The 103,950-nt window shown below is 48.4% G+C and overlaps 1 protein-coding gene across 4 annotated transcripts; it reads left to right on the top strand.

The window, feature by feature from the left end:
- The first annotated feature begins 4,821 nt into the window (after window positions 1-4,821).
- On the top strand, window positions 4,822-97,330 carry LOC144110190 (mitogen-activated protein kinase kinase kinase 1-like). Of its 4 annotated transcripts, XM_077643026.1 has the most exons (23): window positions 4,822-5,220; window positions 16,447-16,509; window positions 60,631-60,811; window positions 62,372-62,593; window positions 65,766-65,975; window positions 66,548-66,664; window positions 67,132-67,292; window positions 70,418-70,536; window positions 71,154-71,250; window positions 71,784-72,021; window positions 73,389-73,532; window positions 74,488-74,612; window positions 76,562-76,653; window positions 77,078-77,283; window positions 78,606-78,839; window positions 79,486-79,692; window positions 80,802-81,174; window positions 82,790-82,896; window positions 83,875-84,211; window positions 86,452-86,583; window positions 88,756-88,898; window positions 90,588-90,719; window positions 92,710-97,330. In XM_077643026.1, the coding sequence occupies exons 2-23, from the start codon at window positions 16,496-16,498 to the stop codon at window positions 92,881-92,883; spliced, it is 3,765 nt and encodes a 1,254-aa protein (XP_077499152.1). In that variant the 5' UTR covers window positions 4,822-5,220; window positions 16,447-16,495; the 3' UTR covers window positions 92,884-97,330. The 4 variants fall into 4 exon arrangements, with proteins under 4 accessions (XP_077499152.1, XP_077499155.1, XP_077499154.1 ...); XM_077643029.1 differs by lacking the exon at window positions 16,447-16,509; XM_077643028.1 differs by lacking the exons at window positions 4,822-5,220; window positions 16,447-16,509 and adding an exon at window positions 8,712-8,740.
- Window positions 97,331-103,950: the final 6,620 nt, after the last annotated feature.

Here is a 103,950-nt window from a genome sequence, read left to right as displayed (position 1 = left end):
GTTGTAGCACATGCATTCAACTCATCGCTCAGACAAGAATGCAGAAGGAGCGTGCGCAAAAATCTTGGCCGAAATTAGCTAATTCAATACCTCCGGTCCATGCTTCCCACAAAAGAGGGCTGTCCAGTGGCGCAGGTTTTTGGTCATAGATCTTGTGCCGCCTTGACAGATGGGCCGCATTTCGATGGAGGCTAAATGCAAAAGGCGCCCGTGTGCTGTGCGATGTCAGTCCACGTTAAAGATCCCCAGTCGGTCGAAATTATTCCGGAGCCCTCCACTACGACCTCTTTCTCTCTCTTTCTTCTTTCACTCCCACCTTCCTCCTCTCCTTCATGGCGCGGTTGAGGTGCCGACCTAGAAGTGAGACAGTTGCAGAGTAGCCTCCAACCCCGGATCTCATGAGCTCCCTCACCTGACGTGTGGCTTTCAGTAAAGGCCAGCGAAGACTGAGACATTCAAGTCAAGGACCATTGAATGGTCCTATGCCGTACGAGACCTGCAGGGTCTGGAGATCACCTGCCGACCACCACTCTCTCTTTCGTTCGATATAGATTTCACTCACTCACCGCGCCTATTCCTTTCCTAAAAAAGTGATGGTGATGAAAACATTTTAATTGGAACTAAAATTGCTGGTCGGTCCCCCTATTCCGGGAGTCCTTTGGATCTCTCAGGCGCTGTGGCCCTCTCGGTCAGCTCCTGATAAACATTCGTGCCTGAGCTGTACAGCATTTCCTCTGACCGCTCCGTCGTCAGTTCTTTTATCCTTTCTATTTATCTCTTGTCTTGGCAGGCCCATTCCACGCGGTATAGTTCCGCCTCTATGCCACAGTGTGCGCATTGTGGCTGACAGTCCTCTGGGTGTATTGCGTAAAGTCTTTTTGGGCTTGAGTACGTATTTCTTTGTATTCTTCCAACAGAAGTGCCGTGTCCTGTCAGATAAACTCCGTCGGACTCGCCTACAGAAGAGGCCTATTGTTTCTTTCTGACTCTTCGCAAAATTGGTACTGAATGCTGTGTTGTACACCTGCGGCGTATGTTCCACCCTTAATTTTCTGCGGTCAGTTTTGATGATGCGGAATTTTTATGGCGCAAGGGCATCAGTGGCCAAAGAGCGCCATGGCATAAGGTATTTTTCGCCCCAAATTCGCCCCATTTCGCCCCAAATAAGCCGGACCAGGGGAAAGCTTGTACACATTGTATTACCTGTGCGTATCCGGCGGCACTGAAGATAGAACCCCCCTCCCTACCCATGCGAAGCGGATTCTCATTCTCATACCACTAGGCCACCGCTGCGGCTGAGGTCAGTCTGAAACATTACAGGTGAATTTCGTAATGTGTCAGACATATTTAAAAATTATGTGAATTGCTTATACACACAGTTCTGGTGTTTCGTTGTCAATTTGCGGCGTTTTCTTGCGTGCGCTATTTCGTTTTGTCTTACATAAGCATGCATAAATTGACCACATATTGTGTACTATATTACTGCATCTGTTCAAAATTGTCTCCAGGGACTTCTTTTGCGACAGCGCAGATCACGTGCCCTTTCGTATTCTTGATAATTGGTTGCAATATTATTCAGTGAACCTTGCACACAGATGTTGACTCTGCGAACGGCCGCAAAAAAGCAAGCGCGCCCATTTAATCCCCGTTTCTCGCTTTGCATTTCTCTCCCGGCCGCACATCCACTGGAGAGACAAAATCTTTAACATTAGTCCTCGTACTGCGTAAATTAGGCATCCCTTGTTCTGCGACTGTATAATCATAGCCGACTCCTTATATAACTGCGCTCATCTTTTATACCGCGTCTGCTGAATTGCAGATGTCGAAGAGTTCAAGACTCTGGCTTCCACGTCTGTGCGCTCTGCCCGTTTGATTTCGATGCCCGGACATAGGAGTGCTTGCATTTGAATTCAGTTCCTGACAACTTTTGAAGGCGGGACTTAACGGTCTCAAAGCATGGATCCTACTTGTTTGCATATCACCGTAGACATGGATGCTTCGGAGGCGCAGGCTAACATTTTTTTTTGTGAGTCTGCATTGACTTTGTCCCCGGAGTATCAGCACCTTCTGTTCGCGTGAAACGGCAAAGACTGTCGATCACGGCAGCTGGAAGGCTGTAGTGCTGTTTTAAAGGCTCCGTTACTCGGAAAACCCGGCGTCGGCGTTGTGAGCCCCCCCCAAAAAAACAGGGTGGCGTAGGGTCACCCAGGTAGAACCACCCACAAGAGAAACAATCCAGGTGGGCGACCTAGGTCACGGGACCTCTAGGCGGCCTAGGTGGGATTGTCAGCAAACTGCCCATCTTGGCGGGTGGCTCTTAAATGAATGATTCATCGCGAGAGGTTGCTCGGGAAGTGCAACTTGGGTTGCACAAGCCCCACCGGTGGCAGCGCCTGCCATCGCAGAGCAGTTGGGCATCACTTAATCGCTGCAGCGTGGATGGACTGGTGTGAAGACTCCCAGGGATCTGTGAATGCAAAGTTTACAATGAGCAATTCCGCATTTATGGGGACTAACTCATTAACGCTGTCGCGTCATATCCTGAAGGCGGAGCCTAAGTATCCTCTCCAATTTTTAATTATTTCTCTGTACTGACATGGACTGGCGATCTCTTATTGTGGTCCTATTATGCGCTGTAGCAGAGCCTAATATTTTATTGATTAAGTGATTGTTCGACTGACTGATACACTTAGCTCTAAGGCTGCTGTGCTGTAGTGAATTCTGAGCTAGCATAACTCGTCCAACAAATTGTTTAGGAAGAGATGCACTCGTTTGGCGAGTGGGCTCGTCGTGCGACTAAATACCGTAATTGTCGAAATATGAATGCACAAACGGGAACCACAGCTTCACACGTTAAGCTGCAAGTGTATAGTTTCACAGAGAATTCAAATTAAGTCACACCATGCTTTATGAACAGCTTTGCAGCTGTTCAACATGTTTATACATTTGGGTACCGACCCAGAAATGCTGTCTATATGCCAAACAAAATTCCCTTCTAGAACAGAGGCAGCAACACCATTGAAACTTTGCTAAATTTCTTGCCATTAAATTACAACTCATTTTCATCAATCGTCGCTTATAGTTTTTTGTCTTTTTGTTATATAAGCCCCCGCCCTTATTAAATTAGTCATTTACGTTACACAATTCAAGTTTAATTTTATTGCTGAAAGCTCGGGGCCAATTTAATTCGAGTTTGGCGCATGATGGCCTTAGTTGCCTACGTACCCTACAAAACATACAAGAGCCCATTAATTTAACCCATTCCGACGAGATCCATGGATAATACCGCATAACAGGTACGAGCGATTTTCCTTTTGAGGATTGAAATAAGTGCACAGTAGTGTACTGAGCTAGATTAAACTTAATGTGAAGCAGGCTCGGCAGTTTTTTTTTTTAATTCGAAACCGCAAGATCTTTGAAGTTCAGCGTTCAAGGCACCACTATTCTTTATTTCTTCAGCGACATTAAGCCGAAAAATTTGACATGCTCGGCAATTTGGGATGAAGCATTCGTACAGGTTGTCTTTAACCGGGTTGCGTAACCTGAGTTTGAGGATTGAATTTCCCGCATTATGTGACTTCAGTTAAGCCTCCGGATGGCTTTATGTGAATCACTGGTGAATCTACTAAGCAATGACAGAAACAAAAACAAAGCAAAAAACAAAGCAATCAAGTCCCCTGTGTTTCGCTGAAGTGTGGACGTGTAAGAACTCGCAAACGTTTCGCTCTTCCTTGAGGTGAAAAAAAAGCAACGATAGCTCTTCTGGGATCTACCGCACTGTAAAAACAATGTGAGGGCGAGGGTGGTGTCCCGAACCGTGCTCCAGGCAAACATTTTTGGTCTGTGCAGCCCGTTATGAATTCCCGCTTTAAAGCGCTAGTTCCTGGGTTCCCAGAGTAGACGTATTTTCTGCAGTCTAGAGAGACTTATTTTAATTGTCGTGGTAAACGCTACTGCATCGCTTTCTTAATATGCTTGGCTTACATTAGTTTTTGTACACTGATGCAAGAACACGCTGACTCGTTTTAGCAGTGCATATAGATAACAATGAAATGTTATAAGTGCAGGGCACATAATTGCATGCAGTGCGTGTCAGAAGTTAATGCAAAGTGATAATTGGGGCTCAACTCGTGACTGTTTCTGTTTTGTCTCACGTAATGGCTCAAACAACGCACACATACGTACAGACACAATAGACGTTTTTAGCATACCGTAGACGTACTTTCCCTCACCCCAACAATGCCACTACGCATGTGCAAGAGGGGTCCGGTAAACCGGTATACGTCTGCGGTAGTACGTCTCCGGTATGCTAAAAACGTCTAATATAAGCACCTAGCCTCTCGTCCTATAGTGCCCTGAGGGTTTGTCTTATATGTTTATTACTCAGATTATCGCCAGAAGTTGCCGACTACAAAAAATAACTCGAGCTTTTAAGCGACTGTTAGTGAGGGTGAGGGAGGGCCGACGATGTGAGGGCGAAGGCGAGGGAGGGCCAGCAAATTTTTCGAAGTGAGGGTCGGGTTGAGGGAGGACCAGATAACTTTTCAAAATGAGGACGCGGGTGAGGGAGGACCATGGATTCAAATGTGAGGGTGAGGGAGGAAAAGTAAAAATGAGAAATGCCCACATCTGGCGTACCGTCCCTTTGCTTCAGTTTTAGGGCCATCGCACTGATTTGAAAATTGGCGCCATCTGCGCAACCAGTTTCGTTTTCGTTGCGTAGCGGAAGTACAGTGCAGCGGAAGTTGCTGCGCTGGAGAAAAGAAGAGAGAGAGAGAGGGCTAGAATCAGACGCCGCCAGGCGGAGGCTTTCGGTACTACGCAGGAGGGAAATGTTGGGTCTCCGGTGAGGGCCGACAGTAGGAGAACGATCAACGTATACGCGTTTCTGTTCAGTTTTCCTCGCTAGTTGCGGCTTGTTTTGTGTGGTCAGTTTATCCGTAGGCTAGTTTCCCCCCTTTTCTGCTTTCTCCCGAGGCGCATCTCGTGCGGCGATAACGCTACGTGTGTGTGTACGGTACGTGCGCGTTGCTTGTGTTTGTTTACTACGCTGTCGACCTCTCGCCGCGGCCAGCAGCAACAGCGCGGCAGCACCGCCGCGCGTTGGCTTCGCTCCCACGGCTCCGGCCTCCGCGGCCGGTTAATGTGCAGCGACAGCGCAGCGTACCCGCTGTGGACTGCAAGGCGGACTCGAACGATGTGATCGTCCTGCGTTTATGGGTGAGTTGCGAGTGATTTTTTACGTTTTTTTCATCCGTGTTTTCGTGTCGTGGTCGCCGCATGTCGCACGCGTGTGTTTGTAGCGACATGGCGTGACTTACATTGTTGTCGACGCCCTCGGCGACAGTGATCGAGATCGCCCGCGCTCGTTCGAGGTCGCCGCCACGCCGCTGCTTCTTTATTCCCTGCTGTGAGCGGCGGTGGAACGGTACGGCCGTTAGGCTTAGCAGGGAAGCGCGGGTTCGGTCGGTCTCCGGTGAGTAGGAGGTGCCGCCTGTGCAGCGCGCGCAACGAACCGCCGATGGCGGGGCGCCGGTGAACCCCGGGTGTGATCGACTCGATCGCGAACACAGCGTGTGCTTTTCGCGGACTGTCACGCGCCACGGTTTGCGTGTGCGGTAGACACCGCCCAACGCGCTCGCGCGCGCGCGCGGAGAAAACGGAGGAGGGAGATAGTACGAGATCGTAGTGCATACAAAGCGGCGGCGGTGTGGGGAGCGATGCTATCGGCGAGCAGCGATCCGAGCGTGTAATTCGAACGGGTGGCGGCGGCGGCAGCCGGGCCACCGCTCGCTTCGCAGCCCCGCGCAAATGTTTGTTCTTGTTTAGTGCTTGCGTCGCGTGTTCTGCTAGCTTTCGCTTCGCTCTCGCGCGGTTTTGTCTTGCAGCGTCTGTTAAGCCACGGCGCCAACAACCTGCGCCGCTGGGGAGAACGGCTGTCTGCATGCATCGCGTTGGCAGACTGCCTCGGGCCTGGGCGCACGGAGCGTGGCAATAAAAAAATAAAAATAAAAGCAGCAGCGTCGATCCAGGGTGAGATGAGAATGGGGGGCTCGGCAAAAAGGAAGTAAAGGATGATATGAGCTGCGCACTTGCAGATCGTTAGCCGTGGGCTATGGTTTTTGAGCGTCGGACCAGCTTGTTTATGAACACGACGTGGCCACCGGCTGTTAGCGCGTCAGGTGGATTTCGGGCTCTTCTTTTTTTTTTTCGGTTTTCTTCGTACGTCAGGGAGACGTATCGTTTACGAATGTTTTTGCCAACGACGCAATGCCCTTAAGACAGTGTCTATGGTAGTGTCAATTACGCCGGCAGTCTGAATAAAACCCGTGCCGAAATTCGGAACTCGCCTCTGATTGGATATAGCGAAGAATGTGACATTTCGCAATGGAAACCGATTTTTATTTCTTTTAGGTACTTTAGTGTCGTCTATCAGGAGAGAAAACGCTGTGCGTTCCTAATGCGTTCTTTCTTGGCCGGTCTTGATGCAGACCTTATCTCCGTTAAAGCGCGAAGCACAGCGGTCGACATTTCCTCCTCGACATTTGAACGGCAGTGCATCTTGTATTTGGAGACATTTGCCTGTGCTCCCCAAAAAAATTGCTTAAATGGGCCGTTGCTTAGTTTGCCCCCCCCCCCCCCCCCCCCTTTTGTTTCGCTCTTAAGTACTCGATAATCAATACAACCATGAAATCGAAAGAGAGGTACTTAATTGTAGTGAATCGTAATCGAGCTGGAACGTTTTTGTGTATTTTATACCTTGCATTATTTCGTTTTTTTTTCTATTGGCAGGTTTTGTTGAGTGCTGGACTCTTGCAGATCGAACAAAATTGGATCGCCTGGTGTATCTCATGCAGTGCTGTTTTTTTTTGTGTGTCGAGCGCTTTCGGGTGATCTCCAGTGTTCAGTAAGGTCAACCCGAGTTTCACCGAGGCTTGCGCTCCAGATTTTTGCAAGTGCATACGTTCGAGCTTGCGGCTTCCATGCAAAAGCACAGCTTTTGTCTGACGGCCTAAATGTTGGCGTAACCGTACGTTTTTTCTATCTGGGCGTTATTCATTTTATTTCTATACCATCGTCATCGAGGAAACAACGGATATATTTTTTTCTTTTTTGTTATGCAGCAACAATGTGTATTCGAAGGCAGCTTGCACAGGAGCATTATCGGGCGTTCACTTGAATAACATGGCTGTTTTCTGCATGGTGTACCGCTGCTGGCGAAAGCCATCCGTTAGGGCGTTGTGACAGAAAGCCGTTTGGTCGTCCTAGCTGGGTCCATGAAAACGGAGATCCGGTTCGAGATCCGGATGTAAAAATAATAATAATTGGTTTTTGGGAAAAGGAAATGGTGCAGTATCTGTCTCATATATCGGCGGACACCTGAACCGCGCCGTAAGGTAAGGGATAAAGGAGGGAGTGAAAGAAGAAAGGAAGAATTAGAGGTGCCGTATTGGAGGGCTCCGGAATAATTTCGACCACCTGGGGATCTTTAACGTGCACTGACATTGCACAGCACACGGGTGCCTTAGCGTTTTGCCTCCATAAAAACGCAGCCGCCGCGGTCGGGTTTGAACCCGGGAACTCCGGATCAGTAGCCGAGCGCCGTAACCACTGAGCCACCGCGGCAGATAAGGGTGTAAAAATGAAAATTGGTTTTGGGGGAAGGAAATGGCGCAGTAACTGTCTCACATATCTCGGTGGACACCCGAACCTCGCCGTAACGGAGCGGAGAAAGGAGGGAGTGAAAGAAAGGAAGAAAGAGGTGCCGTAGTGGAGGGCTCCGGAATAATTTCGACCACCTGGGGATCTTTAGCAGCTACTGATCCGGAGTTCCCGGGTTCGAACCCGACCGCTGCGGCTGTGTTTTTATGGAGATAAAACGCTAAGGCGCCCGTGTGCTGTGCGATGTCAGTGCACGTTAAAGATCGCCAGCTGGTCGAAATTGTTGCGGAGACCTCCACTATACGGCACCTCTTCCTTTCTTCTTTCACTCCCTCCTTTATCCCTTCCCTTGAGGCGCGGTTCTGGTGTCCCACGATATATGAGACAGATACCGTGCCATTTCTTTTCCTCAAGCACCAATTATTATTATTATTATTATTATTATTATTATTATTATTATTATTATTATTATTATTACCGTGCACTGACATCGCACAGCACACGGGCGCCTTTTGCGTTTCGCCTCCACCGAAACGCAGCCGCCGTGGTCGGGTTCGAACCCGGATACTCCGGCTTAATGGACGAGCGCCTTAACCACTGAGTCTCCGCGACGGGTATCCGGGTGTCTCTTGCGGCCAGTTTTCAGAGATTAGCCGCCGCGGTGGCTCAGTGGTTATGGCGCTCGGCTGCTGACCCGAAAGACGCGGGTTCGATCCCGGCCGCGGCGGTCGAATTTCGATGGAGGCGAAATTCTAGAGGCCCGTGTACTGTGCGATGTCAGTGCACGTTAAAGAACCCCAGGTGGTCGAAATTTCCGGAGCCCTTCACTACGGCGTCCCTCATAGCCTGAGTCGCTTTGTGACGTTAAGCCCTCACAAATCAAATCAAATCAGTTTTCAGAGACTAGTACTCATAGACTGAGGTGCCGCATATGTGCCTCGGAGTCAGCTGCTGGCTGCACCATGCAGTTTTCGGTGACAAGGTTTTGGAGTTCGTATTGTCGCCCCCAGGGGACTCGACGATCTGTTACCGCGTTTGGGGCCACTCAGCATCGCGGATTTTGAATGCACGGCCTGGAGTAAGTTCCTCAAGTGGTTGGCATTTGAACAGTTGTTTCCATAACCGGGTGGCATGATGGTTGTAAAAATGTTGGACACTTTGGGAGGGGGATTGATGCGGTTGGGTTCCCTAGTCTAGGACTCCATTAACTTTCACTGCTGTCTGTACTTTGCAAGAAGAAAATAGTTATAATTAGGTATCTGTGGCCGTTTTAACATTGCCGTGTTTTTTTTTCCTTATATCCTGGCAGTTTACGCCGCCGCGCTGGCTCAATGGCGCTCGGCTGCTGACCCTAAAGACGCGGGTTCTATTCCGGCCGTGGCGGTTGAATTTCGATGGAGGCGAAATTCTAGATGCCCGTGTACTGTGCGTTTTCAGTGCACGTTAAAGAACCGCAGGTGGTCGAAATTTCCGAAGGCCTCCACTACGGCGTCCCTCAAAGCCTAAGTCGCTTTGGGACGTTAACCCCATAGACCAGACCAGAAAAAACTGGCGCCAAATCAGACAACACACAGGAAGACTGGAAGAAAACTTTGTGTTCGAGTGCTGGGCACGATCGAGAGACGTTGTGTACAGCACTTTTGTTCTATTCACGTAGATAAAATGCATTGCCCGTTGTCCCTCGATCGCGAAGCGGAGATTCTGGTGGCAGGGCTACTCTAAAACGTTCCTTAATCGGACGGAAGCAATTTTTCTGGCTTTGAAGTTAGACGGGTGCGCACAGAGCCCTTTGATCACGTTGTTTTCGATTGATGCATCAAAGTCGGATGTTGTGATTGGGCCAACATTTGAGGATGGATGGACGTACGGATGGATAAATGGGCGAACGGACTAAATGACTGTAGAAATTGAATGCCGGCACTCTCAAACCGTTTAGACCATTGTTTTTGTGGAATAAGGGGTACGCATTTGTGCCGATATTATCGTAGAAAGACCTCATCTGTGATACGTATCGGTTCCTCAGTCGTTTCGACGTATAATAAATCTTGCATTAAAATTGCAAATCGCTTCGTGAAGTATCATGAGGAAGTTGACTGATGAAAAAAGGCTTAGAAGCTCAATTTTTCAATTTTTTTCCCTCCCCAAAATGGGCCGCGACGAACTTTGAACCCGCACTTGTAAAAACGCAGAATGTCATGGAGGCCTATTAGCGAAAGATAAAAATACGCTGAAAGGTTCTATTGGCATTCCTTTAGTATTCTGTATGCAAAAATATGGTACTTAGGTGCATGCAACGTTGCCCGTTTTCCGGCAAGAGGCGCGCCACTAGCAAGCATGCAGTGTATTCTTGCTTCCAGGTTAGAGATAAGCTTAGGAATGGTCATTTTTCTATACACCGAATTATCGATATATATCGAACTATTTCGCTACCCCCTTCGAGCTCTATGTATCCGGGTTTACTGATGTTCAAGATGTCGAATCTTGGATCTTTTTTTTCTCTATGTCACTGCCCTGCTTTTAAGCCAGGAATAATAATAATAATTAATAATTGGTTTTTGGGGAAAGGAGATGGCGCAGTATCTGTCTCATATATCGTTGGACACCTGAACCGCGCCGTAAGGGAAGGGATAAAGCAGGGAGTGAAAGAAGAAAGGAAGAAAGAGGTGCCGTAGTGGAGGGCTCCGGAATAATTTCGACCACCTGGGGATCTTTAACGCGCGCTAATATCGCACAGCACACGGGCGCCTTAGCGTTTTTCCTCCATAAAAACGCAGCCGCCGCGGTCGGGTTCGAACCCGGGAACTCCGGATCAGTAGTCGAGCGCCCTAACCACTGAGCCACCGCGGCAGGCGGATTCAGGGACCGTGAATAATGTTTTCCACCGGCTGTACGGTTTCAGTCGGTTTTATCTTTTCAGCGAGTCGCACACCACGTTACTGGGCGTTTTGGAGTCGTGTGAGTTTAATTTAAATAAGTTATTCGGCTCGAGACCTGTGTGCACCTTATTCGTATGTAAATCGATGTTAATACCGGCCACGGAATATCGTAACCTTTCACCGCTCCACAGACGACGCTAATGTTCGATCTTTCTTTATTTATTGAGTCGCACTAATGGGTGCCTACAACCCCGACCCCGGCGGAGTGGGCACGGTTGCTGCTGACGACAGTGGCTTCGCGGCAACGTGCTTTATTGAAACGACCGTTTATCAGAAGGACGGCTTCTCTTTTTTTGTGCAAGCTTTTTTTGCCGGTTACTGTTATGTTATGCTGTGCGAGAGTTTCGATAACCTTTGCTTGTTCGCCTTGCCTTCATCGGAATTTTTTTCGCCGCGCTTTATCCACATGTTCTTTGTTTTGTTCGTTTGTACATTTGGTGTCTAGTAACAGCATTGTTTCTGAAAGGACTGGTAACTTCGGTATGTAAATGATAATTTAATGGATTGGATTTGACGAAAACTCGGTGGATTCGAATCAAAGCAGAATTTTGAATAAAGTCACACCGCTGATTCGAGTGTTTGCTTAACTGCTTCGATGGGTAGAGGAGGCGATTGACGTCATAGCCCGTCCCTCTGACGTCACGGACTCACGTCTTGGCGATTGGTCGTGGGTAAAGCTGGAGTCAATGCGATGAAGATTCGCTGCATGCGACAACAAAATGAACGGTCCAACTCGCTACGGGCATTGCTGTTTAAAACTCCCACTGTGTGACGTCATATTTGCCGTTCATCCTTCACTGGTCGGAAATGGAGCCGCTTCGTTGGGCGCACCGATTTGGTGACCGGCGGGTTTCGATACGCGTGACAATTGTGATGCACCTTACACGCGTCTAACACAGGCGAGCACTCTTGTAGGCTTGTAGCAAAGCGAGCGCAGACGGCGGCTCCAGAAGCGAAAGGTCAAGAAACATCCGACGTGCGTTACGTATGTGGCATCGATCACTTAGAATGCAGCAGGAGCCGGCATATTACCCCATTGTGCTTTCTCCACTCGCCCTTATTTCTATGTTTTCTGTTTGCGTGGTCGCGCGAATTGTTTAAGCAGCCAGCCCGCGGGCAACTCTTTGTTTGTCCGTTTTGCGGATACGGCTGTTCGAAGCGCGCGACGCCCATGTCTTAGCAGCAGGGTAATAATAATAATAATTGGTTTTGGGGGGTAAGGAAATGGCGCAGTATCTGTCTCATATATCGTTGGACACCTGAACCGCGCCGTAAGGGAAGGGAGAAAGGAGGGAGTGAAATAAGAAAGGAAGAAAGGTGCCGTAGTGGAGGGCTCCGGAATAATTTCGCAGCACGGTAAAGTGTGTGAAATGCAGTCGTTGAGGAAGCGGCGGCTGCGTTTTTATGGAGGAAAAACGCTAAGGCGCCCGTGTGCTGTGCGATGTCAGTGCACGTTAAAGATCCCCAGGTGGTCGAAATTATTCCGGAGCCCTCCACTACGGCACCTCTTCTTTCTTTCGTCTTTCACTCACTCCTTTATCCCTTCCCTTACGGCGCGGTTCAGGTGTCCAACGGTATATGAGGCAGATACTGGGCCATTTCCTTTCCCCAAAAAACCAATTATTATTATTATTAAGACGGATCCGGAGTTCCCGAGTAACCCGCCCGTGTGATGTGCGATGTCAGTGCATGTTAAAGATCCCCAAGTGGTCGAAATTATTCCGGAGCCCTCCACTACGACACCTATTTCTTTCTTCTTTCAGTGCCTCCTTTATTCTTTCCCTTACGGCGCGGTTCAGGCGTCCAACGATATATGAGACAGATACTGCGCCATTTTCTTTCCCCAAAAAACCAATTAATATTATTATTATTATTATTATTATTATTAGGAAGACGGTATTTTTTTTACATTTTTACGCCATCGCCGCACCTGATCACGATTCGTGTTAAACTGCAACACACTCTCGCCCTGTGCACTCCACACCGTCGCCTTCTTCAACGCTGCTGTCCATTCCCGCACGCTGTGCACTGCACATTCGCCATCTTCATCAACTAATACTATACTATCGAACTAATATCGTCGCCAGACGTGCCGACGACCCAGCAGAGCAAAAACATGAACCAACCAGGCTAAGCACATGCTTTCACACGTCTACTCGGTTTAACCACGTTAACTTTAACGTTACCGTTTTTTGTTAACGAATACTCGCCGACGCGGTAGTCGAAAGCAGAGGACGGCTGCTGTCGACGCCGTCGCACCGGCGGTGCGCTTTCTGGGCGTCCTTCTCGCAGTCTTCGGAAAGTGCGCGTCAAAGCGCGCACTTCACGTTGCTCCACCTTTCGTCGCCGCTGTTGTAGCCTTTTTTATTGCTTTATTTTAGTTTCTTTTATCGCGCATGTAGCGTCGGCGAGAGGTTGAAAAGGCGCGAACGTGTCGCGGTGCATTGACGCGAGCGACGGTATTTTTCCGCCCACGCGATTTGTATACAAGTCCATCTGAAATTACAGCGCGCGACTGTATACGCGGTTTGATCGCCTTCTGCAATACCGCAACATTTGCGAAGCAGCATTTATAGTATATGCATGCAGCAGGGCGCGATTTTTTGTCCAAGTCGAGAGCAGCGACGAATGTCTTCCGTTTTAAATCTGGAAAGTAAAAAAAAAGGGCTCCGGGATAATTTCGACCACCTGGGGATCTTTAACGTGCACTAATAATAATAATAATTGGTTTTTTGGTGGAAAGGAAATGGCGCAGTATCTGTCTCATATATCGTTGGACACCTGAACCGCGCCGTAGGTGAAGGGATAAAGGAGGGAGTGAAAGAAGAGAGGAACAAATAGGTCCGTAGTGGAGGGCTCCGGAATAATTTCGACCACCTGGGGATCTTTAACGTGCACTGACATCGCACAGCACACGGGCGCCTTAGCGTTTTTCCTCCATAAAAGCGCAGCCGGTGCACTGACATCGCACAGCACACGGGCGCCTTAGCGTTCGAACCCGGAGTTCCCGGGTTCGAACCCGACCGCGGCGGCTGCGTTTTTATGGAGGAAAAACGCTAAGGCGCCCGTGTGCTGTGTGATGTCAGTGCACGTTAAAGATCCCCAGGTGGTCGAAATTATTTTGGAGCCCTCCACTACGACACCTCTTCCTTCCTTTCTTCTTTCACTCCCTCCTGTCCCTCTTTCCTTTCGGCGCGGTTCAAGTGTCCAACGATATATGAGCCAGATACTGCGCCATTTCCTTCCCCCGGAAAACTAATTATTTATATAAAGTAAAAAAAAGAAAAATAAGCTTCTGTCACAACTTCGCCGGTAATTTATACTGGGCTGCCTGTCGTTGTCAGCCGTTGTATTATAGTGACGTCATCGGCCTGCCGGCGTCAGATGAAAGACGTCAACGGCGAAATGAGGAAGTATATTGGTTCGGCGAGGTTGAACGCCTGCCCGGTTAATTAGCGCTTCTATATAAAGTACAACGACCGCCACTGTTCGGAAGTGATAACGAACCACGTTGGTATTTCTTCCCCTGCGGTTGCTTATTAATGCGAGAACATTACATGGCTCGTCAGTCAGGAAGATTCGGCGTTCCGTCCCACGAGAAGTGGGCCCAAAACCCACGTGACCTGATGACGCCGTCGTCAGTGCCTACATTACCAGGAAAGAAAGAGAAATCATCAGGAAATAAAGAGAAGAGAGGTCAGCTTCGCTGCCCACTGGATTAGACCGCTACCCCATCACCGCAGCACACCACTCCGCTCCGCGTGCATGCTTTCGCATTCACAGCAGTAAGTAGTCTCAGGTCATATGTGAAACAACGCAAGGACGGAACACATGCAGGATGCACCATGAGCGCTTGGTATGATCGGTAACCAACATGTCCAAATCGCAACAATTGTTCCCCTCATTGTTCGGTGCCCTTTTTTTTCTCGCCGCGTCCTGCTTTTATTTGCTGAGAAATTTTCTGCTGAAAGTTAAGTAAACAGAAAGCAAGAATGAAGGTTCAGACAAGCTTTTATATGGATTTTTTTTTTCAAGATGAGCCGAATCCAGACGCCGAAGTTCAGCCGCACTTGTAAGGTCGCCCATTATTATTTCATTTGGGAAAAGTGGCAGGGTTTTAACGTAGTTAAACCGCGCTGGCATGCGAAAGCGCAGATATGCGGCAGCTGACGCGACGTTCCTCCGAACGTTCCCGAGCTTCCTCCCATTGGCTGCAGCTTGCGCGACGCTTCTCAGAACATTCCCGAGCTTCCTCCCATTGGCTGTAGCTTGCGCGACGCTCCTCCGAACGTTCCCGAGCTTCCTCCCATTGGCTGCAGCTTGCGCGACGCTCCTCCGAACGTTCCCGATCTTCCTCCCATTGGCTGCATCTTGCGCGACTCTCCGAACTTTCCCGAGCTTCCTCCCATTGACTGCATCTTGCGCGACGCTCCTCCGAACTTTCCCGAGCTTCTTCCATTGGCTGCAGCTTGCGCGACGCACCTCCGAACTAACCCGAGCTACTCCGATCACACAAAACAGGATTGTTGCTCAGCCCCGCCGCGGTGGCTCAGTGGTTAGGGCGCTCGACTACTGATCCGGAGTTCCCGGGTTTGAACCCGACCGCGGCGGCTGCGTCTTTATGGAGGCAAAACGCTAAGACGCCCGTGTGCTGTGCGATGTCAGTGCACGTTAAAGATCCCCAGGTGGTCGAAATTATTCCGGAGCCCTCCACTACGGCACCTCTTCTTCCTTTCTTCTTTCACTCCCTCCTTTATCCCTTTCCTTACGGCGCGGTTCAGGTGTCCAACGATATATGAGACAGATACTGCGCCATTTCCTTTCCCCCAAAAACCAATTATTATTATTATTGTTGCTCAGGGTCTACGTCTGGGATGGGTTTTTTAACTAACATTTTAAAGCATATCACGTGAAAGCTTCCGATGGGTTGATGCGGATTTTTTTAGAAAAAAACCTCCGCGTTTTTTTTCGGTTCCTGTCGTGGTGGGGTTGGTTCGTTTCGAAAACAAGAACTCCTCGTATCCTGAAAATACTATTCCAGACGCACCGATCTCGCTCTGGTGGGTTTACTCGCCCAAGGAAAGTACGAGCGAAACCTTCCTCGTTTCCGGTCTTCGCACTTGGGTCGTTTTGCGTATTTATCGCCTGCTATCGCTGCGACTATAAGCGGCCGCAGCCACCGTCGCTTCGATGCCGAGCTCGTACCGGCGCGCGGTTCGCATGCGATTTCGATCTCAGTCTGCGTGACCCACTTGGCTTATTCGCCCGAAGTGCTCCAGTTTTACGGCGTCGGCGGCCGCTTTCAAGGGCGACTCGCAGATCGTGCCCGCAGGCCCCGAACGCAGTGCGTACGGTGTAATGGAGAGAATTATAAGGGTCGGGGCGGCGTTTTTAGTTGCTCCGTGGGGGTCACCACCGCCCCTCGTGTACATGGAAGCGACAAGAGTCCGCTCTGAAAAGGCTGTAATTAGACGTTATTAACGAGGTCTAATAGGGGATAATTATGCTTTGAAAGCTGCACGAGTAATTACCGTGCTAATTATACGTGTAGCTTCCCCTGAGCTTGTGAGCGATTGCGATAGATGCGCTCAACCTAGCCAACACCTGTATACTCTCCAGGCCAGCAGCGCGCGCCTAGCCGTGACGTCACGCACGCCTCTTCCGGTGTATAGAAGGTTTCGACCACATCGGCCAAGTCCTCCCCCCGCACTGCGTAATTGCGGACGCTCCCAGACACACTTTAGCCTCATGACGAAAGGTGGCGCACGCTAGAGGGCGCTCTCGTAGCAAGGTGGCGCTCGCGACTACCCCGAATCAAAGGGGATGCCACTCAGATCTATCTTTGCAGGACGCCGGCTGCGACTGGGGGTGCCGTCTAGAAAAAAAAAGTTCATCACATGCAGGAATCGAGGTTAGAATCGTCTTCATGTATATTCAGCAGGACAGTCTCTGTGTGCTCAGGGTACTGCGGCGGTATAGACCGGATAGCGAAAGTGGTTAGAGAGGACACATTGTTCGACAACTTGAAGCGGTGGTGTTGTGGGCTCGATCTGCTGCCCCACCTTCACCCTCCTGCCTGTCCCTCACGGGGAGCAAGCGGGGACGTGGAAGAGTTTAGGGACGGGGGGCCGTGGGTGTAGATTTCTGCCCATTCAAGTTATTAATTGCGTACTGCTGTGTCACACCAAGTATCCGCAGCTGACCATGCGCGCGACGCTATGACGTTGTAGTCTTCTTTTCTATCGTCGGATACCACTCAAGAATGCAGCGGCCTTTCCCGTGAAAGGAGCCCCTCCCAGGCGATGGCGTCGGGGGTTTCTTATGTCCCTGCTAGCGTGACGATCGGCGCCACAATGGAGAGAAGGGTCTGTCCCTGACCACTGAGGGAATGGATTATCCCCTTTCATCTACCACTCCCTGCATTGTCACAGTATCAGGATCATGAGAATCGGTCAACGCCTTTGGCTGGAAGGAGGTCTTTTAACGGGAAAAGCCGCTTCGCTCTTGGGTTGTATCCGACTGTAGGACAAACTTTACAAGCAAGATTTTGCTAAGCATCGGACGGTTATAGTCGAATACAACTCAAGAACGCAGCGGCATTTCCTCGTCAAAGGACACCCTTCCAGCCAGTGGCGTCGGCCGATTCTCATCACCCTGCTAGCGTGACACTACAGGGAGCGACTCTACAGTGGAGACAGGGGCGGGTCTATCCTCGACCATGGAGGGAGGGGACTATCCCTTTTCATCTACCACTCCCTGCTTTCTCACACCAGCAGGTTCATGAGAATCGGCCGACGCCATTGGCTGGAAGGGAGCTCTTTGACTGGGAGAAGCCGCTGCGTTAAGCTTTTCCAGCCTGCGCGGTGAGGGGAAGGACCAGAGATCAAGTCGTCCTACCGTGTTGCGTCTCCCCCACACTTTTCCACTGTTCAGACTGTTTTTCTCGTTAATTTTTTTTAGGGCGCTCGACTACTGATCCGGAGTTCCCGGGTTCGAACCCGACCGCGACGGCTGCGTTTTTATGGAGGCAGAACGCTAAGGCGCCCGTGTTCTGTGCGATGCCAGTGCACGTTAAAGATCCCCAGGTGGTCGAAATTATTCCGGAGCCCTCCATCCACTACGGCACCTCTTTCTTCCTTCTTTCACTCGCTCCTTTATCCCTTCCCTTACGGCGCGGTTCAGGTGTCCGCCGATATATGAGACAGATACTGCGCCATTTCCTTTCCCCCAAAACCAATTATTATTATTACTACCGTGTTGCGTCTCCCCCGCACTTTTCCATTGTTCAGACTGTTTTTCTCCTTCAGTTTTTTTTACAGCATGAATAAACACGTATGAATAGCAACAACCCCATGAAGTTCTGCGCAGCGTTGGTAGGAATAATAATTGGTTTTTGGGGAAATGAAATGGCGCAGTATCTGTCTCGTATATCGTTGGACACCTGAACCACGCCGTAAGGAAGGGATAAAGGATGGAGTGAAAGAAGAAAGGAAGAAGAGGTGCCGTAGTGGAGGGCTCCGGAATAATTTCGACCACCTGGGGATCTTCAACGTGCATTGACATCGCACAGCACACGGGCGCCTTAGCGTTTTTCCTCCATAAAAACGCAGCCGCCGCGGTCGGGTTCGAACCCGGGAACTCCGGATCAGTAGTCGAGCGCCCTAACCACTGAGCCACCGCGGCGGCCTGCAGCGTTGGTAGCAACTGCAGTATGGGGATACCCAACTCTCGTGCTTTCAAGCGTACAAAAAAAAAAAGAAAAGACGCGGACGTAGCGGCGATGGAAGGAGAGAGAAACCATAGACAGAGACGTAAAAGAAAAAGTATCTGTTCCGAGATGGATGCGAAGGGTCTCGTGGACCGCCTTCCCGCTGCGCCTTCGAAGGCTGCGTACGTTGCACGTTGCGCTCTTCGGGCTCTTTCCGTGCGCTCAGCGTGGGATCCCCGTTTCGAGGCCTCGGGCCTGCGTGTGTGCGTACGTGTGCGTGTGTGCGCGCGCGTGCGCCTTGCCAGTGCGCGTAGAGAGAGGGGGCGGATAGCGAGTGAATTGAGAGAAAGAGGAGACAGAAGAAAGCGAACCCTTGACCTCCGCCTGTATTACACGCGCGCGCCTCGAATCGCTCGTCCAGTCGGTCCGAGCGTGCTTGTGTGTGTGCGCGCGCGCAGCGAAATCTGCCTCGCCTCTTTTTTTGTTCTTCCCGCCTTTCTTCCTCGTGTGCCGCTTCGAGAGGTTGCGCAATGGAAACGGCCGAGCTAGCTTCTCTTCGCTCCTGCCCCTTCTCCCTGTGGCAGCTGTCGTCTGCGCTGAGGACACGACGCCGCCATTGCGTGCCGCCCGTGTAATCTTCGGGGCGCACCTGCACCTCCGGGTTTCGTGCGTGCGTCTGTGCGTTGCTATTCCTTCTGCGTCGTCCATTCGAGGCAGGAGTGATCGCGCAAGCTTGACGACTGCTTAATTCTTCTGTCTTTTTTTGTTTGTTTGTTCTGCCGCGTTCCGGCCGCGACGCTCATTTGAGGAGGGACGCGCACACCGGCGACATCAGCGGCCGCTCCTGCGCAGATGCGACCGTCGCGTCCAGCGCGATGCGTGTCGTCTGCAATATACACGCTATGGTCGCCCGAGATTGGCTCGTAGTCGTCATCGAGCCGCTGTCGCGTATGACAGAATGAGGCATCACACCTCACCCCCCCCCCCCCCCCCCCATCCCTCCACACTGTAGCCCTCACTTATTCCGGCCGGGTGTCCTTCCTTTGTCCGGGCTGCATAGATGGCCGTTGTTCTTCTTAGGTTTGCCGAGATGTCCCCCCCCCCCCCCCCCCCTCCGTCGTGCGCGGCGTAGTGTATCTGAAGGACGTAATAATGGCTCCTGCGCGACGGCGCTTCCCATACAGTGGCGACGCTATATAGTCGGATACATGTCAAGAAAAATGCGGCTTTTCCACGTCAAAGGAGCGCCTTCAGCCAATGGCGTCGGCTGATTCTCGTGAACCTGCTGTAGTCGGATACAGCTCAACAACGCAGCGGCTTTTACCCGTCAAAGGACCTCATTCCGACCAACGGTGTCGGCCGATTCTCATCACCCTGCTAGCGTGGCAATGCTGGGAGCGGCGCCATAATGGAGAGGGGTCTATCCCCATCCACGGAGGTGGCGGGGGGATCATCCCCTTTCATCTATACCGTTCCCTGCTTTGTCACGCTAGCAGGGTCATGATAATTGGCCGACGCCATTGGCTGGAACGGGGTCTTTTGACGGGAAAAAAGCCACTGTGAGGCTTGAGTTGTATCTGACTACAGCGAGGGTGTAGCAGGACTATGCAGGGAGTGGCGTGACAGTGCAGACAGGATACTATCCACTTTCATCTGCCGCTCCCTGCATTATCACGCTAGCAGGTTCATGAGAATCGGCCGACGCCATTGGCTGGAAGGAGCTCCTTTGACGGGGAAAAGCAGGTTTTTCTTGACTTGTACCTTACTATAGCTGTTCTCGGACGTCTGGCATTATCCGTTCGGAGCGAATGTTGTGTCGGCGGTAAAAGTGGTCCTGTGCACATTCGGCTCGTAATTCGTGCTTTGATGCGGCCTCGTTCGCGCCGACTTGCTATTGGCGTATTCCAGTGGGCGATCCGGAGCAGGTTTTTCCTGCTCCGTGAAACCGAAGAGCCTGTTTCAGTGGGCGATTTGGATTGAGATCTTGAGTTCTGATTGGACCGCGACGTGTCGTACGGTCCCTAGACTCCCTAGACACATATATTGCTCCTTCGGGGATTCGGAGAGCTGCTCCGGATCGCCTTTTTGGAATGTGCCATATTTCTTGATGGGTTTTACATGACTCGAAGCGGCATTGTGTGCCGGGCTCCTAGATTAGTTTTAGCGCCGACCTGAGTTCTTTTTTTTTTTAGCGATGACCCAAGTCTCGGACCGAAATGTAGCGGCCGGGATTCGATCCCGCGACCTCTTGGTGAGCGACTGAAAAGTTGCAGGTGAACGCCAGCAAGCTGTGCGTGAATGGTTTCTCAATTACGTTCCACTTGAGCCGCGCGCTTTTGATGCCAAGAGCGCCTGTTCGCCGCGATAAGCGTGTGGACGGAATAATCTGCGTTCTTGCCAGAAAGCATGCACCGCCGAGGCCACCGAGGCAGCACGCGCTCCAGACGACGCACTTTCTGCACGAGCCAACTTCGCGGCCGTGGTTGGCCCAGAATATGTAGAGGGCTCTGGTTGCGTGTCCCATTGCGACGCTCTGGAGGGAATAGTGGTCTGAGCAAGGTTACCCATATACAGCGCAACTCATTCATTCATTCATTCATTCATTCATTCATTCATTCATTGGCAATCTGAGTGGTCGACGTTTGGATGTCCTACTGATGTCATACATCAGGTGCAACGCTGTGAAAGGTACGGAAGTATTCCGGACGGGAAAATAAAGAGAGGCGTGTTACTCCGCGCTTGTTCTGTGCCCGACTGGTCTGTGGCACGAGAAAGCGACAGCGTGTTGTTTGCATTAACAGTGCATTTAATCGAAATCACGACAAATGTCTCATGTTGTAAGTCTGCAAGGAAAGCATTTACTCCGTTTCGCTCACCACAAATAACGCACTACTTTTTGGTCGCGGATGCAGGCAGCGCAAAGAAGAGCGCTAGCTTTGACAGCGTTGCACAGGATGTTTGAAACGTAGTGTAAATGCCATCAGTTGGTTGGTTGGTTTTTGAGTAAATGAAATGACGCACTAACTGTCTCGCATATATCGGTGGACACCCGAACCACGCCGTAATGGAAGGGATAGAGGAGGGAGTGAAAGGAGAAAGTAAGAGGTACCGTAGTGGAGGTCTCTGGAATAATTTCGACCGCCTGTGGATCTTTAGCGTGCACTTACATCGCACAGCAACCGGGCGCCTTTTGCGTTTCGCCTCCATCCAAATGCGGCCGCCGCGGTCGGGTTCGAAGCCGGGTACTCGGGCTCAGTAGCCGAGCGCGCTAACCACTGAGCCACCGCCGCGGGAATGCACCATTATTCTCCTCCTCAATCGGAGGATGAAATGAGGTTGTGAACGTAATGTAAAGAAATGGAGGAGTTTTCACTGAAATAATCTTCTAGTCGTCTCTCGCCATTCGCGCGTTGCTTCTTACTTGCGTCGTTCTGATTTGCCCTTTTTTTTAATTTCATCGTTATTTCCCCTTCACGTATGCCTCGAAAGCGGCTTTCGACCCATTGATCGCGGTGCCCCCCCCCCCCCCCCCCCCTCATATAAATATCCCACTCGGGGGCCGTTAGGGATAGTTTGTTGTGTAGTAATTGAAGAGCTGAAAGGAGAAAAAAAGAAAATGTTTTTAAGAGCTCACTCGCTCGAGATCGGATCTCCAATTGCCCGCCCGTTTCTAGTGCGCCTCCCTTTATCTAGCTGACGGTGCTGCTGTCGGCAGTGGATCACGTGACGTCACGTTGATCACTTTACGTCACACCCGCCAAGTCTCGCGGTGCGGTGCTGCAATAGCTGACGCTTGTTTGGCCCGGGGCGCACATTTCCTAACCATATCTCGTAGTCGCACTCGAGAAGACGAGGCCTTGAAGGGCGATCGCGTGACGCGATTTTTTGATTGAAAAGCATTTCAAATTTCCCGCCGAAGAGTTAGCACATTCCCACGTCATCCATGAATGACGTGTTTGCCGTTTAAATATCGTTTTTTTTTTGTTTCCTGAAGAAGCAAGCGAAAAGGTTCACTAATCATTGCGCCACAGAGAAGACGGAAATGAGCGCTTTCAATAGATCTCTCCATGACCAGTGTAAACTACGTAACGCCAGATGGACTTGGCCTGGTGGGGAAGATCGCCCACTTCGCTTCTGAACCGGTTCTGCGCGGTGGCTCGGTGGTTAGCGCGCTCGGCTAGTGATCCGGAGCACCCGGGTTCGAACCCGACCGCGACGGCTGCGTTTTTATGGAGGCAAAACGCTAAGGCGCCCGTGTGCTGTGCGATGTCAGTGCACGTCCCCAGGTGGTCGAAATTATTCCGGAGCCCTCCACTACGGCACCTCTTTCTTCCTGTCTTCTTTCACTCCCTCCTTTATCCCTTCCCTTACGGCGCGGTTCGGGTGTCCGCCGATATATGAGACAGATACTCCGCCATTTCCTTTCCCCCAAAACCAATTATTATTAATAATAATAATAATAATAATAATAATAATAATAATAATAATAATAATTCCCCCACCGGCTTTCTTCTCCCGATTAGAGACGGCTTTAGCTACGCCTCCCAGCCTTTTAATCTCCCGATTAGAGTCGCCTCTGTGCGCGCCGCACCTGCTGGGCCACGCTGCCAGAAAGCCCGACGTTTTGCCCACCAGGCCAGAAACGCTCGCGCTGATGACGCACGTGCTGGGAGAGGTCTGTTGCGCGCTGCACTTTTATCGCGCTTTGCTCGAGTGCGCCTCCGGTATATGGCGGGGCATTGCGCCTCCGGGGTCGAAAGCGGAAGAAAATGGCATCAATGTCGTCGCAGTCGAGGAAGGAACTTGAAACGCGTCGCTCTTTCCGCGGCGCCGTCGCGATACGGTTGTAAAGGCTGGCCGGATGCGGCGACACACGCGTTGGCTCGCGCAAGCGAGTTCTGGCAGAGCCGGGCGCAAAAGGCAGGATTCAAGAGAAATGAAGAGCCTGCGCATCTAAAATTAGCACTGCCCCGCGGAAAGCGGCCTTCATGGCGTGCACACTTTCTTTCGTACGTGAAGCGTGTTTGGTAAGCGGCTCGATTTCTGTGTCAGTAAGCCATTCGTCACGCCCGCGTGTGTTGCTTATATCATTTTTTGCGATTGCGGGCTGTTGATACAGGGTAAAAAGAGCTTGCAGGGTAGAAAGGCCTTGCAGGGTACAGTCGGATACAACTCAAGATTGCAGCGGCTTTTCCCCGTCAAAAGACCCCCTTCCAAAATCCAGTGGCGTCAGGCGACTCTCATCACCCTGCAAGCATCACCCTGCTAGCGTGACCTTGCAGGAAGAGCCGTCACAGTGGAGTGACCATAGTGGAAAGGAATTATCCCCTTTCATCTACCACTCCCTGCTTTGCCACACTAGCAGGGTCATGAGAATCGGCCGACGCCATTGGCTGGAAGGGAGTTCTTTCAAGGGGAAAATACGTTTCGTTCTTGAGTTGTATCCGTCTATAAAAGGGCTTTGCATGGTAGAAGCACCTTGCAGGGTACGCAAGCAGTGCATTGCATTCTGTAGCATGTAACAACAGAATGGGATGGTGTCGCATGCGGGGGAGGTGCGGAGTTCGATCCCCTGTGCTGGCGGTTACCCGCCGCTGATACAATGGGTACAGCCCCTGGTCTGGTGCTCGGCTTTCTCAGGGGTGCAATGCTTGCAAACCCATCCTATGTAGACCTTTTGACCGAAGTTCCCGTGCGCCATAAAATCCGTCATGACGTACATCATTTTCATCAAAACGGGTTAAAACTAGAATCAGTTCTGTTTTCTGCTATCATTTTGTAGGGATGGTGTCGTGATGGCTGCCTCAAGATAGCGCTGATTAGACTTCTTTGAGCGGACGTGGTCTGGTGATGCTGATAATGCGCTACGTTCGTATAGTAACGGCGTATACTGTTTTTTATTTGTTCTTCTCCCATTAAAATTTGCTGGATTAATAATCGGGGACTTCGGTAAAGGGGAAGGCGGTATTCTCCTTAACCGAAAACTGGCTTCTCATTATCGTGAGTCGGAATGCAATGCTGTGGCTATGTGCGAGGCTTTCAGCGGCACGCACGACTTGGATAGTGGCCCACTGTCCTAGTTCAGGCCTCCGAGGTTGTGCGGGTTGATTAAAGAAAAGTGAATTCGCCTGCGCAACTATTTATCGCGCGCTTAGCACCCGTAGCAGCCATGCGCGACTTCGCTGACGCTAATCGGTTCGTGTATATTCGTTCAGTTCACCAACGCGTTCAAATTAATGCACATTCTTTTTTTTATTAGCGCCTAAAACGGCACCACATTTGCCAGTTATGTGTGGAAGGAGGTTCCAGGGTTGCGTAGCCGTGTGCGAGGCTTCTTGCTATCATAACGCAAAAAAGAGAGTAGTCACAGGTAATCGGTTAACAAACGAGTCACACAGCTATGAAATAATAATAATAAATAGTTTTTGGGGAAAGGAAATGGCGCAGTATCTGTCTCGTATATCGTTGGACACCTGAACCGCGCCGTAAGCGAAGGGGTAAAGGAGGGAGTGAAAGAAGAAAGGTGCCGTAGTGGAGAGCTCCGGAATAATTTCGACCACCTGGGGATCTTTAACATGCACTGACATCGCACAGCACACGGGCGCCTTAGCGTTTTTCCTCCATAAAAACGCAGCCGCCGCGGTCGGGTCCGAACCCGGGAACTCCGGATCAGTAGTCGAGCGCCCTAACCACTGAGCCACCGCGGCGGGTACAGCTATGAAATAAAGTGTTGATTGTAGCCACTTATGAACAGCCCTAGCGTTATTTTAAAATTCCCACAGTTGTGGCCCCCATTTTATCTCGTTGGAAGCAGCTCGAAGAGTGAAGGTTGAAAATTTCCCATGTCTGGTATGCACCGTGGTCAGGACTAGTTAGCGGTCAGCTACGCAGTTAGGCGACTTCCACGAGCGTTCCTTCGTGTTCACTTATACATGCAGCCTTAGTCCGCCGGCCTCGGTGTTGCATGTTAATTAGGCCTTCCTCTTGTGTGTGGAGCGACGTCCTTAATACGCACGGACGTGAAGGCATTGTTCTTTGGGCCGGCGGTTAATTCACGGGGACAAACCGACCGAACCGCACGTTTGGCCTTTATCGCTACACGTGATTGTATTGCGCGTGCTCCCCTCGCGTCCTTTACAGGTTCTCGTGATTTGCGATTTGCATATCTTCTTGTGTGTTTTTCTTCATAAATCGCTGGGTCGTCTCAGTTCTCACCTCGAGCCTTTGTCCTTCGAACTGGACGCCGCAGCTTCGCTTCGAAACATCCTTCAAAACCCGTTCATCCTCGCCACGATGGCTTTCAGTTAAGATGAAGCAAAGTGTTAACGGAGTATAGACACCTAAATTTTGTGTGCACGTTTTCTTGTTTGTAATGATGCGTAAGGCTCTGTTATACATGGATTACCACCTGGTATTCTCAGAATCTACGACCGCTAAATAAATTATAATCGCATTTATTTTTCGTGCTGTTTCGGTTTCAACAGCCGAAAGAGGACTGTGACGTCAACGTGTACTTACAGGTCACGTGAGACATGAAAAACTGCAATATAATCACTGCTTCCTCATTCGTTGTCATTCCGGCTCTTGAGGAAGGCCGGCTTCAGCACTGCAGTAAATTAAAGCGATGAAGCAGTTATTTTGTGGACATTTTTTCATGCCTCATGTCACACAAAAGCACACACTGACGTCACAGCCATCGTTCGGCTGTTGAAAGCGAAACCGAAACAGCATGACAGAAAAAAATTGATTATAAATTATTTAGCGGTCGTAGGCGAATATCACATCGTGATTCAAGCGTAGCAGCGTCTTCCGCATCATTATAGAGAAGAAAACAAGCCACCTAAATTGTGAGTCTATACTCCTTTAAGGTGAGCTCTTCATTATCATTTATATAGTTGGGCGTTCTTAGTAGAAGGTTGCAACCCCTGTGGTGTTCGCCTGGTTCATTATTAGACACCTTCAACATACCGTGTAAAGTGTTAGCGTTGCCGTTACCGGAGTAGCGGGAGCCCGCGCGTCGTCAGTGCGCATGCGCAGATCGCCTAGAGGGCAACAGATGGCGCCAGGTACCCAGCAGGTGCGCGGACTCCTGCCGCATCGGAATCAATCGGTGCGTGCGCATTGACGGTGAGCGGGCTCCCGGTACTGCGGTAACGGTAACGCGGTACACGGCATGCTAAAGGTGTTACCGTTACCGTGTACCGTACCCTTACAGAATACCAGGAGCCCGCCCACCGCCATTGCGCACGCGCTGATTGGTCGCGATAAGGCAGGCGTACGTGCAGCTGCCGGGTACCTGGCGCCATCTGGCGTCGCCCAAAGCGATCTGCGCATGCGCGCTGACGCCGCGTGGGCTCCCGGTCCTCCGGCACCGGTAACACGGTATGCTAAAGATGTCTATTCTCGTCTGTTTTTTCACTCTCGGGGGTGGGCGCAATCTGGGCACATTCTGTTTGCCCGCAACAAAATATATATAGTGATTATTTATTTAAAATAACAAAAGGAAGGTAAAAGATGTTTGCTCACCCCGGCATCTGCCATCACTAATCGGCGGCACCTGAGCTGGGGTAGCGGAAATATAGGATAGCAGGCAGTTTGAAGAAGTGAAACGAAAGAGGTGAGGGGATAGCAGGAAAGAGATAGGGTTGAGGGCATATATACACTATTTACAAATTATAGTTCAATTGTTCAGGCTGCGCGCGTTCTGCCGCCCCGGCCGCCGGGGCGGGAGAGGTGGTGGCGCCGGTGAGGAGGCGGCGGGAGAGGATATGGCCCGGTGCACTCAGCCGGGCTGCGCTGGGTCGCCGCTTCGTCTCCAGCAACAAAATGGCGGTACTTTGTTCTAGAGACACGCGACTAGGACGTTCTATCCGTTCGTTAATAGCGCCGGTGTGCAACCGGTCCCCGCGGTGATGTTCACGCAGCTGCTGAAACATTTCGTATACCGCAGTCATACGCTCTCCCCCTTTTTTTTTCTTGGGGATATTTTCTTATATGTTTGCTTTCCGGAGAACAAAACGGTGACCGTCCGTTCCGTGCCCCCCGCGTCTGCAGTCTCGATCGGCGAAAAGATAAATAAATAAAAGCTTCTCGTGTAGTTGCGACAGGGAGGTTTATAACCTTGAATAGGACGCTGGATGCAGGCGTTGTTCTTTGAAAAACGGCGGGGAGTACGCGGTTAGTAACAGCGACGAGAGAGAGGCGGTTTGTATTGCGTAAACTTGCGGCTTTGCTGTACCGGGAATGGCATAGAGGAAAATAAAAAAGATGTGCTTCTTTCCGAGATGAGCTACTCGGTTGGGTTGTGTGTGGCCGCCGCTTGGAGGGACAATGAGAATAAACTGAGGCCGGCCTGTATTTGTAGATCGCCGCCTTTTTATAGTGGCGTAGAGCGCTCGCTGAAATTGTATCTCTTGTAAGGGGAAAAAAATTCTATAGAGGTGTCGCCATCACCTTCCGTTTTCGCGATAAAACTGCGGTAATTTCTTACCCCGGTGGCTACACCACCGTTCACTTCTACGACCGTGATCTCGGAGTCCCTTTACGCTCACGTCGCGTGCTTGAATCAAATGGCGGGAGAATGTTTAAATCTATTTTTCAGCCAGCGTGTTTCGCTGGCTGAAAAATGTCAACATAGCCAGAAAAAGGAACGGAGTTGATTTTTTTTTTTTTTACGGAGGGAAATTAGATGTGCACAACGTACTCGCTGCTTCTCTGAGTGCATGCTATGCCTAACCGTGATATCCTTGTTTCGGGAATAATAATAATTGATTTTTGTGGAAAGGAAATGGCGCAGTATCTGTCTCATATATCGTTGGACACCTGAACCACGCCGTAAGGGAAGAGATAAAGGAGGGAGTGAAAGAAGAAAAGAAGGAAGAGGTGCCGTAGTGGAGGGCTCCGGAATAATTTCGGCCACGTGGTGCGGAACGGCACAGTACTTGGGTGGTTAGGGCGCTCGACTACTGATCCGGAGTTCCCGGGTTCGAACCCGACCGCGGCGGCTGCGTTTTTATGGAGGAAAAACGCTAAGGCACCCGTGTGCTGTGCGATGTCAGTGCACGTTAAAGATCCCCAGGTGGTCGAAATTATACCGGAGCCCTCCACTACGGCACCTCTTCTTCCTTTCTTCTTTCACTCCCTCCTTTTCCCTTCCCTTACGGCGTGGTTCAGGTGTCCAACGATATATGAGACAGATACTGCGTCATTTCCTTTCCCCCAAAACCAATTATTATTATTATTATCAGTACTTGGGATTTAGCGTCCTCGGTTATGGGGGGTTATGAGGGGCGCCGTCGTGGAGGGCTTCGGGCTGATTTGGACCACACAGGGTTCTTTAACGTACGCTGAAGCCGCGCTGCCTACATCAAAACGTGGCCACCGCGACCGGCAGCCGAACGCCACTGCCTGATTAATGTGCTGCCGCCTTCGGCGGTCGTCTCTCCCCTCTCCCAATATGTCTGCATGGACTCCTTGTCGAAATTATGTTTTTCAGAGTAGCCGTGCCTGCCGTTGCCTGTGGCATCTTGCCGCGCCGTTTTAAGTAGCATGTGCACGGAATCATCATCCTCGCGTTTGCTACCGTTTTTACTCAAGCAGTGATGCGTGATGTTTTGTGTTAAATGGTGTAGCGGAAAAGCAAATTAAGTGTAATAAGGCGTGTTACGTAACCAGCAACGTGCGCGATTGATGATCAATTCCTCGAAATTTATGGAATCTGCGGGAGAGGGGAGGCAGCTCGCTGACGGAACCGACTGAATTTCAAGCATCTCTTTAAAAAAAAATAGCTCCCCTGTCAGCCGGAGAACTTAATGTCACTTCATACCGATGACATTAGCTTGAGTTGACAACCTTGCTTTCGTCTTTGTCACGTGACTAAAGCTGTAATGTCATTTGCAAACATTTCCTCTAAGAATACCCCCTGGAGAGGCTCGGCTATAAGCTGAGCGGCGGCGGATCGCTGTGCGCGCTGCCGAAGCGTAAACCCGTGTCCTTTTCTGTTCGGCATTGCAAGTTCTGTCTGCGCTTGCCTATGGTCGAAATACTGCAGCAGCCGCGCTCGAGAATCGCACCACCGAGAAGCGTAATCGTCGACAAATTTTTTAGGCGTATACGATATGTCAACGTGGTAACAGTGAAACCTCGTCGACATGTCCTTACCGAGCCTGTAAGTAGTATAGCCACGTGTGGTACAGAGCCGATACAGTGACCGTCGAATAGCTCACTGCGCGCTCAGATTAATAATAATAGTAATAATATAATAATAATAATAATTGGTTTTGGGCGGAAAGGAAATGGCGCAGTATCTGTCTCATATATCGTTGGACACCTGAACCGCGCCGTAAGGGAAGGGATAAGGGAGGGAGTGAAAGAGGAAAGGAAGAAAGAGGTGCCGTAGTGGAGGGCTCCGGAATAATTTCGACCACCTGGGGATCTTTAACGTGCACTGACATCGCACAGCACACGGGCGCCTTAGCGTTTTTTCTCCATAAAATCGCAGCCGCCGCGGTCGGGTTCGAATGCTCAGATTTCCTGCTTGGAAAAGTTCCTGTTCCACCGCCATTAGCAGTTGGACAGAGTGCATTGCGAAAGGCCAACTCGAGAATAAGGAAACTGTCCCGCCTGATCCCTGCCAACGTTCGCGAGCGAAACCATGCACTGCGCATCTTTATTTTTCTGCGCGGAGCTTTGTAGCGGCCTTGTTGCCGCACTCGTGACGTCGCGAAAGCGAATTATTTCCCCTCCGGGTGCCGGAATGACGCGAGAAAGCGGAATGGGACGCCCTGTATATGCTTCTCTATACCGTTTTGCGCCGGGCGTCTATCAAGAGCGCCGTCTTCCGGCGGCTCGAAACGGGCGGCGGCGTCGTCGGCGACGCGCGGGCGCATCCGCCCCGCATTTCTCGTCTTCGCGTATACTATCTCTTTTCCGGCCTTGTGCTTGAGGGGGGGCTCTTGCAACTTCCCGGACTGATTTGTGTAACGCGAGACCGCGGTGTAACAGCAGCCGCAGGTGCCCGGGAAGGCTGTGGCGCGGATGTTCTACGAGGAAGTCGATAGCCTCTTGAGATAACCCCCGCTGCAATAGAGGAGGCCCGTGGAAGCGGCGCGACCTTCACCGACGCGAGATACGACAGCTAGCTGGAGCAGATGGCGTTGGCTACGTCTGTTCCTGCAGTTCATTTTCGACTAGTTTGTAATAGTTAGGGCCGCCGCGGTGGCTGAGTGGTTATGGCGCTCAGACGCGGGTTCGATCCCGGCCGCGGCGGTCGAATTTCGATGGAGGCGAAATTCTAGAGGCCCGTGTACTGTGCGATGTCAGCGCACGTTAATGAACCCCAGGTGGTCGAAATTTCCGGAGCCCTTCGTTCACTACGGCGTCTCTCATAGCCTGAGTCGCTTTGGGACGTTAAACCCCCATAAACTAAAGTTTGTAATTAACCGACTTGGTCGTCCGTGGGGAAGAAGAGGGTGCTTCTGGAGAGACATTCCACCTTCGATGAGGAATGCTTGGTTTCCGGGCAGTAACCACGGGCGAGGACTCGCCCTCGCTGTGACGCCAACGCTAACCATAGTTTGTACGGACTGCGCTCGAGCTGGGAAAAATTAAGAAAAAAAAACGGCAAAATTGAGAAAGGACAAAATGGATATGTTCATTTTCTTTCCGTTTTCATCCGTTCAGGGGTTGCAGGGCGCGACTTTTGAAGAGGGTGAATTTAGTTTAGAGGATTGGTTGAATGAGCCGGAGCTCGCGAAGGCAATCGTCATGGTCGTTTCGAAGGAAACACATTTGGTATATAGGTGACAAGTGTTGACTGTGTTCCTGGCGCCGTTGATAAGGGAGGTTTCGGCGAGGTGTTTGTACGACGTCAGCCCCCAGGGCGGTAGTTGGATGAAATACCTCCCCTCCCGTGCATCGGACAGCGCGCTTTTCTCAACGTCTACTGTCCCTCTACTTCTCCCTCCACCTGCTTTGCATAATCTTCCTTCTTCGCTTGAATAAGGTCTCGGCGTAATTTAATGCTCCGCCAGCATGCCCTAGTAGCGGTCATGGGCATGTTCCAGTTCTCTGGCAGGTACAAATGAATTAATGACTCAGTCAATCAGTTAATTAATCCATTTAATCAGTTACCGACTTTGCTGGTCGCGAAAGGCTAAAGCCTTTCTCGTAAATTCCTCTGCGGCGTCTTGCGCCTCAACCGGTTGTGTGTCACGCAAAACGTTCCTACGTTGGCGCCTATTCCCCATCTTCCCGCTTTTCCAGACTCCCGAGGTATCTGGTACCGCTGGAAAAAAAAACAAAGAAACAAACAGGGAGACGGTATACGCGGTAGCGCTGGTTGTACAAGCACCGAGCGCGGTACTTCTTTTCTTCCTTTCTTCTCTCTCTCTCTCTTCCCGTATGGCCTCCGCTCTTTTTTTGCTCTCTCTATCTGGGCGCTCCTCGCTAGGACGGGACGACGACGACCCGCGTCTCGCTTGCGTTGTGCATGGCATATCTCTTTTTGTTTCGCCTCGTGCCGTTGCCCGTATGCGCGCGTAGTAAATAACCTAGCCCCCCCCCCCCCCCCCCTTAATTTCCATTTGCGCCGTCTTCTCTTCTTTCATGCTTCTTTCTTCCTTCGTCGCTCGTTCCGTTCACCCTGTTTCTCACCCTCTCCGGTTCCGGACGGGCTGCTGGGAAGGCACCACGCTGTCAGGCCGCGGGCAAAACTTGCGTATGTGTGCGTGTGGTAAGGAGGGGGTTTTTGCTGCTGCTGCTGCTTTGAACCTTTTAATCTCGCTAGCGGCGACGATCGGTGGTGGCGGGAGGAGAACATTGTGGGGAGAGAGAGAAGGGGGAGGGGGGTCGTCTGAGGAAGGGTGGCGACCTCGCCAGGACGACCAAGAGCTGTCGGAGGGGGGGTCAACATGGCGGTGGCGGACGTGTGGGTGTCGCGCGCGGGCGCGCCGGGGCTTTTAGCCTGGCTTCTCTGTGCGCGCTGTTCGTTTGCCGTGGCGGCGCCGGGTTGTGTTCCGTCTTCTCTGGGTTAGTTCTGTGCAGGACGCGTTCGAAGCGGAGACTCTGCTACGTCTGGAGATGTCTCGGAAGGACCCTGGGTCTACGGGTGCCTCAGAGATCGGCAGTTTAGGAGAGGAATGAAAGTGTGTTCGTAATTTGCATAATTTGCGTTTTACGCATGTCTGGTTCAGACGGCCGTCAGAGGAGCTTAAATGCCACTGCGTTTTGGGGTCTTGAGGATTACTGCCGATGACTCAGTGACTCCAAGAACGATTGCTGAGGGCAGAGCGGAGGGGATGAATTTTAATGGCAATAATTAATGCGGTTTGGCGCGCCAGTGGCGAAGGACTCGCGATAACGCACGCCTTGGCAGAGGTCTCAGAGTCATTCCCGACAGCCTGCGGTTCTTTAACCGAAGTCTTTGTATGCGGTGAGAGCAAGATATAATTAGTGTTGGGGCTGAGTCTCGCAGCAAGCGTTTCCTCATTCATTCGTTCAGCACAACGAATATCGACTGCAGACGGCGAAGAAAGAAAGAAAGAAAGAAAGAAAGAAAGAAAGAAAGAAAGGAAGAAAGTACGCGGATAAGGCTGTGCGGGATGTAGAGCCCCGTTTCTTCTGTTGCCTTCCTGTTGTGTGGGACTTCGCGGCGTCAGCCCCGTGGAGCGGATGCTGTCCGGGTGCCTCTGCGGTTGCTGGTTATCACGATCACTTTTCACATGCCTGGGGGGAAAAAAAACCTGAAAAAGTCGGCGCTGGTTCTTCCGAGTGGAAAACGGCCTTTTTTTTTACGTGTCTTCCTTGTGCGTTCGCCGTTTTGTAGAGTCAGTGAGGACCCCAACTCGCGTGAGTCGTGACACTTCGAAAGAACCTTGGCGGAACATTTTGCAGGAAAGGAAAGGTGCAGTAACTGCTATTGGTTTGCTAGCAGCACACATTCTTTTGGGGGGACAACTCTAGGTGGTCTGTATGCTGACGTATTGAGCGGGGGCCCGTTCACTTTTGAATCTACCTACAGCGTTCGCGGCGGCTCAGCTCTTGCTTGCACCTAATGTGTGTCGAGTTGAATTATCTCCCTCACTCTGGCTTCCTCTTGTGCGTGCTTTCATTTCTCTTTCTTTTTTGCTAGTCGCGCTGTCGTCGCACTTTATTTTATTGGTGTGTTCTGACATGTTGGCCGGAGCCAACATTCCCATTTCTAGTTATGTAATCCAGGAGAAATTTACTTCAAGGGCCATATATAGAGTTTGGTATAAGATGTGTAACAAGTATAAAATCCTCATCTCTATGTGATCGAGAAGCAGAACTTTACTTGAAGCGCCGTATATAGGATTTGGTATAAGACGTGTGACAAGTACAAAATCCCCATTTCTAGTTTTGTAATCCAAGATAACTTTACTTCAAGGGCTATATATACAGTTTGGTATAAGATGTGTAACAAGTATAAAATCCCCATTTCTAGTTGTGTAATCCAAGAGAAATTTACTTTAAGGGCCATATATAGAGTTTGGTATAAGATGTTTAACAAGTATGAAATCCCCATTTCTAGTTATGTAATCCAAGAGAACTGTACTGCAAGGTCCATATATAGAGTTTTGTATAAGATGTGTAACAAGTATAAAATCCTCATCTCTATTTATGTGATCGAGAAGCAGAACTTTACTTCAAGGGCCATTTATAGAGTTTGGTATAAGATGTGTGACAAGTACAAAATCCCCATTTCTAGTTATGTAATCCAGGATAACTTTACTTCAAGGGCCATATATAGAGTTCGGTATAAGATGTGTAACAAGTATAAAATCCCCATCTCTGTTTATGTGATCGAGAAGCAGAACTTTTCTTGAAGCGCAGCATATAGGATTTGGTATAAGATGTGTAACAAGTATAAAATTTTAATTTCTGTTACTTAATGGAGAACGTCATTCGAAAGACCACATAGGGTTTGATATAAAGTGTGCAACAGTTATAAAATCACCATTTCTAGTTACGTAGTCGAAAACTTTACTTAAAAGGTCATATGTAGGGTATGGTATAAGATGTGTAACAAGTATAAAATCTTGATTTCTGGTTACGTAATCGAGAACTTTACTTGGGCGGTCGTATTTAGGGTTCTGTATAAGATGTGTAACAAACATAAAACTCCCATCTATAGTTATGTGATCGACAAGGAGAACTTGTGGCACCATATGTAGGATTTGGTATAAGATGTGTAACAAGCATAAAATGTGTAGCTCACGCTGTCTTGCTGTCCGGTTGTCGAGCTATGCCTGTTGAGCGAAAGAAAGCTTGCCAGGAGAACCAACGGTCCTGCGCTGTAGCGCATTGACATCCGGAATAGAATCAAGAGCAATCGAATTTTGAATCGCTACTTCAAAGACGTGCGAATTTCCGGACAGTACTGGCCAGGGTTAGGTATGTTAAGAAGAAAGGAAAAGGGACGCCTACTGATCCTGGAGCCACTCGTCGTTGCCCCGCTTCAGAGGGGACGCTCTTACCAGCTATCCACGCGTGCTGCACGGAACTGGCTGGGCTCCCCGGCGTTCCTTTGCCCCGTGTTGCCGCTGCGGCAGGGCGCGTGCCTCGCGTACGTGGGATAGCCTCCCAGCGGGGAAACACCGCCGAGAGAGGGGGTGAGGGGGTACATGTGCAGTTCGTTGGTCCCGAGGACGGAGAGTTCGCGGGAATCCAGCTGTGGCGGGTGGCAGCATGGGTGATAGGCGCGCACTCTACACTGATGGCGCGTTGTTGCGCGGTTCTTTTGGACCCCACACAGTTTCTTCTCGCCTTTTGTTTCGTACTCGCAACTTCGAAATATTGCCGCTTTTCACTGATGAGTAGGGGTCGTGTCCCTTTCACCGGGGGCAACCCCTTCCATAAATTTGCCCACGTTTGTTGTGATAGAGCGTATGCAAAAGAATCTAAGCATGGGAACTTGAATGGTGTGCATTAAGAGGTCCAAAGTTGAGCTGCCTCAGGACGTCAGTAACTGATGGAAGTTGACCGATGATCAGAACAAATCTGTCAGAAAGGCACTGTATGCGGTCAAGCTTAGCAATGTCCTTGTAGTACAAGCTTTCCCATACTGTCGAAGCACGCGAGGACAGAGCTATAGAGAGCGGTGTATGCTTGATGTGCTGATACGTAACGCTTGGAATTGAGCCTTTTATTTTCTGCGAAGTCAACGAACTTTGCTGAATTCCTTAGCGCAAATGTTACGCATATAAAGGCACCTTTCGGTATAACAACAATGCCAGTCGGCCGGGCAAACGCCGACTGGCAGAGCTCATTTCCTTCCTCGGGAACCTCTTAATTTGAGCGCGCATTGCGACAACGAATGCACGCGTGTGTATGATAAGCAGATAAGACTCTGTTGAAACTGTATGCCACTTTACCGAGTGAGTCTGGAAGTATACTCTTTGAAGTGCCGAGCTTGGAATCACTTCGTTTGACAAGCCGCCGCGCTGCACTCTGCACCGGCGCCTTTTCCACACGATATACAGTGGTGTGCATCTTTATCGTACCGACTTTTAAGGATCTTCCCTCCTCGACCGTTGGCTTGTTTGCAGCGAAACTGTGCACGGAGATTGCTTACTGCGGTAACTTTTGTCTCATAGCAAATGTGAGCGCTTGATTGAATTGGCTGGGCATGATGCAAGCGCGCGGCGCCGGCGGCTTTTGGTCCCTTGATCTCGGCGCAGACGTTTCCGGGCTTGCATCACGCGCTGCCAAACCAGGTAAGCACCTCGGTCAAACTTGATACGAGACAGAGGTCACCGCAATATGCAACCTCTGTGCGTAGTTCCGCTGCAAACGAGTTAACTGTTGAGGACCTTGGTTTGGCTCTCCGCGTGCCCTTCGCACACTCTTCTCTCTCCCCTTCGACAGCCTCTCCTTTTCTCCGAGCTCCTCTTCTTCATTACTTGTATTTCGCCTTCCTTCTCTCAACAGTTAGCGTCGCTCCGCTGCACTGTTTTGTGCCTGCCTCGGTGCATGTGGAGAGGAGGAAATAGTTCGTTCCCATAAGGTGAGAGAGGGGGCGAAGCAGTCGCCGTGTCAGGGACGAGTGCTGGAAACGTGGAGAGCGCGGGAGAGTAGGAGAGGGCGCCGAGGTTACGGCGAGGTGAGCGTGCGGGCTGGCTGGGTGGCCTTATCGTCTATCAGTATAGTCTCCTGCGCCTCCCTCCCCAATCTCTCTTTGCCTGTTGTCAGCCCCGCCCTTCGCTTGGCATTATAGCTTTAGTGCCGTTTGTACGCGAACTTAAGGGGACATTGGAGTTGACGAGAAGTCGCAAATTGAAGTTGGTCTCATATCGATTTAATGCCGCTTTCTAGTGACAAAGCAACTGCGCGTGACAAAGCAACTTACAAGCAAAACATAAATACCCACGAAAGCAGCAGATTGGACAGCCGTCGCCGTAGCTCAGTTGGTAAGAGCACCGGACGCGATATTCGGAGGTCGTGGGTTCGGATCCCACCGGCGGCATGGTTGTTTTTTCTGCTGGTTTATAAGTAATTTCCTTATATAAAAACAAATTGATTGGCACTAGATATTAAAAAAAAGAAACATTCCCCTATGCACCTTGATTTCGGTGACTGTTGGCTTCCTTAATATGTTTGTCAAACGAGCCCCTCACTTCATTTGCCTTTTCTGCTATATATACATTTTAGTCGGACAAAAGTCAAAATAAAAGAGGCTTTTCTCCGTCAGAGGACCCCCTTCAAGCCAGTGGCGTCGGCCGATTCTCACGAACCTCCTAGCGAGGCAATGCAGGCAGTGGCAGATGAAAGGGGATAGTGCCCCCCCCCCCTCCTCATTGTCCCGCTGCTCACGCAGGTTCATGAGAATCGGCCGACGCCATTGGCTGGAAGGGGTTGCTTTGATGGGGAGAAAAGCCGCTTTTTTATTGTACTCGGCGTGTCCGCAATGATAGCACCGTATCAATGAGCCCGTGCTAATCCCCGGTGTTCTGAAAGGAAGTGTTGTATTCCTGCTGCTATATCAGACAATTGGACTATACTCCTTTTCATACATCAGGTGCAACGCTGTGAAAGGTACGGAAGTAGTCCGTACGAAAAAAATAAAGGGAGGCGTGTTACTCCGCGCTTGTTCTGTGGCCGACTGGTCTAAGGCACGAGAAAGCGACGGCTTGTCGTCAGCTGTTAAGAGTGCATTTAATCAAGCAGATGACAAATGTGTCATGAAGTAAGCCTGCAGGCAAAACCTTTAATGTGTTTCGCTCGCCACAAGGAGCGCACTACTTTTTGGTCGCGGATGCAAGTAGCGCGAACAAGAGCGCTAGCTTTGACAGCGTTGCACCTGTCCCGCCGCGGTGGCTCAGTGGTGAGGGCGCTCGGCTACTAATCCGGAGTTCCCGGGTTTGAACCCGACCGCGGCGGCTGCATTTTTATGGAGGCAAAGCGCTAAGGCGCCCGTGTGCTGTGCGATGTCAATGCACGTTAAAGATCCCCAGGTGGTCGAAATTATTCCGGAGCCCTCCACTACGGCACCTCTTCCTTTCGTCTTTCACTCCCTCCTTTATCCGTTCCCTTACGGCGCGGTTCTGGTGTCCAACGATATATGAGACAGATACTGCGCCATTTCCGTTCCCCCAAAACCAATTATTATTATTATTATTATTATTATTATTATTATTATTATTATTATTATTATTATTATTATTATTATTATTATTATTATTATCACTGTTGTATGAAACGGCATATAGAAGGATTTGTTGAAGGCATTGAATGAACAGTGCAAACGCCGTACGCCCAAGGAAAGTGTAATAAGTGACGAGATGAACGTTAACGGTCATGTCACAAGTTCTATCGAAGTGGTTAAATAGGCGTTGTTACGGCAATTCTGTCTGACGAGCTGTACGTGGTGGAGCTTATGGTTTTGAATGATAGTTTAGCCGCGGCGGTCGTAGTAGTTTTATTACTGGCGCGTATCGCTCGTAAATTGCGCGTGTACGCGAATGGAGCTGGCTTCTGAGAACGTTATCATTTTTTTTAATCCCTCGCCGCGTCGACTTGGCCTTCCTTGTATACGGAGTGGAGAAAGGGTTTCATAGAGCGTTTTTTTGTTTTGTTTTTATAACGGCACTCATTAACGGTCGCCAACTCCCGCGGCGGCCGACAACTAGTGCGAGCTGATCGGCAATGCCGATATGCCAGTTATAAATAGTGAGTAGAAGTCAGCGCCCCAGCTCAAGGAGAGCTGGTTAACCTAAGCAGCCGCGAAGCTTGCCGCACATACACTTCAACAAACGCGGAAGGCCGACCTTAGTCAAACGCTCGTACCGCTCGCCGAATATCGCGCCATCTGCCGGCGCTCTGATAAACTGCTCGAGCAGTCGAAACCTACGTATAGAGCCCAAACTGGGCCCATTCTTCGGCTTACATTAACAAACAACCCATAGATCCCTACTGCTTCGTTTTAACGAGGTTCGACTGTATTATGTTATGGATATTGCTTCGCAACACTCGGCCACTTGCTGTCGTGCGCGCTTTTTTTTTTTAAACTGCGGCGTGCGAGTGAATAGAGAGCTTTAGTTTCACGTACGTACAGAGTTCACGTACGCAAACGTGAAAAGTCTACGTAGCATACGCGCATGTCGTTTCAAACCGCTTTTAGTTGCACGTACGGGACAGACGCCGCGCGTTCTTCCTAGCGCCATCTACTGACAGATGAAGACACTGCTGTAGCCACTCTAAGACAAGACGAGTCAAAGCCAAGCCAGTCAAACCGTCGGAGCGTTGCATCGTTAGGCTTAACAGCTGAGAAATCGCCCTTATATCTGAAAAACAAAAGCGATTTGTCGCCTAAAACTTTATGCGAGGGTCAGAATGGGCAAATCAATGGCGAATGCAACTGTTTAGAACACGATGTCGCGTCGAGGGATTAGCGACGAAGCTGTTATCGCTGTGAAGCGGCGGGCAGGGCGCCGCCATGTTTGTCAACGCTACGTATGCAATCGACGCGAACACCGCAACGTAAAAATCCGAATCTCGCGTACGTACGCGAGACTCGCGCATACCCTTTGCGTTCTGCGCATGCGCACTGGTCACCCGTAAGAGCTCTACGCACGTGCAACGAAAGCTCTCTAATGACAAAGAAAAGGACGAAATAAAAAGCTAGGACCAGACAGTTCTCGCGTTGCAAGGGAAGCGAGCGTGAGAACGTGCGCGTCCCGAGCACCGCGACCGACGACTCGTGGTCGTGCTGTGTGTACTGCGGCGGCGGGAAAAACGAGACGGAATGCTCGGCGGCGGGAGAGATCGCTTTCAGCGGCTGTCACGAGGGAAGCTGTTGCTCTTTCAGTCCCGGCGGGATATTTTTTTGTTGTTGAGCCCTCTGGAATGAAAAAAAAATATGCATGTAATAGAAACACCCATCTGGATTTACTTGCTCCGACCGGCGGAAATTGCCTGCCCGTGGGTGCAGGATTCGCCGCAAATGAACCGCGCCAGACTGTTTCGTGAGCGAGAAGCTCTTCCGCGTTCTTTTTGCGTTTAATTTACGTGGTCTGCGTGCTCTAGTAATTGGTATCCCTGTCAAGTTGCGTTGTGTTCTTTATTTAATAACTTCGCGCTTACTTAAAAAAATTATATATGCGTGCGCTATATAAACCACATGTGAACGGATCGTTGCCATGTTGCCCGTGAAAGGTGTGTCGTGCCTTTTTGGCCGAAACATTGAATGAATATAGAATGCAGGCTGAGGATCGACAGGGTGGCATGTGCCTCAGCGCACAGGCGGCTGAGGCACATGCGAAGTGATAGCTTTGTCTCGACAGCCTTATTACAACTTTGTAGAAGACCAAAGGCGAGGGTGCCGACCTACCGTAACCAGTTGCCGTGAACGCTTCGATCCGTCTCGTACGCATGCGTGCGAGTGTTTCAGCCTGCAGCAGAGCTTGGAAAGCGGCTTGCTAAAATGTGTCTTAAAGAAATGTGATTCGACGGTAGTTTTTAAAGAAATAAACACCACTTTTGTGCGATATTTTTTTTTTTTGCCGTAATAGCGCAAGTCCATTTACTGCGAACTTCGGATACAACGAACGCACTCCGCGGGAGGTAAGGTTCCGTTTTGCATTAGTGGGCTCGCTACTACACCGCAAGTTGCTGTACATTTATATTTGTTTATTTTCATTTCTTGGAGTATTGCGTGTGTTTCTCCCTTCCCGTTCTCCCCCCCCCCCCCCCCCCGCCCTCAACTTGTTCTTTCACGGCGAAGTCGAGGTGTAGAAAAAGTTTTCACCATATAATCGTTAACGTTAAATATCCCCAGGTGTTCGAAATTGTTCCGGAGCCCTCCACTACGGCACCTCTTTCTTCCTTTCTTCTTTCACTCCCTCCTCTATCAATTCCCTTACGGCGCGGTTCAGGTGTCCAACGATATATGAGACGGACACTGCGCCATTTCCTGTCCCCCAAAACCTATTATTATTATTATTATTATTATTATTATTATTATTATTATTATATTATAACCGACCCTAAACTGAGTCGAACTTGTATTGCTGCGTTCGTGGAAATTTGGCGCACTTCCAACCCATTCTGGAATTTCAGTAGATCGCAAGTCTTCAACCGCGCGTTTTCATTCAGCTCCTCGCTCCAAGCAATCGACATGCCTCGCGATTTTTCTTTGTGGTCTCAAGCCTCGTGCACGATCATCCATGTTCCGCCCTGCCTGTTTCTTTGTTTTGTTTATTCCGCGGAACTTGCGAGGCGCCTCTCGGAAGTAATGTGACGCGTGCGCCGACAGCTTGTCCTTTTGTTTTCAGCGCGCGTGACCGATCCTGTTCTTTTTTTGTGCCGCGTCTTTCACCACGTGCGTTTCCCGAGGCTTCGTGTTCCTCTCGCCGGGCTCCCTCAGTATGCTGTCGCCTCTGCGGCTGCGTTGGCCTGTGTCGAGCGGCTGCTGTGCTGGTGCCGCATCAGCACGTGACACGACGCGCGAATCATGCGGTGACACCTCTACGAGGGACTCTGTGTGCGGCGTAAACTGCCTCGTAGTGTGGTCGTAACAGGAAACAACCGCGTTCGCCTGCTGCCCGGGCGAAGCTGAGCCGTATGCGGGACACGTATGGCCGCGGGGTGGCGCTCTGCACAGTCCGTCGTCGTCATCGTCATCATCACTTGTCACGTGAATCAGGTGGGCTTGTCAGCGGGCGCACTTACGGAGGCAAGGGGGCCGGGTGTGATGCAGCTGTCGCTATCTCTTGTGCGCCCTGAATCGTGACGGCACCGCATGGGTTTTTGCTTTTTTTATACTATATATGGTTCAGATGACACGTGCACACGATAAGGAGTGAGGCAGAGCTCGATGTGATGCTTGATTTTATTTGTGATTTGTGAGGGCTTAATTAACGTCCCAAAGCGACTCAGGCTATGAGGGACGCCGTAGTGAAGGGTTCCGGAAATTCTTTAACGTGCACTGACATCGCACGGTACACGGGCCTCTATCGATGTGATGCGTCCGGAGTGGGGATGGGCAGGCCATGTACAGCTCCAGGATGGAAGATGGAATGGTCAGTGAAGTGAAAAAAAAAATTGTGATGGAGACCAAGAAAAACAAAGTGATAGTTGAGTTGCCAGCCAGCAGCAGCGTGTGAATGATTAGGGATTCGCGCAAAACGACCGCACCGTTTTGCGCGAATCCCTATCATTCACCACTGCAGGGCCAAGACCTCCCCCACTGACCTCCCATTACCCCAGTCGCGCGCCAGGCGCGGCAGCCCTATCCTGGCAAACTTCCTAATCCCATCCGCCCCCTGCAGCCGCGTCTGCCTTCTCTGCAGTTCATCTCGCTAGTTGTTTGCAGCACTGTGAAGCCTGCGGCGATCTGAGCTAGTCAAGGCGCCCTGCGCGGCGAAACGTGTTCCTACGCGCCTCTCATCCCCTCGACTGGTGGCTCCATCCCTGGGAAGGAAAGAGCACCAGTTTTCAGCTGCTGCGCGCAGGAGACTCGGCCGACTCTAAGGACGCCATGTTTACGTATATGGTGGCGCACCACTTCGCAGCAAGCATCCGCAATGATATGCTCGCGCGGACTTTCTCTGCTGGTTTAACCAGCGAGTGAACTGCTCGCTATACTTTCACACCACCACCCTGAACTGCCTTTTCAAATACTACAATAATTGTTTGAGAAAAAAGAAAGCACAACACTGCTCAGATATTCGAAGTACTGTTTGTTGTGTTCCATGGCCCTGATTGGACGAGAGAGCTCTACCATTCACATTGCTGCAAACAACTTTGAGATGAAGTTTATAGGGATCCACTCCGTACTGAGGAGCTAGTAAACCAAGGAGGTTACAAAAAAAAAAAACTGCCTCATAACCCAAAATCTTTTTTTTTTTTGCTTCCTTCTTGGCGTGCGCGTCAAATGCGAATGGTGCGCGACGAAGTAACCGTGGGAAAGCAACCGCGGAGCTTGGGAACGTGATAGGAGCGCGGCCCGTACCTCTCTCTCATCCAGCGTCCTGTTCTTCCCGCCGCCAGGAAATATCTCGTGTCAGTGATACTGCGGGCCGACGGCGGCTGCTTTTTTGCCTTATCTTTTTGTCGGTGCCTGCGTCTGGGTGCGTATGTACGTACACCTACCTATCGGCATCGCGTTGTTCTCTCTCGTGACGTCACGCTACGTCGGTCCGGTCTTATTTTGTTTGTGTGGTGGCTGTGGGGGCGCGCGGTGAGAAATCGGGATTCATTCGTCGATGGTGACGTTTAGATGGAGGTAGCGTTATCCTTTGCAGTGTCTGCATTTTAATCTCGTGCCTAGCTTATTATTTGGCTTACCGCGATACCAACCTGTCTGATTACCGGTCGCATCGAGCGGGCCTCAGAGGTAGGTTCTGGGTTCATTGTCCTTCTCAGTACAGGCCAAGGGTGGCCAAACTGCGGCGCGCGACTCTCTGGCATATGTACGTCTGTACCCCCCCCCCCCCCCCTCCCATTTCTGCCTCTAAAGAAAGCTTCCCTTAGGTTCGAATGGGGCATCGTAATGCAAGAGGAACAGTGAGCAATAGCTGCATGAATGGGATTCACTGTTACCAGCAGCTTTATTGCAAGGTATAAAAAAAACAATTGCCACTCTCCCCTCTGTATTGCTGCTTTTCACGAAAAAGATTTTTTATGGCTCTTTTTATGTGCCTGTCTAGCCACCCACTCCTGGTATAGGCTACCACTACCGACTCAATTGTACGCGGGTGATTGGATTACCACTACCGATTCAGTTGTACTCGGGGGATTGGATTCGGCACCGATAAATAACTCGTGCTGTAGCTGAGAAAACGGCATGAGCTCTAGCCTAACTATAGCATTGTATGAAGGCGCACAGTCAGTGGGATATGTTTCTGTTTATACTGCTGAAGCGGTCTTCCCCAGCACATGCATTCGTAGAACGATTCCTCTTAACTATGCATGCAGGATGTTTCACCTATAATTAAGACTCTCAGCAATTTCGAAAAGTGGATTTCTGAGTTAGAATAATAATTGGTTTTTTTGGGGAAAGGAAATGGCGCAGTATCTGTCTCATATATCGTTGGACACCTGAACTGCGCCGTAAGGGAAGGGGTAAAGGAGGGAGTGAAAGAAGAAAGAAAGAAGAGGTGCCGTAGTGGAGGGCTCCGGAATAATTTCGACCACAAAGCTCGTTTTTTCTGCATAACATTGTCGGTGGTGTAGTGCACCAGAATGCGGCTAAGACGTGCTAACTAGCATGCTGGTTAACTAATATTCATTAGTTAACTTTCTGACAATTCCTGTTAGGCGCCATAATTTATCGAGATGCTTGTAGCCCACCTTGAAGTAAATAACGTCCGTGCCAGTTTTTACGATTTCGAAAATGCCATTCTCGTTCGTCTCCGCTGCAACGCAAGGAATTTGGGGAAAACACATGGCCGAAACCGCGCGACCAGAAAGAGCGCTAGCCACGCCTACGAGCGCACGCCACACATTGGCGCGCCTGTCACGTGCTTTCCCGTTGGAGGGAAATGACGCCACCAGAACAGAAGTGACGTCACATCCGCAAAGGGCGTCAATTGCTCCTACTGCCATCGCATTGGCGACACATAATGTTGGTGTAGCTGTTTTTTTTTTTTTGATGGTCCTTCCTTATCGATGTCGCACTGGGAGTAGTGTTTGAACGACTGTCACGTACATTTTGAAATGCAGTCGGTGTATGTTATGTAGGAACCTTAGTGAGCGCTATGCTACGGCCAGTTTATTTGGCTATCTGCCCGCCGGCGCTCCTTTTGATCGATGGCGTTCAAATTGGCATTGCTTTATCTACCTTATCGCTCCGCGCAACCACTCCTGTCCCAGTACCGTAGGGCCGCTGATAAGCGAACTGAGGAACCGCTGAACGCTGTGAAAGGCTTTGGTTTCTATGTAAACTGGACCGCTCGGGGACCACAGACGGCACGTGTGCGCAGATATAAACTTTATTATCGGCGCTGTTTAGTTTATTCTATTTTATTTTTATCGAGCCGTATGTTCGGCTTCGTCACTTGCTTGACGTGTATAGCATATGCGGTTGTCGCATTCGAGCGCTTTAACGGAGTTCGCTGTTAGATGGTTTGACGTAAACCTCGTCAGAAAAGGAACTAGAAGGAGTTTCGTTACTTAATTTGGTTAATATGTGCGGTGACGTCCCAAAGCGACACATATGGGCTGTGAGGGAACCAATAGTAGAGGGTTTCGGATTAGACCGCCTGGGGATCTTCAACGTGCGCTGACATTTCACAGCACGTGCGGGCGCCTTTTGCGTTTCGCCTCCATCGAAGTGCGGCTGCCGCGGCTTGGATCGAACCCGCGACCTTGGTGCGAGAGAGTGAGTGAACAACTTTATTGTCGCAAAGGAATTCTCCCGGTGAAGGTGGCCTCCCAATTGCTCCGGTGTTGATGTGTTGTTTACTGGTGCTGCCTGTGTATTCTGGACAGGCCCATGGAAAGTGGTATAGCGTTGGGTGTTCCCCGCATCGCGGGCGTGTGTTGTCCGATAGCTTTTGCTGAGTAGACTCAGATCATGGTGTGTATTAGTTGGCAGTTGTGTCCAGGCAACCGAATGCTCTCTACTAAGGTCTTTGTGGGGAGGGGGGTAGGTCCTCCTGAGGGCTCTTTTGGTGTTCTGGGATGCATGGCTCCATGTCGACTAGCGACTGTGTTCAGTTCGCCGTCGTCCTGCTCTTCCCGATTGGCGTATGCTCGGGCGTTGGCACGTTGGTTCCCTTTGGCAGTCTCATGGTCTGGCGTCCGCGTGGTGAAGCATCTCATACAGGGGATCTTGGAATCGGCAGCCAAACGCCGAAGCCACTGAGCCCTCGCGGAGAGTTGAAAAGGTTCCTTCCGCTAATTTAGGGGACGCCGTGGTCGGCTCGCCTTACGTGAGTGAGCCACCTGTGAGTGAAGCCTGGGGTGGTGACTGAGAGGCTACCGCGTTTTACTGCTGAACAAAAAAGAGTCGATCCCCTTTCCTGCGGCCATTGTTTGTTGGAGGAGGCGGATGCAAAAAACGCGACTTCGGTGCGCCTGTGGTGTCGAAAATGATGCCGAGTGTCACACGTACCACACGGAATTTAGGCATCTTATATAAGCCACGCTTCAGCTTTGTCGCGTAAAAGTCCGTGTTGCTTCGCAATTTACAAGTCGTCATCAGACCGTCGCGCTTAATTGACTCTTGTGACCTCGTACTTTCCAGTCACTGATTGTGTAAAAATTGAAAATTGGTTTTTGGGGAAAGGAAATGGCGCATTATCTGTGCGCATTATCTGTCTCACTTATCTCGTTGGACACTTGAACCACGCTGTGAAGGAAGGGATAAAGGGGGAGTGAAAGAAGAAAGGAAGAAAGAGGTGCCGCAGTGGAGGGCTCCGGAATAATTTACGCCACCTGGGGTCTTTAACGTGCACTGACATCGCACAGCACACGGGCGCCTTTGCGTTTCGCCTCTATCGAAACGCGGCCGCCGCGATAAGGTTCGAACCCGGGTACTCTCCGGATCAATAGCCGAGCGCCCTCACCACTGAGCCACCGCGGCGGGTGATTGTGTAGGAAATGGAAATTGGTTTTGGGGGAGAGGAAATGGCGCAGTATCTGCCTCGCATCTCGGCGGACACCTGAACCGCGCCGGAAGCTAAGGGATAAAGGTGGGAGTGAAAGAAGAAAGGAAGGAAGAGGTACTGTAGTGGAGGGCTTCCGTGATTGTGTCAGCATCTTTCATTTTGCTGACGTGCCGTTCCGTGTTTCGATTCGCGCTCGCCAGATGGCGTTCGGATGAGCGGAGGGAGCTAAAGCCCCTGGAAAATTTTGCGGGGGCTTTACAGAGAGCGCCCAGTGACGCTGGCAAAGTGACAAGTCAGAAGGAGATTGGCAGCGGTTCGGTGTTGTTGCCGCTACATGGAATGCAATATCGAATAGCTCTGGCTTCCGCACGGCGGTCGAGACTGCAGAACCGAAAATAGAAAATGACGCGCGAACGCTCTGTACGCAGATGTTGTGTGCATGCTTTTCTCTCTTGGCGTTTTTTTTTCTCGCCGTACGCTTTGTTTGGGAAACCCGACTAGAATGGATGTTTGACGAGTTGCCTGCTGGGATCCCTTTGCCTCTGACGTAGTGCGGATGCTGTAGTGACGCAGTTGCTGTCATTTGAGAGCAGCGCCCCTTGCTTCCTGCCTTTTTTCTCTCGTCCTCCCATCTTTCTTTTTTTCTTCTGAATTTCGCCGCGCCGAGTTTCTCAATGTGAATCCCTTACGCAGTCACCTCTGAGCTTGCAGTATAATGTCGATGAAAGCCTGTGAATAATAATAATTGGTTTTTTGGGGAAAGGAAATGGCGCAGTATCTGTCTCATATATCGTTGGACACCCGAACCGCGCCGTAAAGTCTGTGAAATTTTGAATTTTAACAAAATTTCTGTCGTTCTGCTCGCTGCATTCCTGGTTGGGCAAAAAGAAAGTATCAGAGGTACAAAACCCAGGTAAACTGCTCAATTGAACGTTTTCCTCAGAACGCTGCAATCCCCCCCCCCCCCCTCCCCCAGGAAAAAAATATATAGCGAAAGAATGAAATACATGCAATAACGCCGTCTTTATTCTATGTGCGCACTTCGCTTGGGGAAGAGTATTGAGTAAGCTTCCGCAAGAAACAAGGGTTAGACGCACGTGCTAGCTGGGTTAACTTTTTTAGGGCGCTTCTGGTTTTCGAAACGCGATTAACATGACCTGTAGCTGTAGCTACGCATGGACCTTGCGTTTATGCGCACTGCGCCAAATTGGAAGTTTATTTCCGAGGCAATTTCGTCATACATTAAAGCTGATACACGTGCATTGGACGAAAGCAATTACCAACCGGTGCAGCAAAAAGAGAAAAATTCGAAATGCATTTTGTCGACGTGTAGCGTTCCCTGAGCTGCCATTCTCCTGCTTTCCGAGAGAAAAAAAAGTAAAAAAGGGATAGCAGTTAACGTTAGTGCTGTTTGCTAACTGAAATTCCGTTGCTGCGGGGCGGCATTTTCTGCGGGGCACGCGTAGAGAATTCTCCAGCTCCCCCAGGTGGTCTATCGAGCTATATTATATAGCTCGATTGATCCGCACCCCCTTGTTAGCTCGCTTACAGAAAGGCTATGTGGCATTTTTTTTTCTTTCTTTCCTTACGACGAAAAAGGTCAGGCCTGCGCGCGTCGTCTGCTAGCAGCCTTTGTTCCGCGCGGCCAGGAATGCGTCGTCTGCGCTTCGCCTATTTCGTTTCCTACCTTTTGATTGGCGCGTCACGTGGGTCGGGCTATTTTTGTGACGCGGCTGCGCCTGCGAACGCTTGCAAGTGCTGCGTGCTATACCCTTTCTCTCTCGCCATCCCCCCTTTCCATCGCCTTTGTCGTTGTCGTCGTCAGCACCTGTCAACCGCTGCCGGCGTCGGCGGGGTAGTTGCATAAACCTTGGCAAAGCCGTCGCTCCCTGCAGCAGTTCCGGGTTTTCCCCGCGCCCGAGCTGTGGGTCTCGTCGGCGTGATATCCTGAAACGTATACTGCTGATGCTGCGACATCGGAGAGTGAATGTCGCTTCGTTTTATAGTCTGGAAGCAAAAAGATGTAGGAGCGGTCGATGCGCTTTGCTATTTCCGTACTCTTAACGGTATTTTCGCAATTTCTCGGACGTTCTGTGAAATCAGTTCATTTATTTTGCGCGTGCCTGTGTTTCCCTAGCAGCAGTTGCGAAGCTCGTCACACTCATTGTACGTGTTCAAATCCGTCCTGCACGCCGACTAGGCGAGGTCTGAATACTGTGGCGCCACCTGCTGCGATCGTGTGAAACTGCATCGGCCTGCTAGAAAGTTACAGCAGGTCTGCCGTCGATAGCTAATGCGATGGTTTCTAGGCGGCGCATTCGTCTGCTAGCCACTTTACTAGCCGCTGCTATCCACTAGGATGCGAAGGATGCGCCGATTTCGAAAGTTTTTTGTGACAAGTCGTCTAACCTTGGTTTTGGAGCACAGAAGCCGCAGATTCTGATAATTGCTTGAAGGATTGGGTGTTAGTGCCGTATGTCTTTGCCAGCTCAGGATTTTCTTGCGCAAAGATAATGATCAGTTAACTAATTCGCGGAGAGAAGGTGTTGTTTCATAAACTGCTAATCACCGTGAGTAATCAGTCCCTCCCACTCGTAGCTGCTGCGCTAAAAGCTAAAAAAAAAGGGGGGGGGGGTGAAAGGCCGGCGTGAGGCATGCTTTTTTTAAAATAGCATAGGATGCCGTGCAGAGTTCCAATTCAGTGCGCTTTTCTGCGCCTCGCATGCGGTAGGGGCGAGGTTCGATCCCAGTGTCGCCGGGTACCTAGCGATGATACACCAGGTACAAGCATATATGCGTGCACGGGTCTCCATAAGGGGGAGTCCAAATTTGTTCATGGTAGCGCCCGTTTATGTGTTCTGGGTAGCAGGGAACAATATGGTACAAAATGTGCGCCCCTCTTCCCCTATGGGGAAGAAGAGGGACTTTTACCTATGGGTACAAGCTTTACTTAGGCCTGATGCTCGGCTCGTCTTAGGGTGAAATTATTGGAAAATGGGTCTTTGATCCCAACTTGAGTGGCAAAAACACCTAGTGCCATGGCGCTCTTCGGCCAGAGCTACCAGTGTGGCATTAAAATTCATCATCGTCATAATCATTGGTGTCTACAAGACTTGAGTCCGAGTGGCTGAGTGGTTACGGTGCTCGGCTGCTGGCCCGTAAGACGCGGGTTCGATCCCGGCCGTGGCGGTCGAATTTCGATGGAGGCGAAATTCTAGAGGCCCGTGTACCGTGCGATGTCAGTGCACGTTAAAGAACCCCAGGTGGTCGAAATTTCCGGAGCCCTTCACTACGGCGTCTCTCATAGCCTGAGTCGCTTTGGGACGTTAAACCCCCGTAAACCATAACCAGACTTGAGTCCGAAAGGCGACTTTCCGCGTGACACATCGTGCGCTATGTTTTTAACGGTTCATAAGTCTCTGAAATACACACACACGACAGCTGCACGATGTTTTTTTGTTCAAAGTAAAATCTAATAGGCATGGGTTTCTTCTGTTGGCGCCGGTTCTGCAGCCAAAAGACTGATCTCATTAAAACGCATGACAGTGATCAGTATAGTCCTATCACGCAGAAAATGTCTCGCTCTGGTCTGACTGGAGCCCTCCGCGTGATGCAATGATGTGACACCAAACTTGAATTAGATAACTAGTCGCGCGACGTCTACAATGCTTCGTCGATGGGGACAACCACCGGGCTGTGTCGTCACTGCTGAAGTAGCTGCCCTAGCTGTTCCCGTTGGCCTTTGCCGTTCGCGCACGTGTGCCCCTTCCCAACCTTGTTTGCTATCAGACAAACGGCGGCTCCAAGCCGTGTTGTGTCGCGGCCGTCCCGCGCGGCACCTCTCCTCCGCCTTCTTACAACGGCCGCATCTTAACGGTGAGGACTCTCGGAGAGGGGCGTGCACCGATGAGTCATCCTCATCTCTCTACACCGCCAAGCCGCAAGTGCCCTCCAGGCTCCCCACCCCCAGGCCATCAGAAAGGGCCCAGGCGGAGGCGTGGCAGTTGTATGGCGGGCCGCGTTTCCGAGAAAAAACCCAGCTCCCCGCTGCCTCCCTGTTTTCCTCAAATCTCGTCGGGTCCCCGCGGCCGCCGCGGGGCAAGTGACGAAGTGACCCCCCCTCCCCCCTCCTTTCCCCGCTAGTACCTATCCTGGTTCTTTCGCTCTCTTTCATCCTGCCTTCTTTTCCACTGTCTCTTTCAGTCCCTTTTTGCTTTCCCTCCCCACACCTTTTATTCCCGGAACTGCCTGCCCCCATCTGGCCTGTATCGGCCGCTGTTGCCATACCCGCACGGCCTCCTGCGTGGACCGGCCGCGTTGTACGCACTAACCTCCAGCTCACTGCGGCTACTTTGCGGCCTCCTTTCCCCGTTGTTTCTCTCTCGTGCTTTGTTCTGTGCTAGCGGTGCACGTCTTCCCTCCTCCGCCTCCCCGAAAAAGTGGCCCTCGTCGACTACGATGGAGACAAAACTCTCCCAAGACCTCCCCTCGGCCCCCAGCGGGAGGTCGCCAACGGGAGCATCTCGGCGCGAACAGCCGTGCTGAATCGCCAGCGTTGTGGGGGCGAGGGGCCAGCGGAGAGCGGTTTCGGAGGTGTTCACCCTCTCTCACAAGCTACGGATATGAGGACGGTAGAAGAGCATCGACGGCGCTGCTCGCGCTGTTGACTGGCCCTTGTGGATGCGCTTGCCGTGTTTGACAGCGTGTAGCTGGTCCCTCGAACAAAGGACTGAGCTTCGACGCCCTCCGGGTCGTTTCTTCGCCCCCGGGCCGCCGGCTTTCCGGCGGCGAGCGTGGCGCCGTGCGCTCGCCTCCCTCTCTCACCGCCGAGACGTGTTTTGGCGCGAATACGAGTAGCGTCGTTGTGTCCGACGGCAGTGAGGCGGCGACGCTCGCTGTACCTTCTTTGTTGTGGGACGAAAAGTGCGCGGCGGCGGCGACGACTCTGTGTACCGACGACGGCAGTGCGCGCCCTTGTGCTGTGTTCGCTATGGCGTGCTCTAACTGCAGGAAGGAGTTCGACTTGCGCAGAACCGGAAACAGGTCAGCTGCTTGTAAATCCTTTGCCCCCTCTCCTAACTCCTCCATCTGAGAGTAGCGTCCTTGTGCGCAACCGCTAGGTGATGTCCGCACCACGTTCCGATGGTTTAGACGCGCCGGTATGTGCATGCGTGCTAATTCAGCCCGACCACTTTTCCTATCTACCGTTATTTCACATTTTTTCCCATGGGAGAGAACACCATGGGAGTCTTCCCGGGCCCGTTCCCCATGTTATGGGATCACCCTCTATAGTTTCCTCCTCTGCTCATTTATTTTCACCTTCGGGTACGTGTATTAAACCTACGTTGGCATGGATCCGGCTGCGTAACTTCCCGCCCCTACGGCACCTCTTTCTTCCTTTCTTCTTTCACTCCCTCCTTTACCTCTTCTCTTACGGCGCGGTTCAGGTGTCCGCCGATATGTGAGATAGATACCGCGCCATTTCCTTTCCCCAAAAACCAAAACCAACCAACTCCCCGCCCTGCGCGTGGTTGAGTTGTGACAACAAGACGATTGAGTTCGGTCTGTTTGATTATGTCGGCGTGCAGTTGTGTTGATGCATAAAATGAAAATTTGCTTTTGAGGAAAGGTAATGGCGCAGTATCTGTCTCTCCTGAACCGCGCCGTACTGGAAAGGATAGAGGAGGGAGTGGGCACTGCGCGGTTCATGTGTGACAGCAAGACGAGTGAGTTCGGTCCGCTTGAATATGTCGGCTCACAGTTAGTTTTTCCATCCTTTTGTTAAAAAGGAATTCGCTCTGCTACTAAACCGGAGTACCCGGGTTCGAACCCCACCGCGGCGGCCGCGTTTCGATGGAGTCGAAACGCAAAGGCGCCTGTGCTGTGCGATGATGTCAGTGCACTTTAAAGATTGCCAGGTTCCCAGGTGGTTGAAATTATTCTAGAGCCCTCCACTACAGCACCTCTTTCTTCCTTTCTTCTCTTAGCCCCTCCTTTATCGCTTCCCTTAGGGTGCAGTGCCCATATGTGAGACAGGTACTGCTCCATTTCCTTTCCCCAAAAACCATTTTTTAATGACTCCCATCTTGGTGGACACCCGAACTGCGCTGTAAGGGAAGGGTAGAAGGAGGTGGGGTAGTCCGGAATAATTTCTTTAATTTGCACTGACATAGCACAGCACATGGGCTCCTTTGAGTTTTGCCTCCATCGAAACGCGGCCTTCGCGGCCGGGTTCGAACCCCGGAAACTCAGGCTTATGTAGTAGGTCTCCATTTTCTCTTTTGGGCTCGATCATGTGTAGAGCGGCAGAACGTTTGCCTTGAGGGTGATTATCACAAAAAAGCCAAAGGAGGAACCTGTTAGTCCCTACTCTGGTTGCGCCTAGGTGGCACCAACATTGAAATGCATAGCATGTGCTGGAGTTAACTGTTCCTCTTGCAAAGTTGCTGCAAAATTTGATCATATCCTGTGTCCATTTCCTCAAAACTAGCAGTGGTTGCCTTGAATACTGCTTGCAGCATCAACTTCACACAGCAATGAGGAAACTGCAGTGCCTTCTGCTTTCTGACCGTTGTGTTCAATTAACTTTTAGCTGCTGTTATATAGATTAACAAACGAGATTAAAACGCTTGTGGCAGAAGTAAATGGTGAAACGATGTCAACTTTTTATCCTCTGTGTAAAGACCCATGCGTCGGGTTTTTTGTGGTCACGATTTAATCAGGGCAGATGTTTGGTTTCAGTTTGTATTTCTCAGCCAAAGCCAGCAAGATGCACCAGCGTCAAGTAATATACTTGGATTTTGGACTTCCTCTTTCTTTTTCTGGATGCACGATCATGAGCAAATGAAGGCGCATAGCCTTGTGTAAACCAGTGCCAGGATGCTCTGACCCCTTATTTTCCTGCATCTGCCAGAAACTGTACCGTTGACGAGGGTCACAGAGGACAGCGTACATGCTCAGTAGGGAGAAAAGAAAAAAAAACGCGTTTGCAGCAGGTTTGCAGCAGCAGCGGCGGCTCTGGAAGCTGAGTTGCTGCGCACGTAACGCGTAGCGCGCATGATGGATGGCACTTCCGTTCGCCTGACACGCTGCACCTGGCGGCAGGCTGTCTGCCGAGCGTGCAGCCAGGTACAGATAGGCGCTCGTTGCTTGGAAGCACATGTGCCCAGCTTGCATCTGTGTGGGCTTCGCTGCTAAATAAAAATGAAAATGAAAAGGAAATTAAAATAGAATGGGTTGCACGGGGCCGCACGCATGTTTGCTGTTGCTTATTGTTGTAAAAGAACGTACTGCCATCTTGTTCACGTGAGAGTGGGGAGTGTGGAATGTGCGCTGCCGAGCCTATCGTAATGAGTAGTTCACTCGCTACTGTGGTAGGGTTTGGAGAGCATGCATATTTTCCTTTGTGTGTAGCAGAACAACCTAGCTTTTGCTAGCAGGGACCTTCCATGAGTCCGTTCTGGCGTTCGGCATCTGTCTTGCTTTAGTCTGTGACTGTGTTAGTGGGTAGTTTGTGTCCCTAGGTTCAGTGCTTGGCATCTGACTGCTTCGCCTCAGGTACCATTTGCTTTTGCTAGCAGGGACCTTCCATGAGTCCATTCTGGCATCCGGCATCTGTCTTGCTTTAGTCTGTGACTGTGTTAGTGGGTAGCTTGTGTCCAATTAGGGTCATTGCTTGGCATCTGATTGCTACGCCTCAGGTACCGTTTGAAAATTGTCTTATTTATTTTCTTCGTCGCAGCAAATTGGGTTAGGAGGTCAGGAAGGGATAACTGCTTGTATTAATTGGCATTGTGTTAACTGTGTGGTGCTTCTCGAAAAGTGTTGTAGGGTGATACAGTTACCTTCCGCACATGCTAAAAAAAACTGCTGAAGTGTGCCTTTGACGTATTCATAGAAAAGGAGGCGAAAGGACATCTGTTTTCTTCTTGTGTAGCACAATAAGCAGTTCATTTCTTTCCTGCATCATCGAACATTGGACAGGTCACGCAGAATCAAGTGTCCACTAAACCACACGTGTCTGCCTCTTTGGTGCTGTGTAACTCTGAGCCAGGGCACCTTTTTACTTTACTGTATGTATGCTTGTTGCTTTGACTTGAGGCTCTCATCTAGAATGAGTTGGGAGTTGATGCTTTCTACAGATGGGTGGCATTTCGCGTTGTTGGTGCACGCATTTTTACTGCCCTGGTCACGCTGCGAGGTGCATTCTCTATTGTTTTCTGTGAATCACACTGCTGTCGCCACCCCGTTTTGTAATGCTCACGAGAAACGCTGCACTCTTTACGGGGAAAAGCAGTTGCACAAAAATATGGCTGGCTTAGGCAGCGAGCTGCAAAAGTCGAGAACCCCCGGCGGGACTTGACGACCTGCGTTGCACATCTTGCCCGATGAGTGATGATGTTGTCTTTCTGTCTTGCAAGCTACGTTGAACTGTGTGAAATGGTTGCATGCTTTGTCAGTTGTTTGCACGCATGAGAGATTGAGTGTAGTTGGGAGTGGTGGGAGGGGGTGGGTGTGCTTGTTGCAAAAGCTTCTAGTTGTGACCTTAACAGCCCTGACAGAAGGTGACTGCAGATATTTTTGCCGCACCACAGAGTCATGGAGTGCTTGCCACTAGTAGGCATTTGACAGTACTACGTGTAAACAGTCTGATTGATGACGAAGACGTGAATGTAGCAAAGGGCACATGTGAGACAGGCGTGCACAGCTGTAAAATGAAAGGAATTGTTGAAGTCGTCTGTGCCTTTTCGCGTGTCTTTAATTTCGGAAATGTTTGAGAAAAGAGGTTGCATGATTAGGGACGTGGCTAGTAATGAAACAAGACAGGCATGATTATGCACTGATTGGTCTGGTGAAGTCAATCTAAACTATATTCTTTTGCCAGATTCCAGTTGGCCTGCATCAATTACTGCATTCTTGTGACAAAGGGGCAGCTTTCACCGAGAAAAATCTTCAAGGGGCCACGGAAAAGGGTATCCGAGCTTCGCTTTAAAATGCTTGCATTATGTAGAGTACAGGCCACCGAGCTTTCATGCCGGGCACGGGACTTCAAAAGCAAGTGGGAAATTTACAGTGCATTTTTAAAAATTCCCGCTTTCTCACCTTGTGGCGACGTGCAGTGCTGGGTTTGCGTGCGAAACCTGCCAGGGGTTGTCATTGCTTAGCCGTGCAAAATTCTTTCAGACTTCATGCAGCTACTGTAGCCGCAGCCACTTTGCACGTACCGGCAGCCGGTGGAGGTAGGGGAGGGACTGAGTGGGTAGGGCCGGTGGAGGAGCACTGCCGTTTTGACATGGGAAAACTGATGAGAGGAGAGGAAAAGGCGCGAAGACACGGAAGTTCATATTTTGTCTGAATATAACTCGGCTTCCACAAAGCGCATTAAAAAAAAATTTTGTTGGAGGATATTTACGAAGCGGTGTCGTTCAACATCCCAGACATATCGCAACTTTATTGAGAGCCCCTTTCTGGGGCCCTTTAGGCTAGATGAGACCAAGACCAAGTTCAGGCATCCCGCCATGCACCATTTTCGCAAACTAGCTGAGGGTGCTTTTTTTATGTGCGGCTGTCTGAGGCTACACTTCACCACCAGCCTCTTTAAGCTGGTGACCACAGAGTCCCTAATCTATTTGAGGCCATCAGTAATGTCACAAGTTTGAATCAAGTAGCAAGAAAAAATACTCCTTTCTAACTTCAGGTTTTTTTTGCACTAAATGTGCCTCATGCTGCCATTCAAACACCAACCCACAAGAATATAATGGAATCATATTTTACTAAGAACAAAAATTTAAAGGAGTTGGCCTCAGTGTCCTTTAGGCAAAAACTAAGTGTTAGGTGTCGTGTAAAAGCATGATTACATATCGGGATGAGTAGGCTTACTGCTGTGGACTCTGTAGTTGGAAAGATGGGCATCCAGGCTTGTTGGTACTTCATGCTTCGCTAAAACAGTGAAGACAAGACATAGACCAAGAAAAGAGTGCGATGACACCAGGGCTCATGTCATCGTGTTCTTTTCAGAGCTGTTTGGTGAAAATGTGTACTTGAAGTAGCAGGACTACAGTCATCAGTAACTTTGCCATTCTTTCTTATTTAGTACGCTGTATGGAAACCTGTGAGAAATATAACAATTCAAAGACAAGATGCATGGGCACTCTGCCATGACATTTTCAGTTTACTTTCATGCTGCAGGTTATGCTGCATATTGCACTTGTGAATCAGTCATGTCCTTGTTACCTGAAAATTATTTGTTTTAAGCTGGACAAAGAGATGAGAGTTCAGCACTTTTCTTTGGTGCTTGCTACTTAGTTTTGTATTTGAGTGTCAGAAAAGATGCGGTTCCTGTGGAGCTAAGCCAGTGTAATGTATTTGGTTGCAGAGGTTTGAAAAGGGGAAGTTATTAATTGCTTTGCCAACATTTTTGTTCCGGCCCTGTGTTAATAGGAAAATAAGTGATGTTTATGTGGCTCAGTACACAATCGCCTTGCAATCGCAAATTGCATTGTAAGGAACTTCCAGTTGTGAAATCAAAATGAAAAATCAAAAGTGTATATGTTTGCATACAAACATATTTGTGCGTTCTGGACAAAGCTATAACATAAGACTACTATTCATTTGCATCACCGGAAAGAAAATAGGACAATCTGCAACTGTATGCCGTGCATACCTGTGCTACTTTTGGAATGCTCTGGAAGGGGTCAACCCACGGCATCAAAAATTTCAGCCTTGTTTCAGATTGACTGTCATTGTTTCAGTGAATGCTGATGCAGGGTAATGTGTTTTCTCATATGGCCCATGCACTGTGCACTTGTTTCCAAAAGATTCATTTGCAGAGCCATTTGTTAAGTGTCAATACAATGCTCTTGGATCCCTTATTAAAGTTCTTATCACCTGGCTGTTGCGAATGGGCATTTGTGGACAAAGGCAGTGTAATGACCAAGAGATAACTGAGAGGCATGGTGTGTTTCCGCTGCCATGGCCGCTGGATCAAAACACGCTTTGTGTGTTTTTGTTCAGTTGCTATTGACAGAGTCCTTCAATACTGCTATTACACCCATGTGCTGGAGGCAGATGTGCACATTGTGCAATGACCGAAGAGGGAATAAATTGGCCCAGTTTAAGTTTTACTATTGACATTGCTAAATATGCATGGCATTATTATTATGTGGAAGGAAAAGTTGCATTAAGAGCATGAACGGCAAGGCTGGCTCTTAATGCAAGCTTTTTTACTGAATTTAGCCAAGAAGAAAATTGGAGCTGAGACATGCTATACTTCATCCTCTTTATTCAAGCTCGAAGGGGGACTAAAAGTTCTTTAGAAATATACGGAGCTTGAGTTAGAGGTAAATTAAAGGGAGCTTTTAATACACTTCACATTGATAAGACCAGTGAATCAGTTTGAATAATCAGAAGCTCAAATTAGCAAGATAGTATTGTAATGGCTTTGCTAGAACTGCCTGCTCAGCTCTATGCCACCCCGCCGCCGACTTCTTAACCACCGTTTATCGGCAAAAAAACAGTGAATTCTCTCTCTCTCTCTACAAAAAAATGCTCTGCGACACCTTGCTCGACATATGTGATCCACAGTGTAAATCTGTAATTTCAGCAAGAGAACAGAGTCTGTTGTTCATGGTTGCCCTGCAACTGTTGCATCTTTCATACTCATTCTGAGTTTGAGTCTCAGAATTCATGTTATTCTTTATAAAGCAACAGTTTTTTTGCTGTTAGCCCGTTATGTTTTGTTAGTTTGATCAGGAGTAAGACCAAGTGTTGTGTGATTGCTTGACTGTGCCAAACCCTCATGAGTCGGTTGAGTGTCCAGCTTTTACAAGCGTGCTAACGAACATGAGATACACTTTGTTTGTCAGTACAGCTTGCATATGTAGAGGCTGTTAGTGAATAGCACTGGGAACAGCATGTCACAAAGGGATAAAATGTGGGTTGAGGGCAGCACATTCCATTCACATGGACATTTACAGCTTCTCATAATCAAGGGAGTAGGGAAACTTATGAGGGAGTCCATACGGAATACTTGATCACTGCAAGCAGGCAAAATGAAATGTGGCATATCCTTATGTAAAATTCACCTTGAGCAGTTTCTGTAGCTTCCTGTAAAGCTCCTGCAGTATCCTTGTTGTTAGTTGTTGAAGTAAATGACCAGGACAGAACTTTGGAACACAAAGAATGGCTTTAAATTTTGAATGTGTGACAGTGAACTTGATGCGAGGAAATGTAAACCAGCCTAAAATTTCTGACAAGCATTTGACATATTGCTTGACAGGTGGCTGCTACACTGCTTGCATTGTGTGTGTGGGTGTTTTCGGAGAATAGCAGTGGGGAGAGAGTGTGCTGTGTAATGGGGAAGAAGAGCACATATTAGTGTGGGCAAAAAAAAAGAGAAAAATAATGTTGCCCAGTGGAAGAAGGACAGTGGGAGGCAGGAAGATTTTGTCTGTCCAAACACTGACAGCTTCGCAGAAGCGACAAATCAAAACAGCAGCAGTGCTATATGTGTGCAGGGCTGCGATAGAGCATGCCTGATAAATTGAGAGTGCTTTTTTTGGGCAGGTTTACTTTTCAGTGTGACACGCCTGTCTCGTCGGATTAGCTTACACCTTTCTTACCATGGATCAGAGTAGGAAGAGTACGAAGTTTCATTCCTGCAAGGTAAACCGAGCTAAAAGGCCCTCTGCAGTTGATGCTGGTTTGTCTTCTGCAGGAGCTAGCGCCTGGTTCAGATTGTTTGCTTTTAGCAGTGTTGCATGCAATTACTGATGGCAGTATGGTACACGCCTGTAGTTAAGGCATCAGCTGTTAAAACCTTTCTTGCCTTGAATGGGCATAGCAGGAGCAACTTGAAAGTTCTATATTTGTACAAGGTATACACAAAACTATGAAGCTGACTATAAATGTCTGCAGGAACTAGACCACGGTTCAGTTCATCTAGTACATTTAGTAGTGTTGCACGCAATTACCAACAACAGTATGATATGCACCTGTTGCTCTGACGATCAGCTGAGTGCCGTCACAGTGTGGAGTGAAAGTTGGCACATGCGTTACTTCTCCGAATAGGCAGCGGTAGTAACTTCGCAGAACTATGAGCACATTGATCTTACTCCAAAGTAGCTCCTTGTCTCGCGCCGCCTCGTGTCCCACCATCTGTTTTTTTTCTGGGGAGTTTGATGACCTCTGTAGTCGAGGCATTGTGGGGCAGCAGACTGTTGTGAAGGAAGGAGTGAACTGCTGCCTTCAGCGGAAAGCTCCTCAAGAGGTTAACAGCCGGCCGCAGCTTGCTTCCTGTATGTGACAAAACACCTCGTGTTTATAAAGTAGTCTTTTGCTCCTTTTTTTTTTCATCTCGAAGGCTGCGTAGTCGTGACTGTGTGCATCTTGCCAAAAAAGGAAAACAGCAGACGCGTGTGTTTACATCCACAGATAGGCAAGATTATGACTGAGGCAGTTATGCTGTTTCATTATTGTTTCAATATTTAGTTCCCTGTTTCGACATTTTTTTTTTTTAAGTGTACGTTTACCTAATGGTCTGCTGCATTTGTGGCATAAACATCTAAAAGTGTCATTTAATTGGGGCCGTTTTACACTTTATGCGTTTGGCAGATGGCTGCTACTCGGAGCATGTGTAGTTTTGGAGTTTAGCAGGGTCTGAGAGTATACCTCATAGAGATACAGGAAGGGGCAAAAACCAGTCGTAAAGGTGTTGTTTGTCTGACTAAGGAGCTGGATGCGACCTTCTTTTTCTAGCCCTTGAAACGTAAACATGAGTGCGCTGACTTTTGAGTCTGTCTGATGAGCCTTTGGTTTTTGCTGGTGCACTCACCCTGACTGTGCTTATGGGGTACTTGCTATAGTTTAGTACTTTACTGACACTGTAAAACACTGGTGCACATATCCGTCTGTCCCACAAATCGCAGGCTTCAAAATATAGGAAAGGCAAGATCACCTGTCGTAATGTATTGTGATCTCGGAGTATTCTCAGTTCTCTGCAGTGAGCTGAGGAAGAATTCCTTGTTTGTTTTTGTCTCCAGAGAAGAGTCTTTGAACTTAACTGTTTTGTTTTTGTCTTGTTAAGAAAGGCTGGGAAAGGGAAGGGATGGAGCAAGCTTCCCGCTATTACTTTCAAGCATCTTTCATTCGCTGGTGACGGAGTGTGCGTGTGTGTTTGTCGTTAGTGTGTGATTCGCCTAGCTAGTGCCGAACGGCAGAGAAATAGAGCAGCGGCTTTGGCTTTGGCTTTTGGCAGGAGCCATCCGGAAGACATGGCTACCCAGCTGGACCGGTTGCAGCAAGTGCACCCAGTGTCGGTGCGGGACATCAAGGAGAAGCTGCAGGCGCTCCGCAAGCACACCAGTGTGGGCACACTCAGCACTTCGCACGCCAGGAGGGCGCCTGTCTGTGTGAAGCATGCCAATGAAGACAACCTTGTGAGTTCCTTTCCACTTTCACGCTGAAGATGTCTTTTTACTGCCTAAAGTGTGAAATCGGGAAAAGAGCAAGCATATACTGTCACCGACTGCATTGTTCAATTTTCTGTACTGGCAGTAATGTAATACCGTGACAGCGAGGATGAGAATTAATATGGCTGCTGACTGAAGGGAGCCTCCTGTTGTTAGAGGTGTGTCTTATTCATGGTAATAATAAAGATAAAAGGCAGAGTTAAGTAGAAGTGTTGATGTGATGTGAATAGAATAGTTTAAATTTTTGAAGCATCCTGGGCAAACACCTGTAGTAAATTGCTGAAATAGCAGTCATAGGAATAAATTTTTACATACTTAAAGCTATGCCCGGGCTACTAGGTTTATCATATAGCAGATGGTGTCAGTGTAATTTTCGACCACCCTGTGTTCTTTTGTAAACATGCATTTCAAATTTTAGTAGACTGATGCTTTTGCATTTCATCGAGGACTGAGCCTTCACAATCTAATGCCAAGCAGTAGAATGCATGTTCCGAGTTTTTCTGTCTAGGTACAGTGGATATGAGGCTCTTAAAAATTGACTACTGGTCGACATCAACATTCCGATTGGCTTACATGCTTTCCAACAGCGTACACCTCAACCTTCTCTGCTTCATCCTTCCTTTTCTGACTCTCCTTTTTGGTGGCATCTCCAGTTTGTTCTTTTGTATTTTCTATTTTCTCATGTGAGCCAAATAATAATAATAGTACCTGGCTACATTTCACTAGGGGCAAAATGTACTGTGACCTGCAACTAAGGCTCCTGTGCACGTTAAAAGAATTTGAGGCGGCCAAAATCTTTTAGAAGTTCCTTACTACACTGTGCTTTGTTACGCCAGCATAGCTTTTTGCATTCAAAGAAAAAAGCATTCTAAACCTAGTTTTGTATTAAATAACCGTGGCTGGAGTGCTGACGGGTGATATGCCTTGTCAACAGTCACTCTCGCTTGGTCAGATGTCTTTGTTTTGTCATTTTTTGTTTCAGGGAACATATTTACCCCTGAGGTTGTCGTGATGGCCTTGCTACGCATGTTTACAGGGATCTGTTTTCTTCTCTTGAAATATGAAGAGCACCACTGCTGAACTCTATCATGTCTAATACAAACATATGCACATTTTTATTCTTTGCACATAACTGCAGTAATGTTTGGTCCTTATGAGCGGCACATTGATTGAACAGAGCGCATTAAATGAATTAAGAATCTGGTGCCACTCTCACTCGCAATTATTGGCCTCAGTTTTGCACAACTTGGTTGTGGATTATGCTACAATAACAAAACACAGGGTTTGACCACAATGTGGTGTATTATAACTTATAAGCATTTTGATTCATCTTTCCATGTACACTGAAGCAGTTGAGGGCAAGGGAAAAGGGGAATTGGTTGCATGGTTGTAAAGAAGCAGACCGCTCAGCTGATTATATTGAAAAGTGCAGTGGTAGTGTAAGCAGGGTCAGTATGAATACAGTCTGGTCGTTACACAGGGTTCATGAGATGCGTGTTTGCTTGCTTGCTGTGCAACGCAATGTAGGCGGATGGAAAACCGGTTGAGAGCAAAAACACCTCCAAACCCGAGGGCACGGGGGCCTCTTTCTCCACCAAGAGGCCCAGCCGCAAGCCCTCTCCGCCCCCGACCCCTGTTCGACCCCCCGAAGCTCCGGACCCTCCCCCGTGCGTGGCTGAGGACCCCGAGATGACGACACGAACTCCGACCTCACGACATCGATCGACCACTCCCAAAGCCCGCCGCTCTGTAAGTGCGCAGATCAGCTTACCGTTCACATTGCCAGTTTGGTGAAAGTGGGTTGGGCTCAGCTGTGCAGAATATGCAGTGTAATGCAATGTTGAGAATATATACTGAAGGGATGTTGCAAGCCTCAAGTACTTATTTTAATTTAATCCCATAGGTTCTTACGGCTGCATGTCGGCATCTGGACTCTTTGCTTCCTTGGGTTCAGTTGGATGCCTTTCTCCAGCTCATAGGGCGATCACTAAGGAGCTTTTTATGCTTCAATATGGGATAAAACATTACGACATCCTTCTGCTGTTACGAGCAAACAGCAGACACAAAAACTTAAAGGCCATATTTGCCTTGGAAGCCTGCTGTGAGCAGGCTTTATTCCTCGTTTGGTGCCTTTTTGTAGCTTGTGCGAACGGCGCATCGCAAGGTGAATGACCACGCTGAACGCACTTCATGTCATTGCCATTTGACTGTCTGGCTGACTTTTTAGTACAAGGACCTTCTCTTTCAGCAGCTCATGCACGCCTGTTTTCAAAACACGTTGCAAGTTGAGTCGTGAGGGGTCACTGACCGTAGCTTCGACAGCGCACCTGTCTCTTTGGAGCGTTCATTGGCACGCCATCCATTGTGTTAGTGCGAGGATGAGGCGCATTCCTCGGGGAAGGCAGCTGCCCTCGCACTCCTTCCCCCTCACACAGTCGCAGCTTGCAAAATGCGGAAGAAGTTTGCCTGCCTGCCACATTTTCGTGTCTCTTTATGGTAAGTGTGCTACTGTCGGAGGGGAATTCGTAGTGGTGAAAGGTGCTTGGGTTGTACATGAATTTGGAAGCTCTCAAGAGAGCTCTAAAAGCAGAGTCAGCCGTACTGTGCTATAGCTTCTCGGGCCTTTTTACTAACCTTTGAGCCTTGGACGACTTCAGAGAAAAAGTTTAAGTTCAGAAGTGGTCAGCTGTTGCCTCCCGAGTGACTAGCTGTTATTCTTCTTTTTGTCTGTGGAGTTTGTTGTTTATTCATCCAGTTGTTCCTTTCATGTTATAAACTGATTATTGTCTGTTGTCTGCGGACTTTAAAAAGTTAATAAAAGATAAAAGGAAAAAAAACAGTGTGCCCCTCGTGGACTAAAGAAGTCATGGAACAATGATTAGCGATCTGTAGATTGAAAAGGAACAGTTCCACATTTGAATCCTTTTTGTCTTGTAGTTATAGAGAAGAGAATTTTCGGTCTTGCTAAAAGGCCTGTGGCTATAGGTCGTTGAGTGGATCAAATCAGAAGGTGATCAGAATATTAAAGATTTAAGTATTTTGCACTTTCAGCTAAGCACAGAATGAATTGAAGTTCAAATGTCTCCACAGAAAACATCATGTAATGGCCTCTTCATTGTGTACCTAAAATTTATAAATATATATATACCTTCAAAACTGGTTGCCATGAGAGTGGCAACAAGTTCTGTTTGAGTTCCATGCTTACTAGTGCAGTTTTTTCTCATCTTTGTTCCCTAACATGTGGGCAAAAAACATGGCAGTACTCTAATTTGGCAGTGTGGATAACATTTTATTGGCTTTAGCTGCATAGATAGAAATGCTGTGCATCTAGGAGCTGTAGTGGTTTAATTTTGGCCCTGACATGAAAAAAATTTCTTGGACAAGGAATGTGAATGTTTTGAAACATTAGAGTAGCACGCAGTCTACAGTGGTAGCATAAAAGCAGAATTTTGACTGCTATGTCATACTGTACACAAGCTTCATTTTTTAATATTTAATTTGTATTATATATACACAGGGTGTTTCACCTAATACTTTACACAATCTTTAAAAATAGGTTTTTTGAGTTTGAAAAGTGCTTTTTTTTTGTCGCAGTATTGTTAGCAGTGCAGTACATTTGAATACACCTAAGACGTTCTAACTAGCAGGCTGGTTAACTAATATTGAATAGCTAACTTTTTAACTATTACTGTTAGGCTCCTTAATTATTGAGAGGCATGTAGCTCATGGTAAGTAATATCCATATCAGTTTTTAGAATTTTGAAAACACGGTTACTCTCGGCGCTGTGGCCTAACAAATTTTTTCTGTATTGCACTAAAATACTTGCGCTATCGAGAAGCCTGCAAGCAAAGCAACCTTTCCAGTGTGCTTAACTCGTCGAAATAGCCAGAAAATGAACCAGGTTAAACTCCTATTGAATAAAACAACTGAAATGGGCATTTCTCAACATTCTCTGTAACTTTTGTGCAGAAAAATCTTCGCTAATGTTAACGATACATAATTTCACTCATAATTCTTTGTTAAACACTAAGTAAATTCAGGTGCATTAGAAAAAAATGTGCAGACCTGGCCGAGATCACTGCCTACAACCCTGCACCGTTCATATCTTCGAGCAGCTCATTGCCATTTTTAAGCTGTGGTGCAAGTTAGTTTAAACACTCCTTATGTTCACATTTTTATCTTATTTCTTAAATAAGTATTGGGCTCCTGCTACAAAACACAAGGAAGCTGCTCCAAATTAGATTTTCGCCTGCAAAAATGCCTGCTCCAGATTGCTCTTGGCCATTCCCACCACTGTTGTTGTGAAACTTGAGACTTGAGGAACAGTTTCACTTAGTAGGCTACTAGCCTTTTGACTTTTTGACTAAATACAATAAATTGAATTGACCCCAGCTTAGGGACTGCATGATATCTGCTCCACCGGCACATAGTTGGACAATAGGCACTTAAAACAAGGTTCCTTTTACAGCCTTGAATTTTTCTTGCTCTGATTGAAGCATGTTGTACCTGTCATACGTTCATTAGATGATGCTACATGGCACCATACAATCATCAGTATGTGCACAGAAGAAGATGAAGGTATCGTGTCCTCATTAGGCCACCAGGCAGCGATGACGTGGGGAACAGATGTGCAATTGGCACGAAGATAGAACAGCCAAGAACTCTATCTTCTTCTTTGCACATGCTGATCACTGTATGATGCCATGTAGCGCCATCTAATGAATGTATGATAGGTACTATCGTGCTCAGTATGAGCTGCAGCGTGCTAGCACCTGCCCGGGCACTCGCACAGTGTAGCTCATACAAAGCGTGATGATACAACAAAGCGCCTTTTCTTTGCTGCTAGCATCTTCATGTTTTTTAACTGCTGATGGAGGTGAGATTGACTGTCAATAATCTTTCACTGCCTATCTTTCTCAGTGCGGCACTTCACCAACACGACGCCGCAGCCCTTCCCCTGGCCAGCACGCACTGGACTGCCCACCCGAGTTAGCCGAGGCGATTCGTCGGCGGGTGCTGCAAGTGCGGCGTGGTGTGCGACTGTACCTGCTCTACCAGCCCGGACCACACTCGTTTCTCATTGCTGCCGACCAGCCAGACCACCGGTTCAAGGTGGTCTTGGGACCGCAGGTAACCATCCATGACAGTGCACCACTTGTGGGACCATACGGTGCCCCCAGAAGGAAAACGGCGGCTGCAGTCATTCACCCGCCATGAGAATGCCAGCAGGAAATGTGAATTTTGGGTTTGAACTGCCCAGGAATTGGCCGCAAACATGGATCCAGCTGCAAAATTTGTTTTCTTGTAGTGAACCTTTTAACAATGTCGTTCACAAACACCTTTGAGGCTTAACGGCTACTGGAACTCTATTTTTTTCGTTGCAATTAATGTTGATTAGGTTTATTACAGCTGAAATCATCGTGCAGCTAAGATTCTGCAGCTGAATCCACATTTTCGACAAAGCACTAGCGTTGCCAATTACTAAGTTAGCGCTTTGTCATGGCATTGCCATGACAGATGACCTCCTAAAGAAACTCACATAAATAGTGGCAGCTCTTTTTTTTTTTCGATCGCTACATAATTTTTATGAACCCTATATAATAAACAGCTCATAGCTTTTTCATTTTTCATGTTTGCCTGAACTCAAATCGAGTATAACCTCCCTTTATTTCCTCCTTTCCCTTCCCCTTTCTTCTTCTCAGACTTGCAGCTGTGGCAAGGGCCCGCATTGTGTGCACTTGCTGTTTGTAATGCTTAGGGTTCTGCGCCTGACCGACGCAGACGGCCGGCTGTTCAGCAAGACCCTCAAGGAGTTTGAGGTATAACCACACATTGCAGTGGCTGAAGCTTGTCTATGTCTTTCTCATTAGGTCGGACAGGAATAAGTGGTCATATGTATCTTCATTTTTGCATTGTTTTTTTTTTCTTTTCCATAAATGAAGGCTGGAGAATTGCTTTGCAACACATTGTCATGGAGATATAGACTGGCACGAAAAGCTAGCATGTCACAAACATGGCAAATTATGTAGTGCTTTTCATTTTTTTTTTATTTCCACCTGTTCTTTTTTTTCCTGCATTTTTAACATTTTTCCGTTAACTTTGTTTAATACCATGTATTGTCCAAAAAAACGTACAGTAAAAAAAAATTAATATATTATAACTGCAGTGTCTTCTGTGTTCTTTTTTAGGCTGCTATAAGAAATCCTGCTCCCCCCAGCTTGCATGCTTTGTTTTACGGCAAATAGCTCCAGCAACGAAGTGAACGCTCCACTTACTGTGCCCTCAGGTGGATGAGCTTCTGCGTGATTTCTCTGCGTCGCGACGGAGGTCCTCCCAGCAGTCGGACAGCTCTCTGACTGACGACAAGTCACCCGACGACACCACCAAGGATCTGGAGGACAACAGCACTTGTGAAAAGGCATCAAGCACAGGCAGCGGCGGTGATGTGTAAGCTGACCACCTCTGATAACTTTCTAAATGCGAAATGGGCAGCCTCACAGTTTTTGAGTTACCGTAGGCCGTAAATGCCACTCCTGCTTTCCACACTTGGCGTTAAACGCTGTGGATGCAAGTAGAGCGCCCGCAAAAGCCTATCACTCCACCGCACATCGCTTACACTTCTCAAAGCCGTGGTGAGAGTTTTGACGAAAAACATGGTGCGATGGAAAACGACATACTTGGCATTGCAAACCGCGGAAAAGGCAGCCAGGTGTTCAGTTATCGACCACTCTAATTATAATTTTCACTGAGGTTCAGCTACTTTTTGGATTGGAGTAGGAGAGAAAAGGCATACGAGCCATATAACATCAGTGCATGTTACTCGTACTTACGGAGGTCCTGATGAGGGGCAGGATGAAAATGCGGTATGAGTTCAAACAAAATGCAAGGGGTTGCCAGTGACAGTACTTGATCTTTGTCACAACAAAAGACGCTTGTCTGTACTTTGGATGTATGGGGAACTATCATTAAATTCCTAACAAGCGCCCCCGCCCATGCAACCCCCCCACCACCCCTAACTTCAAAGCGCCCCCCTCCCCGCCCGCCTGCCCACTCCGCGCCCTTATCATGCACTGCGCCCAGGCAACACTGGCCTGCACTATCCAGTCCAAGAATTTAGTCCAATCCAATCCTGCTTTTCAAGCCATTCAAATGCTCGTTCGCCACACGCCATTTGTTGTCTTCTTTTGGCGTTGTCAAGTCGGCATTGCATTCGTACAAGTGGTGAAGAAAATTGAGGTCATACAATGGCATCGGGAAAACGGAAGGAACGTGTACCAAATGACTCGACACTTGACGCTCGCCCGGAAACATATAAGGGAATGGGACAAGAATTTCGAGAAGTTGCTTCAGGAAAGCAAAACTTCGAAGTTGAGTACAGGTGCGCCGGTGTTTAGTGAATACATGGATGATGCGTTCTTCGAGTTCTTCAAGTGGGAAAGAACGGCAGGACGTTTTAAATCCATGTGCACTGTGCTTTTTTTTTTTCTGGCGGGAAAATGTCGCTGCCATCTTGAATTTTGGCACTGTTCCGGGATAGCCCCCCCTCCCCACACTTTTCCAATAATTTTGACTTGCGGGGGGGGGGCTTGCTCAGAATTTTACTTTTCAGATGTGTGCATGAGCAGCACAAAGAAGCGTGCTAGCTTTGTCAGTGTTGCACGCCATAAATGAAACAGAGTATAAAGCAGTCATGAGCATTGGCGAACACAGTCTTGACTTGTGCGTTCAGTTTATTGATTTCTAATTGAGTTGGTTGATTCGTGAAGTGCTGACCAATTGCACATTACCAGTACAGTAGAACCCTGCTGTTACATTCCCGGCTGCTGTGTTCCCCTAGCTTTCATGGGCTAGCCCCTTATAGTGCTCCCGTAAAAACCTATGCAGTACATGCTCTGCTGTGACATTTCAGCTGTGGCATAATTCCTGCATGTCTGTCGCGAATTGGTAACGCGTCCCCGACTTTCTGCAGGGGAACGCTATCGCGCGCAGATTCGAACAAGAGGACAAGAGATCAAAGAAAACAAAACGAAGCCGTATTTATAGTTTAAAGGAAAATAGGCCAATAAGAAACGGGCACGAAAACAAGAAAAACACACACTCAACATGCATACAACAATACAGCATAAAGGAAAGAGTTCATCAGGTACTGAGTGTTCCAGGTGAACCGGGAATGCTTTGCAGATAGGGCGGACGCGGGTGGTTGTAGTGCGACGCGTCACTGGCGCTGCGTTGAAGGAAGCGACGGAAGGGAGCCAGGTGGTATTAGGAGCAGAGAGGAGCACATAGAGATGCCGGTGGTCTCCCGTCAAGATCCAGAAGAACTTGGCAGCAGCAGGAAAAACGTTGCCAGGTCCCGTCGACGGCGTCATGAAACGCCAGAGGCTTAAAGCAGGCTATCCAAGAGTGCCGTTAGGCAGCACAGACCCTCAGTCTATCTGCTGCCGCCTCCACACTTGCAAAGAACGCAGGAGGCTTACGTCGATGATCCAAGGGAAGTCACAGCAGCACGGACCCAACGTCCGACGGCTGCGACCTCCACGCTTGAATGGCACGACCTCCGCTGCGCTGTCTCCCTTCACACCTTAGTTTTCTGACACGTCAGCTCTCCGCTCCTCATGCTCGCCACGCTTCCTGTTGCCGTCACCTCACACACACCATTCGCACGTGCACACGCGCAATGCTGGGCTGGCACGTACAATGCTCCGCTGTTCGACGCACCACTGTCGACGCATCGTGTTCAAAAATCCTCCGCAGATGTGTTGGGCACCTCACAGTGTTAGATCACGATTGTCACCTCACGATAGTGTTTTACTGCATGCCGGTACTCATTTTGACAACCCACGTGTAGGGCGCAGAACTCCTACGGCAGTCTGGCCAAAGTGGGACATAGGTGTTCGGTGGCTTCTGGCGTGTTGCAGCCATGCCGACACCACTCAGCACACTTACAGGTGCCGTAAATCTTGTGGCTGTTGGAGCTGTTCCATCACAGCTGCAGCATGAGAGTGAATGACCAAAGGTGCAACAAAGCCAGCATGGGCAATGCTGTGCGAGATAACAGTTGCACAGGTTGGCTTTGAGGGATGTTTCTATCATGTGCATTTTCCTTGTCGGCTTCAACATGAAAACTCATTCTAGCTTCCAGGAGATGCGGATAGTGTAGGATTGAAGCAGCTGCCACGAAAACGGAGCAGAAGCATGCACGCGTGCCCAAACTTTGCCTGCTTTGTGCAGCCTCCCTTTTCAATGCTGCCTCCCTTCCACCAACAGCTGCTTGGACAGAGGGAGAGACATAATAGTGCGTCTAAGACATTCTGTGCATGTGAACGTCGTGAGAGCCAGAAAGCCAGAGAAGCATGTTGCCCCTAAAAGAAAAAAAAAAATCCAGACGTTTTTTTTACCCGCTTCCCAACTATTTCGTTTCCCAGTTGACACACTTTTTTTTTCTGTGGTCTTGTGAAAAACGTAACAATGGGGGCTCTACTGTATAAACCTACAGCGTGCAAAATGCACATCTAACGTGGATTTCACATGCTCGTTCTGAGGAGGACACTTTTCGCTGTGTGAACTTGCAGTGAAGTTGATCACGCCAGCTTATGCCCCATCTGCCTGCTGGACATGTTTGAAGGGGAATCTCTGGTCACCTGCAACAAGGGCTGCGGCAACCAACTGCACCACCACTGCGCCTCTATATGTGAGTACTGTAGAACCCAACGCTCTGTCAATGCGTACGCACATCAGATGTCTAAATGGGATGATATTCTAGCCATTAATTTCATTTCAATTTCAGTTTAGTTGTTAAAGTGACTGGAACTCGGGGGACCCTTAATTGAAGCTGGTGGAGACTGAATTTTTAGCATCATTTTGGAGACATTGAGAGTGATTCCGGAGGCTATGAAAGACAAAGCAAATGCCAGTTTGTTCAGCCTTAAAGTTTGGTACCGTTCTAAGTTTGTGTTTGCCACTGGACATGTATTGATCTTAATCTGCTTGGTACTGTCCACGTATCTAGGTCTTCTTTTTTCATTATTTTGTCTAGAAAGCTTCTCTCAGGTGGGAAATATTTTGGATTGTGGAGCTAAGGCAGCCAGTGTCTTAAAACAGCAGCTCAGCTCTCTTCTGCACAGGCGTCATTGTAAATTGAAGGACGAGACTAACCCTTTTTGAACTGCACCTAGTGATCTCTGCATTTAGATTTTGGGTAAGTGACATTTTCATGTGGGGGAAGACTGCAAGAACATACAACCCAGCAAGTACAGACATAGACACCTGAGGCTTGACTCTTTCTTTTTTGCTCCTTTACCATTGCAGGGATCCAGCAGTGCAGCCTCAGTGGAGATCCTGTGTTCTGCCCCCTGTGTCGATGCCGCTGGCAGGACGACCAGTCACGTTCCCCACCACTTGCAAAGTAAGACCTTGTGATTGTCTTGTATCTGCGTGACACTGAAAAATATGCTCAGCAGAAGTGTGAACGATGAAGCCAGCTTGCTATGTCCTAATCGGCTCGCTCACTTTGTTGCGTGAGCAACTGTACATGTGAGTTCTTCGGTCTCATGCTGTCGCTAAAACACCTGCCTCTCCAGCCAGTGTGGCAATTGCAGCGGCGTACCCGCCATGATCTCTCGGTGGTTATGATGTTCTGAGCGTGAGGTCACAGGTTTATTTCAGCAGCAATGTATGCATTTTGAGAAAAGCAAACCGCAAAAGCATTTATGACAGAGATTTTGGCTCACGTTAAAAGGCCCTGGGCAGCTGATATTAATTGGGAGTTTTTCACTACAGCCTACTTCTTAGCTATGCCTAAAGTGTGGTGCTTAAGTTACCATTCAGTACTTCACTTAGTAATTGTATCAAGGCAATTGCTGACTTTTTTTTAATTTGTTTTCATTGCAGCTGCTTTGTAGTTGTCTAATGCGGTTGCCTCCTTTGTGCATCTTCCAGGAAGCCACTGCAGCCAGAAGAAGACGATGAAGTCCCCTTACCACCGTGTCCACTGCACTGTCTCCTGCGGCGTGCATCGGATGTGAGCCCACTCCCCCGGCCTGTAGGGACCCCATCCTGCTCAGCAGCAACGGCGCCACCTCTGGTGGTGCAGTTCTTTGGCTCAGAAGTGGCCCAGTGCCTCATGTCGAACGTCTGGTCCGAGCGAGAGGCTGCAGTCGTGGAAGTTGAGGCTCAGGTAGGGTGTTCTGTTGTTTGCATTGCGAAACGTTTGCATCTTGCAGCTCATTTTAGGAATGGGGTGCTAGTAGACGGCACCTTGCTGAGAGCAAGTGCTAACGTTGCATATTTAAGCTCATGCACAGCGGCAGAAGGTCGTGGTATTTGAGCCATCACAAAGGGTCATGTTGGGGGCGTCAGCTTTCTTATTGTGAAAAATGGCCAAAAAAGCGTTTTTTTTTTTAAATCAATGCATCCGTTCATATTCCTCATTTTATATTTTGTCCCAAAGTCTGATTGCTGAAATCCACCGGGGAGTACTAAAAAAGATTGTTTGTGAACCATGGTGCACTGCATTTCGGGGAAACACTAAAAAGATCTGCGTTTCTCTCCTATCCTGTTTTCTGACTAGATGCTCACCTTGTGTCAAGCAGATTTCTTCTCAACATTTTTGTTTGTTTTTTGACCCTGTTTGTTTTGTTGCACTCGGAGAACTCCGCTATATGCGATAAAAATCTTGGTTTTTCATTTTAATGAATTGTAGATTTTTGGCCTGATATCTTGCTTACAGTTTACATATGTCTATGAGAACTGCTTTGTAAAAAAATGGAAACAAAGAAATCTGAGTTGTGAAAAAAAATTCAAGTTGTCATTACGCGTTAATTCACATTCAACATTCAGTGCATTCAGAAATGCAGTGAACGTTGAGCCAGTATTCTACCACATTTTGTCAAGTCGGCAGACTTTCCACAAGATGTCGAAAAGGAAAAAGTCTGTAAAAAAACTAAGTCGACAGATATAATGTCGCAGCTCTGTGCATATCAGTTTGAACAAAAAATTCATAAAATCTATGAAAAAATGAGAAAGTTGGTGTTGAAAGCCATGTCCTGCCTTAAAAACAGCCTTTTGAATTGATTTCTTCTCTGTATTAACGGGACACTGATAACAAATTGAAGTTGGTCCGTATCGACGCATTAGCGCATTGTAACGAAAAAGACGTACTTTCACTCAATATTAAGCTCTTATAAGCTAGAAAAATGTCCAGAAATGAAATACAGGCATCACCACACTCCGGCTGGTTTTCGCTAGCGAGCTGCGATGACTTTGAGACAATTTTTTGTGCAAGGATTCCTGAGATTGGGCAACACCGCCATTCGCTTCCATGCGGTGAAGTCACAAGTTTTAACGAAACAGCGGAGAAATTTTTTAATAGGAATTTTTTGCTCGCAAATGCATCTTTTGCTGCTGGACAAAGATCAACATGGCTGTGAAGAGCCTCTGAATCGATTTTTACGAAGAGCGATAGATGCTTGGAGTTGTCCTTGGTGGCCTTTTAGCACAGTCAGGTGCACGAGTTGATTCACGGGGTGCAAATTGTTTCTCCAGGTGACGCATGCCCTCCGGCTGGCTGCTTCCAAGCCCATGTGCCTTGAGCCATGGGGCGGTGTGGAAGCGGTTCAAGCTGCCTGCTGCCGAGTGATTGCACTGGCCATCGCTGACCCTGTGTATCGTGTCTACGTCACCGCTCTGGTGAGTGGAGCCCCGCAGTTGAGGTGGTAGTTCAGGCAGGTTGGTGTAACATGATGGTGGATGGGTGATGGTGGGGTTGTCGGTGATGGTGGGATGGTGGGTAACATGGTAGTGATGTCGGTGGACACGAGAACACATGACGGTGGACACGAGAAGGACAGGAGGCACACAGACACTGTGAAGTTGCTTGTATGTCTTCCGTTCTTCCCGTGTTCATGTCCTGTGTTGCACTCAGTTTTGAGAATTATAGGGCCACATTTTTTGCCAGCTTGTTTTTTTATTAGAGCTATGTTTTTTTAGTCGGGGGTTTTGGTCTGGCTTTGGACGGGGGTGCAAGAATTGGTCCTTTTACAGCTTCATGGCTGACAGTTTGTCTAGAACTTCACTGTGCGATGTTTACACAATGGGCCAGCAACACAGCACTGGGGATAACCACAGACTTTTGTACACGAATGGCTGAGCTAGGCTTATAAAACTATTAACAAGCAGCCTCATTATAGTTGCTTTGCCCCACACCATTCATGCAAAGGGCATGGCAGCCATGATCGTGGAACCAGGATTCGATGCAATTCCTTTGCCTCCTCCTGCCTTCTTTAGCACCTTTGCTACAGTGAATGAATGTGCAGAGCAGGGCATGTGTTCTGCCACATTGTGAAATTTAAGTCATGTGCTTGCAAAATCAATTTTTTTTTTATCTAACGAGGTGTACTATGGCCTCACACACGTGTGTCTCCAAGTGATATCACACTTTTCCATTTCATGTCAGGACAGACGTACAGATGCACTGGCGAGCTGCTCAAATTCAGTTCTTTCACACTACACAACTAGCGTGCACAACTGGCGTGCCACCTCTAATATACGTTTGTTGCCCCAGTGAATGTCATTGTGCCTTGGAAGTGGATTAACGGTCAGTATAAAGAGATGGAGTGTGGTGTCGTTCTTTCTCCCGCAACAGCGCTGCTTCAAGTCCATGCTCGTGCACAGCCCCTGTGCAATCCTGGAGGACTTGCGCACACTTCAGAACCGGGTGCGGAACATCGTGCGAGCAGTGCTCATCAAGTGTGTCCACGGCGGAAACAAGTGAGCACCCTCCTTTGCTTATTCATTTTTTTGCGACTGAGCACGAGGACACAGACTCGATTCGCTGGCATGGTGGCCACAGCTTGATGAAGTCTGTAGTAAAGAAACGCCAGTGTACTTACTGATTGGTGCCTTTTAAAGAGCCCCATATTGACAAACGTAAAGCTGTAGTTCTCCACTGCTGCACGGCTCGAAAAGCTGCAGTGTCGCTTGGGCACAAAAGTCCACGAATTGCACCATCACTTTTGCACTTGTTGACGAGCAGCTGCAAGTTATTGGCAAATGCCCAAATTTGTGTGGAGCAAGACAAAGAAGTCTTCTTTAGGGAGCCTTGAAGCACGCTTTGTTTATCTGGTTGTAATCATTTTTTGCCTTTTTTCATAAATAAATGTCCCATGCACTCGTTGCATACTGAGTGAGATCTGGCATAAAATGCAAACATCTTGTGCGAACTATGATCTTATATATCAGTACGAAAAATAAGGATATAAACTTTGGTTGAAGTATCATTTTGCAGCCTTGCTTGAGACAAGCAGAGCAAGAGTTGTGCTGTGTGAATTTTATCTTCAGAATGGGCTTATGATGAGACCATTGAGACACTTGCTCTAATTTATGCATTATTTTGTAGCGCGGAGCACTGGCTTGTGAGCAGTAGAAGATGTGATTGCATATCAGTGCACTTTCTTTTTATTATCCCCCCTCTTTTTTTTTTCAGTAGCATTGGCACATATTTGAGGCTACCGTAAAACCCGGAATATAGATCGAACTTTGTTTCAAAAAAACATGTCAGAAAGTCGACCCCTGTCTTATACACCGGTCATTGGCGGAAAAACTACAGAAGTCCTGCAACAATGGGTGGCTGAAGTCAGCAGCCTCCATCACCATCGCCATCAGCAGCCATTTTCTGTTTCCGTTGTTTGGTTAAAGGCTTCTTTCTCACATTGTTTCAAAGTGAGCGGAAGCCGGCGGCAATTCACCGTCGCCTTCAAGAAAAACATGATTGAGTATGCGGAAGCTCGCGGCAACCTGGCGGCACAACGCGAATTTGGAGTATCCGAAAAGAGCATTCAGTACTTGCGGAGGCAGAAGCTGCGTATTACAACTTGCAGCAACCGGAAGAAAACATTATTTCGTGGGCAGACCGCAGCGTATCCAGAATTGGAAGGAAAGGTTGCGTTGCGTGCAAGGTCGCTGCCTGTGACTGCCGAATGCATCCGCATGAAAGCGGTAGAGATCTTGCGTGCATCTAGACTCACGAGGGCGCAATTGAAGGGCTCGCCATCCTGGGTGCAGCGATTCAGGAAGAGGAAGGGCTTTGCTCTATGGCGCCGTACTTCTGCGTGCCAGAAACAAACACGCGGCTCGATGGGCGCACGATACTGTTAAAAAATTGGCCGGGTGTACATACGGGCAGCATTTAAGTGAAAATAAATACTGTCGCCATTGTGCAACCTGTCGAGTCGCATTTGTTTCGAGGTAAGGGTATCTTTTGGTATTTTTTTCATTGAAGAAGATTTTTTTTTATTTTTAGAATTGTTAGTTGGGAGGTCCACATATATTCCGGTCCGACCTATAGTCCGGTCTTTACGGTAGTCCGTAATTGGTATGCATAACATAGTAAGCTCTGTTACCAACTCAGCGAACCAACCTCTTCCACTATACCTCACCTTGTGCCACAGAGGTGTGAAAATTAATTGCTTATATAGCCAAATAAAATCATGGTATACATTAATTTCCACGTTTATATTTAAAGAACGCTATAGATCGACTTTAAAATCAGTGTTATCTTTGGCTCTGAGCCATTTTCTAACAAAAGCCTGTGATGTCATGCCTGGTTTGTGCTTCTTGACCCGTGATTGGCTGATAAACGGGGTTGTAATGCGCTTTTCTTCTTCTTTTCTCTCTCCGTGTGTGTTGTTCTTTCTCCAAGTGGCATTGTGTGTTTCCAGGCGGAGCCGTCAGCTGAGTCTGGCAACTCTCGCAGAACTTGCACGGGGACAGATGGGCGCGCTGTCCGTGGGCAGTCTCACACAGCACCCAGGTGAGGGCAGCTTCCTATGTTCCATTCCTGATCTGTGCCAACAGTTAAACTTCTGTATCATTTGGGCACAGTTTTTGTTGTTCTACTGTATCGTTTCTCCTCAGGCTTGTTTGCCTCATTTATGTTGCAAATGAATGACCTCCAGAGACTGTAGGTGCTGCAGGCATTGTGTTGCATTCATCTGCGGCTCGCCCAGTGGGAAGTTGGAGCGTAACTAGTGGGACCAGTCAGCGTGCTGTCTCACATTTTTATCGCTTTCTTTGCTGTTTTTGTGCGTAGCAAATTAAAGCTTTGTGACTAGAAAGAAAACTTTGAACTTTGCTCATGAGTGATGTTTTTAGCCATGTATAGAACCACCTTGTCCTTGAGCAGTCCTTCTCTGAAAAAGCTTATTTTGACACCCGGAAATTGTGGTCACCTCCAGCTCCGGACGGCTTGGGAGCCGACTTCCTGCTGGACGTGGTGCTGTCTGAAGGCAAGCTGACCCCATCGTGGCAAGGGCTGCTCAGCCAGGTGCTGGTGCTGGGTCGGTTGGTTGAGGAGTTCCCACGCCTGCTGACCTCGCCCATCGCCATTACGGGCACCATCAACGCGGAGTCGCTCGTTGCCATTGACCTGGCCGTGCGAGCGGTGCGTCTACCACATTCTCATCCCCCTAACCCGCTGAGCAGCTCTACTTCGTTTTGTCGTCGTAGTCTTAAGTTCAGAGTTATGCAGGCATGGCTGGTACAGGACTGGTATGATCTGAGGCCTTTGGCATGCAGTGAACGTTACTTGGTGGGTGATGATGGAGACAGTGATGTTGGGGTACTCAAAGGCAGCCTTTCAATTTTTTGCTGGGAAAAGAAACTCCAGCCAGTGTTTGATTTCATTTTAAGCCGGGAAAATACCGTATTTACACAATTGTAAGTTGACCTTTTTTTTTTTTTAATTTGGAAATCTGAAGTTGGGGGGGTAAGTAAAGGCGACACAAATGCGATATCAGGCATGCTACAGCGTGGTTGCATTTTTGCTGTGTGGCTCCGTCGCATTGCTTTTGGTGCTGGCCTTGAGCAGCTGCTATGTCACCACGCAGAACTGGCATACCCTCCCTGCAGGCACGGGCGGCGGCCGATGGCGGCTTTCGATAAGCAGCAAACTGGCACCCCACACGTGGTTGCTGATAAGCGGCGGCGGCCCGTTAACTCAATCGCGTTCTACGGGAAGCTCAAGCGTCGAAGTTTTCTTTTTACTTTCAAATGCGCGCTGAGCGCTTAAGGGAGCTTTGATAGTTGATGGAAGGGCCGCTGTTCCAATCGAGACGGCACCCCCACTCGGAACGGCAGCGGTGCCGGGGAGTGTCGGTAGCTGACGGAAGAGCCGACATCATTTACGCGTAGTTTCTATTTGGCTCTGACGCATTTCGCTACTACCGGCCACGTTTCACAAGTTTTTAATGTAGTGCTTCGTCAGTCCTCATTTGTGCTCTGGGTCCGGCAAGCGACCGGCGTTCGTTCATGGCTGCATTCAAGATGGCTGCCATTTTTTACGCTGAAGAAGTGCGGGGTGGTATAGTTGTTTGCTACAGCAGATTTAGTTGTGGGCAGTGCCACGAGAGAGTACTTTGTACATTATAGTTGCAGCAACAAACACGGGAGAGTGATCAGTGCAGGGCACCTTGTGAAAGGACCAGTTGGAGGAAGGGCAGAGGGCACATAGGAGACACATATGTTGGTGTTGTGCATTATCACCACCGAAGTGTGACGATATAAAAGGAGAATATATTTTTAAATATTTATTATTTAGAATGAATGCAAAGGGCACAATGGCAACTGAGCATCTAGCATTAATTAAGGGATGTTAAGCACAGTAGCAGTCATCGTTGTCTTTGTCAAGCTTCTGCGCATAGCAGTATTATCATGAAGACAGGATTCTAAGACTGGCTGTTTACTGTTCTCCTCTGGCCTCGGCAGGTGGGGCACAGTCATGTGACAGTGGTTCGCCAGGGGCGGGACCTGCTGGTGGGCCTGGCCCGCTTGTGCGGCCGTTGCCCAACCTCAGTGGCCCGCATCTGGGACGGAGTGGCTGCCCTGCAGGGTCCCCAGCGTCCCCAGCTGGTGCGCCGCGTAGGTGCAGCACTGAAAGAGGCCCGTGGCAGTCGCGTCCTGCTCTGCGCCACCCGGTCTCCCTCCGTCGAGAGGCAGCAGGTGCGTCGACAAGTAACTGTCACATCGTCATCTTGCTGTGTGTGGCTTGAGGGCTGGGTTCATCCGGATGGGAAGCTGTGCACGAGTGCTCCGTTGTTGCATGTTTTAGGCAACAGCTGTGAAAATTTCATGGTTGGCATTTACCCCTGTGTTAGTGCTCTCACGTCTTGCTTAGCGATGGTAACTTCTTTCTTTATGTGTATGCGTGCGTGCATGTGCTGTGTGAATGTGTAGGAGAGGGTTAAGGGGGGGGGGGGGGGGCAGAAATCTCAAAGGACCCTTTTCATAATTCATTGAGTTGTTTTCTTTATGTTGTGCTTTGCTCCATTAATGGCACTGCTAGCTATCAACAACAAAAGAAATTGTTGAACATGCATGCTTTGGCTTAACAAGTGCAATTGTGTACAAAGCTCCTGAAAGGGTTAATAATCCATGACATGAGCACATGCATTCCTTGGCAGTGCTGAAATGCAGCTTCTTGGGGCAATGCAGCCTCAGTAGGAATTGTTTCAAAATGAAAACAAGTGCATCTTTTGCACAAGGGGATGAAAATTGCACATTCTGAAAGCCAGAATAGGAGGTGTGTTTGTTGCAGGGTGTTGCCCCATGGTAGATTAGTCATGCCTTGGTGGGGGCAAAATTGCAGGAAGAGCACCTTGTTCGTGAACAGCTGCTCCACAACAAGAGGAGCTGGGCTGGGAAGGATGAAGATGACGGCTCCGAAGGCCATGGTCCGACGCAGGGGACACACAGCCCGTCACGTTCAGCTGCTGCCTTCCAGCTGCCACCGCCCACCATCGATCCTGCCTTGTTTGGCCAGCTGGTCCCCACTGACACACAAACAACAAGCCAGGTGTGTGTCCAGGCAAGCAGTAGAATGAAATTACGGCACTGCTGCGACTGTGTTATGACCATATGCAGGCATCTTTTGTGCATACCATATACACACAGATAGAATGCGAGTTCTTTCATTGGTTTCAAAAGTCATCTCATATCTGGGACCAAGGTATGAATATAATGCGAATTTTTTTTCAAGGTTCCCTTCAGGTTAGTTACGGCGACCTTCACCACCAGATTCTCAAGTGGCTAGACATGCCAGTAGGCAGAGGATGAGGTGCAGTGAATGTGGAAAGGAGATTGTTGAGAGAGAGAAGGCACTAAAAGAGTTGAGTGGAGTTGGGCAAAGAAAGAAGGAAGAATGTGTGCAGGACTGGGCTCCATGAAGCATGAAGCTGCGGTAGCATTGCGATGCCTGAGGCCGCTGCTGCATGGGAGACTGCATGCATTAACGCTTCTAAGACTTCACTGCGCTCGTTGGTGTCGCGTGCATCTCACTGCTTTACTAATGGATGTAAAGTTTGCCACTTAGTAACAGGATCATGTGAAGATGAATTTTTTAACAAGGAAGTACGAAAATTACAGGTGTTGCCTTTTTCTTCTCTTAAGTACAATAACTGGTTTTGCTCTTTTCCACCAGAGATGTGCAAGGAAACCTGGTATTGGAGTAATTTAAGCCAGCGAGAACTGTTGCAGTTAACTAAATTAAACTGTTGATTCAAACTTGCTTATCTTGAAATATCAGTAAAGTCTTAAGTTCCTCATGCTGCACTGTAAACCTCAGTAGGTGCTGTGTGTTTGTTACTTGCTTATATCAGACCACCTTCACGATGAAATTGCATGGCCCATTCTATTGCGCAGCCGCCACCGGTGGCTCAGTGGTTATGGCGCTCGGCTGCTGACCCGAAAGACGCGGGTTTGATCCCGGCCACGGTGGTCTAATTTCAGTGGAGGCGAAATTCTAAAGGCCCATGTACTGTGCAATGTAAGTGCACGTTAAAGAACCCCAAGTGGTCGAAATTTCCCGAACCCTTCACTACGGCATCCCTCACAGCCTGAGTAGCTTTAGGACGTTAAACCCCCTTAAACCGGAAACCAAACCATTCTATTGCGTCTCTTGTGCAGAAAAAGTCCATCAGCGGTTCCTTGCCAAAAGGAAAGTGTGCCGCGCCCGCAGTGGAGCAGAAGCTTGCCAACAGCCAGCACTCGTCGGGCCGGTCATCCTGGTCTTCGGCGGCCTCGTCGTCCGAGAACAAGGTTGTTGCCACGGCAACAGAGGCATCATCCCCAGTGCCACCCCAGCCTCCTTTGCGAGGCAGGCCCAACTTCCTTCCCCTCCGCCGACTCACCTGTTCACTGACGGCCCTGGGCCAGGGCCAGTCTTCAGCACAGACAACACCCGGCAGCGCAGTCACCTCACCCGTGTCCTTCAGCCGAGAGATTGCCGCTCTACCAGCAGTTCGGGCCTCATCTAAGAAGGGGGCAGTCGACAGCCGAGGTGAGGAAGCACTATTCTTGTGCGATTTGCTCGTTTTGTTTTGTAGAATTTTTAATAGGGCAGAGAGCAAGCCATGAAACCAATACAGTAGAATCTCGATGATATGAACACGGCTGATATGAATTCGTTAAGGTTTCCCGGGCAGAGTGCATTGTGTACAGTGTGTGGAATTTCGGATAGTCCGAACTCTTTCCCACGCCGCTATGGATGATACGAACACGCGAGCTGTGACCGCACCCTTGTAAGTGCCGCCCACACATCACCGATGTCTCAATCACCTGTCGCACTGTACTCACCGCAAGTAGCTAGCTGTGGTACTTAGCCGTGAATAAATCCTGTCATCTGTAAACAGGTCTTTGTGAAAGCATTTTGCACTCTTCTGCATACAAATTTTTTTCGCAACCCTGTGAGATTCGTATCACTGAGATTCCACTGTACATACTGTATGCTCTGTCTGGCACAGCGAGCAGTCTGCCTTGCTGCCTAAACGAACAGCCATGCCCTAATTTTTATATGGAATTGCCAACATTTGGAGTGCTGTCAAAGGTTTTCTTTTCTTTTTTTTTTTTTTCAGCAATGAGCAGCATTAGTATGGAAAGTAACATTTTTTCTGCACCGCAAATGAATTTTTTAATAACAACCTTGACTGTACAGATAGTGCCCAAGGTGGATCAACTATTAGTGAAATTCCCGTAGAGCGCCGAGGTGTGCATCAACAGTACACACCGCCACTTGTCGCAATGTCCCTCCATGCTAAGCCACTGACGGAGCATCGTTGGACTGTTCAAGAAGGCACAATTCTCAGTGTGCGCTCGCTGCCTTCGCCTTGTTGTCACTACGAGCTGAACCACGACAGTGGAATGGAATGTGAAAATGCGATGAATGTGTTTGCAGAAAAGCAACACAACAACAAATCAGCGACACTAAATCACCCCTGCTGCCTCCTTGCATGTAAAAAGTTTTCCCCCATGGACCTTGTTTCATACAGGCTCTGTTCGTATGCTGAGAGGCCTGCCGGGTGTACAAGACCAAAAGATGGCAATAGAAACAAGCTACAATATTAGTATTAGAAACAAATTTCACACATCCATTTTATTTTTTTTTTAACGGAGTGAAAACTGAATCAAATTTGTTTATACACATGATAATACTACTTTGCTTTCGTTTTTTTTTTTTAACTACAGAATAGTTTTCAGCGTCACTTCCATTCCTAGGCTCCTTCCAATCGCACTTTTACAGTTGATGTCGCTTGCAATAGGTTATGGCACGTGTTTGGTCGCTTTTATCGCAACCAGTTGATAGACCTTGTAGTGCCTGCAGTTGTGTTGACAAATTGTGGGACTTCCACAAGCTGTCCTTCAGCTATCCTTCTAGGCGGAACAGGACTCAAGGAACTGCTCTCCATATTACCATCTACTTAGCCATGTGGAAGAGCAGTGGAGTGCACCAAAGGAGTTTGCTTGGCATTTCTTGCTTGAAACAAAGCAGTGCAAGAGCACTGTGTCTTGACTTCATAGCCTCGAAGGCAGCAATTGCGGGGCTAGCCTTTGACTGTGCCTTTTTCACTCAGAATGGCTGCGTATGATTGACGCCTTGCTTTTTTCTTTCCCTGCAGGACTGCCCACAATGCCCACAAAAGGCTGTGGAAACAAGGCAGCTCACCTGGAGAAGGCGAGCTCCGAGGATGCTCAGGACAATGAATTCATCATATTCAAGTCTGTGGTAAGATTACTCATTTGTCTCTTTCCCGTTTTGCAAGGAAATGATTTTGGGTTGTCTGATGCGGGATACTGCTATGACAATTAGCAAGGAAATCAACAATTGGTGAACCGGAATTGCAAGATAAGCGCTGTTTTAAAGTGCAGCTTCCTTGGGACGAAGGCACTATGTGCAATAGGATTGCACTGTGCCGATAGCTTATGTAGAGAGATGAAAAAAAAGTGCCTCTTGCGGAAGATTAAAAAAACTGAAGCATTAGCATACCTTACCGGCTATACACTAAGGGCCCTACATAGCGGATAATAGCCAGGAAAGTTATTAGGAGTATGTCACGGTGACAATGTCTGCTACAACAGACCTAGTTGCAGGCAGCACCACATGATGGCGCTAGTGTACCTTGCAGTTGCAAGAAGTACAGCTCCAGGTATAGAATGGCATGGAGAAGGATGCATGGGGCAGAACGGCAGTGCAAGGGTTCACAAACTGAGTTCCGTAGAAGCCCAAGGTTTTTGGAGTGCTTTTTGGGGTTCCCCTAGCACCTAAATTCGTGCATGCCTCAGCGCACGCATTTCTTTTAGCCACTTTACAGTGGGACTTCACACTGTAATTGGTCATTACAGACTTGTATTGTACAGTCAGTTCTTGTTAATTGAATCTGGACATTCCTCGAGGTGCCGCGTCTGCATGCTCCTTTTTTGCCTGCATTTTGGGCTAGAAGGGTTGGAAGCCAAGAGGTGTTCCTCAGTACATTTTGGAAGCCAGTGTTGTTCCCCGAAGCTAAAAAGGTTGTGAACACCTGGACTAGCGGAATGAGAGCAGCAGCTGCTGGCTTGGAAACAAAGAGTGTTGGTGGAGCTCTGTGTTGTGTCACTGTTAAGTGCGAGAACTTTGCTGTTTCAGTGGTCATCAAAAAATAAAGATGTTAATGTAAAAAAAAAGATTTATTTGTAAAATAATGGTGGAAACTTCAATTGTTTTCAGCCGGGACTGCCCATCTCGTTTGGAGAGGACGCTAGGAAGGGCTGCAGCACGAGCTACGTGGAGGGCCAGCACTGGCTGCGGGGCCCCCTGCTGGGTTCTGGGGCGTTCAGCTCATGCTACCAGGCTGTGGACCGCAACACGGGCACCTTGATGGCGGTCAAGCAGCTGCCCTTCTGCCGCTCGTGCCACCACGATGACAAGGAGACGGCCGAGATCATGGGTGGCGTCTGGGATGAGATACAGATGATGGCGCGTCTCGACCACCCGCATGTGTTGCCCTTGCTGGGAGCCACCAAGCACCAGGACCACTATAACGTCTTTCTCGAGTGGATGGCCGGTGAGCACCACTTCCCTCGGGTCACTTGCTTTTGCCCACCTGATTTTTTAAGTAGAGACAGCAAATTTTATTTGTGTTTTCTCTGTTTATAATGATGTACAGCACATTAGAAAGTACAGTAGCCATGTGGATTGCACCAACAAGGGGCAAATAATTTATAATTGAATTTTTTTTTTGTAATGCTGTTTCGGATTCAACAGCCAAACGATGGCTGTGACGTAAAAGATGGCTGTGTGCTCAGGTTATGTGAAGCATACGAAAACTGCAGTGATGCCGCTGCTTTCTTCATTTTAATTCTCATCAACTCTTACACAAGCCTGCCCAAGATTTGGAATGACGAAAATTGTGCAAGCAGCAAATATATCACAGTTTTTGCATGCCTCACGTGGCCTTGTATTGTCTGTGGCGTCACAGCCATTGGCTTTTGGAACTGAAACTTGAGAAAAAAAATTCAATTACCATATAAACGTGTGCAAGGGCTGCACATTTACAGCGATAGCTGTTAGGCGCCCGTCCTAGACTTCCACGTTGTAGTCGTCCGGCGTCGTCGGCGTAACCGGTGGTTACGTTACCATGGTTACCATCTATGGTTACCATGGCAGCCAGAGTATGGCTATCGTCCCACATGACACCACGTAGGATGTGTTAAGGCCTTTATTAACGGTGTGCGCCTGTTTGTGTCTCGTCGTCTGATGTCACCTTGTGTCACGGTCCACCTGGGTCACATGAGCCTTCTGGTGGCTCTGTTTAAAACAGTCGCCTTCCAAAACTAAATTCTTACATAGCTATCGCCGAATCTCTTGTTACATAGTCGTAACCATCCTGTGAGTTTTTTTTTTTCCTGATGTGCGGAAAAATTTTTTCAATTAAAAACACGCCAATCAGGGAATGAGCGGCATTTATTCTACGTTCAGGTGTCTCTCACGGAGTCTTCCGGCTCAGAGCTGGTGCTGTGCTCCGGTGCACGCTCATCCCACCACAAGTGGCGCAGCATTTCCGCTGTCGACGCGGAGCTGTTCCACACTTCCATCACATAGCAGAGCAGCTCTTCATCCAGTGTGGGAAATTTGTGCAACTTGCCTCGGAAAGCGTGCCTTTGGCAGCTTGTGTTCCTCATGGCATCCCTTTGGTTGCACCATCGTTGGATACGCTTCTCGGCCACGTCGAATTTCGTGCCCGTCGCACATTTGCTGTGTTTGAGAGTGCACTCATGAGAGAGCGGCAGCTCATGAAAGCCACAACTGTGCTACTGCAACTCCCGTGCCTTTGACAGCCACTAAAAGCTGGAGTCGGTGATACTGATGCCGATATAGATAGCGGGAGTTCGTGGCGAAGGAAAAAGTTGACGATGGTGATGATGAGCCGCAGCCCCAGGCGCCATCCATGGGCGGTGCCTGGAAGCTCCTGCGCGCGTGCACGGCCTCCACGATCAAGTGCACCGTTGCTGGCAGCCGGAGCTGATTGCGGAGGCCACGGCGCGTCCATTTTGAAGGCTATTCTCATCTGCGTCACAGAAAGTTCGGGTGCGACCTTTACAGGGGTCTTTTTTGTTTTTAGTATTTCCTTCAGAAAAAGTGTGGACCATACAAGGGTGCAACCCTTACATGCATTTGTTGGTGTCTTTTCGTTTAACCTATTGGAAAACGACTTGACCATCACCCATAAACAAATCTGCATGATTGCATTTGCAATTCCTCTGCACATAGATTTTGTTTGTTTTTGTTTTTGCGACCGCATGGGATTCGTATCAGCGAGATTCTACCGAATTTGATTTGTCGTTGAATGCAGTTATGTTCAGAGAATTGCACCCATGCTACTGTGTAAGTCTTCAAAACAGTTCCTGAATTTTACTACTGCATGATATCCATTTGTTTCATAATGCTTGGCAGGCCTCCTGTGTGTGATAAATTATACTGATGATAAATGAAATGAAATTGATTTACAGTAGTAACTCCATTTCTCTTCACGGCTCTTTTGTGAAGAGCATTTGTTCACAATTTAGACTACCTATACTCATATATGAAACTATTCTAGAATGTTGAACTTAATTGGCAACTGAAAATTTGACATTTGCGCAGTCTTGATTTGGAACTATTTTCGGAACAATTGTTGAGGTTTCATACAGCCTTTGTTTTGCAACAGAGTCAATGCAAATGCCATTAAAAGAGTTGCGCATGTCAAATAGTAACTGGGCGTGTTTGCTCCTTGGCCTACTAACTGGTTCCGTCTCGAATGTCCAGGTGGCTCAGTGGCTTCCATGCTGGACCGGTATGGGCCATTCCCAGAGGCCATGATCCTGCGCTACACGTACCAGGCACTCAGTGGCCTGGCGTACCTGCATGAGAATCACATTCTGCACAGGGATCTCAAAGGTGGGAGCTCTCTTCTCATTTTTGCCAGAAATGGAATGGGCTGGACATTTCTTGTTTTTGGGACAGCTTTTTGGTCCACATATTTGTGCTCACATTTTGCGAAGGTGTGTGTAAATACAGTTTGCTTCATCGACCAGTTGATCGATGGATAGGCTATTAGCATCTCTAGGATTCTGCACTTTTTAATTGAACACCACACTGCAGTGGCTCAGTGGTTAGGGCGCTTTGCTGCTGAGCTGCACTACCCTTGTTGGAACCAGGTCTTGGCGGCCACTTCTGGATAGATGTGAAACTTAGTTAAAGGCAGTCTTGTGCTGTATGCTGTCACTGCCCATTACAGATCCCCGGGTGATCGGAATTATTCAGGAACCCTCCACTATGGCACTTCTTTCTCTTTTTTCTTTCACTCCTAGCTTCCTCCCTTCACTCACAGCCTGGTTAAGGTGTCCACCAAAAAATGAGACAATGACGACGCCTATCATTTATTGGTAACCCTCCCTTTTTTTTGTTGAAATATACAAAGAAATGAGTTTTAAGTTTTTACTATTAGCTTATAATTGGGGTACAGTGCTGCATAGGATTAATGATCTCATTCGCTCTTGCCACTTTTGTACCCATGAGACACAGTCCGCTGTCTGCCCCCAAGAGTACTAAGCTAGACTAATCAACAATCGTGGAAGTTATGGTGGCCTTATGTAGTGTTGGACTGCTGGCTGCGTAGAATTGCTCAGCAATTTTCTCGATGAACATTGCCAGTTTTTCTCCACAGTCCAAGTTATCAGGCTTTGAAAATGAGTAGTGCAGTCAAAACAGGTTCACTTAATTCTGTGAAAGCTGGCATTGTGTGCAGAGCAGTGAATAGTTATAGTTACGAAAACTTGTGAGTGTGGGCGTTGCCACCCATTGCCATAGTCTATCTTCAGGCCGGCTGCTGTTGTTTTATATACGGACACTGAAGGTGTGAAATGTAAGAATGTTCGTCCATCATTCAACCTTTTTTTTTAAGTTGCTTTGTACAATATAAAAAAAGCTGGCCAACATCTTTCTTTTATTACTGTATTTACTCGCATAATTAGTGCACACTTAATTTATTACCTGGGCTTCTAAAAAAAAACTTGTACTCACTTATTTTGTGCTCCTTGCTGTGCCGGACCACCAGCATGCACATGGGTGTACATGCAAGACAGGTTTGGGAAAATCGGCGCAGCCGCATCGGAGTGTGCGGCTGTGAAAGGTGCGCGAGTGGTGAAGGGACAAATTGCATTCTATTTACCGGACTTGTTCCCGCTGGCGACCGCTTTCCTGGATGAACAGTTGCGATAGCAAACTTCCGGTAACCTCTGGCACGCGCCCGAATCAGAAACTACTGAACTGTTTGCTGTTCAGTTTGCCGCTAGTCAGCCAGGCTGCCAACGAGGGCACCGTTTTATCGCCTTTTTTCTTCATTTGCCTCTGAAGGCTGGCTTTGTGATTGTATATCCTTGCACGTTTAATGCTGAGCTGCCCATGCGCTGTCATGCTGTCCTGTGAAGAGAACTGCATAACGTGGTGTGGGGCAGGAGAGGGTGTGTCTCATATTTGGAGTCAACATTGTTTTTTTTGGCCAGCAAGGGTGCAAGATGATGGGTCGACGTATAGGCAGCAATATACAGCGTATATTGTTCATTATGACGTTTGTAAGATTTTTTTAGGACATGTTCACAAAATATTTGCGTAATTTGCGCACCCCCTTTTTGAAGCCTTAATTTAGAGAGAAAAAAAATGCGCAAATTATCCGAGTGAATACGGTATACTGCCATCCCTTGACGCCGTATTGCCATAGTGGAAGTCATAGTGGATGCATAGTGAAAGGTTATAGCCTGTGGCCATAGCCTATTGTCTGTAGCTTTATTTAAACAAGCTCTATAGCATCCAATAAATCCTTAGGTATGTGACTGGTTTTTGAACTTCATCGCCTTGAAAGTGCGGCTACAGTGACCGAGGAGCCAACCTGGGATCTCATGCTGAGCGGCTTAACACCTGTCGGCTGTTTATGTGCTTAATCAGCCATGATGAGGAGCTGCCGAATTGATCACCGCTGTCAAGCAGGGTTGAGACAGTACAGGAATACTGAACTGTTTTGTGTTATGCAGCATGCTTAAAAGAAAAAAAAAAAAACGATCATCTTTTCAGGTGCCAACCTTCTTGTGGACAGCACAGGACGGCAGCTGAAGATTGCCGATTTTGGGTCAGCCAGCCGCCTTCAGAGCAAGTCAACCTTGGCTGGGGAATTTCAGGGTCAGCTTCTGGGCACCATTGCCTTCATGGCTCCTGAGGTGAGCCACAGTGTTTCCTTCTGCCTCCTTCACCTTTTGGCGTGTACTCCGTAATGTTGCCACACCTGTTGCATTTTCCTTTTGCACTCGCACTTGCACACTGGTTTTAATTTATGTTTGTGTTTCAACATATGGCATAGCTGCGGTGTCTGACTGGGGTTTTGCTCCGATGGCCGTAGCATTTTCAAGAAATGTTTCGGTGACTGTCAGGGGTAACTGCAATGTACTGTGACATTGCAGTAGACTCCCGTTAAGACGAATTCTTGGATAACATGAACAGTGTGTCCCTTTGGACTCAATGTAAAAAAAAATCCTTTTGGGATGAATTGTTTTGCGTGTCTTTTGGTTAAGACTGACTTTTGCAGTGACCGCGAACTATCGCAAACCCCACGTGAAGGCACTCACGGGGGCGTCTATGCTGCGCTGTCAAGGAAAGACAAAATATATAAAATGCTTCTACGCAAGAAAGCACACTCCCACGAGATGGCTTCTGCACACATTTGCGCAAAACTGTGGGGAAGCCGTCTTGCGGGAGCACACTTTCATGAGAAAAAGGCGGGGGCACCATTGCACCTGCGTGGGAAAAGAGCTCTGATCTCGGCGTCATGCGTGCATCACATGCCATGCTATGCCTCCCGCAGACTAAAAAGCGCGTATGCACGAGTACATTCGCTCATTGACTTGGGATTAAAAACTCCGGAGCGCAATTTTCAATTGACGCAGCATTGCAGCACGTGCTATCGCAGTGCAGAGATGGCCAGATATCTGTGCCATGCTCATTGCCTGCGGCACACAGAAATACGCGTTGTTTGTTCCTTCTCAAGGAGTTAGTAACAGCTATGCTGCAGAAGGAGCAAGATAAGAGAGAGGAATGGCTACTCTGCTGGGCACCGTCGAAGTACTCGGAGCAGGGTGAAGAGTGAAATTGCATAAAAATACACACTAAGTAGCAGCCGCTGTGAGATACAGTGAGAAAAATGAGACGGTGAAAAAAATAAATCTAGACCTATGCCATTTGGAAATACAATAATGTGAGCTTGTTTCATGCTCTTGTCTTCAGCTCACCTCATGCATAGTGCAATAAATGCTGTTTTTTTCAATTATGGTTTCTCTGAAAGGCCATCTTATTCACTGTCTTCATGAAACATATATTTGGACGCACCTAGCAGGCTCGTCTATCATTTTTTAGGTGCACTTCTGATGAGACGAGCAAATTTTCTGGTCTCTTCAAGCATCTTAAAATGTGACCAGTGGAAGTCAGGTTTTACTCAATAAGCACCCATCAGCTGCTTTGCCACCAATTTGGTTCATGGAAAGTGGGGGCCAGGTTTAAGCACTGAAGCATTGAGCAGGTTGACTCCGAAGTTCTTCATGCATCGACTGCTTGTTTATTGATCTCACCATGTGATGGTGTACCTTTCTTTATGTTTTATTGGCATTTAATGCTGCCCAAAAGTTTCAGTGCCCCGATTATTTAATAGGTATTAGTGCTCTTATTCTTGTTTCAATCTCATTTGCAAGTTCATTACAGGTATCTTATTTCCAGATTTTATTGTCTAATGTGCTCTTGCTTTGTAGGTAGCCTTCTAATTCTTACTGCACTATCTATCACATGTCTATTTATGGGGTGCTTGACGCAGCTAATGCATCCAGGGATGGTTGACGCCACTTTGCCCCTTGTCTTCGCAGGTGTTGCGAGGGGAGAATTACGGACGGTCCTGTGACATTTGGAGTGTCGGCTGTGTCCTCATTGAGATGGCCACCAACGCACACCCTTGGGAGGACTGCAAAGTACTAAATCACCTGGCACTCATATACCGGGTGAGGGTTCCGTGCATGTGGATTTGTCACGTGTGTGTACGTGCAGATCCAAGTGAGTCTGCTTTCCTAAGTATCTTGTCCACATTTAATAACATAGTGGGCCACTCTTCAGCCGAGGTTTGACAAGGGTATTGCGCACTAATTGCTTTAAGACAAGCTAAATTTACACTGTATTGGTTTTGTTTTGTGGGGTTTAACGTCTCAAAGCGACTCGGGCTATGAGGGATGCCGTAGTGGAGGACTCCAGAAATTTCGATCACCTGGGGATCTTTAACGAGCTCTGACATCGCACAGTACACGGGCCTCTAGAATTTCGCCTCCCTCAAAATTCGACCGCCGCGGCTGGGATTGAACCCGCGTCTTTCGGGTCAGCAGCCGAGCTCCATAACCACTGAGCCATCGCGGCAGCTTGCATTGTATTGGGGAACAATGACATGTCTATAGTGAAAACTTGAAAATTAGAGTGGGGCCTCACTGCTACATACCTGCTTGTAGTGTAGCTATGATTTAAACAGTCATGACATATGCCTAACTTAGCTGCCATTGAAACTAATGTATTTTTTGACCACTTAGTCTGCAGTAGCCTACCACCTAACAGAAATTATTGCGTACCACATTCACATGTCATAGTGCACAAAGTCAAACCATCTTGTTTGATTAGGAATGTCACTGACACTGCACTGTGGTGTAACGCATTTTCCACCCGATGTAGAAAACTTACCTTGTCTCCGATTCTCACAGCACAAATGCTGCTGCAGTCTGAAGATGCTTAGAGGATGGATTGCCAAACAAAGGCACTCTGCATTTGGATGATTTTTGACATGGCATTTCAAATTTCAGGCTTATTCATATTTGAGTCATCGTGCACCCTGTAAGTGTGTGCCGAGCTGCTATTATTTACTAAAGGCTGATCGTCTGGACACAGAAGCGCAAGGCAAAAGGGTTGGGTCAACTGAAAATGCTGTTTGAATAGAATGGTTTCAAACCATATAAACACATACCAAAGTAGACAGAGTATTGCTTGAATTACTGCTAGCTCAAGACACTGAGGACAAATTACCATATTTGGTGGAGTAATTTGTGCCTTCACGTAACTACACGATCGACAGCTGCCGTCGCCAAAACTACACGGCCATGCTATTTTCTGACCTAGCGACAGGGCCCCTTCTATCATGGTCATGCCTGCCGTTACGCACATGTAAGTGGTGCATGAATTGCAATGTACTGCGCATTGGCAAGATTTTTAGATGGTCGCTTGCCCTGTTAGTGACATCTCAAGTCAGCACACCTTCGAGAGCCCCATGCCACCATGCGAAATTCTGCAAGTGGGCTTTCCTGCGTATTGCGTTGACCAAAACGGGATGGCGTAGCTTATGCTAGGATTGTTCTGAAGGTGACAGGATGAGTGCCATTAGGCATGGGGGTTAAGTATGCCACACATTATGAAAAAGATCCAACAAAAACCGCACGTTTTAAGGCGAAACCTTTACTACGCCAGCCAGCGAGCCATTTCAGCTCTTCGCGCCGTATGCTGTATGTGCTGGCCGAAGAATGACCTTGAGCCGCCGTTGCCTGGCTTCACGATTGTGTTGTTGCACGATTGTTCCTTTGAACTGCTCACAAGCCATCATGCCATCCATTGGGGAACTACATAACATGGAGTTGGGCGGGAGGGGGCATGTGTCTTATATTTGGGGTCAACTTTTTATATGGCTAGAGGGTCATAAAGGTCATAATTGCACAATGTGACCTTTGCAGTGTTTTTTAGGGCATTTTTGTCCCTCATGTAATTTATGACCCCATTTTTGAAGCTTTAAGTTTAAGGAAATAAGTGCACAAATTACACGCAGAAATATAGGAAGTGGAGTTGTCCTTTGTGTTCGTTTAATACCGTACGTGACCGTTGGCCTCAACAGCAGTTGTGTACAGTAGTGTGGGCCGTGCAGCCAGAGAGGGAGGCTGACAGTTAGTCACGAACGGGTCTGTGCAGATCTCGTGTGCCCAGTCTCCGCCGCCGGTCCCCAAGGTGCTGAGCCTCAGGACACAGCACTTGGCCCTGCAGTGCCTCCAGCTTCGCTCCGAAGACCGTCCGCCAGCCTCCGACCTGCTCTCCCACCCCGCCTTCAAGGAAGCCGGCCTCCACTCGACCACCCAGGAGCCGTGAGGACCCCTTGCAACTACAGCATCAAGACCAATGGGTTGTTTTTGGAGGTCCAATGCATGCCTTACCATAGCTGCCCCCGAGTGACTGCATTTTAGTAGTGTCGCAAACTCGATGTGACTTTGTTTTTCCCCGTGACTGTTTGTTGTCCAGTATGTCTCGCTAAACTTTCGCTGTGAGTCATTTGATAGAAAGATTTCCGTTTAATGACACACCCTTGCCTCACTTCCTTTTTGCCTCACTTTTGAAGAAGTCCCTGGCCATGTGGCGATGCTTCCGGTAAACTGTGAAGACAGTGCTCGCCACCTGGGCCACTAAGTGCCACTCAAAACCTCCGCTGTTAACCTTGAGAATGCGGTCCTTGGGCTTTTTGCAAATAACTATATGTCAGTTGACGTGTCTGAACTTTAGCAAATTACTGCTTTGTGAAGTTTATTGTGTCGTGCACTGTCACACACCTCGGGTGTCTCTCGCAACACCAGCACCAAGACCTTGGGACAAGCCACGCACTGTTGTTTGCGTCTATCTCGCGATTCTGTCGAGCCCTTAACGTGGTCACATATATTGTGTGTGCTGTTGCTCTCTCCGCTGGCTTTGTTTGTCCGTGTGGTGTCCTGTCACTCGGGGGTTAGCTGCGGTTGGTGCAAAAGCACTGCAGCAGCATGTTAGTGGTTGGGTTTTCTTTACTGCATTGGGTTTTCTTTTACCTCAAACAAAATAGAGACGAAACGGGATGTTGTGTCTCTGTTTTGGTTGCATTGGCTAGAGGGTCCCAACACAACATAGCTGCGTGCCCTGCTTTATTATATTTTCCCTCTCCGTCTGTCTCTCTTTTTTTTTTTTTTTCTTCTCTACCTCAACATAACGCTTCCCACTCTCCTTTGCATATCCTTGTGTAAGCTGTTTGAAAAATGCACGGCAGGACTGAACGCAGCCACAGCACTGTAAGGAAATGTTTGCCGCCTTGAAATGCACTGCAGTGTTCACTGTGCGAGTGTAGCTTGCCAATTGAGAAAATATAAATCAGCTGACGTTGCAAAGGCAGATCCAAAACGTGTGTGCACTGGTTTACCATGGTTCAGAAGGAGCCTCTCTTCGGAAATCGTTGTTGACCCCCACCATCTGATTTTTAAAACGTTGCAGCAACATTGCAAAATGTTTTCAGTCCTGCCTACGACATACTTGTTATCTATCAAAGTGTGTGCCAAAATATATGTACTTGTGAGAGAAAAGGGGAAAAAGACAAAAAAAAAGAGAAAAGTGTACTTAATGTCGCGTGTATTGTCATGCGTCTTAGTTTGCAAGTGTTCACTTTTTGCCGTTGCTGCCACTGTCTCAGTCTTTTGGGGCGCACCAATGGGAATTTTTTTTTCAACCTTTCACTTTATTTTTTGTTTATTGCTGCTGGGAACCATATTATATGTGCTGAGGGTCTTGAGAACAGCAGCTAAGTAGCCTTGCACCGACAGCACTGTCCGGCCTTTGCAGTGCGGGCACTTGTTTCTGGTGTTCAGAAATGGAAAATGGAAGAAAACCTCTATTTTACAGATTAAGAGGGAGGGGAGGGGAGGGAAAGGCATCTTTGTCTCGGTTCATTGGTTCATGCACTTGCCACCACACAATGTCTTCTTCTTCGTTAGATAGTAACGTTATGTAAACATTTGTGGAGCATTCCTCCTCTTCGTTCCATCAGTTGATGGAACAACTGTAGCTTGTAAAACCACGCGTAAAGCCTTTTAGCTTTGGTGTTGTAATTGATTTGCGTTGACGTCAAGCATCATCAAGTGCAAAGGGGCAGTGAACTTCTTGCATCAGGGTCCACTTTGAGCGGGTTGCAAGAAATTCATTTCAGTAGCACCGTTTCTTCACAACTGTCTGGTTGTTTTCGCATTCTTTGACCGGTTGCATTCAAGTTGTGTCAAATTTGAGCAAGAGTTTAAACTGTGCTCAACCAGTCAGAATATAGGTATCTCAAGCACAAAAGAGCATTTGCTGCTGGTTCTTTTCTGCCTTGGATTGTGCAATTTGCCAGGGTAGTGATGTGTGTGCAGCCGTTCTCTTGTCACGCACTCAGTGCGATGGGGACAGCACTTCGGAATAAGCTTACATGTACAATCTTGCCTATGGTACTATTATTATTGGTTACACACACTACTTTTGTGTGAATTTGGTGCATTTCGTGCAAGTTGCCATTCTCGCGGTTTATATATATATTTTTTGTCATTACCTGTCACAGGGGTTGCACGACTTGTGATTGTGCACGTTGGAATTTTTTTTTTTTAACATATACAATGCATGGAGCTCTCGTTTATTAGCGCAGAAAATGAAACGACTGAGGTCGTAGTTGGTGAAGCTTGGAGAGGCTGTCGTTGAAACCTTCTGTTTTTTTTTGTTTTTCGAGGAAATTTTGCCATGTTGTGCTGGTCACTTCCACTGCTTCAAAAATGTCACATGCATCACGTTTTGTTTGTGACTCAAATGTGCAAATGCCTTGGAAGAAATGTCATTTGTTGGTACAAGTGTAAAAAAAAAGAGAAAAGAGGCATGTTGCACATACATTACTTGTTCAGGTAATTGAACATGTTTCTCATTTTGCTGGTCATGCACTGGTTCCAAAACCATTGTCATCACATTGCTGTCATCTCATACGTGTCATACATTTTTGTGTCATTTGAATTGTTTTCTTCACATTGTATCATTTTCTTTTTATTTTCCATCACCAAAGGAACCAGCAAAAGTTTTTGTCATGGGCTACCAACCGGTTTGTGTGTTGTTCATCTATTTATTTATTTTACTCACAAGTGGTCCTTTGGCAAAAAAAAAAAGAAGCATTGCGCCACACGTGAAGGGTCATTATATTTAGGTGCTTATATGCCTCGCCATGATTCACTCATGCACCAAGCGCCACATAATGGCGTCTCATGCACTACAGTTGGACACGTAGCAGATGACACGTACAAAATTTAGCTCTAGTGTATGTTTAAAGCTGCAACCTTGCAGTAAACTCTGTCCAAGAGTAGCATTCTTTAAAAAAAAACAGCTGGCTAGTGCATGTGCCTTTGCATGTGGTGTTTTTTGGGGGGTTTGGGGTGAAACTCCTGGGGCCATATTAAACTTGGGACCACAATAAAGCTAAAAAAATTTTATCCAAAGCAACTCTATGATGCAGCACTTGTGTATTCTTTTCACATATTTATCATTTTCTCCGTTTCTTTTTTTCCCTATAAATCACCCAGTGCTTTTAATGCAATTAGTTATTTAAGTAACCTGACCCGTATAGTAATCGGGCAAAATCTGTTTGTTGTTCTTGGTTATTTGTTATCATTTTGTTTCTCTTCTTCGTAACAAGATGTGTGTTTTAAATTGGTAGTGTTGACAGCGCAAGGCTGTTTTTTCCTGTGTAATGTTGTTTTGGGCACATCATATTCACTTTTTCTTTCATTTATTCATTGGAAGTATCATTTCTAGATACCTTGGTGTCGTATAGTAGTAGTTATGTAATGCAATCACCCTGTGATGACATCTTTTTTGTACCACTTTGGAAAAAAAAAACACTAGCACTGGCGTAACTGACGCACACAACAAACTGCACTTGATGTTTCCATCTCGTCTTTTTGACAGGTTGTTGTAGTTGGTTAGGGCAAGACGGAAATTGTTTAAGAAATATAGTTAAAAAGGTAATGGAAATCAGAGAATCTAAATAAAGCCTGTGTGTAAAATGCAGCAGTGCAGGTTGAAAAAGAGATTCGCTTTGTCTGTCAAGGATTGATTCGTCAAATTTTTATTCATTCTTGATATCGTCAACTGCACGTTTGTGTGCGATACACAAGGGACCTCTAGCATGGCATATACCTTCACCGCTTACTGCGGTCACCTGTCGCCATTCAGCATACACAGGTAGTGCCAGGTGCAGTCCCATCGGCACTAACCTGCACATGCACATTGGCGGTTGCTCGCCGCGGTGACGGTATACGCTGTGCTGAAAGCCTCTAATATTGATCTCGTCATGCGGGTTGATTTCTTTTCGAATGACCACAAACAGATATTGGTCGCCCTAGAAGAAAAAAAGAACGCAGAAAGCGCATTTATTTTGTGTGGGTGCAACTAGCATGCCGTGGCAACTTGTGGAAAACGGTGAATTTTTTTTTCCTTTCCAAGAAGTGGTGGTTTTCTTTGTATCTGTTTTTTTCTCCCGCTCCAAGAGATTAGTACCTGAAAATCATTGACAGTGCCTTATGTCCTTCGTCTGCCATGAAGTGTGATCGTGAAGCAGTATTTTTATATAACTCAATTGCATTTGTTGATTCTTTATGCCCTTTTTTTTTTACTATGCATGCACATATTTTAGCCTTTATACAGTGTTGCATACTTTACACTGCTCTCACTATATGAGGGGCCATAATGTGTTTGATACGTGTGTGCCAATTAAAATTCGAAAACATTTTAAAAAGTGTTAATTATTTGTATTTTTTTTTCCCATTCTGCATATAGTGTAGTGCGAATTTACGCTCTGTGTTAATGAAGTACCTCCTTTGTCAAAAGTAACCGACCAACGGGGCGTTGCTTCTTAGTCGTGTAGCGGCAGCTCTTAATCTGTAAATGTGGGCGAGGTAAGCAGAGCGCTTTTCCTCACCTGTTCACACATTTCAGTTTGTAGGGACGCTGTACTGGCTCCACTATAAGACTTCAAAGCGAATCCCCGCTGCTCGGTTTCTTTTCGCAAAGGGGGTGCGTTGCCTCATGTGGCCCCATAGTGGTTTTCTCAGCCACTACAAGTTGCATTCCATGCCGTAACAGAAAATTCCCTAAATTATACCAAAAAAACCACTGGCATCTTGAAGATCACTAAGTTCTCAAAGAAGTGAGAATCTTGATTCCCAAAATTTTTTGAAACGGCTAAAAAATTCCCTTTTCTGAAAATTTTATCCTTCAGGTTCTCTGAAAAAAAGGAAAATTATCTGTGACATCACTGGCTGTTACTGCCTTGAAACATAGAATTCTTTCAGCCACTTCTGCCTTGATGCAACTCTTTGTAATATTTGTGGGATTGCAGGTACTGTGGCAACTGCGCAATCGATCCCACCTCACTATGAAAAGACTCCGACAAAACAGTCCTCTTATCAAAGCCCCAAAACACAGAGCTACTATGCTTGTTGGCTTGTTGGACTTGTTAGGTGAAATTTTTCACCGTGAGTGAGAAGACCTGCTTCAGCTCTGCGTGATTTGGCCTTCCAGGAGCTTTTTGTAAGTGCTGCGTGTTGCATAAACAGGACATGGGGGACTGGCTGCCTTGCAAAAGTTATTGTCCTCTCAATGATGTGGCACCCACAACTGTGGTGCTGCTGTCACTGGAACTAAAATACACAGGAAGATGGAATTGATGACCACTCGCCCCCCTAATCCTCATCAAGTCGAGCAACATTTCCGGTACTGCCAGAACAACCTCTTGGCATCTTCATGAGCTTGCCCCCATGCTGTACAACTTAAAAAGTGCACACGCATTCCAGAAATTCTTTAATGAGGTCACCTGCTGGCTGCCATTTGCTTTTGCATACATGGACAACATCTTGATGCCCAGTGGAAAACCAACAGCTGAAGAAGCACCTTCACCTTTGTTTTGGGGCCTTGACAAGTACGGCCTTGTATTGAAACCACTGAACTATGTCATCATGGAAAGCATGTACCTGCTCCCTCACTGCATCACTCCACAAGGCACCTGCAAGTGCAGGCAGTAAAGACCTGTCCTGTCTCTGCTTCCTTCCACAAGCTTTCTATTGCTAGTGCTAGTGGACAATTCGCAAAAATCTGCGTGAAGCCTCCAGAAGTGCACCTACACCCTAAATAATATACCTATATGGGAGTAAAAAGACTAAGCTGTCCTCTAGCACACACCATTTATTAAAGGGAGTGTGCTAGAAGACAGCTTACTCCCTCTTTATTCCCTTCTGTTTAAGTAAAAAGGGAATAAGCTGTCCTTGAGTGCACTCTCAATCTGACAAACTTCATTAGTAGTTCATCTCATCCTGTGCCAAATTTTTTCTATCGCGTGCCGACTAGCTCCGCCGTGGTTGTACAGCATGTCAAGAGTAATAGCCCGGACATGCCAGAACTGGATGAACGTTTATTGATAGTAGTGGTTCGTATTTATAGAGGCTGCTCGAAGCGGGCACGTGTCGGCATCATCGGTAGCTGGCGATACACATGCGTAACGTATGTACGACACATCTCCTGTTTATTAGTTTGTTGTAACGTGTCGACGATTAACTGGGTTGAAGTTCCGATCATAAATGAAGTCAGTTTGGTTGGCGCCTGTTTCTGCAGGACCGCCTTACTGTTGGTTACAAATCGAACGCTTCTCTCGGCAAGTCCAGGGCTGGAAATCCAGGGATCGATGAAACATGCTTGAACTCGTACCTGGATGCAAAACAAGCAAATTTGTGAGAGGGGAATTGGGGGGCCATTATCACTGCACATTTCGGCTGGAATTCACTTTGTCAATGACTGCGAACTGTGATGTCGCTTACTTCTGGAAAGGTTGATAGAGCATCGCACACGCTCAAGTATAGAACTACCGCTATGCTGGAAGATATCAACGCCAACTGTGTACCAAGCGTAATGTGGTGTCGGTCACATCAGAAACTGGTTGCGTTGTTGCTGGTATGCACATTTCTGGCAGACAGCGCAGCCTTTTTAACATCCTCTTGATATCTGATCGGAGTCCAGGACAGAGCAGAACAGGTTGAGCCCGCGCTTTGCTCTTATTCACGCCCAAATGACCATGAATCCGTTGAAACACCTCCGCCCTTATCAACTTTGGGATGAGTATACTTTTGCTCCTTTTAGCACAATTTCTTCGATCAGGGACAATTCTGGAGCAGCTGGCTTCATGCAGCCGACTGGGTCGCTTATCACTGACTGCAGATCAGGATCGTTTGCAGTGGCCTCAACAAGTTGGCTTATTGTTTTGCTGCTCACCATATCCGTGGCCACCACAACCGCATGAACCCCTACGTCGTCTGGGGAGCCGGTGATGTCGGAGTTTCTTGGGTCACGACCTTGACAGCATGCCGGCCAGCAGCAACTGTTTTCCTGGTACATTTTGCAGGGTATAATAGTACTTAAGTGAACATATAAGAAGAAACAGCCTTAGCGGCATATCGCCGATTCCTTTCGACGCAACCGCTAGAGTGGGCGGTGGTCTGTCTCGACAATTCTTCGGCCGTGAACTAAATGGTAACTTTTCGCACCCAAATGCAATTCCCATTGTTTCATTTTCTATGTGGGAGTACCTTTTCTCAGTCGCGAAATTCGATGCATAGGCTGTTAACAGGTCGCCAGCTATCGCCATGCCGTTCCAAAACACCAGCTCTTAGACCACTTTCTGTCCACTGGAAGATTGTCTTTTTTTTTTTGTAAGGTTTCAGAACAATTTGGTCTTTTCAGCCAGATGCGGAATATACTTCCCAAAGTAATTGGCCACGCCCAGCATCCGCTGAACCGCCGTCTTATCAGCCGGGCGCGGCATTTCGGCTAATGATGCACTGACTGGGAGATTCGGCTTTATCCCATCTTTGCCGATAATGTCAGCCAAGAATTCAACCTCGGTGCGTGCGAACTTGCATTTGTTTGCATTGAACGTTAGGCCAGCCTGCTTAGCTAGTTACAATGCCCCGCGCAGACGCTCATCGCGTTCTCTTCGAGTAGCATGCCATAGTAGGAAGTCATCAGGGTACACGTGCACGCCTGGTGCTCGGACAAAAATCTCGCCTAGCGTTTTTTTTTTTTGAACACCTCGGGCGCTGAAGCAACCCCCAACGGCAGTCCTCGTAACGCCCGAACGGTGTAGCGAACGTGAAAATGGTTTCTATGTGACCTGATCCAAAGGAATTATGAAACCTCGAGTTACTATCGAGCCGGGAGAAGTATTTAGCGCCAGCAAGCTCTGCCTCAATATCATCACGCTTAGGCATGTGGTAGTGTTCGTGCTTCAGGTACGCGTTAATGTTCCTAGGATTCATGCAGACCCACAGTTTTCCATCTTTTTTTCCCGACGTTAACGAGCGGACTCACCCAGTCTGTTAGTTCGTTGAGCCTTTTCCATGCGCTGCAGCTTCTCTCGCAGTGTTTTTTTTTTTTTTTGCAGAGCCAAGTGGACGGGTCACGCCGGCTATCACTGGTATGGCATCTTCGCGCAATGCCATCCGGTACGGAGGGGCTACGCACACATTCTTGTAGCATTTTGTCGGAACTTGTGGTTTCCACTGCACGAACCACCAGCCCCAGTGACTCAGTTGCCTGTAGTCCAAGTATCGCCGCTTGCTTTCCTTCACTAGGAAGTTGAAGGTGCCGGACTTGTCATTCGCGGCCACGGGCAGTATCGATACTCCGAAGTGTCAATCACGTCACTGCTGTAAGACCGAAGAATGGAGCTGCTTATCTTGAAGGCCGTTTTTGCTTTGAATTTACGAAAGGCTGAATAAGGTAGCAAGTTTGCCTGCCACTTTTAAGACTACATTCTGGTTGGCCACTTTGGCAGCGACTAACCAATCATCTGTCCGTGCGATAGTGCAGAACCTGACGTTGAGGATGCCGAAGCTGCCCTGGTCGTGAACTACTGCTCTGACTGCAGGGTCTTTCTGGCAGCGGCCGCGAAATTATTGGCCCCTTTGCATGCAAAGCACGTCTTCCCGAACGCTGGACACTTACTCCGTTTGTGCGATTGGCTGCACCTGCCGCATCTGAACCGCTGATGCTGTTTTGTACACGCCCCTTGCCTTTCTAATTGGCCCCAGGTCTCAATTTCATTAGCAGACAAACTTCGGCGGCTTTGCAGAACTGTTCTGCTTGAAGCAGCGTAACGTACAGTACTCACGGATTGAAATAGGACATTCGGAGCGCAAGCCTTGCAGTGCCACGCAGGCATGTGGTAAACCACAGGCCGGCTCGTTGGCTACTGGAAGGAACAATTCTGCTTTGTAGATGTTCTCCCCCTCGCGCCATACCACAATGCACCATCTTGGTTCCAAGAGCATCTCACGGGCGGCGCTCCATGAAGCGACGGCCACGCGCTCCGAATGTCCTATTTCAATCCGTGAGTACTGTACGTCTTCCACTCTGGGCATTTTCCCAAGCAGCACCCAATACTGGAAATATTCCAATATTGGAAATGGTTTGTGGGGGTTTAACGTCCCAAAGCGACTCAGGCTATGAGGGACGCCCGGAAATTTCGAGAATCTGGGGTTCTTTTACGTGCACTGACATCGCACAGCACACGGGCCTCTAGAATTTCGCCTCCATCGAAATTCGACCGCCGCGGCCGGGATCGAACCCGCGTCTTTCGGGCCGGCAGCCGAGCGCCGTAACCACTCAGCCACCGCGGCGGCTTCTCCAATATTGGCAATGTATTGGTGAATGATGGCCCTATAAAGGTCCAATGTAAAACCAACCATTTGCAATATTGGGCCAGTTACCTGTACCGCTTGGGTTCTCACGTATTTTCGGGTTATTGGTGCCGAATACAATTTGGTTCACGTATCATTGTATCGTTCAATGTTTCGAAGATGAAACTCTGGGCTAGCTTTCGCAGGTCGCGCAAAAGATTTGTAAAAGGTTCGAGCCTTCCGCTTGTGTTCTTGTACGAAACCTCTCGTAAAGTTCATTCTGCTCCTCCTGACAGCAAATTTATAACTTTTTCACAACCGTTGCATAGTCATATTTGCTTTGATCTTCCGAGAAAGTGAAGTTAACCTCAAGTGGCGTCGTCCCCTGCAACACTTACCAACAGTGCTGTCTTTGTAGTTTCCGTCCTTGGTTCTTTAGCCGATGCCGTTGCCTTAAGGAAAAGCTCCAACTTCTGTCTAAAAACCGTCCACATCTTCACGACGTTCCCGGACAGAAGTATAGCTGGCCGGGCGGCTTGAGTATATCTCCATGTTTCCTGGCGCTCTAGGGACGTCTCTCCGTTTCTTCTTCAAGCAACTGCTTGAGAGGCCAACAATCGGCCCACTTTTGATACAATGTAACAGTCAGGACATGCCAGAACAGAATGAACGTTTATTGATAGTAGCAGCCCGTTTTTATAGAGGCTGCCCGAAACAGGCACGTGTCGGCGTCATCGGCAGCGTGCGATACGGAACGTGGCTGGTAGACACAGCGCATGCGTATCATATACGATACAGAGCAAAACAGGATGCGACCTTTCTTTGGTATAAAGGCTGTGCTTGGGTGACCTGTACGCTGTAAAGGCCGGCGCGAGAGCACAGTGGCGAGAGCATTGTGAGCGGACGTTCTACATAAGTGTGGAGCTATGAGGGAAAAGGTGCGACAGTTCGGTCTAGAAAGAAAAAAAAATTATGAAGGGCACTTAAACGTGCTGTGAATGCAAAAGCATTTGTGTGTCGTCGTGGTCTTCTGTAGTAAACAAATATAATTAACTATATTGTTTACTAGTCAGTAACTGGCGCTAATGTCTCAAAGGCCTTCAGGAAAGCCACCACATCACTTCCGGTTTTTCACTTCCAGGATCATGACGTTACTTCCGGTTTCACTTTCGGCCTGATGCGTCAATTCGGTTCCAGGACCACTGTGACGTCACACATGAATTGTCGTAACCGCTCTTGTGGTTGCAACGCCGGCTTTCGGTGCTGATGAGTCCTATTAGGCTTTCACCTCAAAAAAGGTCGATTATTTACGAGGTAGCTCAGTCACAGAGATCGGGCCGCGGGCCTTCCCTTGAGCTCTCCATTTAGTGAAGAGGTTTAGCACTGGGAGCCACTGCGTATGTGTGGATCATCCTCAGGACGTCCTGTTCGCCCATAGCGCGATACACGGCGTATGCTAAATAGAGTATTTTAGCACAGCGCGTGCCGCACACCGCCAGTGCGCTCGAGCTGATGGACGGGGCAGGCGTGCGCGAAGCTGGCCGTCACCTGGCGCCCTCTAGGCGCTACGCTAAAACTCTCATCTCTATTTAACCTAGTGTGATCCGCTTCCACAGGAAACCATTGCGCATGGACTGGTCGCACAAGAGGGCGCCGGGTGCCAGCCAACCATTGCGCGCATGCTCACGGC

This window comes from Amblyomma americanum, chromosome 11, assembly GCF_052857255.1.
Source record: "Amblyomma americanum isolate KBUSLIRL-KWMA chromosome 11, ASM5285725v1, whole genome shotgun sequence".
NCBI classification, from domain to species: Eukaryota; Metazoa; Arthropoda; class Arachnida; order Ixodida; family Ixodidae; genus Amblyomma; species Amblyomma americanum.
Note: the sequence above shows the minus strand (reverse complement) of the source record. Positions and strands in the feature narration are given on the sequence as shown.

What these genes read in the sequence shown, in the direction of transcription:
- LOC144110190 (XM_077643025.1), top strand. Translation starts at nt 51,367, where the DNA reads ATGGCGTGCTCTAACTGCAGGAAGGAGTTCGACTTGCGCAGAACCGGA. An exon ending in CCTCCGTCGAGAGGCAGCAG is followed by an intron (nt 78,840 to 79,485) that starts GTGCGTCGACAA and finishes GCAAAATTGCAG; the next exon opens with GAAGAGCACCTTGTTCGTGA. An exon ending in TCATCATATTCAAGTCTGTG is followed by an intron (nt 82,897 to 83,874) that starts GTAAGATTACTC and finishes AATTGTTTTCAG; the next exon opens with CCGGGACTGCCCATCTCGTT.